Source organism: Patella vulgata, chromosome 4 (assembly GCF_932274485.2).
Source record: "Patella vulgata chromosome 4, xgPatVulg1.2, whole genome shotgun sequence".
Lineage (NCBI taxonomy): Eukaryota > Metazoa > Mollusca > Gastropoda > Patellidae > Patella > Patella vulgata.
The window spans coordinates 5159215-5303393 of record NC_065882.2 but is presented as its reverse complement, the minus strand read 5'-3'; the positions used below and the strand labels follow the sequence as shown (position 1 = coordinate 5303393).

Genomic DNA, 144179 nt, shown 5'->3' with positions numbered 1-144179 from the left:
TTAAATTCCATGACCAAATTACGAAATTCTGCTGTGTATATTTGATTTTCGACATCAGACAAAATTACTTCGTTCATCCTAAAAGGTCTGGACTTTCAACCATTTTTTTTTACCTGCCAATTGTTTTTTATTTTGATTATTAGCCCTTATGCGAATCATTTCTTTTTTAGTCTTCCGAAGTCGATTTTTTAACTGGGCGATTGCGCTTTTATGACACTTTGACTATCTCCGCAAATACCTATTTTTCCTATTTAAATCAGTTATTAAATTAATTTCACTAGTATCTCCCGATGGAGTCTCGTCCACTATCCCGGGAAAATTGGGTGTCAAGATAATCGTCGTATGACTTCATACATTTATTGGACTTAGCCTTACTTTTACCCAGCTTCCTAGTCTTTGTTTACCCAGCTTCCTAGTCTTTGTCTTCAGTCTATTGTGAATGTAATTGTCACCGAACGTCACACAGTCGTCATGTAAAGCAGTTATGATAAACCAATGCTCCGTAGTTGTCGGGAATTTATTAACAATGCCTAGTATAAGCCTATTTGTGATTTTTGCCATGGGTAGTTTGGTTATAGTGCTCAAATCATAGGGGTACTTGTCAATCAAATGCTGGATAGCAAATAATCGGTGGACGTCATCTTGCAGGGCTCAGTCTCCGATCTAGAAAAAAACCTAAGTCCGTCGATCAAGGATTATGGCTACAAAATAATTAAATATGATTATGAAAATAATTTACATCAATTTACCGAAAAGTGTCTGGAAAATAAGGACTACCAATAAAAAATTTGTTTCGGTTATTTTCCGGTCTCAAATAGTTCTGCGTATTTAGAGCTAGCAAATATTTATTTCCTAAAGTAAATAGAGCGCCACGTAAACGAAGGTTGTAATCACTAAATAAAAGTAAATACCAAAATGTTGTAATGAGTTTATCTTGCCACGCTCATGGGTTAAAAAGTTAAAAATGAAACAAGCTATTACAGCTAGCTCTGTACCGAAATCGTCAAAATCAAAAATTAAATCAAAGATTGCTATAGAAATTTTTGCTCACGCTCGCTATTAAATAAACACGAAAGTCGAAGCGCGTAATGAGTGTATTTTTACTTGGCTTTATATACCAATACATGTTGGTATAATACCACGTGGAATGCTCTTTATTACGTATATTTGCTGCGACATCGAAATTCACGTGCGCGAGACTACATTTTGATCACTTCAGAAAATCTCACGGACGGTGCAGTCAGGCAGATAACTGTGCATGTTTATATACTATTCAAAAAAAGTAGGGGATATTTGATTTTGGGGGCATAATACTAAAATATGCAAATGACTACGAAAAAAGTCACTATAGAACCTAACAGAAGAAACATTTCCAGTTACATGTGACGCCCAAACGCACCAATAGCTACCGCATGGAATGCAGGTGATGCTTGGGATCATCATGGGGGTCAAACCCAAGATTTGCATGACTTTGAATGTTACAGTCATTGTGGCATTGAATTCCAGGGTGGAAACATCAGTTTAATTGTTTTAGTGACCAGAAAAAAAATTTTGATATGCGTCGGCTTACCCAAAATGAAAGGTTACGTGCCCTTGGCATGCTACAGATCGGCACAACACAGGCGGTTGTGGCGCGGACGATGAATGTTTCTCAGTCTGTCATAAGCAGGCTATGGTCCAGATACCGTGATACACAATCTGTACAGGACAGACCACGCTCAGGTCGACCAAGGGCGACAACTCAAGCCCAGGATCGATTTATCCGTACCTTGGCCTTGAGAAATCGTGTCATCACAGCAAATCAGATCAGCGCTCGTCTTCAAACAGACACTGGTGTGAGAGTGAGTGGCCAGACGATTCGGAATCGACTGCATAGGGGTCACCTTCGCGCCCGACGTCCTCGCGTGATCCCTTTTTTGAGAGATCATCACATTCAGGCAAGACGTCGTTGGTGTAGGGATCGTCAACACTGGGATAATCGACGCTGGAGCAATGTGATGTTTTCAGATGAGTCAAGGTTCACTGTTGATTTTTTGGACAGACGTAGGAGGGTGTGGCGTCGTCGAAACCAGCGCTTCCAAGACGTTAACGTCATCAGACATGATCGATTTGGGGGTGGTTCTGTTATGGTGTGGGGAGGCATCACTGTTGCTGGATGAACGGCTTTACATGTTGTTGCAGGGCGTGTTACAGGCCAGTACTACCGGGACAACATCTTGGCAGTCCATGTTGTGCCGTTCGCACGACGTGATGGCCGCCGTTTCATCTTCCAGGATGACAACGCAAGATGTCACAGGGCCAGGATCGTTACAGGTTACCTCCAACAACAGAACATCACCACATTACCTTGGCCAGCACTGAGTCCCGACCTCTCCCCCATCGAGCATGTCTGGGACATGCTTGGACAGAGGTTACGTCAACGTCAACAACGTCCTGCCAATGTCCAAGAACTTGCTGCTGCGTTGCAACAGGAATGGGACAATCTGGACCAAAATGACCTTAGACGTCTCATTAGGAGTATGCCACGTCGGATCAATGCTTGTTTGGCAAACAGAGGAGGATTTACCCGTTACTGACTTGGTTGTGATGCTGTGGTAACTTTGCTGTTTGACCCCGGGTATCATTTTACCCTTATAATGGTCAGTCTGTGCCTTACTTAGTCTAACGATCATTTGGAATAAATCGATGAATGTGAACTTCATTTCATTTTGTCATTTGTTTCTTCGTCAGTTTCATTAGGTGACTTTAATAACACTTAAAAATCAAATATCCCCTACTTGTTTTGAATAGTATATATGCTTGCTCGATTCTCCGATAGTGTATGGTAACTTATTGTATGCCAGGTTGATTTCCGCTCATGTCGTCATAATTTTCGGGTTCGATGAATTGCGAGAAATTTTTTTGGAGAAATGTTTTTGGGGAAAAGTTTTGCGAGATTTGTATTTGGAGATTCGTATTTGGAAATTTGCTGTTCGAGATTTGTTTTTCGTTGTATGTCTATGATGAAATGTAAATGTAGATTATTTTTTTGATTTACTAGAATAAATTTTATCTTTATATTAAAATACAATTAAACAAAAGTACATTCTACAAATCTGATAATATGACAAATGTCTGATTTGAAAAACAAATATTGATTTTCAGATACAAATGTTAATTTTAGTGTACAAATGCCGAAATACGACAACAGACAAGAAATAATAATTAAGGACTATGAAGAAAGAACTAAGTATTATTAACACTTAATAAAGAGCTGTTTGGTCTTCCATAGGTGACGCTGTTTGTCTATGGGGGTACAATAATATACAAATTCTAACTGTAGTAATTCCCACTTTGCTCTGTGTGGCCGAATGGGTAGCGCGTGCACGTTGTATCATAAGGCCTGTCACCGAGTCTACTGGCATGGTTTCGATTCCCTAGTTGTACGTGACAAGGAGCAGGGTCGCCTGACCAACCTGTGCGTTTTCTTCGGGTTCTACGGTTTCCTCCTACTGCTAAAAACCCCTACGCCCAAGCGAATTATTGGAATAAAATTATACCATATGTTAGTCCTGAAATGACCTAGTGTGTGTCGATTGAATGTTAAACTTTCTCTCTCTCTTTCTCTCTCTCTCTCTCCCTCCCACTTTGCCCCCCCCCCCCCCGATACGGAACTGTGCATTTAATTTAGCAGTTTACTGTTGGTAACTAAAACGTTACATGATTATCCTTCGTTTCCACTTGGTATTTCATATTTTTTGTTTTAGTTTTAAGATTTAAAAACATCCACTTACATGCCTTGAGCGAGATACTGTCGTCATCGTTTGCAAACTGTTTTTCAATGGCGATGTACATAATACCATACGTATTGGTGACAGTAATGACCGACCCATTAATCCATAATGAGGCCATGCAGACTATCCAGCCCCACCCACCATCAGGGGGAGTGAACGTCTCGCTTTTAAAACTAATGAATTTTAGTACACGGGGAGTATACTTCTCGTCGTTCTCTTCGGAACCAATTCCAACTTTCCCATCTGTTATGGTCTTTATAGATGTATTCATTTTTCTGAATAAAGCAAATGAAAATGAAATGAAATGGAGTTTAACGTCCTACTGTTCTGCTCCAATCTGGACTAATGAAGACGGGCATTCGCCATACAGTGTGCTCTGAGGGAAATTTTGCCGGACAGCGGCACTACGGCCTACTCTTAATATATCGAATTCCAACTGTCAAGGGATCTTTTATGTGCACGCCAATGTGTACACGGGACCTCGGTTTTTCGTTCTGCATCACTGACAAAAGGAGCCACGCCGGAAAATCTGGATGAACTTTCTCGGCCAGTGCAGTGATCGAACACCCGACCTCCAGGCTAGCGTCTTATATTTATTAAATAGATAAACGGGAAGAAAAGAACTATACATTTCATTACGGTTAATTTCACTTCGTTACGGGTAACTTGCCTTTAAGGCAGATTTGGAGTAACATCCCGGGCACATGACCGCAAACGTTACTGTCCCTGGTTCAAATCACCACGTGGGCCAAGAAGCCCGGTTATAGCGTGACATGGGTAACGCCTGCCGGGTTGAGGCGCAATGTGTGTCTAGTTGTTCGCACAGAACACGACAGATTGATCGAGAGAGAGAGAGAGAGAGAGGGGGGGGGAGGGGTTAACGTCCAATCGACACAAAATAAGTAATTTCGGGACTAACACATGGTTCAATTTTATTTCAATAATTCGCTTAACAGCGGGAGGGAACCGGAGGACTCGCAGAAAACCCACGAGGTTGGACAAGGAGTAGGATCGCCTGTCCAACCTCGTGAGTTTTCTCCGGTTTCCTCCCACTGCTAAAGACCCCTACGCGCAAGCGAATCATTTAAATGACCTAGTTTGTGTCGAGTGGACGTTAAACCCCATTTCTCTCTCTCTCTCTCTCTCTCTCTCTCTCTCTCTCTCACACACACACACACACACATTAGCGTTCATAGAAAACCCAATGTACCAATGTCAAGGGATCTTTTAAATTCACTGACAGTTTGTGCTTGGAGTCATCGATATTTCATCCATTCGACCAGCTAGAAAAACAAATAATCAGGAAGGCGGACACCGATGACGTTCCCGTTCTGTTCTATTCAGCAATTACGAAAGAGGGAAGTGTAGTGGGGGCTTGGTAACCATTGTCATTGTCGCTTTATCTCCATAAATAGATGGTAGAGGAGGACCATGTTATAACAACAAATTAATTAATGCTATGAATTAAACAAACTTACCATTTGCTGCATTAAACGGTATCTTTGATACTCGTTGCAGTAAGGTACTTTATTCCCAGCGTCTGTTAAATTCCTTGGAAAACAAAACCCGTTTTAAGTTTCGTAGCAATGGGGTGTGTAGATTTATCTCAATTACTGGTTACTACCAATGAGATCATTGCACGATGTAACTGTCAAATCGCGTCAGATAGATATCGTCCCTTTAAGAATTGTGTTCCTTTGTCTAGTATTTTGTCATGTCATGGATCGAATTTCAACGCGGCCATTAACCCGAAGTTGAGTTTTATCATTACCCAACCCCCCGTGACATGGCCTTACTTTAAAAAGATAGTAGTACAATTTCAAGTATAATGAAATATTTGCCCCAGTTATTTTTCCGAATCGTTGACAGGTCAAATCCGAAGATATGTGTTATATAAAATTTTAAAATTATTCAAGGTCGTTATAAAGAGTCGTGAGAAACAATCAGTAAAAAGCAAATTGTGTCATGTTATATCATCATCATTCAACATGCATTATTCAAGAGTTAAATCTGCCTATTACAGGTCTTTCTTTAGGCCTGAAATGTTATATGAACTAGACGTTAACATGGCAGGACCATAATCAACTCTCGAAGCCATCGGATGGCCCCGATTTTAAGAAGATTAGAACGGTACATTCATTTAATGATTTAATCTAAAAATTTGGAGAAGAGAATCTAAGACTCGAATGACCAGTACGGTAGTTACGACCAATTCACACATCTTGTCAAATCTACAATTATAGATAACTGCCCTTAAATTCAAGTAATTTGAATGAAATTTTCAATGTATTTATGATACATTATTTACTTTCGAACTATTATGGCGAGAATGGCTAGCTCGTTATCTAAATCTTTATCTTTAAATCGTGAATTTCATAAAACAAGAAAAATATATCAGATCATATGGCTAACAGAAACATCATGATTAAACCGCGTGACTTCCAGACACATCATGATTAAACCGTGTGACTACCATAAATATCATGATTAATACACGTGACTACCATAAACATCATGATTAAACCGTGTGACTACCAGAAATATCATGATTAAACCACTTGACTACCATAAATATCATGATTAAACCACTTGACTACCAGAAACATCATGATTAAACCGCGTGACTACCAGAAAACAAAATGATATGTCATGCAATCATGATTAATCCACGTGACTGCTAAAACATCATAATTAAACTGCGTGACTACCAAAAAGCTAAAAGAATGTCATGTTATGATTAATCCACCTGACTGCCCGTCTTCATTAGCCCAGTCGAAACAGAACAGTAGGACGTTAAACCCCATTTTATTTCATTTCTGTATATTTTTAAACTACATATATACACTTATATTGAAACACCTACAAATAAATACAGGTATTTAAACATATATATAGAGAGAGAAATGGGGTTTAACGTCCACTCGACACAAACTAGGTAATTTCGGGACTAACACATTGTTCAATTTTATTTCAATAATTCGCTTGCGTGTAGGGGTCTTTAGCATTGGGAGGAAACCGGAGGACCCGAAAAAAACCCACGAGGTTGGACAGGCGACCCTACTCCTTGTCACGTACAACCGGGGAATCTTTAAACAGTTAAAATTAGTAATATCTATATAAGACCATTAAATGTTAACACAGGACACGGACTGTTGAGATTTGTTTACGTTTCATAATACATCTTTTATCCTTCAACATTTCTGTGGGAAAATAAATTTCGGTTGTTGTTGTGCAACCACTCTTTTAATCTATAGATATATAGAGAACATGTTTTATGGATGTTTTTTAAAGTTCTTTTTGCTTTTTGATAACATCTTCCAAAAGTTGTGAAATACTTTCAGCGCTGGTTATTAAAATGGTTATGGGAGCGTACCCCTCACCCTTTCTTTCAATAGACCATTATATAATAAAACGATTGCAATAAACAGTGCCGGACTCGGCCCACCTGTCCACCTGTCCGTGACAGGTGGGCTAAGCTCATTAAAAAAAAGTGGGCCTGAGCCCATAAAGACAAAAGAAAAAAGAAAAAAAGAAAAGAGAGAGAGAGAGAGAGAGAGAGATGGGGTTTAACGTCCACTCGACACAAACTAGGTCATTTCGGGACTAACATATGGTTTAATTTTATTTCAATAATTCGCTTGCGCGTAGGGGTCTTTAGCAGTGGGAGGAAACCGGAGGACCCGGAGAAAACCCACGAGGTAAAGAAAAAATAAAAGAGAAGAAAGGAGAGAGGGAGGACAAAAAAGAAAGAAGGAAGGAGAGGACAGGATACTTGTGTGGGCCTTGGTCAATGACCTGACAGGTGGGCCTTTGGCACACCGGTCCGGCACTGGCAATAATATACATGTATAAAATTTATGAGGTGAGTAACTTTCTATAAGTGAAATGAAATGAAATGGGGTTTAACGGCCTACTGTTCTGCTCCTAAACTGGGAATGAAGACAGGCATATGTCATACAGTGTGCTATGAGGGAAATATTGCCTGGGCAGCGGCGTTCGCTTACTTTTATATATGCATGCCAATGTATACACGGGACCTCAGTTTTTCTTCCAACCCGAATGACTAGACAGCTGTCCTTGTCAGGCTCTCCGTACTGTATCACTGACAAGGGTGAACCACCCCGGAAAATCTGGATGAACTTTCTCGTTCAATGCAGGGATCGAACACCTGACCCCTAGGGTAGTGAGCCAGCGCCTTACCCACTTAACCACCGTGATCCCCCACTTTCTATAAGCAAGCAAATAAATTTCCAGAGGATGGAATGAAACATATTTCGGGGATATATGGTCGTAATTGTGTAATTTTACTTCAGACCAAGACATTAGACATTAGTGAATACCCTTTCGCACGCGATTTGGTAAAACCATGCCGGCGCCCCCCCCCTCCCCTCCGCAACCCCCTGGTCATCCCGTTAGCCAGCCCCTGATATTGTTTCTATAGTAGGAGCAGTCAGGTATTATCAAATACAAAAGGATTAAAACTATAATTCCGCTTCACAGAAATATGGTTTAATTTACCATAATCTACATAAAATGAAAACAAATCATTAATCCACAAAATGTAAAATAGCTTCGGCATATTCAATAGCACTTTTTTACTTCCGTCAACAATTCGATTCTTAGATCACTTATACGGTGTGCAGTTCTTCTATTTTTTCGTTTTAGAAATAAATTGCAATTTTTAAAGATAAGTTGTAATTGGAGGGTTAACTATATTTATACAGTGATAATGAGTTTCTAAAATTTTAGATACTCGTTAACCGATGGCTCATGAACTTATGACAGTCAGGAGAGAAACAGGGTTGGTTTGTAGACAAACTATGTCATTTTTCGGGACTAACATGTGGTTCAATTTTATTTCAATAATTCCGTTGCGCTTAGGGGTATATTGCCGTGGGGGGAAAGCGGGGGATTCTGAGTAAATCCATGAGGTTCGACAGGCAACTCTACTCCGTGTCAGGTACAAGGTGTAATAAATGTCACATTTAACAGTTAAAGGGAAATAACTCTTATTTATACATCTATAGACGAATTCTAAACAAACGCGTTCTATATATTTTCCATGTCTATTTATTAGATTGTATTAATCTTACGACAAGCTTACAAATAAAAACAGTTCATAGGTTGTATGGAGAGTGAATCTATTCTTAACACACGTGAATTATGAATAAACGAACGCATTGTTCGCGTATTAAACTCTTCTTTTTATCGACCACATAGTTGAAGCCATGTAAGCGATCACTTAGCAATATCTAACACGATTTAACACCAGTTATACGACTTGTGTATCGTAGCCTAGTTACTTTAAAACATTCATTCGATTACTTTTATAAAATATGATTTAAAAAAGATTAAGAAATGTGTTTTTAATTTCAGTGAAGATATTGGATTACTGTTAACCATAGGGAGGTAATAATATAATGTTTTGTGTTATGTTTTAATATTATGTTAAGTGGGTGGATGTGACACAGATTTGTGTTAAGTTTGGATGTTATATTACGAGGGTGAATTTGACACAGCTGGTCGTGTGGTGCTAGTTTACAGAAAGAGAGAAGGGGAGAAATGGGGCTTAACGTCCACTCGACCAAAACTAGGTCATTTCGGGAATAAAACACACGGTTCAATTGTATTTCAATAATTCGCTTGCGCGTAGGGGTCTTTAGTAGTGGCAGGAAACCTGAGGACCCGGAGAAAACTCACGAGGTTGGACAAGTGATCCTACTCCTTGTCACGTACAACCGGGGAATGGAAACCACGCCAGTTGACTCAATGACCTTATGATAAGTTTACAGATATCTGTAAGACTAAACAAATGGATTGTTGATATTTTTTTTATAAAGTTTTGTATTAAACAATATAATACAAGTAGGTTGTCGATCGTTTAACGGAGAGTTTTTTCCGGTGTGTGTGTGTGGCCAGTGTCATGCTCGAAGCAGTGCATGCCTACTCATACACGAAACAACTGGTACTAATTTGTCATGGTAGCCATGTGAGTATCCAAAGTACTATACCTGGATAAAATATTTATAAAAAAATAATAAAATATTTTAAATAAGTTCGTACCAGTGTAATGTCGACAAATATAAGCATAATTCACCAGAGTATATGACAGGTGTCATGAGCGAGGCAGAGTATGCTAACACTTTATTGCTGCTATTCTGTAATAAACTCCCGTAAAATTTCATTACCCTGTAGGTACTATGTTCTAAATGTCAATGGATCTTTTACGTGCACATCAACGAGTACATCCGAACGACTGACGTATTTTCCTTACTCAATGAACCACCGTGGTTCATATCTTTTTTTTATGAAATACTTTAACATTTCTTTTTTTTTTTCTTAGTTTCTATTTACATTTTAAGTTTTCTTTTATCTATACAAATTTCATTTTTATGCAATTTTTTTTTATATTTCCACTTGGATCTTTTTATTATTGATCAAAGAACATTCAAACGGCTGTGTTTAATATATTTTATATTACTATAATACAATTTTATTAACACCTTACTTGTAAAAAAAACAACAATTTCTAAAGATCTAACTTGCACAATTATAGCTAACACTATTCATCAAAATGTCGCTATAATTAAATGGCTATAACAAAATTTTAATTGATTAACGATAACCATGCCCTTTGAAAGTAAAGTACAAGGTTTAAGAGATGTAACAGGTATACACTATTCACCAATATAATATCGCCATATTGTGAGTGATTAACAAAGGGTTGTTTTGATATTATCCAACTCAATTCATTTACTTCACCTATAAAGTAAGATCTGTGCTTGAATGATATGAAATGAAATGAAATGGGGTTTAACGTCGTACTGTTCTGCTCATATACTGGGCTAATAAAGATGGACATACGCCATACAGTGTGCTATGAGGTACATTTTGCCTGGGCAGCGGTACGCAGGCCCTGCGTCCAGCAACACTGACAACGGAAACTACTTCGGAAAATTCCGATGAACATTCTCGGCCAATACAGGGATCGAACACTCGACCTCCAGGCTAGCGAGCCAGCGTCTTACCCACTTAGCCACCGTGGCCCCTATGTTCACATTAACAAAAAGTCAAGATCTCAAATGAATGTATACAAATAACAATTTCACTTTACATATATTTTGAACTTTAAGATTCATTAAATACTGTAAAAGTATCTAAAAACTAAAACTAAACACACACGTCACGGGAGATATTTTCTAAAATAATAGGTTTTCAGAAAAGGGTTTAAATGATAAAAAATTGTCAACTAATCTTACATGAGGTGGTCCATATTTTAGGTTCATACATGAGGTGCTCCATATTTTAGGTTCATATATACTACACAATGACAAATCCGAAAGACAAACATGCGGACACAGACAGTGCAAGCAACAAACAACAAATATCAAATCACCTGAATTGATCCGGAAGTCAGCCGTGAAAGCCCACCGCGCGGTACAGCCCCGGGTCTGTAATGATGATAAATTTTCGAGCACGATAAATTCGAGATGTATGAGAAAGGACAGTTTGGTAGGAAAACCTTGCGCCATCAGCTCTCATAACTATTCTGAAGGTCCCGAGTTCGCTCCCTGTGTTGGCCGAGAAATTTTCTCGGGCTTTTAAAGCGTGGTTTCCCAAGTTAGTGGTGCAGAACAGAGGGTCTGGCACGGGCAGCTGTCTAGTCGTTCCGATGGGACGAAAAACCGAGGTCCCGTCTTTACATTGGCGTGGACGTAAAAGTGTAGGCCGTGTTTCCTCATAACACACTGTATGGCGTATGCCCGTCTTCATTAGTTTCCTGCCAACCGCTATTGAATTATTGAATAAAACTGAACCATGTTAGTCCCGACATTAGCTAGTTTGTGTCGAGTGGAGGTTACCCCCTCCCCCCTCCCATCTCTCTCCCCATCTCTCTCTCTCTCTCTCTCTCTCACACACACTCTCTTCATTAGCCCAGTCGGACCTTAAACCCCATTTCATTTCTAAGTATTCGATATGATTGATGAATATTGATCTGATTAGGGGACAGACTAACATAATATCTAACAATAGGTTTCCTCATTTTAGATGTACACTGTGTATATGTATCACGTGACAACTGCTAGTTTATATTAAGATGGGATGTGGTTCCTCAACCGACACCAAGAAATCACAAGTTTCGCCAAAAGGTGCACAGAAGAAAAACGGGGTAGCCAAGAAGACCAAATCTACGAAATCTACGAAAAGGGTATGTTTTGTTTGATATCTATTTACCTGTATAAGCTTTTGTTTTTTGGGGGGTTGTTTTTGTCTTTTGTTGGTTTGTTTTTGTCTTTTGTTTTGCATTGTTCTTTGTTTTGTATTGGTCTTTGTTGTATTTTTGTGTTATTGTTGTTCTTTGTTTTTGTTTTTGGTAGAGGGTTGCGGGCGAGGGGGTGGGGGGTAATGTACATGTAGGTCCCTGGATGCTTTGACTTTTTTTATTATGTTCTTTTTTATTTTACACCAGAATCCTAACATTACACGATCCTTTCCAAAATACACCCCCACCAGAATCCTAACATTACACGATCCTTTCCAAAATACACCCCAGCATCTGAAGATATGGACACACAATAGACAGTTTTAATGTACAAGATTTAAGATTGTCCTAAACTAAAATGAATCGCAATTGGGACAAACTCCCAATGAAGACCTCGTGATTTGCATGCCTTGATGCTGAAAAATGCATTAGGGGTTTGAACAATTTACCTGTCTTTATGCGTTCGTACAGGCCAACCTTTTCTACATATAAAAATTCAACGCTAGCTTAATTCTCCTCCTGTCTGATCGATTACTGATCCAAGAAGTGCCCCGCCCCTACTGAAAATTCCCAGTTATCATATACTCTTTAATATCTCTTAGAATCTGTTTATAGTCGGGTTTGCTTTCGTAGTCTGTGTAATGCTGACATCTGATTTATCTAAATTTATAATATACTTTGGATAAATTTTTACAATTAGATATTATGTCATATTAATGTTAATAGATATTAAGTTAACTGTCTTTAAAATACAATCTGGTTAAAACACCGATCATAATTCGTTTCGTTTTTTATAGTTCAAAATGTCGTTTTACTTGTATTTACTACACTAGGATCTGTAAGAGTTGTTATATTACCCGCGTTATGGGTGATGTAAGGGATTAGCCAATGAAACGGTCTGTTACTGCGAGTTTTTGGCGTGAGGTACACGGAACTATGGGTAATCGAATATCTGACGTCATAGGGTCAAAACTCGATCGTATGACCTCTGACGCGACCTTTCACTGCAACCGCTCAGATCTTCATGTAGTGGAAGCCATCGAAAGTATAAGTAAACGAAACGAACTATAGATCTGTATTTTAACGTTTGTTTTGATTCTGTTATCAACAAATGATTAGATTTATCATTTCACATCAGCTTAATTTTGCATCAATTACATTTGCTTTATTTATTTGTTAATAGGCTGTAATTTTTATACGCCCACATTTTCATGTGGAAGCATATTGTCGTCACCCCTGTCCGTCCGTTTGTCCGTCCGGACCACAATTGGTTTGTGGACACTCTACAGGTCACAGTTCTTATCCGATTTTAACGACACTGGAAATATACGTTTATCTCCAAACGTTTACTTTCGATATTGGCATGTATCAGATCGAAACTTCATGTGTTATGGCACCTGATTTTACGCAAAATCACGTTTTTAGCATGTTGACACCCTAGAGGTTACAACTTTTATCCGATTTAGATGAAATTTAAAATATGTTTATATCCCGAAGATCTCAGACTGTAACTTCCTGGATTATGGCCGCTGATTGTACGAAAAGTCGCTTTTTTTAAGATTGTTCTCTGTCCATCTCTTGCAAAATGTGGGCGTATCTTGCATGGCAACCGCTTGTACTTCTTGTGCTGGGTAAAAATAACATTTGAATGATACTAATATGATATTTCCAGACTGGTTTATTAATAGGCTATATTTTTTCTTCTTGTGCAGGGGGGGGGGGGGGAATGGCCGAAAGGTTAGAACGTGCGTGCTGGATCCTTAAGACCTGTCATTGAGTCAACTGGCGTGGTTTCGAATCCCCGGTTGTACGTGACAAGGAGTAGGGTCGCCTGTCCAACCTCGTGGGTTTTCTCCGGGTCCTCCGGTTTCCTCCCACTGCTAAAGACCCCTACGCGCAAGCGAATTATTGAAATAAAATTAAAACCATATGTTAGTCCCGAAATGACCTAGTTTGTGTTGAGTGGAAGTTAAACCCCATCTCTCTCTCTCTCTCTCCCTCTCTCTCCCTCTCTCTCTCTCTCTCTCTCTCTCTTGTGCAGGGTTATAATAACATGTAAATGATACTAATATAATATTTTCAGACTGGTTTTGTTGGTGTCTCTAGTTTAGATTGTTCAGATACAGATGGCGATGGTTTGCAGGTAAATTTGAAACTAGAGTTATTTCCCTTGTTTATTATCTCATAGTTTTGCTTGTAGTCGAGCTTCGTCTGCTTTACATTAGAAAATAAATGATCCCACGGCTGTTACCCGAGGAATTCAGTTGAACTATGTTCAATAGCAATGTAACGTATAGCCGCTATTGATTCTAATATATTTCTGTCTCCATCAAACAAAAATAAATAAAAACAATGGAACTGTAGGTTTTCCATTTCAAGAGCAGGGATTTCTTGAAGAGAGCGCGAATCAAATATACCATTTTTAGAGGGCTATACAGATCTCTGTGTAAACCCTAGCATGATTTTAATGGAATGGGGTTTAACGTCCTATTGATCTGTTCCGACTGGGCCAACGACAATTTGAGTAAAATATAGACCTATATTTCGTTTCGTTTTCTTATACTGTCGATGGCTTCTAGTACATGAAGATCTGACTATTGACGCAATGACGTCAGATATTTGATTAACCAATCAGCGTTGACGTTTCTGGTTATTTACCCAAAGTTCCGTGCTTCCCACGCCAAAAACTCGCTGTAACAGACCGTGTCATTGGCTAATCCCCCACATCACCCAGAACGCAGGTTATATAACACAGTAGAGTAAAGACAAGTAAAATTAAATTTTGAACTATAAAAAAAAACAAAACGAAATAGGATCTGTGTTTTAATCAGACTGGACTAAAGAAGATGGACATATGCATTAAATTGTGCTATGCGGGACATTTTGACCCGACAGCGCCAGTACAGCCTACTGTTATATCAAATTCCAACTATCTTGGGTTCTTTTACGTGCAAGGGGGGGGGGGGGGTGGATGGCCGAATGGTTAGTATGTGCGCGCTGTATCATAAGGCCTGTCATTGAGTCAACTGGCGTGGTTTCGAATCCCCGGTTGTACGTGACAAGGTCCTCCGGTTTCCTCCAACTGATAAAGATCCCTACGCGCAAGCGAATTATTGAAATAAAATTAAACTATATGTTAGTCCCCAAATGACCTAGTTTGTATCAAGTGGACGTTAAACCCCATTTGTCTCTCGCTCTCTCTCTTTTACGTGGCATACCAATGTGTATACGGGACCTCGCGGGACCTCGTTTCTTAACACCATCTAAAGGACTATACATTGCCCCTTGCCAGGCCCTCCACCCTCTGACAAGGAGAGAGACGGGGGGGGGGGGGTGTTATTATTTTGATATATCAGCCGTAGAAATGTTGACGATGTGACTTTGGAAATGTTTACGCTTTCAGTCGAAGTATAATGAACGGTATGTTTGAAAATGTAAAACCCCCTGGCAACTCTGGCACAAATGGCACTCATTAGCCACCAACAACAATAGCGTTGGAGACACTGCTTCACAAAACGATAGTAAACAGAGACAAATTTCTTTTTGTAAAATAAAATTACGTTTGTTTTAATTTCAGTCATATCGTAATAATGCTGATACAAGCCAATTTTCTAATGGAATAGCCTATTTATATGGGTTTAAGGTAAGTGAAAGATTTATTATAATTGACAATTATAGACATGTTAGTAAGTAATTCGCTTGTAGGGATGGTGTTCAAATGAGAGAGAGAGAGAGAAAGAGAGAGATATTTTATGTTTTTTTAACGTCCACTCGCCACAAACTATGCCATTTCAGGACTAACACATGGTTCAATTTTATTTCGTTAATTCGCTTGCGCGTAGGGGTCTTTATGCCCGGAGAAAACCCACGATGTTGGAAAGGCGACCCTACTCCTTGTCACGTACAACCGAGGAATCGAAACCCTGCCAGTTTACTCAATGATAGACCATCTGATACAGCGCGGCATCCACCCCCCCCCCCCCCCATTCAAATCATAGGGCCACGGAATCTATTGTGTTTTGACCATCGAAATGACAATCTAAAAACTTTAAATAGTTTGACTTGTCCAAGTGTCGCCATCTGAAAAGTTATATTTTATATAAAGTCGTATATAAAGTATTGATCACGTGACCATAATTAATCATCACTCAGATCAAATGAAAGGGTCAAATTTGAATGTCAGGTATAGTTTATGCGTTAGACCTGCCGATTGCAGGTCTTTCTTTGGGTCTAAAATGTTATTTAAATTATTAATTAACTTTAAAGACCATAATCAACTCTCGATGCCATCGTTAGCCTGCCTATATTTACTGGATTGGGATACATTTTGTGATGGATAATTTAACGTAAAAGTGGGTAATCGAGACTTTGTTATTATACCAACATCAGTAATGCCTACAGAGACTAGCCTAAAATTCAATGGTTAATATCTCGGTTCAGAGTGAAAACATTTGACTGAAATTGTCAGCATATTCTGTTGTCATTATCTTTTTTCTAACTATTATAGCGAGAGGTATCCGCTCTTTATCTAATCTCACCGCATGCCCCTTTAATTAAATGTATAATTATATTTCCATTTATTTGTAGGCACGGTTAAAACGGCAATTGATAGAAAGTACGGAAAATGGAAGTCTGGAAAAACTAGAAGACTCCATTGCTAAATATGTAAAATATGATGGCCCTGAAGATGATGACTACTTCCGGGCCTTACGGAGACGCCATTTCCTTGAGCTACAACGAGGTTAGATTATATTTAAAGGAGTTGGGGCCCTTTGTTTTGTGCAGAATGCGGTTGTTGATAGGTTTATAAATTATAATCATAGGGATGGTATCACTAGGCAATAGTAAGTGGAACTAGGTGTTTCGAAAAGGGGGCATGACACCCAGCGCCAATATGTAGTCTTAGTCATATGAAGGGTCCAGGGGAAGAACGATCTAACTCACAATTTTGTCTTTTCGCATAAAAGGCAAAACAGACTTTTGGACGAGAATGCTTGACGCGAACAGAACAAAGGGTGGGTTTAATTATAATTTCAAAATGGTGTTTAATACGAATCATAATTACCAGTACAACAACTGACTTCCACCTTTTAGCCAAATAAAGGTCAAATAAATACGATGGACTTGTATTTATCCGGGAGGCCATTTCAGAAGGGCCTTGGTTCGATGTGACTCCATTCGTTTTTACCTGAAATTGATTGTTCTACAGAAAGCTTATACAATTTGCTACCAGATGGCGCCATTAACTGGGGTTCGTTGAAAAAGTGACCTCGAAGGTTCTTCCCCGGGGCTCTTCATATAGAAACCGAAAAAGCATTAGGTTTTACTAGTACTAGGTTCCAACTGTTGTGCGTTTCGGTAGGTTTATCCCTACCGAGTCCACATTCTCGTACAATTGCTACGACTGACCTCAATATATGATAAGACCTGATAGGATCACCACGATTACTCCACGATTGAAACCACGATTTCAATCGTAGCACGAATCGTGATAACGGGAACCTAGCATTAATAAATATGATAGCAGAGTACACAAAAGTGACATCGGTTATATCTCAACGTTTACATCCCAACATTAACTCTGATTTTAAATTTTTAATACAGTGGGATTTCATCTGCCCCCCCCCCCAAAAAAAAACAAACAACAAAACAAAACAAAACAAAACAAAACAAAAAAAACAATTTATTTTCCGTCAGTGGTGAAGGACGGAGGCCCTGACAAGGACAGTTGTCTAGTGGCAGTTGGGATTCGATAAAAGAGTAGGCCATAGTGCCGCTGTCTGTGCCAAATTCCCCCCATAGCACACCGCATGGGGTAAACCCGTCTTCGTTAGTCCAGTCGGAGCAGAACAGTAGGACATTCCCCCCATAGCACACTGCATGGGGTAAACCCGTCTTCATTAGTCCAGTCGGAGCAGAACAGTAGGACATTAAACCCCATTTCATTTTATTTCTTGTTAATCAGGTGTGATGATCAATAAATAATTCACCATCTTATTAAAATACAGATCTATATTTCGATTCGTTTTTTATACTTTCGATGGCCTCTACTACATGAAGATCTGACCAGTTGTAGCGATTGATCGCGTCAGATGTCATACGAGCGGCTTTTGACCCCATGACGTCAGACATTTGATTACCCAATCAGCATTGATATTTCTAGTGGATTACCCACAGTTCCGTTCAAAACACGCCTACACTTCGCTGTAACAGACCGTTTCATTGGCTAATCCCTCACACCATCCAGAACATGTCAGTGATAACAACTCTTTCATTTTTTTTATCTCTTTAGGCTTACGAGATGGCATCAGACGTCGACATGCAGGTGTCTTAGACGAAGCCATAACAAACGCCCGTAATTCACAGTTCAGTAATAAACTTAAATCTCATATAGCAGTTGCCGAGAAACTACGTGATCACATTTGGGAATTAGAGATACATAAACATGACGTGTTAGACATGGACCAGAAAACAGTCAGTGAAATAAAAAGTTATCAACGACCGCCATCTTGTCTCTTCTATACGATGAAAGCAACTTATGTATTATTGGGAACAGAACCCGAAAAAATATACGTAAGTATGATTGTAGGCTGGTTTCAGATTGGTAATTACCCCCCCCCCCCCTGACTTCAATGTTAAATCCATGACACCCCGATGCTTTAATCTAGATTAACAAAGGGAAAAAGTTAATATGTGTGGCTCATTAAGTCGCATGGATGTCATCCTTATCAGTGATTGTCGCGGCCCAGCGAATATTCACTGCTGATCAGTGTGCGAAAAGGGAAAAACAAAGAATTGGTATAAACGCAATCTGTTTCACGGAGGATTACGACAGAGACACTCGACTGACCATTCAGGATTTGAAAACGGATTATACCAAAGAATTTTTTTATAACCCAACCACGGCATCTGAAACATATGGGCTGTGTGGAATTACGTGACGATTCTACTCAATTCACCTTAGTTATCAGAACTGGCCGAACTGTGTCAGGTCTGAATTCTGTGTCAGTCGGATTCAAGGGTCGAGTTAAAGGATTTCGCAATCATAAATTGTACATGTGATAGGATAGGTTAAACACATTCAAATTTTAATTGTCGCTTCAGCTGATTGGTTGGTGAAGTTAAGACTACCCCATCTATATTACACAACAAAGCTCCATTAATATCTGCCACTCCGGTCAATAACATCAGCAGATTGGCTGGTGGAAGTAAAGACCCCTCCCCACCTATCTATGTCACACAACAAGGCTCTAATAATATCTGCTACTTTTGTTTTTATTTTATTACTTTCAGGAATGGGGTGATATTCAGATGTTGTTAAACCAGACGGTTAGAAACGGTTTATTATATAAAATAGACCATTTTGATTTAGACGAAGCTAACGTAGAACATGCTGTACAAGCCGAGAAAATACTGGATAATACAGACTATGATGACGTTCTAAAAGCTAGTAATGGCGTGGCAATTTTCTATTTATGGGTAGGTATATTTATACAGACCTAGCTATGTGATATATCGTCCATTTTGATACAACCCAAAGCTAATGAAAGAGAGAGAGAGAGAGAGAGAGAGAGAGAGAGAGAGAGAGAGAGGGGGGGTTTAACGTCCACTCGACACAAACTAGGTCATTTCGGGAATAACATATGATTTAATTTTATTTCAATAATTCGCTTGCGCGTAGGGGTCTTTAGCAGTGGTTGGACAGGCGACCCTACTCCTTGTCACGTACAACCGGGGCCAAAGCTAATGAAAGATAATTTAGCCAGACCAGTCTATGGATAGGTTACATTACTGTTAAAGATGTTATTTTGTTTAGCTCAATCTGATTAAAATACAGATCTGACCAGTTGTAGTGGAAGGTCGCGTATGAGGTCATATGCGTGGACTTTGACCTTAAGACGTCCGGCATTGATTAATCAATCAAAGTTGACGTTTCTAGTGGTTTACCCACGCCAAACACTCGTCGTAATAGACCGTTTCATTGACTATATAACCCCTCACATCATCCAGAACGCGGGTTATATAACAACTCTTCCAATTCCAAGTGTAGTAAAGACAAGTAAATTTTGAACTTTAAAAAACGAAACGAAATAGGATCTGTGTTTTAATCAGATTGTGTTCAGCAAGATGGCCGACAGAAGTTAGACGTGTACCTGGTCATAGCAAGTTATTATAAATCATGAGTGGTATACTTTAAATTATGGTTCTAAAAACTGCATAGCTTAGATAAGTATGAAGACGAAGTGTTCTGTGAAATTAGATTAACATTATGTAGAGCCGATTTTAAAATATTTGATGTTTACAAGTGTAGATATTTTCCTCGGTTGACATATACTCAGTTTTGTGAGATTGTTGTGAGTAGATTTTGTAACAGCCAGATTCGTTCAACCTTACACTAAAACACCAAACATGCCTAAAGTGAAAGAACCGGTTGTATCCAAACTTAGAGGTCGGTCTGTATCCATAAAACGTAAACGCGGAAATCATGATTCGAGTGCCAGTTCCCATAGCATTTCTGAGTTTTTAGATGATGTTCTTTCGAATGAATCATCCTTAAAGTCATTCGTTGGAGAATTATTCAAACGAGATTTGATCATGGACCACATTATAAAAATAATTCATCCAACATTAACAGACCCTCTACGCAATCGTATAGATGATTTAGAGAACCGAGTTGATGACTTAGAACAGTATTCTAGGCGAACATGCCTAAAATTTAGTGGCATCCCCGAAACACCTGAAGAAAACACTGATAATATAGTTTTAAATATTATTAACAATGACATACTTCCTGAAAAACAGGCTAAACTCACACTAAGTCAAATTGGCCGAACTCACCGGGTTGGAGCCAAACGCAGAGAAAAGGGCCGTGATATAATAGTACGTTTCAATAGTTATAGAGACAGGGCAAAGATATATGGTTCTAAACGCAACTTAAAACAGAGAAACCTCACCCAGATTCACAAGATCTTTATCAATGAAGCCCTCACTCGTAAACGCGCTGCACTCTACAAAAGATGTCGTGATATGTTTAAATCAAAGCTAATTAAAAACTGTTGGACGTATGATGGTCGAGTTTACATACGACCTCTAGCAGACGACGGAAATATTGTCATAACCTGTGAGCAGGACTTCGATAACTTTCATACATCAACAAACAGAGTAAATTCACAAGCTAATAAGTCTTTGTTTAACTACAACGAAGCTACTTTATCACATTCTGCAATCAACACATCTTCCGACTGTATAGACGATGATAACAGAGTTGGGCCATTAAAACAACAATCCTTACGAGATTTTGGCGGGTTTGCCTCGACCCCACAGCCTGATAAAAAGAAATAATGATGCCTGACAGTATCTTTATATTTTTGAACCAATTTCATTCATCAATATCATTCCCAAACTACTGTACCTTATTGTGTACTGATTTTTCCTGTTTTTCTTAATGTCTACAAATGCATAAATATATATACGTATTTAATTATATTTAAACATCCATTGCAAGAGCTGAATCTGCGTATTGCAGGTCTTTTTTAGGCCTGAAATTATTAATTAAGACATTAATTAAAACTTATTCAGACCATAATCGGCTCTCGATGTCATCGCTAGCCTGCGATATTTACTGGAGTAGGATCCGATTTGCTGCTCAGCTTTCATTCATGATTTAATCATGAAATGGATAATCGAATTCCATTTACATTATCTAGTTTTTAACTATTGTGGTGAGATGTGCCAGCTCTTTATCTAATCGCCCATAATGTATCTTTAAGTTGATGACCAACTGGATAGTACCTCAAATCGTTTCATGCATTCACCATTGCCCCAATTATCCTTCATGTAATAATAAGTTTGCTTAGATTTTTAAAACAATGACAAAATCTTTCTGTAAAGTAAAGTCATGTACATGTATTTTACTTGTTGGTTCCCTATTGTCTAACTATTACAGAGTAATATTAGCTTAGACCACTGTTTAGTTTATAATACATAGTTACATGTAGTTATACATTTATATTATTATATAACTAATTATGATAATAAAAAAAAATCGAATGTATAAAACTATGCCCACATTATTTATGGGCGTATCTTTTAAAAGTTCTCAATTATCTACTTAAAAGTTCCATTCAAATATTAACTAATTGGGTTATCATCTCAGTTTAAACTTTTGATTTCGTTTTTTATTCCATTTAAATTACTGAAATATAAACAGCCAATTATCTAAATAATTGTCAATTATGGGAACTCAGTCTTGCATCAAAATTGCATATCGGATTGTTAAACTGACCACCCTCTAAGTATTATCACTTTAACCTTCATCTTCATTTTTTGTCAAAATTGCCTGCTTTAGATATCATCGTACGATATTGTTATATTAACTTAACTATGACCGAAACATTCAATGTTTATGTATTATACTATTGCTTTAACTGTAAATAATTCACTGTTTTTGTCTGTATGTATGTTTTATTTGTTTACTAGTTATTTACATCATGTTCTCATGTCTCTATATCCACCAAAACTAACCACTAAATATTTAAGATCTAACTGTTTGATGATTTCTCAGTCCCCTCGTGCAATACTGGCGCAAGTGCAACACTCATTATATTTTCATTGCTACTGTAATAGTTGACATTTACTACACAGTAAAGCACGAGGCATCTGAGAAATGGCAATGTCGAATAATATCTCCAATAGTTTTATGTGAACTTGATAATTTTTGTCTGCTAAGTACTGTTTTAGCCTTATTAGTTCTAAGATCAGGAGACGTTCATAAAAATCCTGGACCTTCAAATCACGATTCAAATGAAAACCTATCAGTCTATCACTTAAATGCACGTAGTATAAGACACAAACTTGAAACAATATACAACGATGTCAATGATTACCATATTTGTAGTTTCACTGAGACTCATCTGGATAACTATGTGTTAGATTCATCTCTAAAATGGGACGGTTACCATTCTCCATACCGGAAGGATCGGACGTCGCATGGTGGCGGATTATTATTATATGTTAATAAAACCATTTATTGCAAACGGCGAGATGATCTTGAGGTTACAGGTATAGAGAGTATTTGGGTGGAATGCAAATTTCCAAACACCGTATTACTTGTTGCCTTATTTTACCGCCCGCCAAACAGCACAATTGAATTCTGGTCATTGTTCGAAAGATCCATTGAACTAGCCTATCAAACCACGCTTAAGGTTGTAATTTTAGGTGATCTAAATGATGACTTGCTAGCACAACGCTGCAAGCTACGGGATATTTTATCTTTAAATAATCTCAGAAATGTTATTGATGAACCTACACGCGTTACTGGGACGTCATCAACCTTATTAGACGTAATTTTAGTAAATGATGAAATTCAGATTAGTTCCAGTGAAACGATTAATGTCACTCCTGACATATCCGATCATAAGGGTGTTTATGCATTATTAGATTTTCCAGTTTCAAGTCCCAGGAATTTTAAACGGGAGATATTTGTATATAAGGATGGTAATTATAATAGGTTAAATACTCTTATCAAAGAACACGATTGGGAGAGTACCTTTGCAAATTCTGATATTAACTTAGTATGTTCAAAATTTTATGAAATTTTAAATAGCTATATTACATTGTGCATACCAAAGAAATCAATAACTATAAGACTAACTGACAAACCGTGGTTCAATACAGAAATACGTAGAGCGATAAGAATCAGAAACAGGTTACACAAAAAAGCTTTGAAAACACAACATGAATGCGATTTAAGAAAATACAAAGTTCAAAGAAATAAAGTAAATAATTTTAAAAAAGCGTTAAAAACAAAATACAAAGAAGAAATCACAAATTTCTTGAATTCTAACGATACAAATAGCCAGAATTACTGGAATAATTTAAGGAAAGTATTAGGCCAAAATGTATCAAATGATATTCCTCCACTTTTAGACCCCAATGGAAGAATTGCTCATTCAAATTTTGATAAAGCTGAATTACTTAACAACTATTTCGGATCAATTTCAAATAACACTCAGCAAGGAGAATTACCAAAATTCAATAAGCGAACAAATTGTCAACTTGATATTCCTTTAGTCGAAGAAAAGGAAATCGCAGATCTTATAAGTACACTGAAATTGAAAAAAGCCAATGGATTTGATAATATTAGTAACAAGTTACTAAAATATACCAAAACCTCAATATGTGTACCATTAAAATATATATTTAACAAATCACTAGAATCAGGCGTTTTTCCAACAATTTGGAAAAAAGCAAATGTCCTACCTTTCTATAAAAAAGGAGACAGCTCTCTAGTTTCAAACTACCGACCTATAAGCCTATTAAGTTCTTTGAGCAAATTATTAGAAAAGGTAGTTTTCAAACACCTGTTTAACTATTTTCATGAAAACAATCTCTTGTACAAATACCAATCAGGGTTTCGACAGAACTACTCTACTGTTCATCAACTTTTAGAAGTGTATCATGATATCTCATCTGCAATAGATAAGCAACTATATTCCTGCTATGTTTTTTGCGATATATCTAAAGCGTTTGACCGCGTATATTTACCTGGTTTGATACACAAATTAAGTCAATATGGGGTTTCAGGCATGCTAATTACGTGGTTGTCTAGTTATGTCCAAGACCGGACTCAACGGGTATTCGTAAATGGCTCTGTGTCATCAGAAATTACTCTTCAATCAGGAGTTCCCCAGGGATCAGTTTTGGGCCCCTTTTTGTTTTTGACTTACATCAATGATGTACAAGATGTACTCCATAATGTGGCTAGATTATTTGCAGACGACACGGCACTTGGGTGTAGCAAACAGTCAGTTTCAGAGATAGAACAGTCCCTAAACTACGATCTGACAAATCTCAACATTTGGGCGAATAATTGGCTTATAAACTTTAATCCAAACAAAACAAAAGCTATTTTATTTAGCTCCAAAAAAACAGAAAATTATCCGAGTCTGATATTCGATAATCAAGCACTTGAAGTGGTTAAATGTCACAAACACTTGGGCATTACCCTTTCAAATGACGCCAAATGGACCATCCATATAGAAACTATTATCTCGTCCACCTCAAAATTATTAAATATTTTGCGTAAACTAAAATTCACCTTTAATAGACAAACTCTAAATAACGTATATTTGATATTCATAAGGCCAAAATTGGAATACGCATGTGAAGTGTGGGATGGGTGTAACGTTTCCAATACCGAAAAACTTGAAAAGGTACAGCTAGAAGCTGCCAGGATTGTGACTGGACTAACTAAAACTTGTTCTCGTGAAGCGCTTTATTTTGAAACCGGATGGAATAAATTGTCAGATAGACGTACACAAAAGCGACTAACCACATTTTTTCAAATTAAAAATCAGAGAAACCCAGCATACTTATATGACATTCTAGAATATTATCAACAAACACCACAAAAATACAATTTAAGAAACATTAGCGAATATAGATATCCTTATTGTAGAACAGCATTACACCAAACTTCGTACTTCCCCACAACAATTCGAGATTGGGAATTATTAGAGGACCCCATAAAGCAATCAACCACTCTTAAATCCTTCAAATATCTATACAAACAAAAATTACGTTCCTTAATACATAAAGCGCCAATCTACTACTGTAAAGGTAATAGACATGAAAATATTATTCACACTAGAATACGGCATGGGTGTAGTTCGTTGCAAAATGATTTGTATGAAATAAACGTTGTGAATGATCCCACATGTTCTTGTGGCAAATTTATAGAAAATGCCGAACACTATTTCCTGCAATGTCACTTATATGATGTAATTCGTGCTGAACTATTAAATACATTGTCAAGTTATTCTGTGATAAATATAGATATCCTATTGTGCGGCAATTCAGAATTGTCAATTGAGATGAATACAAACCTTTTCCTTGAAGTTCACAAATATATCAAACTTTCAAAACGATTTAAATTTAAATAAAAGTTATTGTTAGTAGTTACATCTTAGAATAAATTATTAGCTTTAGCTTTTTTGGTGGATAACTTTTTTTTTTTTTTTTTTTTTTTTTTTTTCCCCCGCACCCCCCACCCCCCATTTTTTTTTATTTTTTTTTTTTTTATTATTTCTTTTTATCATTTTATACATGCATCAGTTCATTTATATCCCATTTATTAAACTTTATTTTTCATTGTTTTAAATATAATTTTACATTCTCTTTATCACCTCTTCACTTATTTTATATAGAGCTTTGAGATATAATTCATCTGACTTTACTTATATTACTTATAAATTATTTATTATTGTATATACTATTTCGAAATCTTGTTAGTATTAAATAATGTCTATCATTTCTATGTATGGAAAGGGCTTTTCTAAGTTTTTGAAACTTGTGCTCAATCCTTTTGATATTTGTCAATAAAATATGTTTAAACTAAAAAAAAGCTAATCCGTTAAAAATATGATATTTTCCAAACAAGGGGGAAATAAGGATCCCCGACTTGGGGTAATATTATAACAATTTGCCTGTGATTCATATCACGGTGGCTAAGTGGGTAAGACACTGGCTCGCTAGCCTGGAGGTCGGGTGTTCGATCCCTGCTTTCCCGGCGTGGTTCCGCCTTGTCAGTGATGCAGGAAGGAGGGCCTGTCAAGGACAGCTGTCTAGTCGTTCGGATGACACGTAAAACCGAGGTCCCGTGGACCCATTGGCGTACACGTAAAAGAACCCTTGACAGTTGGAATTCGATATAAGAGTAGGCCGTAGTGCCGCTGTCCGGGCAAAATTTCCCTCATAGCACACTGTATGGCGTATGCTTGTCTTCATTATCCCAGTAAGACGTTAAACCCCATTTCATTTCATTTCATTTCTGTTTTATTTCCAGACAAATCAGAACATTCAGCAAATCAAATCAGAAAGCAAGAAAGATAGCAAACAACGAAAAAAGAAATAACTTGGACAATAGTGTTAAAGATACATTATGGGAGATTAGACAAAGAGCTGACAGTTCTCACTATAATAGTTAAAAACTAGATAATGTAAAGGGAATTTGCTGAAAATTTCAGTCAAATTGCTTCACTCTGAACCAAGATATTAGCGATTGATTTTTAGGCCTAGCTTCGATCACCATTACTAAAGTTGGTACGATAAAAAAAAAAACATCAATGAGCGTTGAACAGCAGATCGGATTCTAATCCAGTAAATATCGTAGGCTAGCGATGACATCGAGAGTTTATTATGGTCTTTTCATGTTAATAAATGTCTAATCAATAATTTAGATAACATGTAAGGCCTAAAGAAAGACCTGCAATAGGCAGATTTATCTCTTGCATAATGTATGTTTAATATGATTATTACAATGGCATCATTATTAATGTGACGTCATAAAATATGTTTAATATTAGGGCCTAGTCCTGCCACATTTGATACATATCAACTGTATGTATATAGCCAAAACAGAACTGATTGTAGTTCTTGTTATTTTTGTACTATGTAATAATGATGCAGGTGCTTCCTAATTATAACCAATAACTATTGATATATTATAATTAAATTGCTTAAATCAAATAAGACGTCAACAAAATACAAACCTCGGCAGATTCCGTTACTCTACATCTAGCCCATGTGGTATGACGGTAAGTGATATGTACCTACGCCTATACAACTGCGATGCGGCACCGGTTTACTTATTAGGAAAACTTGCCACTTTGAAAAAGAAGTTATCAAAATTGCGTCGTTCGAAGCGTGTGTAGAATTTTCGGTGCAAAGTTGTATTTGTTTGAAAAAAATCGGATAAACTTGAAAGAAAAACAGCTTCAGCCTTTGAAATATTTGTATGATAAAACATTCTTCAAAGGCGTCACGGATAACGCCATCGGTAATCCGGGAACTTGAAAGTAGTTCCAATGGAGGACTTCGTCATAGAGCCGAGGCTAGATGTAGGGTACTGGAATCTGCTGAGGTTTGCCGAGTGACCTCACATTATGAGAAAGTAAAAAACCGTTATTTAATTTTTGTCGCGGACACCATTTTTAGGGCTAGAATACGAATCTTAGATCTTATTCAACGTTCTTAATTTTTTCCCAATGTTAATCAATATGTTTGTAAATATTAAATCTAATTTAAGTGTGTACATATTTCCTTAATAAGATTTAATCATAGATATTAAGAGTGGATATGTGTTGATATTTGATCGGCACTCCGTTAGAACAAGGGCAGATCATGTTGAATGCTATGGGGGCTTCTTGAGCCACTATTTCGACAGTTAAGATATGGACGATGTTCCAAAACATCGATCATGCCCCGGTCGACTGCTTTCGTTTAGGTAAAAGAAAGCTCTGTAATTAAGCGCGACAGACACTCTCGCCCCACTGGCTCATATTTTTATTATCCGCCTCTGAATCAAATAATTCTTAATAAAACTACACAAAAGACTGGTATGTTTATCATCCAGACGTTTATTTCTTAAATATAGACCTTTTTTCGATGTTCCATCCACAGCTATTTTGCTATGAATACATGTAGACATTTTTTCGATGTTCCATCCTCCACAATTATTTGAATACATGTATTTTTTATCTGTGATATTTTTTATAGAGTTTTATAATATTTCAATCGTTGATATAAACAATTATTATTATTTTATTCCTTTTTTTTTACAAACTACTACATGTATCATATTTCTGTTTGCTAGGCCTACTGTCTGAACTACCGTGGGGGTGGATGACTTAGTGGTTAGCACGTGCGCGCTGTATCATTAAGTCTGTTATTGAGTCAACTGGCGTGGTTTCGAATCTCCGGTTGTACCTCGTGGGTTTTCTCCGGATACTCCGGTTTCCTCCCACTGCTAAAGACCCCTACGCGCAAGCGAATTATGGAAATAAAATTGAACCATATGTTAGTCTCGAAATGACCTAGTTTGTGTCAAGTGGACGTTAAACCCCATCTCTCTCTCCCTCTCTCTCTCTCTCTCTCTGAACTACCGTAAATTTTAAACGGATTTCTTCGAATAAAAACTCGAAACGGTTTTCGGTATTTTTACGACAATTCAAGTTTGGTTTAAGAATAAGCTATAAGTCTCGGCATTGAGTTTGAGCGGTCACACACATAACTATCCATAACAATACACTCGGAGACCACATGATCCTTGTTAAATTATTTACAACATAAAGAAGATAGGATATTATTAGTTTATATATGACTTTATTTCTACGAGTATCTGTGCAATCAGTGATATTTTCATTGTGAATAAAATTTGATAGACTGGCGATCAATGGTTTCAATATAAATCTCCTATGTAATTGCCTTCAGTTGATATTTTTCGTCACCCAAACTCAAACGATCGTAATGATCTTGCTTTGTTTTCATTGCAACACGTGGTTCCCAAACTATCTGTCAAAATTAAACCACCCCCGCAACAGCTGCATTGGTTTCCCCCAAGACGTGACGAAAGCATTGTTGTCTTCCACTCAGTCGGAATTACAAGTAAATAGTCAAATTTGTCAAGAGAGAACTTTTTTTATTTGTTGGGATATCTAGTTGTGTAATGGATTTTATTTAACAAGAGTTGATTTCAAACACACGAGTAAGTTTATAATAATCAAAGTTAAGTAGTTTGTTCATAATGGAAGAAATCCGTTTAAAATTTACAATGGTTCAGACAGTAGGCAAGAATGTTCAGGTTAGTATCTCATCCGGGATTATATTTTATATTGTAGCGTATTTACGATTTAATGATCTGGAAAGGAATTTGAATTTAACATATCCTAAACACAATCCGTCTTCATTAGTCCAGTTGGAGCAGAATAGTAGGACATTAAACACCTTTTTCATTTCCAGTTGATGCAGAAATATAGGACGTTAAACCCCATTTCATATCCTACACACAATGCTTCGGTCATTTGGGAATAGCATGTGATAAACTTAACTATATATATCGAGAGTTGGACATGTTCCTAATTTAAGGGGAACCACGGTGACTCAGTGAGTAATATGTTGGCGCCGCTGTCCGGGCAAAATTTCCCTCATAGCACACGGCATGGTGTATGCCCGTCTTCATTATCCCAGTAGGAGCAGAACAGTAGGACGTTAAACCCGATTTCATTTCATGCCATTTCCTAATTGAAGGAATTGCAATCGGATAACACACGATTAGACCCTGTTACAACCCTGTTTGCCCCAATAACAGAGGAAGTCTGATTAGGATCGTCACTTAATCATACGGGGGGGGGGGGGGGTCCTAATTCCCCTCTGCTGATTGATTAAAACAGTGCCGGATTCGACTGGTGCATGTCGCGACGGAGGGAAATACTTACTGATGCTTACAAGTTTAGCGTGTCTTTTCACGATAACTGTGAAATTCTAACGTATGTGATTATTTGCGCACGGCAACCAATTTGTACTCTGCCCTACTTGTTACTTCCAAATGACAATAGGAGCTTCCCTAGCCTTTCTGTGGTTTTCGTATTTACAGTATACGAGTCCTTAACAAGAAGTAAACGAGTTGGAATTATTTCGAGCAATAGAGGGAGATAAATCATATCACACAAACATACATAAATGATAATTGGCGTCTCGTCAACACATTGCTCGTCAATATTGGGGTGGGATGTCATTTTGTCATGGACAATGACATTCTAGCCTTCTCGAATTTCAACTGGTAAGCTTATGTAGGTATTGGAAGACCTAATGTGTATCAAAGTTGTTATAACATTAACCCATGTCTATTATCAACCCATATCTTGTTTTATAGAATCGGATTTTTCCAAAATTGGGAAAGTGGAATCAAATCCGTTTATATTTACAAAGATATCACGAATTGAAAACGATATAAAGCCACCGCCATCTTTACGTGGTGGGTAAAATCTTTGGATGAACTTCTTTTAATCCGATTAAATCCAAGACGAGAGATTGATTACATTTCAGATATTGTCCGACAAACGCATTTGACGATCAACGGCTGCAATATTTTATATTTTTCATATTAAGCGTGGGGGGGTTGGATGGTCGAATGGTTAGCACGTGCGTGCTGTATCATACGGCCTGTCATTGTGTCAACTGGCGGGGTTTCGATTCCCCGGTTGTACGTGACAAGGAGTAGAGTCGCCTGTCCAACCTCGTGGGTTTTCTCCGGGTCCTCCGGTTTCCTCCCACTGCTATAGACCCCTACGCGCAAGCGAATTATGGAAATAAAATTGAACCATATGTTAGTCCCGAAATGACCTAGTTTGTGTCGAGTGAACGTTAAACCCCATCTCTCTCTCTCTCTCTTCTCTCTCTCTCTCTCTCTCTCTCTCATTAAACGTCTTATGATGTGGATTTTCATTCAAACAGTTCCTCCTAGTCGTGTTTTGAATTCCAACTGCCAAGGGTTCTTTTGTTTGCACGCCAATGTGTACACGCGTAGGCCCACGCCAGGATTCGAACCCGAGACATTCTAGTCGAGATACCAGTGTTCCACTATTCTAGTCGAGATACCAGTGCCCCACTATTCTAGTCGAGATACCAGTGCCCCACCATTCTAGCCGTGATACCAGTGTCCCACTATTCTACTACTGTTGAGATACCAGTGTCCCACTATTCTAGTCGAGATACCAGTGTCCCACCATTCTAGTCAAGATGTCAGTGCCCCGCCATTCTAGTCGAGATATCAATGTCCCACCATTCTAGTAGAGATACCAGTGTCCCACCATTCTATTCAAGATACCAGTGTCCCACCATCCTATTCGAGATGCCAGTGTCCCACCATTCTAGTCAAGATGTCAGTGCCCCGCTATTCTAGTCGAGATATCAATGTCCCACCATTCTAGTAGAGATACCAGTGTCCCACCATTCTATTCAAGATACCAGTGTCCCACCATCCTATTCGAGATGCCAGTGTCCCACCCGCCTATTCAAGATGTCAGTGCTTCGCCATTCTAGTCGAGATATCAATGTTCCACCATTCTAGTCGAAATACCAGTGTCCCACCATCCTATTCGAGATGCCAGTATCCCACCATTCTAGTCAAAATGCCAGAGCCTCGCCATTCTAGTCGAGATATCAATGTCCCACCATTCTAGTAGAGATATCAGTTTTGTACCACCATTCTAGTCGAGATAACAGTGTCCCACCATCCTATTCGAGATGCCAGTATCCCACCATTCTAGTCAAAATGCCAGTGCCTCGCCATTCTAGTCGAGATATCAATGTCCCACCATTCTAGTAGAGATATCAGTTTTGTACCACCATTCTAGTCGAGATAACAGTGTCCCACCATCCTATTCGAGATGCCAGTATCCCACCATTCTAGTCAAAATGCCAGTGCCTCGCCATTCTAGTCGAGATATCAATGTCCCACCATTCTAGTAGAGATATCAGTTTTGTCCCACCATTCTAGTCGAGATACCAGTGTCCCACCATTCGACCAGCTAGACCCCATTTAAACAGGTTTTATGTAAGATCTAAATATGTCTATTACAAGTCTTTCTGTGGGTCTTAAATGTTTTATAAATTATTATTAATTAGACATTTATTAACATGACAAGACCATAATCATCTCTCGATAAAATCGGTTGTCTCCGATTTTAAGTAGATTATAACTATACGGCCATTTGATGATTTAATTTAAGAATGGTCAAACGAAACTAAGATTCGAATGACCAGTACGGTCGTTACGACCAATTTACACATCTTGTGAACACTACAACTATTGATAACTTCGCTTAAATTCAAAGTAATTTGAATGAAATTTTCAATATATTCATTTTGAATTATCAATTTTAAAATACTGTAGCGAGAATGGCCAGCTCTTTATCTAAATCTTACACAATGCCCATTTAAAGTTACAATTTCCCCCCATCTCTCTCTCTTCCTCTCTCTCTCTCTCTCTCCCTCTCTCTCTCTCTCTCTCTCTTTCTCTCTTTAAACCTGAATTTAAAGTCCTACTTTTCTACTCCAACTTATTTAAAGCGATAATTTCATATTTTCTAAGAAAGTCAAAACATAATTATTTCTATGTCTTTTGCTTAATAGGTTGTCAACTCACTATTAAACGATCATGGAATAGCTATCTAAAAAAGTTTGAATTTGAAGTTGAAAATGATATATTTGCCAATTTCTCCCCTGGCAATAGTGAATTATAGGATTAATAGGATTATTCTTTAACAAGGTAGGACTGTTTATAGATACCATCTATTTTAGGGCTTTATTTTAATACATTTTAAAAATATAACTTAAAAATATGAAATTGCAACTTTAACGAAATACAATAATCTGTATAAAATAGTATAACAAAAGTTATTGTTTTACGCACGTAGAGATGTAATAATGAGTTTCTAAATATCCAAATCGATACACAAATTGTAAATAAAATGATTCCCTTGTGAGGGTGTGATGAGCCTGACGTTAATACAGTTACAATATCAATGAGGAGTTATTGATATTTTAGATAAACAATAAAAACTGACTAACTATTCTACTTGGTTACTATCGTAATCAATACATACTTTAGTCTAGAAATTCGATTTACCGCCATATTGTTATGGATATGAATAGAGAGAGAGAGAGAGAGAGAGAGCGAGAGAGGTGAGAGAGAGAGTAGCGCCCACTCGACCCAACTAGGTCATTTCGGGACTAACACATGGTTTAACTTTATTTTAATAATACACTTGCGCGTAAGGGTCTTTAGCAGTGGGAGGAAACCGGATGACACAGAGAAAACCCACGAGGTTGAACAGGTGATCCTACTCCATGTCACGTACAAGCGGGAATCGAAACCACGCCAGTTGACTCAAAGGTTTTTATTACATAATTCTTATGTTTTTAACAAGTACTTGTACTGTGAATCATGCATCAACCGACCATGATTATTCGAATTGAGGCGTTTTTTTTAAAAAAAAAAAAAAAGTATAGTCCATGAAGTCATCGCAGCCATATTGGAATTTTGAAGTCCGTCAATCGATGCGTCATTGTTCAATGAACAGCACTGCATGCCAAGTTTCATGTTAATCGTCACCCCAAGTTCCTGGTTCAATATATAAGTCGCATGATATCATGAGAATCATAGAAATTAAAAAATCGTTAATGTCCAAAATGAAATGAAAATTAACGTCCTACTGTTCTGCTCCGACTGGGCTTATTAAGCCGGGCATACGCCATACAGTATGCTATGAGGGTAATTTTGCCAGGACAGCGGCACTATGGCTTACTCTTATATCGAATTCCAACTGCCAGGGGATCTTTTACGGGCACACCAATATGTACAGGGAACCTCGTTGTTTCGTCCCATCCGAACGACTAGATAGATGTCCTTGTCAGACCCTCCGTCACTGATAGCTGTCCTTGTCAGACCCTCCGTCCTGCACCACTGACAAGGAGGGAACTTTCTCGGCCAACAACGACAGCGAACGCGCGACCTCCAGACTAGCGAGCCAGCGTCCATTTTGGGACTGACATACGGTTGATTTTGTTCTATAGTGAATTTTGTCCGGTCATTGGTGTTTCTTTAACGTGCAAGCCAACCAATGTGTACACGGGTGTCTCTCGTATTAGACATTAATTAACCTATCCAGGACTTAATCAACGCTAGATGGCAGCGCTAGATGGCAGCGCTAGCCTGCGATCTTAAGTGGATTGTGAGCCGATTTACTGCATAACTTTCCTTCTCGATTTAACGATTAAATTGATAATCGAGACAATGCTTGTTATCGTACTGAGTTTAGTAATGATGATCGAGGCTAGGCGGAAATTTCAATCGCTTAGTTCTCGGTTCATAGTGAATCAATTTGAATGAAATTTTCAGCAAATTTCCTTTACATTATCTAGTGTTTAACTATTATAGTGAGAACTGCCAACTCGTTATTGAATCTCCCATAAAGTATCTTTAATTTGAATGTATCCTAATCGGGGTGAAACGTGACTTGGGGAAATAGGCTAAAACCTAGCTCACATCCTAGGGCGTTATAGGGTTCGGTAGAACAGCAGTAAGAAACCGGATAAACATTTTGTATATGCAGGACCAAAAGTCTCTACGACCAGTCTGTAATCTTCTACGGTGCCGAACACACGCAAGTGACGCATAAGTCTCACGCTCGGGTTTATTAAAAATTTGTCCCGTAGTCTGCCCGTTTTGTAGCACGTACGGTGGATTGTAGGCTAAGCTTTAATTATTCGCAAAGATTCTTATCGGCTGATTCTGGGGTTCGAAACTGGGTCTATTTCCTTAATAACCCCCACTTCTATGACGGCCTTCTTGAATTTGATCAATTCACGGATAGCCTACATTAATTAGATTAGTAGATCAATAATTAGGCACAGTCGGTTGAACAATTAGACAATTCACTTAATATCAACCGTACTACTTTAATGGGGATGGGCACAATGGATACAATCGATTTTGACCTAGTTACACTTGACTAAATATATGTTATGTCATGTTAAGATCTGAAAACGACAACTTTTATCAGCTAATTGCTAAAACTAGTGGAAATACATAAAACATATTATTACAGTAACATCAAATACAATATTCTTATATAATATGTCAATCGCTGTAGGAAAAAATCATAAACGCACACAAAACACATTTTATTTTCTCCAGATATTACACGAACAGTTTAATATAATAGGCCTACTCCTAGTTGGAACGATAAAAAATCAGCATCTGTTGTTTCCACTAAAACAAGTTTTCTCTTTGAATTCCACATTGGGGATTATTTTCACATGCCACTGCTAGAAAGGTAACCTGGGAATAAAATTGTTTACACGTAAAAAAATGAACTTTATTAAAATTATTTTTAAACAAAATTCAGAATTCCCCAGACCATTGTTACAAATAAGAGAGTTACTTTCCGTACGTAACTATGGCGAAATACAAAATATTGGGATTGACGTTATATTTTGCCCGGAGAGCTGGGTTACCACAACTTTCGAATTACACCTCTCACGGGTTTTTTTTACGTGCATGCCCCATCCGAACGTCTAAACTCGGACCCGCAACGTTCTAGTTAGTGAGACAGCTATTATACCACATTAAACATACATTATACAAGAGCTAAATATGCCTATTGCAGGTCTTTCTTTAGACCTAAAATGTTATCTAAATTATTAATTAGACATTAATTAACTTATCCAGACCACAATCAACTCTTGGTGTCATCGGAGGCCTGTGATATTTACTGGATTTAAATCCGATCTGATGCTCAACGCTCATTGATAAAATTCAAAAGCTAATATTTCTGTTCATAGTGGAACAATTTGACTGAAATTTTCAATATATTCCCTTTACATTATCTAGTTTTTAACTATTATAGTGAGAACTACCAGCTCTTTATCTAATCTCCCATATCTTAAATATGCCACCATTAAAAACAACAGGAATTGTTTATCTCGTATTTTCTCGTATCATTATAAGGTTTACAACAATCCACCATGACTGAAGACTTCGTAACAAAAGGTCATTAAAGCGGCGTTTACAAGATACAATCAATCCATACAACCATCGGATGCAACCGTCGCATCCGACCAACTGATTAGACAAATGGTCGGATGGACGGCCTATTGCATGGATAGGATCAGTTCTATTCTCATCCGACCAACTCATGCAATAGCCAACCAAAGTGCGTTATATCAGACAACGTCATACGCCGTATGACGTCATATCTGACTTGGCAACCAGAATTCCTGATTAAAGATGTCTTCTTCTGTCGCTTCGGGGTCTTTGATCTCCTCTAAAATGTATGTAAACCTATCCCGGACTGAATTCGAATATATAATAACTCTGTATTGGAAACAAAGTCTTTGTGGAACCCGCGGCATCAAAACGGGGATAAGAAGTGTCGCCTTACTGCCATTTTATTCAGTTACTAAGAAGGAATAAATGTTGCCATACAACGAATAGAACCATGGCATTGTATCGTGTAAACAGTCGTCCAATATGTTGCATCCGACGGTTGTATGGATTGGTTGTACGTGTAAACGCCGCTTTATACTTCTTGCTTCTCAATCTCATTGACGTCATAGGCATTATGACGTCGTAATCACGTGATATTTTTCTCCTGGCGACAATGAGAGGTAGGCCTTTTAGATTATGTTTTAATATTAATAGTGACTTTTATATGTTTTTATTTTGGTTGATGACTGCCATTGTTAAATTGTTTTCCTCTTATCACGAAAGAAAATGTATGGACATTAATTTTCCAAGCGATGTTATTTATTTTTATCCAATTGGTATATCATTGATCATTCCATAGAGAAAGAATAAGTCGGACGAATGTGTTGAAGTAGACACAGCCATTCCATGAAATAAAGAACAAATATCAAATTAAGTGAATAGATTCGGGGGCTAGCTGTAAGCACCCTTGCGTTGTACTGTCTCGGGACTGTAAAAAATAAAATGAAATGGGGTTCAACGTCCTATTGTTTTGCTCCGACTGGGCTAATGAAGACAGTCTGCTATGAGGGAAATTTTGCCCGGGCAGCGGCACTATGGCGTAATCTTATATCGAATTCCGACTGCTAATGGATCTTTTGCGTGAACGCCAATGTATACACGCCGGAAACACGGGACCTCGGTTTTTCGTGCCCTCCAAACGACTAGGCGGCTGCCCTTACCAGGCCCTCCGTCCTGCATCTCTGACAAGGGGGAACCACGCCGGAAAATCTGGATGAACTTTTTCGGACAATGCCGGGATCGAACACTCAACCTCCAGACTAGTGAGCCAGCGTCTTACCCACTTAGCTCGGGACTGTAATGATACAGGCATCACTCAAAATAAAAAACAAAACAATGAATGATATTTTATACGTAATAGAAATAATGCGACCGGTCGTGATCGCCTCCTCTTTTGCAAGACTCGGTCGTTATCTATAAGCCGAAGCAGGAAATGGTTAACGTGTGTGCGTTATATCATCAGGTCTGTCATTGAGTCACCTGGCGTGGTTACCAGTCCCCGGTTGTACGTTACAAGGAGTAGCGTGGCCTGTCCGACCTCGTGGGTTTTCTCTGGGTCTTCCGGTGTCCTCCTACTGCTAAAGACCCTTACGCGAAAGGGAATTATTGAAATAAAATTGAACCATAGGCCTATGTTAGTCCCAAGATATAACCTAGTTTGTGTCTAGTGGTAGTTAGACCCCATCTCTCTCTCTCTCTCCCGCTCTCTCTCTCTCCCGCTCTCTCTCTCTCTCTCCCATTTCTGCTCCGACTGAGCTAATGGCGAAGGAGGAAATGTTGAACGTCCATGGCCCGGTTGCTCAAAACTAAGTTATTTTAACGATCCGTTAATCTCTAACGGATCGTTATATTGGTAACTTGTCGTTTGTTAACGGTCCGTTAAATTTCTGTTGCTGGAAAGTCAATTTCATTATCCGTTAGCTAACGGATTCATTAAAGTTAATCCAAGAGAATACTGTTTGTTCATTGGCTGAATTTTAAATTCAATGTACATGTATAACAACTTCATAGAAGTTAGTATTAACAAGAAACTGAAGACAGTGAGACAACTGTGCAGTCTGTTCACAAAACTTGATTAAAGACAAAAACATAACTGTAGAATTTACTACAAAAAAAAGACTATAAAAAAAAACTATAGAATACTTTATTTTTTCCTTTAGAAATTTTAGCATACATCTGTAGGAAAAATTATGGGATTTGCACTACAGAATTATGGGGCCATTATTTCCTACAGGCCACCAAAATTCTGTAAAATAGTATAGAATTTCACCCTGTAGAAAATGGAATTGGCCCGCATCGCCCAACCCTCTAGAATATTCTATAGAAAATTACGTAGGTAATCTATGACTTTTTGCTACAGCCAACTAATGCCATCATTAAACAGATAACGGAGCTCAACACCTCCGTTAAATATAACGCCAAGTTAACATCACGTTAAAGTTAATGGGGCTTCCAGCAACAACCTTTCTCTCCGTTAAAGTTAACGATCCGTTAACTCCATGTTAACTGATCGTTAAAAGATAACGGAGCTTTGAGCAACCGGCCCCAGATCGATAGTTTGACCAACACATTATTGAATCTTATAATTTGAACAGTTGATATTGTTTTAATTATTTAAACGGCGACAATCTATAGAGTGTGATGATAATAAAATTAAAGTTTTATCATAATGATAATACGTCATATCTATTATGACGTCATAGTCACGTGATACTTCCTGGCAACGAGAAAAGGTAGGAATTTTTCTTTTCCAGATTATTCTCTAAATTTGTTGATATTCTATTATTTAGGGTAGCTCATTGATTGATTTGGGGAACCCGATCTCCTGTTCAACTTATAGATTTAAACTGGGCACTAGCATATAGTACCGGGTGGGGGGGGGCACGATGGCTAGCCTGGAGGTCGCATGTTCGAGAAAGTTCATCGGTATTTCCCGACGTGGCTTCCCCTTGTCAGTGGTGCAGTAGGAGGGCCTGACAAGGACAGCTGTCTAGTCATGGAACGAAAAACCGAGATCCCGTGTACAGATTGGCGTACACGTAAACGATCCCTTGACAGTTGGAATTCGATATATAAGAGTAGGCCATGGTGCCGATGCCGGAGAAAAATTTTCCTCATAGCACACTGTATGGCGTATGCCCGTCTTCATTAGGCCTAGTCGGGTAGGAGCAGAACAGTAGGACGTTAAACCCCATTTCATTTCATTTCATTATAGTTTATAGTACCCCGGCGCAAATTGTGAGTGATTCGTGGCTTAGAACATCCCACTGACTAGACGCTGTTCCTAGCCAGACCCTCCGTCCTACACCACTGACAAGGGGAAACCACTCTGGGTACAGTCGCGACCAACACCTGGACCAAACACTGGATCTCCTGATTAGTGAACCAGTGTCATACGCGCTGATCCACCGCGGGTTCCAAAACGGTGTAAAGCCTTACCATCTTCATCTTTATAGCAGATTGCTTGATTGTCTTATAAATATTAAAAAACACACTACCTCTAGCTGCAGTAATATCTCAGACAAATGAAGAATCACGTCAAAAAGTTTTAATTAAGATAAATAATAAATGATATTAGGCCTACTTTGATTAGAGTTATCGTTCGTCACGCTAGAAAACCCATTCATATTTAATTATAATTAATATACAATAGGATTGTTTATGCTGCAAGGTACAGTCTATACCTATATAGATGTAGGAGACAAATCTTAGAAATCATGGGGGGGGGGGGGGGGATGGTATCTTAAAGTCTGTCAATGAGTCAACTAGCGTGGTTTCGATTCCCCGGCTGTACGTGACAAGGAGTAGGGTCGCCTGTCCAACCTCGTGAATTTTCTCAGGGTCCTCCGGTTTCCTCCCACTGCTAAAGACCCCGCGAGCAAGCGAATTATTGAAATAAAATTGAACCTTATGTTAGTCCTGAAATGACCTAGTTTGTATCGAGTGGACGTTAAACCACATTTCTCTCTCTCTCGCCTGTTTTATTTGAACAGACTTGTAGCATACAAAATATAAATAATAATTTAAAAGTGTGGAGTTTTTTCCACACAAGACCTCTAAATTAAAATCAATATGTTCTTTCCTTTTAATCAAAAATCAATATATTACACGCCTGTATACTAGTCTATGTAAACTGTTCTTGTCTGTATTAACATGTAATACAAACTTTCTTTAATGTTCTATTTCTTGATCAAAAGGCCAAATAAATCTACTCAATTTCGAGAGAAAGAGACGTGCATACATAATGTATATATATGTATATATTTAGCTTCGCTTTTTATTTATTCCTGGGCAGGTGGATTGCCGAATGGTTAGCGCGTGCGCGTTGTATCATAAAAATCTGTGATTAAGTCAACTGGCGGGGTTTCGATTCCCCGGTTGTACGTGATAAGGAGTAGGGTCGCCTGTCCAAACTCGTGGGTTTTCTCCGGGTTCTCCAGTTTTCTTCAACTACTAAAGACCTCTACGCGCATGGAATTATTGAAAAGAATTGAACCATATGTTAGTGCCAAAATGACCTAGTTTGTGTCGAGTGGACGTAAAATATCCCATCTCTCTCTCTCTCTTTCTCTTTCTCTCTCTCTCTCTCTCTCTCTCTCTCTCACTCTCTTTATTTATTCCCGTCTGGTCCATGAGACCTAAATAAATCTAGTTTACTCATAACATCGACCAGTCATGACGGTGTATCCCGGGTTGATATGGTACAGGTGGGGTTCTTTTTCATGAGATTCACGCGAAAAAACATCAGTTACCGGTTGTTCTTTTTTATAATAACCGAGAATTTATTTATCTTGCTTCTGAAACAATCTGCTCTAGAGCCTTTCAATAAAGTTAATGAAATAAAATGGGGTTTAACGTCCATGACTGTGTGGTATAATAAGGGCAATTGTGACCCGGTCTACTTTTATTTCGAATTCAAACTGTTAACGGTTCTTTTACGTGCACACCCATGTGTGTAACTTGGCTTTCCGTTCGATCCGAATGACTAAACAAGGGGAAAGCCCTAGAAACTTTCTCGTGTCAACACCGGGATCAAACGGCGGATCTCCTGTTTAATGAGCCAGCACCTTACTCCCTGAGCCATCACGGCTTCGGCTTTTCAAAAACTCAAATATTCCCCAGTTGTATACATTTTTGATATCAATTTGTATGTCATAATTAACTTGAACTTACAAAAACTAGGTCATTGCGGGACTAACATATGGTTTAATTTTTATTTCAATAATTCGCTTGAGCGTAGGGGTGTCTTTAGCAGTAGGAGGACACCGGACGACCCAGAGAAAACCCACGAGGCTGGACAGGCGACCCTACTCCTTGTCAAACCGGAGGACCCGGAGAAAACCCACGAGGTTGTCACGTACAACCGGGGATTCGAAACCACGCCAGTTGACTCAATGACAGGCTTTATGAAACAACGCACACGTGCTACCCATTCGGCCATCCAACCCCCCAAAAATTTAAAGAATAAAATAAAAACAATAAAAAAATTAGCGAAAAATGAATTAGGTATTCATCCAAACATGTATTACATGTAGTAAAAAGACATATTTTTTGTATGTCTCATTCTTGGTAAAAGGCACAATGTCAGGTCAGTAGTTTAAATCAATTTTAAGTATTAAAACATGTACACCAACGTATGCTCGTGTCTATAATCATTATTAAAGACTTTCCTCTATCAATAGACCTGTCTGCTATGTAATAAAGACAATTTCCTATGTTATATCGGTTACTATGAACAGAGAACTATAGGACGGGGTGTGTTAATATTGAATCAATCGACTCTCTATAGAAAGAACTTTAATAACTCAACATGTTCGAACTGTACACTATAATAAGGGGCTTTATTTATCCAACTTTCTATACCAAACAAGTTATATATATAGTGTAACTGATTTATTACATCTTATAGAACACTTCGGTTGGAAGTTTAAACCAAACATCGTATATACATACACATGTAAGTTATTTATATGTCAATAATAACCGTTACTAAGGACGCTCGAGCAAATTCGCGGGAATATAGAATTGGTTGTTTAGATTAGATAGATCGAATTGGAGGTAACTATCAAATAACAGTCGTGGGAATTTGGGCTTAACGACGTTGATAATTCATGTTTTGGTGTGATTTTAAAGAATTTTGGACTTTATTATATGTTTTTAGAGAAGGTAAGGTTGATTAATGCTTTGTATTTTATTATTTCGTTCCATTATTTTATGTTCTGTATTGGTAAATGTGATTATTCGTCGTTTGTTAAATTCATTAAAGGGTCCCATATTGGCGTAGAGTCAAGCTTGTTTGTTTCGTACACAGAAAATATAACGGTTAGTGCTAAATGATAAGGCTAGCTCAATTTTTCGTCATAGGTCACGAGATGTAAACAGGACTAGTGCTAATCCCATCCCTAACCCTGGACCTAACCTCAATGCTTACAACCTACAATCACGCCAACAATCATGTTCTAACCTTTTTACATCTCAGCGACCTGGACAAAAATTGAGCTGGCCTTAACAAATAGATTTAGCCAAATATAAATAACTTACAACGTGTGTAGTAAAACTAAAAAGCATTAAAAACATTTACTTTATTCGGTTTGTCCTTTACTTATTCCCCTATATTATCGTGTATGCTATCGTCCATTGAAACTAACAATGAAGGTATTATACCTTTGTGTTTTCTATAACACGATGAAGTACCTGTCGATAATTGAATAAATATCTTTATGTTTTCTATAATGGATAGATTTGGTCTATGACACTATGAAGTACCTATATATATAGAGAGAGAGAAAGAGAGAGAGGGAGAGAGAGAGAGAGATGGGGGGGGGGGGGTAACGTCCACTCGACACAAACTAGGTCATTTCATGACAAACATACGGTTTCAATTTTATTTCAATAATTCGCTTGCGCTTAGGCTCTTTAGCATTGGGGGGGGGGGAACCGGAGGACCCGGAGAAAACCCACGAGGTTGGACAGGCGACCCTACGTCTTGGCACGTACTACCTGGGAATCGAAAGCACGCCAGATGACTCAATGATAGGCCGTATGATACAACGCGCACGTGCTAATCATTCGGCCATCCACCCCCGACCCCCCCCCCCCCCCCGGTTTCAATAGTAATTATTTAAAGTGACTAGTAAATTTTTATAAGGGTCGACAGTAAATTTGTGGTCCATGTTGATGTGATCAAGAATAGAATTATCGATTTCATTGGATTTTTACACGTGATATTCTGTTAGGACATGATGCCGATCGCGTGTTCCAGAGCACACAGCATGGCGTGTGCTCTTCTTCAAATGTATTGGTCCGTTTGGAGCAGTAAACCCCATTTTAATAGATCTAGTTATAGTTCACAATCTTGTTCCATTTGAACACCCGTTGTGAGCCGTCTTCATTAGCCCAGTCGGTGCAGAATAGTAGGACGTTAAATCACATCTCATTCCATTTACATCATATCTCATTCATTGTGTATTATTAGTCATGGTGATCTCTTGGAATCGCCTCCTCACACCTAATCTACTTAAACTATTATACAGAGGGCCTGATATAAGAGTAGGCCATTGTGCCGCTGCCCGGGCCAAATTTTCCCCATAGCACACTGTATGGCGTATGCCCGTCTTCATTAGCCCAATATAGAAGCAGAACAGTAGGACGTTAACCAGCATTACATTTCATTACATTTCATTTCATTGCAAACTATAGAATATTACCATATCACCTCCTGTATCACCACCATGGAAACAGACGTTTAACCCCAAACAGCGAACACGCATATTCAATAGATCAAACAGCCCACTGTTATGCTCCGAATGGGCTAATGAATAAACAGGTGACAATTCTATGGAATACAATTACTGCTTATTACTGAGCGACGTTTCGACTAGGCTTCTCTAGATGTTTGCTAATGACTAGAGAAGCCTAGTCGACGTTAGCTTGATAATGACTAGAGAAGCCTAATCGAAACGTCGCTCAGTAATAAGCAGTAATTGTATTCCATAGAATTGTCACCTGTATATTCCAGTTCAATTACTAAATGCCATTGAAACAATTTGGGCTAATGACGACGGGCTCAACTTATGAATTTTTATCAGACGTTGATTGATTATAACATTACAGCCACTAGAACCAAATCAACATTCTTTGTTGTTACTTCACGACCAGTTGTTATCAGTTTTCATACTTCATAGGTCAAAGGTCAGCGTATATAAAACAAATAGTTCGTGTCAAAGGTCGGGGTATAAAACCAATAGTTCGTGTCAAGTGGTAGCAAACGGACTGATAACATTTTATTAGGGATCAATAATAAAACTTGACGTTGATAATCTACAAGAAATCCCCTGATTTTTTTAATATCTTAAAGGAGCTAAGTCTCTAACATAATAACTTCTATAATATTCGAAATTAAAAACACGAATTAGAATTCAATATTGACCAATTTCAATCAATATTGATGTTGTTATCCTAATATCCAATATTTAAGACACAATTAACATAATAATCAGTACACGAGTCGTGTACCCTATAGTTTCGGTGGCATTTTGTAATGAATAAATAAAAACATATCCGACAACACAGTTTGGAAGTAATTAATAAAGGCTAATTCACAAACGACAAATTAACAGTTTAAACAACGTGTAGAATACATAATTGATTAGAAAATTGAATATAAATCACTTTACATACATTCATATTACATTAATATGTGCTTTTAGAACCTTTTTTAAGGTTTAAAAAATAGAGCCATGCGCCCTTTAAAGAACTGTAAAAATGCGTTAGCTGTAAGAATGATAAATTAGATCAAGTCGTCTGAAAATATTAAGCATAATCTACCTTGTGTACAACACCCTTTCACCACTTATCGCGAAATGGATGGAGCGATAGTTCGAATTAATCTATCGGAAATGTCAAATGCATCGATGACATACCTTTTGCGGGGTGTTGGATGGCCGAATGGTTAGCGCGAGCGCGCTGTATCATAAGAACTGTCATTGAGTCAACTGGCGTGGTTTCGTTTCTCAGGTTGTACGTGACCAGGAGTATGATGGCCTGTCCAACCTCGTGGGTTTTCTCCGGGTCCTCCGGTTTCCTCCTACTGCTAAAGACCCCTCCGTTCAAGCACATAATTTATTAAAAGAAAATTGAACTATATGTTAGTCCCCATTTCTCTTTCTATCTCTCTCACATACCTTTTAAATTAAATTTTAAAGTACACGTAGCGCGTGTAACACCACCGTTAATATAAACCAATATCTTACGTTGAAAAAGTTAATAACCAGTCCTTAATCTTTGTAATAATAATCATTCGAACTAAAGTCTTTCTTTAGATCTTGGTGAATAAATCGATATATTATAGCCACAGGATAATAGTCGAGGTCTTAATATAATATATTCAATAATCTCAAGTCCAATATAATAATAAAAAAAATATTTATCTAACTTGTGCATTGAAAATCATTTTTTTTTTTTATAGAAATGATAATTTTACAACTAATCTTGTATGTTTTATTTTTTTATCATATTTTTAAATCATTTTTTTTTTGTCCTGTTTTCTAATTGCTATGTTGCTATGGGTATATAGTTTTATTGACTAAAATAAGGCCCCATAAATATTATTTCTAGGTTTTGATTATTTCGTCTCTATGCATTTAAAATTATTTTCAAAAAGTTGCAACGCTTCTAACTCCTGTGAATATAATTTAATTGACAAACGTAAGTTCATGTCTAGGTTAATCTATTAATTAAGTTTGTTTTAATAGTTTTGCTGCGAATTTTAAACGTAACTTGTGCAAGAGCTAAATCTGCCTATTGCATGTCTTTCTTTAGGCCTTAAATATTTTCTAAATTATTAATAAGACATTATTTTACATATCCAGCCCATAATCAACTCTCGATGGCATTGGATTTCTCCGATATTAAATAGATTAGAACAGTTCAGCCATATTTTGAGTTAAGATAAAAATGGAGGAGGTGCGAGACTTAGCGTCGAACAACCAGTCTTGTCAAACCTTCAAAGCAAAGGCTAATATCTTCGCTTGCAATAGAGTAATTTGAATGAAATTTTCATATTATTCATTTTACATTATCTATTTTCGAACTATTATAGCAAGAATGGCTAGCTCTTTATCTAAATCTTACATAATGTATGTTTAATAAGTTTATAATGCCAACTATTAATACCTAAAAATAAACGACATTGCCGAGAAACAAAATTACAAGCATCCATTGCACATCATATCATCTCTTTGGTAGTTTGAGAGCGTCACTTGGTTTGAATGAATAACATAGGGTTTAAACATCTTAAAGTTTGCCCTGTCAAGGTTTTTTTTAATGTACACGTCAAGGTATACACGGAACCTCGGTTGATCGTTCCATTCAATGCACCACTAACAAGGTGAAGCCACACTGGAAAATTCCGATAAACTTTCTCGGCCAATAATGTGATCGAACCCGGACCTTCTACTTAGTAACGGGGGATCACAGTGGCTAAGTGGGTAAGACGCTGGCTCGCTAGCCTGGAGGTCCGGTTTTCGATCCCTGTATTGGCCGAGAAAGTTCGTCCAGATTTTCCGGCGTGGTTCTCCCTTGTCAGTGATGCAGGACGGAGGGCCTGACAGGGACAGCTGTCTGGTCGTTCGGATGGGACGAAAAACCGAGGTCCAGTGTACACATCGTGCACGTAAAAGGTAAAAGATCCCTTGACGGTTGGAATTCGATATAAGAGTAGGCCGTAGTGCCGCTGTCCGGGCAAAATTTCCCTCATAGCACACTGTATGGCGTATGCCCGTCTTTATTAGCCCAGTCGGAGCAGAACAGTAGGACGTTAACCCCAATTTCATTTCATTTCTACTTAGTAACGTATCTCGGTTAATTGAAGTTTCTGCCATTCTTTCATAATTTTTAAAGCCTCCAGCTGTGTAAGATTAATGTTTTTAAAGACATTTATCAGATAACTAATTCCGTATTATATCAACCCCCTTTGATTTGAATTGTTTACATGCCAACACCGCCTAACAACCTAGATCAGAAGATCACAAGGGATGCAATAAAACGGATAATAAAATATTTATCCATGCCAAGATCGACAACCCCGCCGCGAAGCTTTGAAGTCTGAACAAAGAAATTTTAACGATGTTTAACTTTATTTACATGTATTCCGATCACCATGGTAACAACTCAGATTATCGTTTTTCTAGCACCGGAACCTGCTATAGGTCTAGTATCTAGTATTTCAATTTTCATTTGTTTAAAGAAGCAGGACGGAGGGCTGACAAGGACAGCTGTCTAGTCGTTCGGATGGGACGAAAAACCGAGCTCCCGTGTACACATTGGCGTGCACGTAAAAGATTCATTGACAGTTAGAATTCGATATAAGAGTAGGCCATAGTGCCGCTGTCCGGGCAAAATTTCCCTCATAGCACACTGTATGGCGTATGCCCGTCTTCATTAGCCCAGTTCGGAGCAGAACAGTAGGACGTTAAACTGCATTTCATTTCATTTCATTTCATTTCTTGTTTAAAGAAATTCACATAACTAAAAGTGTTGTTACTTAGCACGTGCGCGCTGTATCATAAGGATTGTCAATGAGTCAACTGGCGTGGTTTCGATTCCCCAGTTGTACGTGACAAGGAGTAGGGTCGCCTGTCCAATCTCGTAGGTTTTCTCCGGGTGCTCCGGTTTCCTCTCACTGGTGAAGACCCCTACGCGTAAGCGAATTATTGAAATAAAATTAAACCATATTTTAGTACCGAAATGACCCAGTTTGTGTTGAGTGGACGTTAACCCCCCCCCCCCTCTCTCTCTCTCTCTCTCTCTTTGTATCTAGGCCAGTATGTAATTTCCCCGGGGGTTAACAGCCTACAAGTCATTTTTACACGTCTCTTCGAGTTTGGGAGAACAAATACCTAATAATGTCTGTTAACAATAGGGGCCACGGTGGCTAAGTGGGTAAGACGCTGGCTAGCTAACCTGGAGGTCCCGTGTTCGATGCCTGCGTTGTCGGAGAAAGTTCATCGGAAATTTCGGCGTGGTTTCCCCTTGTCAGTGGTGCTTGATGGACTGCCTGACAAGGACAGCTGTCTAGTCCTTCGGATAGCCTAAAAAAATGAGGTCCCGTGTATACATTGGCATGCACGTAAAACATTGGAATTCGATATGATTTACTTCACAGCATACTGTATGGCGTATACTTGCCTTCATTATCCCGGTCGGAGCAGAAAAGTAGGACGTTATACCCCATGTTATTTTATTTGATTTATTTTTTACCGGGTTTCTATCCTCGATGTTTAAAATCCTAACTATCGTGCACTTTGCTAAACGTTATTTATACATTTTCTGGAGCAGGAGCGCCTGTCCCACCTCGTGGGTTTTCTACGGGTCCCCCGGTTTCCTCCCACTGCTAAAGACGCCTACGCGCAAGCGAATTATTGAAATAAAATTTAACCATATGTTAGTCCCGAAATGACGTAGTTTGTGCCGAGTGGACGTTAAACACAATTTCTCTCTCTGTCTCTCTCTGGAGCAGGAGATGTTTATCTCTTTGAGATGGGTAGAGCAAATCTTTATAAATAAAATCAAATTATGTGTGTGTATGTATGTTCGCCCATCACGCTTCGTCGCTGCCATCTACACCCACATTTTGTATCAAATTAACCAGCATAACGCCGTGAATATTTCAAGCCATGATTAAGTTAAGATTAAAAATCACCAATTTCATTAAAGTAGCCGAGTTCCAAAGATATGTCCATCGAAGTACTCAAATCAACCTAATTTTTACACTTGGTATTTAGCCAATCGGGCATATAACATTGGGTGCGATTTAATAATATTATAACACCCTTTCGCTCCGTTTTATTTTCCTGTTCCTTGATCGACTTTAGCATAGTCTTAATGCGTTTCTTATTATATGCCGTATTTAATTAGGCGGTGGTTGTAATTGGTCGACTGCACATTAATCTAACAATTTCCGCGAAATCTCTTGAAAAGATTTTAATTATAAAGTTCCATGAGTCTTTTATGCTGCCCCCGCAGTTGTAGATAATACCCTTTGTATAAAGCCGGTAAACAAAACGGAAATAACATCTGGTTTTAATTACATTGATGTTCTTCAAAAACGTATCATACAACTTATAATAGGTTTCTACGCAGACCCGTAAGTGCACGGTTCCACTATTATATAAATATTGTGTTTAAATGAATATTAATTAGTTATAATTATAACGAAATATTAATTCGTTAAAACGGGATATTAATTCGTTATAACAAATTTTAATTCGTTACAAAGAAATATTAATTTGTTAAAACGAAAAATTAATTCTGTATACGAAATATTACGAGGCACAACTATATCACAGATCCTATGTAATGCAGCCAGATTGGTTCAAGATTGCGCGAGAAGTTGCTGTGAAAAACGGTCGACAAACACATTGAACAGAATGGCATTTCGACAATAATGGCGCCGTGTTACCACCACTTCAATCGATGCCAAGCCTAATGATTTAATACGCATGTTTAGTCAATCAGACATCCTGAGTTCTATTTAAAAGTGTAAAAAGGTTGCGAGTTTTATTTACCTTAGTAACTCATAAACATTCCGCATCTTTGTCTGGTACGTTTATAAAATAAAGTATCCAATTCATCACGAGGTTAACAATTGAATGAATGGGTGGTTTTGTGATTTGCACAAACTGGGACAATAAAGAGGGACACATACGCCATACAATGTACTGTGAAGGAAAGTTTACCTTGACAGCAATTTAATTCCAATTGTCGAGGTTGTATTGTAGTTTTACGTGCACGCCAATGAGTATGCCCTACATGGGACCGCGGGTTTTCGTCTCATCCGAACGACTAGATGCCAGTCCTTCCGTCCAGCACCACTGACAATAGGAACGTTCTCGGTCATCACCTGACCTCCTGGCTAGTTAAACAGTGCCTGAACCCCTAAACCACTTTGACTCCCGGCTAGCCATTGTTTTTCCTTTTTATTAAGATACTAATAGTTTAATTATTTAAACCTCTTAGTCCACAATTGTTTAGCAGGATTCATACTTTATTTATAGTTTCTATAAAAGTTATATTCAATGAACCGTAATGACCTTATTTAAAATTAAAATTGCTTTAAGGCAAAACCAACCTCCCCACGGTTTCTAATAGTAACATGCATAAGTTATTACATTATAGTTCACATGGCTGTTCACTGGGAGAAGAGTAAATGTATTGTTTCGGTTACTAGGCGTTATTCCGAATGGAAGCATTATTTGCACCAGAACAACAGTTTCGTATCATTACGTTGTTTGCCATCCTTTTAAAATGTTAGATAAATATTATTCATACCCTAGTATGCAATTAAACTAGTTTGATTGTGTGAAAAATATCTCTTTAAAAGGTCTTTTGTTTGTAATATTATTAGATTTTTTCAATATGAATCCAATAATTTGTGTATGAACTCTGTGACATAAGTGAAATGAAATGGAGTTAAACGTCCTACTGTTCTGCTGCGATTGGGCTAACGAAGATGGGCATACGCCATGCCGTGTGCTATCGAGGGACATTTTGCCCGGGCAGGGACACTATGGCCTACTCTTATATATAATTCCAACTGCAAAGGGATCTTTTACGTGCATGTTAATGTAGACACGGGACCTCGATTTTTCGTCCCATCCGAACGACTAGACAACTATCTTTGTCAGGTCCTCCATCCTGCACCACTGACAAGGGGAAACTACGTCAGAAAATCCAGATGATCTTTCTTGGCCAATGCAGGGATCAAACACCCGACCTCCAGGCCAGCGAGCCAGCGTCTTACCCACTTAGCTTCTGTGACATAAGTGCTAAAGACCCCTACGCGCAAGCAAATTAATAAAATAAAATTGACCCATATGTTAGTCCAGAACGTAAAACCCCATTTCTCTTTTTCTCTCTCTCTGAGTAACTTGTATTCCATATAATTATAAATCGTGTCACGTGTTAAAGATCTATAATTAGTTTCGTTTCTGTACAATTTCGATGGCCTCCACCTGGTGTAGTGAAGACAAGTAAAATGAAATTTTAAACTGCAAAAAAGAAATCTGTGTTTTAAATCGTTGGGAATAAAAATTGTTTTAGGCGAGAAAAATTTCAATGAAATTTAAAAGAAAATGTTAGTCTAAAATTCAACAAGTAGAAGTTGTCGGGCACGATGCAGTGTATGCATCTTTGTGGGGGGGGACAGCACATGCGACTTTAATATAGAAATGTTCTTCTTACTACTGAACATTTTGTAATAACGTTGGCACACCAAATGATAAATTGTCGGAAATAAAGTTGCGTGGCCACAAGAATGGGAAAGTATAGAGATTGGGTCAGCTGTGGGTTTTCTTAGTAAGAGTTAGAACCCATATAGAAAATTCTTCATGGTTTAGTAGCCCTTTCTAAACCATGAAGAATTTTCTATATGGGTTCTAACTCACTTAGAACATGATCTCTACTTTCAAAACTTATACAAAATATAGTATGATATTTGTATTATTTATATTTCATAAAATATTTGGGGAAAACTAATTGAAATATGAAATTTGTTAAAGTTGAATAATTTGTAGGTGTGGTCATAGAGTGATTGACAATTGGGTGGAGTCATTCAATGTCACCTGTATAAGTCATGAGATTAAGAGATTAAAGGTGATTACAAGTGATTACAAGTAACTTTTGATCGTTAATGAGTACAACTTTAATCTTATTATGTTCCTTCATTCATTCAGTAGTAATTTTATAGTCACTATAGTAAATGTACTTCAATATGGATGTGCCAGATTTTGCTGTCGACTGGGCATCGTTTCCATCAGATGATGATCTAATTAGCCTATCGCAAGTGATGGATATTCCAACGCAACAACTAGTGGATATGCCATGTGTGACTCGTGATAATAAAGGACGTTTTTCTAGTCCTGTGAAGCAGGCAGATTTAGAAAATATACAAAAATGTTCAGTTCCAATCAAGACCAGAAACAACAACAAATGGGCGTTAAATTTATGGAAGGACTGGGTTGATAATAGGAACTCTAAGCCAGAGACATATTTTGAGAAAGGAAAATTAATTCCTACGGACATTAATACATTAAATGATGAAGAATTACAATTTTGGCTGCAAAGATTTATTGTTGAGATAAGGCGTAAAGATGCGACAAATTATCCACCAAACACTCTTGTTCAAATTGTTTCGGGATTACAAAGGTATATCAAAAATGATTGTAACAGAAATAATGTGCATATTTTGAGAGATGATGATGAGAAATTTAGTACATTCCGCAAAATATTGGATTCCGAAATGAAACGACTGACATCTCTTGGATTTGGAACAAAAGTAAAATCATGTGAACCAGTGCTTCCAGAAGAGGAAAAAGTAATGTGGGATAAGGGTGTTTTTTCTATGAACACAGCAGAAGGACTGAGTAACGCGATATTTTTCTATAATGGAAAAGCCTTTGCATTTAGAGGTATGGAGCAACATAAGTGTGTTGAAGCTGAACAATTTGAAATTTTGACTGATCAAAAAAACAAGAGAAAATTTATAAGATTCACTCCTAGGATACAAAAAAACTCGCAAGGTGGATTAAAACGAAAAAATGTGACAATTACACCAATTGAACACTATGAACAGCCAGATAATGAGCGTTGTTTGGTGAAAATGTATGATTATTATCTATCGCTTATTCCCCGTAAAGGATTTCTATATAAAAAACCACTGACCACAACCGTAACTGATGAAAGTCAACATCCCAGGTTTAGTGCTGCCAATATAACTTTTAATAAACTTTCTCAAATGTTTAAAAAATTTTATCAACAAGCTGGACTTAGTATTGAGGGTCGAACAATATCAAACCACTCTGGTCGGGTAACTTGTTGCACAACTTTGTACAATGATGGTTTTTCGGATAAGGCTGTGACGTCAAGGAGTGCCCATAGAAGCAACGCTGTCCAGAAATACCAAAGAGAGTTATTTTCTATTAAAGATAGTGTTAGCAAGTCTTTGGGGCGGCCTGAAATAAATGACATTAAAACTACCGGTACACAAGAAGATAATGACGAAATTCAGGAAATTAAGAAGTTGAAAACTTGCGTAAACCAAGATGTGCCTTCAAGTGCTAATAACACTCTCGAAATAATAATTCCAGATTGTGTAAATAAAGTAGTTTTGCGAAAAAAAGATAAAACTGTAACGGTTGAAATATAATGCATGTAAATTATATTGTAAATATTAAGATATAACCACAATTAAATTATATTAAATGTTGTTGTCTTTATCCTTTATTTAGCTCACCCTAAATCAGCAGACCGTGTAGTTAGCTTACTGTGTTAATCCCAATTAGCGATCACATACCATGACCTGAGCTGTGGGTGGGGTTTTCTACAGCCAATGGCAAGTACTTAAGATAACTTCATTCTTCATGAAATAGAACAGTGTCACATGGTCATTTTAAAGGTATCTGATTGGAAGAAAAATGAGGCTATGTTCTAATGTTAGGGTGAAAGTGCGGTGGTATCTTATCGTAATCATTCAAAGACCACCCTGAACATTTCGACCCAATCCTTGCCCCACTAAGCAATGTCCCGCATCATACTATTAACTTGATCTCGGGCTTAACATCCGCTTCCAATTAAGATGATATCGCAGTAAAGTGTCTCCCAGAAAACGTAGCAGAAATGCGAGACGTTCGTGACCGGCTAGTCTAGCCGTAGATTTGGATGGTGGGGGTTGGATGGCTGAATGCTTAGCGTGCGCGTGCTGTATCATAAAGTCTGTCATTGAGTCGACTGGCGTGGTTTCGAATCCTCGGTTGTACGTGACAAGGAGTAGGGTCGCCTGTCCAACCTCGTGGGTTTTCTCCGGGTCCTCCGGTTTCCTCCCACTGCTAAAGATCCCTATGCGCAAGCGAAATATTGAAATAAAATTAAACCATACGTTAGTCCCGAAATGACCTAGTTTGTGTCGAGTGGACGTTAAACCCCATTTCTCTCTCTCTCAGATTTGGATGGATATAGAGGAGCGATTAAGAAATTCTATGACTCCAGAGAGAGAGAGAGAGAGAGAGAGAGATTAACGTCCACTCGACACAAACGAAACTAGGTCATTTCGGAACTAACATAATTCGCTTGCGCATAGGGATCTTTAGCACTGGGAAGTAACTGAAGGACACGGAGTTAACCCACGAGGTTTGACAGGCAACCCTACCCTTGTCACGTGCAAGCGGAAAATCGAAACCACGCCACTTGACTCAATGACAGACCTTATGATTTAACGTGCACACATTAACCATCCGGCCAATATCGTGTCGATTGGGTTATATGATGCCCAATAATTATGATGTTAATAACCATTCAACGGCCCCGTTCTGTAGTACCTAATCCCAACCGATGGCGTGCACTCTAGTTCTACTTCTGTACCTGGCTGCCCTATAATATCTCCAACGTGCTATAAACATCGATCTACATGCGTTTAGTTTACTTATCGACCAAAACCCACGTCGGACACAATATTCTTTTGTTCGTTGATTTTTCATTACTTAACCAATGTCATAATATATTTTTTTGTCTGTGAAAGATTCAGTGCAAATCTAATAACTCAATAACCAAATCATAAAAAAAATTTCCTACGTTCAAATAAAATCCCTTGTTCTTCGTGCAAAACAAAGCATGCACAATTCAATAACTGAATCATAAAAACAATTCTAAAGTTCAGACAAAATATGTTGTTCGTCGTGCAAAACAATGCATGTACAAGGTTTGTTTGCGCGCAGTCGAACGAAAAGTAATAACTATGATTGTTTATATTGATTTGATGTGTTATTGGGACAAATTAAATACGATTAAATTTAATGTTTTTTGAATTAAAGGGCCATTATGGAAGATTAGATAAAAAGCTACAAACTAGATAATGTAAAGGGAATATGCTGAAAATGTCAGTCAAATTGATCCACTCTGAACCGAGAATTTAGCAATTGAGTTTTGGGCCTAGCCTCGATTATCATTACTAAAGTCGGTACGATAAAAAATACATAGTCTCGATTATCCATTTCTTGATGTAATCATGAATTGGCGTAGAGCAGCAGATCGGAACCTAATCCAGTAAATATCCCAGGCTAGCGATGCCATCGATAGTTGATTGTGGTCTGGATAAGTTAATTAATGTCTAATTAATAATTTATTTAACATTCCAGGTCTAAAGAAAGACCTGCAATAGGCAGATTTATAATAATGTATGTATAATAATGTATGTTTAATTATGATTATTACAATGACGTCATTATTAATGTGACGTCATAATGCATGTTTAAGCTACCTGTTTGTTAATGCTAAAATTCCTCAATCTAATTAAAATACAGATCTATATTTCGTTTCGTTTTTTATACTTTCGATGACGTACACTACATACGAGCAGCTTTTGACCCTATAACGTCAGACTTTTGATTAACCAATAAGCATTGATGTTACTAGTAGATTACCCACAGTGCCGTGCAAAACAAGCTCGCCGTAACAGACCGTTTCATTGGCTATTACCTCACACTATTCAGAACACGTCAATGATAACAACTCTTCTAGATCCTAGTGTAGTAAAAACAGGTAAAATGAAATTTTGAACTATAAAAACGAAACGAAATGGGAAATTGAAAATTCGTAATACAAATTTACTTTTATTGTTAAGGTAAAATTCGATTATATCCCATGCCTATGTAAACGTATGTGCATGTTCGGGATTTTTTATACTCGTCGGTTTTGTTTTGCGTGTAGTGCCCCCCTCCCCCCACCTTCCGATTTACACAATTCATGAACGAATGGGATTGAGCAACAGGTCACGCTACACTTACTATTGAGTAATATAGCACCTTTATTTGATTTGGAAATGAAATGGGGTTTACCGTCCTACATTTATGCATCAACCGGGATAATGAAGATGGGCAGCCATGCAGTGGCATTTGCTTGGATTTTGGCGTTTGCGCATGCTCTCCATCTAATTCCAACTGTAAAGGGTTCTTTTACTTGCTCACTAACGTGTACACGGAGCCTCGTTTATTCGTCCCATGCTCTAAAATACGTTTATGGCTCACAGAGCCACCATGACTCCCATTTGGATGTTACTTGACAACAACGTAAACATTGCACTCGACAAACCTCGGCAGATTCCGTTACCCTACATCTAGCGTCGGCTGTATGACGGTAAGTGATATGTACCTACGCCTATACAATTGCGATGCGGCACCAGTTTACTTATTAGGAAAACTTGCCGCTTTTAAAAAGAAGTTATCAAAATTGGGTCGTTCGAAGCGTGTGTAGAATTATTTTCAGCGCAAAGTTGTCCTTGTTTGAAGAAAATCGGGTAAATTTGAAAGAAAAACAGCTTCAGACTTTGAAAGCTTTGTATGATAAAACATTCTTCAAAGGCGTCGTCATAGGCAACGCCGTTGTTAATCAGGGAACTTGAAAGTAGTTCCAATGGGATACTTCGTCTAGTCATACAGCCGTGGGTAGATGTAGGGTACTGGAATCTGCTGAGGTCTGCCGAGTGGTAGACATTGTATATATCCACGTAATCATACTCCATGTGCGAGGGCATGGGATGTTTAATCATTTTATTATTGTTTGATAACTAGGCGTAGTTGATAAAGTATCTATATTTAAACAAGTTCCACCAATTCCTGTAAATCTATAGACATGGTTAAAGAACAATACCAGCATAGTTATATTGATCTTGAAATCTACTTTAACTCGCTTCAGTACTACTTGTGAATTAAAGTATGGATTTGTTTTAAAACTTGTTAAAGTAACTCAATACCCCATTTCTAGACTTGGTTTAAAACAACAAAACAAAAGAACAAGATTGATAGCTATATTGATCTTAAATGGAAGGAATCCACGGTGGCTAAGTGGGTAAGACGCTCGCTTGCTTGCCTGGAGGTCTTGTGTTCGATCCCTGTATCGGCCGAGAAAGTTCATCGGGATTTTTCGACATGATTTCCCCATGTCAGTGGTGCAGGGTGGCGGACCTGGCAATGTCATTTGTCTAGTCGTTCGGATGGGACGAAAAACCATTGGCTTGCACGTAAAGATCCCTTGAAAGTTTGAATTCGATAAAAGATTAGGCCGTAGTGCCGCTGCCCGGGCAAAATTTCCCTCATAGCACACGGTATCGCATGTGCATGTCTTCAATGGCCCAGTTCGGAGCAGAACAGTAGGACGTTAAACCCCATTTCATTTCATTTCGTATTAACCGTGCTAATGACGACGGGTATGCATAGTGATATTTTGCCCGGACGGGTGTGACGTTAATGCCTGCCAGTCGGTGGTTTCGAATTGCAGCTATCAAGTGTTCTTGTAGGCTATTATTGTAGACCATTGTTTTAGTCTATAGTTGTAGGCTATTATTGTAGATTATTGTTTTAGTCTATAGTTTTAGGCTATTGTTGTAGGCTATTATTGTAGACCATTGTTTTAGTCTAGAGTTGTAGGCTATTATTGTAGACTATTGTTTTAGTCTATAGTTGTAGGCTATTATTGTAGATTATTGTTATAGTCTATAGTTTTAGGCTATTATTGTAGACTATTGTTTTAGGCTTGTTGTAGGCTATTATTGTAGACTATTGTTTTAGGCTATTGTTGTAGGCTTTTATTGTAGACTATTGTTTTAGTCTATAGTTGTAGGCTATTGTTGTAGACTATTGTTTTAGTCTATAGTTGTAGGCTATTATTGTAGACTATTGTTTAAGTCTATAGTTGTAGGCTATTATTGTAGACTATTGTTTTAGTCTATAGTTGTAGGCTATTATTGTAGACTATTGTTTTAGGCTATTATTGTAGACTATTGTTTTAGGCTATTGTTGTAGGTTATTATTTGCATATGTTTTGTGTTTAGCAGATCAATGTCACCACTTTGCTTCTGTAATTGTGGTTTCTAAATGTATACAAACAACACAATAAAGTAGGTTTCTAAATATATAGTATTATTATATCAATATAAATTAATGGACGAACAAAAGTCTATAGATCCCAAAGACATCAAGGTTACAATGCTGGGAAGATGCAAATCGATGAGATTATTTCCTTGACAACTTCGTATTAAAAATCACTTTGTTTGCGACATTAACAGAGTGCAGCTCACCGAGAGGGTTTAATTACAGCACAATTTTCATCGTATCTATTTCACTCTTTCTCAACAGTTCACCATAATGGAATAACCGGATGTAAATCAAACCGGAAGTAATGGGCTGTGGCTCGTCGACACCTACCGAAGGTCAAGCGTCACCTGACCAGGAGAGAAAAGAATCAAAACAGGTAACTATGTAAATATACCTGCAAATAAATTCATGATTCGAGAGTAATCTGATTAAAACACAGATCCCATTTCGTTTCGTTTTTTTTTATAGTTCAAAATTTCGTTTTATCTGTCTGTACTACACTAGGATCTGGAAGAGTTGTTATATAATCCGCGTTCTGGATGACGTGAGGGATTAGTCAATGAAACCATCTGTTACGTCGACTTCTTGGCGTGCGATGCACGGATCTGTGGGTAAACCACTACAAACGTCAGCGCTGATTGATTAATCGTACGACCACTGATGCAACCTTTTACTACAACCGGTCAGATCTTCATGTAGTGTAGGCCATCGAAAGTATAAAAAACGAAACGAAATGTAGATCTGTATTGTAATCAGATTGATTCGAGAAGATGGCGATTATTAAACATATTAAATGTAAGACGGTACAGGTTCGAACATCGTAGTTGTTTTATTATGAATTAGATTTAAGGACTGTTGTATTTATTATGGTGGATTGTTGATGCAATGGAATAATAATAATAAAAACTTTATTTAATGAGGCAACTTATTTAGTTTGCAAAAAACAATAATCTTCCATGAGTCCTAAGCTGTCATTTTGTGAAACTGATATTATCTTTCGACTCACCAATTAGGAGCCAGGGTGGGTACAGTGATAACCCACTACCCAGGAGATCATTGATTTCAACGCGGTGTTGACCGAGAAGTTTCTCGGGATTTCGCAGCCTGCTTCCGCGTTCCAGTTGTGCAGGACTATGGAAATGAAATGAAATGGGGTTTAACGTCCTACTGTACTGCTGCGACTAGTTTAATGAAGACGGGCATACGCCATCCAGTGTGGTACGAGGGACATTTTGCCCAGGCAGCGGCACTATGGACTACTTTTAAATTGAATCCCAACTGCCAAGGAATCGTTTACGTGCACGCCAATGTATACACGAGACCTCGGTTTTTCGTGCCATCCGAACGACTAGACAGCTGTCCGAGTCTGGCCCTCCGTCCTGCACCACTGATAAGGAGAAACCACGCGGGAAATCGGACCCGCGACCTGTAGACTAGCGAGCCAGCGTCTTACCCATTTAGCCAGCAGGACTACAGATCGAGCAAGACACATCATTTAGTCATTCGGATAGGGCCAAAAACACGAGGCGGTACTGTGTACTCGTCCGAACAAAATGTCCCTAACAGCACACTACATGGCCGGTTTGGTGCAGAAAAAGAGAGCACTCGACACAAACTAGATCAATTCGGTACTAACATTTCTATAATTCGCTGGTCCTTATGGGACTTTAGCTGTATAAGGAAACCGAAGAAAACCCACGAGGCTGGACAGGCGACCCTACTCCTTGCCACGTACAAGCGTTGTGCAGAAAAATTAGGCGTTATACCCCATTTCAATTCATGCCAATTAATGATTATATGATATAATGAAATTAACGATTGATGAGAAATTCACGGGTTATTTTTCTTATCTCTGCACATATTGCATGTGGGTGTTAGATATGTAATTAATAAATTATGAACATGTTGAATATCCCTGTTATTTCATGTTTCCCAAGACATTAACATAGATATATCATACATATTGATCTAACCATCTACAGATTCACCGGAAGTTGATAAACATATCGTATATATACTATTCAAAAAAAGTAGGGGATATTTGATTTTTAAGTGTTATTAAAGTCACCTAATGAAACTGACGAAGAAACAAATGACAAAATGAAATGAAGTTCACATTCATCGATTTATTCCAAATGATCGTTAGACTAAGTAAGGCACAGACTGACCATTATAAGGGTAAAATGATACCCGGGGTCAAACAGCAAAGTTACCACAGCATCACAACCAAGTCAGTAACGGGTAAATCCTCCTCTGTTTGCCAAACAAGCATTGATCCGACGTGGCATACTCCTAATGAGACGTCTAAGGTCATTTTGGTCCAGATTGTCCCATTCCTGTTGCAACGCAGCAGCAAGTTCTTGGACATTGGCAGGACGTTGTTGACGTTGACGTAACCTCTGTCCAAGCATGTCCCAGACATGCTCGATGGGGGAGAGGTCGGGACTCAGTGCTGGCCAAGGTAATGTGGTGATGCTCTGTTGTTGGAGGTAACCTGTAACGATCCTGGCCCTGTGACATCTTGCGTTGTCATCCTGGAAGATGAAACGGCGGCCATGACGTCGTGCGAACGGCATAACATGGACTGCCAAGATGTTGTCCCGGTAGTACTGGCCTGTAACACGCCCTGCAACAACATGTAAAGCCGTTCTTTCAGCAACAGTGATGCCTCCCCACACCATAACAGAACCACCCCCAAATCGATCATGTCTGATGACGTTAACGTCTTGGAAGCGCTCGTTTCGACGACTCCACACCCTCCTACGTCTGTCCAAAAAATCAACAGTGAACCTTGACTCATCTGAAAACATCACATTGCTCCAGCGTCGATTATCCCAGTGTTGACGATCCCTACACCAACGACGTCTTGCCTGAATGTGATGATCTCTCAAACAAGGGATCACGCGAGGACGTCGGGCGCGAAGGTGACCCCTATGCAGTCGATTCCGAATCGTCTGGCCACTCACTCTCACACCAGTGTCTGTTTGAAGACGAGCGCTGATCTGATTTGCTGTGATGACACGATTTCTCAAGGCCAAGGTACGGATAAATCGATCCTGGGCTTGAGTTGTCGCCCTTGGTCGACCTGAGCGTGGTCTGTCCTGTACAGATTGTGTATCACGGTATCTGGACCATAGCCTGCTTATGACAGACTGAGAAACATTCATCGTCCGCGCCACAACCGCCTGTGTTGTGCCGATATGTTGCATGCCAAGGGCACGTAGCCTTTCATTTTGGGTAAGCCGACGCATATCAAAATTTGTTTTCTGGTCACTAAAACAATTAAACTGATGTTTCCACCCTGGAATTCAATGCCACAATGACTGTAACATTCAAAGTCAGAGTCGTGCAAATCTTGGGTTGGACCCCCATGATGATCCCAAGCATCACCTGCATTCCATGCGGTAGCTATTGGTGCGTTTGGGCGTCACATGTAACTGGAAATGTTTCTTCTGTTAGGTTCTATAGTGACTTTTTTCGTAGTCATTTGCATATTTTAGTATTATGCCCCCAAAATCAAATATCCCCTACTTTTTTTGAATAGTATATATATATACCCACTATGGAAGGCTAAATCTATTTGATAAGGCCAGCGCAACGTTTGTCAAGGTCCCTGAGATGTAAATAAGGTTAGGACACGTGATTGTTGGCGAGATTGTCAATCTGGTTAAAATACAGATCTATATTTCGTTTCTTTTTTTTTTTACTTTCGATGGCCTACACTACATGAAGATCTGACCGGTTGTTGCGATAGGTCACGTCAGAGGTCATACGAGCGGTTTTTGACGCGAGACATTTGATTAACCAATCAGCATTGATGTTACTAGTGGATTACCCACAATTCCGTGCAAAACAGGCTCGTTGTAACAGACCGTTTCATTAGCTATTACCTCACACTGTTCAGAACACGCCAATCATCCTCGTGTAGTAAAGACAAGTAAAACAAAATTTTGGACTATAAAAACGAAACGAAATAGGATCGTTGTTTTAATCAGATTGCGAGATTGTAGGTTAGGATTAGGGTAAGTGCTAGGGTTAGATCCAAGGTTAGGGTTAAGACTGGGATTAGCTCTAGCCCTAACCCTAACCCTAACCCAACCCTAACCCTGTTTACATCTCGTGACCCTTGACGAAAAATTGAGCTGGCCTTATCATTTATCACATCGTCTGTATAAATATCCACTGTGGAATGGCCAGTGGCTTCTCGTATTTATTTTTTAAAAAATTTTTTTAAATTAATGAGAATACGATTTGTGTATTTTTGTTGGGCCAAAGTTGAAATTCCAGAATGTAGTTTAGCTCTGAACCAAAAGCCACATCTGCTACATATTTTAATCCGTATAGTACCGTTGTCCGGGCATAATTGCCCTCATACTACATAGCACACTGTATGGCGTATGCCCGTCTTCAGTAGCCCAGTCGGAGCAGAACAATGGGACGTTAAACCCCATTTCATTTCAATTTCAAGTTTTCTATATCGTGGTATTTTAAATTCTTTTTAGCCCAAAGTTTACTCAAAAAAATCACCTGGACATGAAGGGAGATTGCGATTTGTCATATTATGAAATAGGGATTAACGTCCTACTGTTCTACTCCGACTGGGCTAATAAAGACGGGCATACGCCATACAGTGTGCTATGGGGGAAAGTTTGCCCGGGCAGCGGTACTATGGCCTACTGTTATATAAAATTCCAACGGCCAAGGGATCTTTTACGTGCACGCCAATGTATACATCCCAACAACTAGACAGCTGTCATTACCAGGCCCTCCGTTCTGCGCCACTGACATGGGAAATCACGCCGAAATATGGTGATGATCTTTCGCGGCCAACGACCTCCCATTTAGCGATTCATTCAATAGACAGGGATATTCAATATTTTTTTTTGTGTATGTAAAATAGGCCAGGATATTCAATATTATTTTTTTTGTGTAGAATAATAACCATAGATTTAACTTTTGTCTTCTTTCTTTATTCTGCTGCTCCAAAGGAATTTGGGTCAATGCCATTACAATCACCCAGTAATGAACCGGAAACACGTGACGAGAACTCACCGCCATATTTCCCTGAACAAGAGGGGGGTGAGGAGATTGAGGAGGGGGATAAAGTGAGTTTGATTATCAGTGAATCAGCGGCTTGGCAAACACCCACTTCCAGTAAAACATCTGTCGCTTTAAATTCGGTAATATAGTCAGCCATTTTCATCTATTACCACCCACTACCGTGTTCTAAATGTTGTCCAGAGAGGTTTGGTAAATTTCACAACGACGATTTCTTTTTTTTTTGCGACAACTTTGAAAGTAGTTTTAGACGACTTGTCTATTCAGAACGGATGTTTAAACACTTGTACTACTTTTTGTGGTAGTTTTAGACGACTTTTCTATTCATAATTCATATCAACACTTCTATATTAAATAATGGTAATAGTTCCCGAGATTGTTCGATAAACTGCAGTAGTTCTAGTCCATTTATTGTATAGACTTTGTGAGTATCAAAATATTGATAAACCCTTCTTGATGTCTCAAGTTCTACTTTGATCAACACTTAATGCTAAGTTTCCACTATCAAGATGGCTTCTGATAATGCTAAGTTACCACTATCACGATTCGTGGTTTTAATCTTGGTGATTCTTTCAGGTCTTATCATATATTGATGTCAGTCGTAGCAATCGTGTTGATCGTATCGATACGTACCCGTACATATCTGAACGTACCAGATCGTGGACTAAATAGGAACAATCCTATCGTGACGCATCGCATGACAGTGGGAATCTATTAGGTAGATTGGAACTCGTTAATTTCTAAACCTCTCTAATTTCACTGTTATATGTTGTTCTGTTTTCCAATTTTTTTTAGCAGCTCTGAAATATGTTCCCCAATTTACCCGATATAACTACCCATATTACGAAACGTATTATCTATTCCATTTAAATTGTTTAATTGATTTACTAGACATATATCATATCTACTTTTACTTCAAATATAACCCAACATTTTGTTTATTGACTATACTTTTATCACTCGGTTTTTCTTTCAGCATTTAAGTTGATATATAATGTGGAGTTATCTGCCCTTTGTCCGCCTTCTTGAATCTATCGATCTAGTGCAGTATATGGTGTTCAAGTTATCTGCCCTTTGTCCGCCGTCTTGGTTCTAGTGATCTAGTGCAATATATGGTGTTCAAGTTATCTGCCCTTTGTCCGCCGTCTTGGTTCTAGCGATCTAGTGCAATATATGGTGTTCAAGTTATCTGCCCTTTGTCCACCGTCTTAGTTCTATCGATCTAGTGCAATATATGGTGTTCAAGTTATCTGCCCCTTGTCCGCCGTCTTAGTTCTATCGATCTAGTGCAATATATGGTGTTCAAGTTATCTGCCCCTTGTCCGCCGTCTTAGTTCTATCGATCTAGTGAAATATATGGTGTTCAAAAGCTTGGTTTAGTTAGGCTGTTCTTTCTGACAACTGCATACATCTTCCAATTAAATAGGATTAGGAAACAGTATGAGGTGTTAGTACAGGTCGGGCTTCCATACCCTGTCTAGTGTAAAATGTATTTATGAAGGCTCCCTTGTATGGAAAGAGTAGTCGCGGATAACTGACCATTATCATATTTTATTTTTCAACATGCATACTATTTTTACCCATATTACTGCACGTGTGTTACATAAAATATGTTCTAATATTATAGATTACCCATTTTACTACACGTTTGTTACATAAAATATATTCTAATATATTATAAGTTAGGCCCGTTTCCATGTACGCGTTTCCGCCGACCACAAAGTCGGTTTACTGCAAATGTTCTGGGACCGTTTCCATATATCAGCGACTTTTTCGTAGCTTTTCTTCGGCGTGTTTTCTTGCGTGAAGTTTACTCATGCGTGACCAAGTTATTACAAAAAGGCGTCGACTGAACGTAAACAATGTCAGGCTACATGTTGTAAAGAGAAATCCTCTCTTATGACACGTCATTTACTTGGGATTCCCTAAATTTTTCAGTGATTGGTCTGTACACATGGAAATAGAAAAATATAAAAAAAAAGAAAATCGCGCGCGGAAACGCGTACATGGAAAGCAGGTATTATATTGCTTACATTTAACCCTTGTTTTTCACTGTGACATTTTTTTTTACTGCACGTGTGTTACATAAAATAAATATTAATGAATTATAAATGACTCCACACTATATTATTGAGTTTCAGTGAGCCATTTTCAAAATGTGTATAGTATTTTGTCATGTGGTTCTAATCCATTTTACATCTTTCATACACACAGAAACGAGAGAGAGAGAGAGAGAGAGAGATAGAGAGAGAGAGATAGAGAAAGAGAGAGGGGGGATGTCACGTCCACTCGACCCAAACCAGGTCATTTCGGGACAAACATATGGTTCAATTTTATTTCAGTAATTCGTATGCGCGTAGTGGTCTTTAGCAGTGGGAGGAAACTGTAGGAACCCGAGAAAATCCACGAGGATGGACATGCAACCCTACTCCTTGTCACGCTAACCATTCGGCCATGCACCCCCCCCCCCCCCCACACACACACACCCCGACAGGCGACCCTACTCCTTGTCACGCTATCCATTCGACCATGCACCCCCCCCCCCCACACTCACACACACACACCCACACCCCGACTATATAAAAACATATGATATTTAATGGAAGCAGAATTAAAGGCTCAATACCTCTCTTGTTGTAACTGAATAATATGTCCCAATCTTTATTATGGTCAACAAATTGCACTATTTTACAATATTTCAATTAATTGATGATACAAATTTCATCTTAACACACCTTATTTAAAAATTTTGAAAAATTCAACATAATGGTTTGAAACGTCTAACGTAAACCTTTTCAAATGAAACTTCGATTAAAAATATTTTCGAACCCTCTGGACAAGTAAAATAGGATGTAATGGATAATTTACACAACTTAAACATCCAGTACTTAGATAGAGATATTATTTATTTTCTGGAGCTTTCAAGCCAGCAAGGGTGTTATTGTCCCTTTAACACTTTTCAAAATACGCGAGGTATAAATATTGTTTTCGACTAAAATCGTCGATTACTGTTGGTCAATAGTGTCGTGTCTGTTTCCAGTTGTAGTCAGTCGGCGTAACTTTGTTATGTTTATCTCCTAGTGTTGCTATTGTTGTGAACGTGATGTATTAAAAATTGTTTACTTTTGTTTCGATGCACCTAGTGATAAACCTGAAGCTAAGATTAAATTTACATAGTCACGTTTATAGATTTATACAGGTAATAGAGTTGACATGGTAACCAGAGTTCCTGGCACTGACTGATGTCATGGCACCGGCTTATCTTTATCATACATAGACAATGGTATATCACTACACCATCGTGGGGGGTTGGATGGCAGAATGGTTGGCAAGTGCGCGCTGTATCATAAGGCCTGTCATTGAGTCAACTGGAGTGGTTTCGAATCCCCGGTTGTACGTGGCAAGGAGTAGGGTCGCCTGTCCAACCTCCTGGGTTTTATCCGGGTCCTCCGGTTTCCTCCCACTGCTAAAGCAAATTATTGAAATAAAATTAGAACCATATTAGTCCCGAAATGACCTAGTTTGTGTCGAGTGGACGTTAAACCCCATCTCTCTCTCTCTCTCTCTCTCTCTCTCTCTCTCTCTCTTTCCACCATTGTGTTATATTTAAAGGAAAACAATTAAAGGACAATATTGGTGTCAGTCATTATTACATATGTGATAGGATTGGTTAAACACATTCCAAATATAATTTTAACACAGAGATCATTACTGCGATAGATGCGTAATGAAGATTTCATTAAACAACAATGACGAAAGCAAAGGGAAATTTCCCCCATGTGTCCCGTCTTCATTAGCCAAGTCAGAGCAGAACAGTAGGACGTTAAACCCCATTTCTTTTCATTTTTGTATCAAACGTGAACCATAAATAAACAACTAGATGTTAATATACCATGCTCAATTGTAAATATTAACTATATGAAATGAAATGAAATGGGGTTTAACGTCCTACTATTCTGCACTAAACTGGGCTAATGAAGGCGGGTATACACCCTAGAGTGAGCTATGAGGGAAATTTTGGCCGGACAGCGGCACTACGGCCTACTCGAATTCCATCTGTCAAGGGATCTTTTACGTGCACGGCAATGTGTACACGGGACCTCCGTCCTGCATCACTGACAAGGGGGAACTACGCCGGAAAATCTGGATAAACTTTCTAGGCTAATGCAGGGATCGAACACCCGACCTCCAGACTAGCCACCCACTTAGCCACCGTGACCCCCCATTAACTATATGCCACTGTAACATATTTACATGCTACGTCGATAATTGGTGATATATTTTATATTTAGGCTGAAAATAAATCACCAAGAAAATCACCACAGAGTTCACCAAGAAAAGCCGGTGGAAACCCAAAAGTAAGTAATCTGTTTTCTTAGGGAGTCGACTTTTAGATCGGTTTCTAGAATACCGCAGGTATAAACCACCAAATATACTTCAGTGAATGTACGATACGTATATTTAATTTGTTTGGTGTTTTTGAAGGGAATCTTCAAAACATAGAATCAGTTCAGGCCTCGAGTTCACAAAGCATTCTCAGACTTCAGTTAGGAATTTACTCAAAATGGTTCGTCTTATTTTAACTAAAATATAGCCCTTTATAAAACCTTTGTTGTGTTAGTCTATCAAATACTTCAACAAGAAACTAAGTGCATATTTTTGTGTTTCTAGATCAAAAAATATTTCTCATAATCAGTGATTGAAATTTGAGTAAATTCTTAACCCAAGTCTTAGAACTCTGGGTCTGAAAGAAAATAATCTTGTGTATTCTAAAAAGAATTTTAGATAGTTAACAATTCCTTCTGGTTATATTAAAGATAAATTATGGGAGATTAAATAAAGAGCTGGCAGATAGTTAAACACTAGATAATGTAAAGGGAATTTGCTGAAAATTTAATTTAAATTGATCCACTCTGAACCTAGATTTTAGAGATTGAATTTAAGGCCTAGCCTCGATCATCATTACTAAAGTCGGTACGATAAAAATCATAGTCTTTATTATCCATTTTTTGATTTTATCATCAATGAGCTTTAGACAGGCGATCGATTCTAACCCAGTAAATATTGCAGGCTAGCAATGACATCGAGAGTTGATTATAGTCTGGATAAGTTAATTAATATCTAATTAATAATTTAAATAACTTTTAAGACCCAAAGAAAGACACGCAATAGGCAGATTTAATTCTTGCATAATGTATGTTTAATAATAATTAAAGTCTATTTTCATTTTAAAATATGACCTTTAAGATAGCAATGCCTTTTTTAACCGTTGAAGACACGTATACGAATTGTCCTGCTGATATTCTAGACATGTTTAAGTTGATAGAAACCTTAAGGTTGATTTTCAATTTACTGACCTTTAAGATGGGTTTTCCGTTCAGTGACCTACCTATAAGACGGATTTTCAGTTCAGTGAACCTTATAAAGGCGAGTTGTCAGTTCAGTGAACCTTATAAAGGCGAGTTGTCAGTTCAGTGAACCTTATAAAGGCGAGTTTTCAGTTCAGTGAACCTTATAAAGACTAGTTTTCAGTTCAATGATGCTTTAAGTTAAGGTTTCAGTTCAGAGAACCCCTAAGATGGCTTGTCAGTTCAGTGAAGGTTTAAGATAGGTTTTCAATTCAGTGACCCCTTAAAATGTGTTTTCAGTTTAGACAACCTTTAATACCGTTTTCCAGCTCAGTGATACTTTAAGATGGGCTTCCAGCTCAGTGATACTTTACGATGGGCTTCCAGCTCAGTGATGCTTTAAGATGGGCTTCCAGCTCATTGACAATTTAAGATGGGTTTCCAGCTCAGTGATGCTTTAAGATGGGTTTTCAGCTCAATGATACTTTAAGATGGGGTTTTAGTTCAAAGAATCTTTAAGATGGGTCTTCAGTTCTTTATCTTATCAACCCTGCACCTTATTCACCAAAACGTAAATCTCTTAAAATTGATTATAACTTAAAATTGGTTTCTTTGAATACTGCTTATCTTAAGATTTTAAGGATTTTAGTTTAAGTTTTTTGTGAGTAAGGGCCGTTGTATTTTGTTTTAACACCATGTACACTTGTTGTTATTCATTTCGTTTTATGTTTTCAGCGATCAAAAGATAAATATCATCAGGAGGACGAGGAGACATCGGAAGAGAGACAAGAAACAGAAAACAACGACCGGGGTTTCAAGGTTTGAATTTATTCATTCAGTTTATTTATGCTATGTTCCCAATATCACGATTCGTGCTGTGATTGAAATCGTGGTTTTACTCGTGGAGTAATCGTGGTGATCCTATCAGGTCTTATCATATATTGAGGTCAGTCGTAGCATTCGTGTAGAAACGTATCCGAACGTATCTGCATGTACCAGATCGTGGACACAATAGGGAAAATCCTCTCGTAATACATCGGACGACAGTGGGAATCTGACAATTATATAATAATTTAGACGAATGAGAGAAGTTGTCAAGAAAAACTACATGTTGCCATTAACGTGAATCGACAGGACACGTCATTATGTGACGCAACCAGGGGCGGATTGGGCCAGCGGGCGATCGGACAAAAAATGAAAAAAATAATTTTGTCCAATTCGTCTAAAAAAAACCTTTTCTGCTGAACATTATATGCGGGGGGGGGGGGGGGTATTGGACCGGCCATGGAGCGATGATGATCGTGTTGTATGTGGCCGGTGGTTTTAACGGGCCGCCACGCCATCACTGGATTCTAGAATGGGCTGGTATAATAGACTTTTCTGGGCCGGGTGTGCTGCAATGGGGATAGCGAATTTCATCCGAAAATTTCATCGGATTCACTCGACACTGTCGCCCGCAAATTTACTAATGATTAAGTCTCCTGCACCCTGTTTGTGGGGATACACCAGAAACGTCTGCCGATGGTTCGTAACTAAAGAAAAAATCAATTTTAAGAGCGTGTCCGCGAGAAAGCCATGCAGAAGGTGCTAAGGCTTCAATCACAGATTTTGACCAAATTTGGTTTATAAGTTGGGATAGTCCCAAAACACATAAATGTGCAATATTAGATAAATCTTTTAATTCCTGTATGAGAAAATTGAAAAAAACATTTTTCATATGGTGAAATTGCCAAAATCTGTCTTTTCTCAAATACCAACTTTGGCAAGTCCTTACACCTTTACTATACGTAGCAGAAAGACCAAACTCACACAGTTTATCGATGACTCAGTGCTGTTACCACAATATTAACGAGATCTGTATACGGACTGGATATCAACGCCTGTCTAAATTCCCCATTTTTCGTCACCCAAAGTTTGACGCCCTATAGCTACTTCTTTCATGGGGTGGGTTTAAAAAATTTATGCTCACGTGAACAAGCAACCTCCCAACATTTGATACAAAAAATAAAAATGACCGGAATCGACTTGACAAAAACTAGGTAAAGGAAACAATAATCCATGAAATTAACCTGTAATTTCCCTATTTTGGAGATAATTAACCGTAGTAGATAAAAAAAAACCTAACAGTTTATTTTCCTTTTCAATCATATGGTGTTTACTACCAGCCCTAAAATACATTAGTATCTGTTTTATAAAAATATCTTGAAAAAAATACTTTCAAAGGCCTGTAATCGTTCATGGCTCATCTGGCGTCAACGGGAATTGACTTCTGCAGTTGTCCACGACGACCTTACATTGGAGTTTCGACGTGCTCAATCTTAACAAACATATCCATTACTCTCAAATAGACATTATTTTAAATAAAATAATCCAACGAAAATGGAAAATTCACCTAATAGTGAGATTCGAACCACCAACCACATGACTTCCCCCGACCCACCCTCTCACCGAGTTGCTTGTCCCAGGGCCCCAAGGTCCATGTCGTGGGCCCTGTTCAGGGGGTTTGCCTAGGGCCTCTCTTATTCTAAATCCGGCCCTGAAGGTGCAGCTGACGGTGCCCGAGAGCTGTAGCTACCATACTACACTGTTTAATGTCACCCACTTCGACGCAATTAGGCTTCGTTGCCATTAATATTTAATCTTCCACATTTCTGTATTGTAGAAATCAGTGGATGTGTCCCATAATGAATAGTGGAAACATGCTCTGAAATTAAACATTTTGTAGCCATTTTCGGTAACTTGTTTGAAAATGAAATCTTAAAGAGAAAATACAACAAATATGTTAAAGGGACAATACGACAATACCAAATATACAATAAATACAAATACACACTTATATAGAGTACAACATGGTACAAATAATGGCTATGGATATGATGAAAACGTATAAAAGTCAAAAATTTTATTTCTCTAATTAAATTTGCAAAAAAATGTATCACAAAAGCTTATTTTTAGCACTTTTCAATAAGCTGTATATTTTAAGTATGTTGCATTCCGGTCCTTTTTTTACACCTATGGATACTATGTGCTTAGCACTTCAAAACCATCCAAAGAAATTCTACTTGCGACCATGAAAGAAAAAGTTACAGTGTATCTTTTTCTGCATTATAAGGACAATGTGAATATGGTACGCTAAAACAAGTCCACACAAAATTAGTATGTACTGATTTTTTTTTTTCAAATTAGTGCTGGGGTAGAAGTTGACCACCCTCTTTATCAGACAGGGTCAAAATTAGAAGGTTTCTATTCCACCATAGAATGCAGTCTGTGCTTAAAAAAGGTGATAAATACACATGTGAAAACCGCAATTTTACCCATAAAATGAATAATTCCAGCACAGTCCTTTAGAGCGACATCAGACTGTAACCACTTCAGCATGTTACCTCTTGCCCCTAGGGGGTGTCATACCATAAGTTTGATCAAAAACTTCCGACCCCCCATCTTAGCACTTTTTGCGATTTTTGCATGGTCTTCTCGCGGATACACTCTTAAGGCCTTAGCAAAATTTGATGACAGCTGGTCTGTCGAGGGTAACGCGATTCTCATAATTACATTTGTGTGGCCTTATACTCCAATATTCATTATCTGAACTAATATGTTCAAGTTCGGAGTCAAGGTAAAATAATTTAGCTGGAACAACAAATCCAAAATTCAAAAAGCAGCTTTGATGAATTTCACTTTCGTCACTCTGTACCAATGTGTCTAATGGCCTTCCATCACAGGAGGAATCAATTTATATTCATATTGGTACGTGTGCAATTTTTCACGGACAGCGGCGTTAACGCATACCCTTCATCGAATGGTACCTGCTATTGAAATAAATATCATTAAATTTGATCTATGTAAATTCTAATTTCAGAAACGAGTTCGTCAGAAGTTGATAGATGCTACAAAAGATGGTGATATTGATGAATTAACGAAGATGATTGCATTATTTGAAAAACAAAAATTAGAAGATTGTGGAGATCTTAAAAAAGCCAAAGATAGATTGTATTTCCTTAAATTAAAACGAGGTAAATGCCTTTGATTTGTAGGCTTCCCATATTTCTGTCGCTAAATGCGATTGGTCCTACAACTTTTTAACAGCCATTCAATGACCACCTAACAAATCATAAAGGAATTAAATACCGCCAAATTGGGTAAATGTCCACATAAAGTAGGGAACATTTCTTCCGCGGAATTACTATCGATATTTCTTTAACTAGAGCTCTTTCTCTTTGGTTAAGTTAAGATACAGAAGTGTCAATTTAAGTAAGGTTGACGGGTTGATGTGCCATGTGAAGTTTGTCTCTGCTCGGATTTAAATTGTATTACCATGCTAAAATGTAATGGTTTCATCCTATAATGGGCCGATGAAGACGGGCACATGCCATACAGTGTGCTATGAGGGGAATATTGTCCGGCAAATCTTATATTGAATTTCCAACTGCCAAGGAATATTTTACGTGCACGCCAATGTATACACGGGGCCTCGGGATTTCGTTCCATCCGAACGATTAGACTGCTGGCATTATCAGGCCCCCCGTCTTGCATCACTGACGAGGGGGAACCACGTCGGAAAATCCTGATTAACTTACTCGGCCAAAGCATGGATCGAACACTAGAACACCTGGCTAGCGAGCCAGCGTCTTACCCACTTAGCCACCGTGGCTTCCGATTTCTAGAGTAAAATGGCGTCCGGTAAAATATAAAATAGGTGTCTGATAAAATTGTAGGTCCACAAATTGAGTGAAAGTTGGGAGGATACAGCTTTTTTTGTGTTCCATTGTAGTCAGTTTAGGCCACAAACGAAATTAATTGGTAAAAACAAACTTCACTTTCGTTTGCTATAACCCTATTCAACCATTTAATTGACCAAAATCGAATAGGTTTACCTACAATCTCATTAAGATACAGATCAATATTTCGTTTTGTTTTTTATACTTTCGATGACCTCTACTAAATGAAGATATGATTAGTTGTAGTGTGTGTGTGTGCGGGGGGTCGCGTCAGGGGTTATACAAGCGACTTTTAATTTAACCCTAAGACATCAGACACTTGATTGGCCAAGAATTCGCTGTAACGGACCGTTTCATTGGCTAATCCCTCACATCAACTAGAACGCAGGTTATATAATTACTCCTCCAGATCCTAGTGTAGAAAAACAAGAAAAACGAAATTTTGAAGTATAAACGAAACAAAATAGGATCTGTGTTTTAATCAGATTGGTTTAGTTACTTTAAAGTACGCTGTTGTCATGCATGGGCCTGTTTTTATTTGTTTCAGATTTACGAGATTCTGTTAGAAGACGTCACGCTGGTGTTTTAGATAAAACTATCGAGGAGGCCAGGAATTCTAAATACGCTGATAAACTTCATTCACAGATAGAGAACGCGGAGAAACTGAGAACCCATCTCCAGGAATTAAACCGATGTTCACACGATATATGTAAAATGGAACAAAGCACTATATCCGAGTTACGTAGTTATCAACGACCACCGCCATGTGTCCATGACGTCATGGCAGCTACGTATATGTTGATGGGTTATCCCGAACATAAGTTAGGGGTAAGTAAGCACCGTGGATGGCCGACTGCTTAGCGCGTGCACGCTGTACCATAAAGTATGTCATTGGGTCAACTGGCGTGCTTCGATTCCCCGTTTGTACGTGACACGGAGTAGGGTCGCCTTTCCAACCACGTGGGTTTTCTCCGGGTCCTCCGGTTTCCTCCCACTGCTAAAGACCCCCACGCACAAGCTAATTATTGAAATAAAATTGGACCATGTGTTAGTCCCGAAATGACCTAGTTTGTTTCGAGTGGGCGTTAATCTCTCTCTCTCTCTCTCTCTCTCTCTCTCTCTCCGAATCCTCTGAAATCAAAGCTGTAAAAATATTGTAAAAGGGTTCATTGGACCGCTTACAAAATGCTATGTGGACATCTAAAGAACCATACTGAAGGTTCTAGACGTTTTTTCAAGATCAAAGGGTCAAGAAGTGGTTGCACCACCCCAATAATCCTAACCCTAATCCACGGACTAATCATCGAATTTATACCAGAATAACTTTGATTTTTTAAATTTGTTTGTACAGTTGTTTAGGCAAGGTTACGGTGAGGACGAGGCCAATATTAACACCTAGTTTATCATTAAGATCTAAAGCTTTATCAATTAGACGAATGGTAGGTGTTACGAATCGAACCCACACACGGGATTATCAGGGTTACATCTTTAATAAGTTTATTAAACAAACGTCAACAAGAATGTGGTTATTAATCAATCTGCTTAAAACACAGATCGTATTTCGTTTCGTTTTTTATAGTTCAAAATTTCGTTTTACTTGTCTTTACTACACTTGGATCTGGAAGAGTAATTATATAATCTGCGTTCTGGATGATGTGAGGGATTAGCCAATGACACGGGCTGTTACGGCGAGCTCTTGGCGTGCGATGCGCAGAACCGTGGGTAACCCACTAGAAACATCAACGGTGATTGGTTAATCAAAATAATGTCTGACGTCGTAGGGTCAAAAGCCACTCGTATAACCCCTGACGCGACCACCCACTACAACTGGTCAGATCTTTATGTAGTGTAGGCCATTGAAAGTTTAAAAAACGAAACGAAATATAGATCTATGTTTTAATCCGATTGGTTATTAATTAGAACCACTGACAACTAGAATAAGTTTATCATTTGGCCACGAACGTTTACCAGTTAGACGAATCGTAATGAACTAAATCACAGGATTACCATGGTAACACCAAGTTCATCATCAATACGTAAATTGAGGAAAATAATCCTATTTCTAAATTACATCTAAGAAAAACACTGGCAATTATACCTAGACATCATAAAGTGTTTTTAATTTGTACAGTTGCTTTGTCGTATTCCTGTTCAAGGCAAACCGTAGGATACATACACTGTATGTGTGCAACGGTGTGCAGTGAACAGGAATGTCATACACATGCGGCCTATTCCACGCAGATCTAAAAATCGTTTTTTTTTCTAGCTATCTTAGAGACATCGATCTACTTGTAACTTTAAGTACAATACTTAGTGAAGCTATGACATTGATCAATTACCTGTAATTATAATCAATACTGAAACTAATGTCGATTACAATCCTATTATAAAAGATGGTTTTTATTACAATTTGGTCCGATCTTGGTGCTAGTCGTGTCCTCGTTGACCAGTCGTTCGGATGGAACGTTGCGGTAAATGAACCCCTTGACATATAAGAATGCGTCGTAGCACTGCTGTCCGGGTAAAATTGCCCTCATAGCACACTTTATGACGTACGCTCATTTTCATTAACCCAGACGGAGCAGAACAGTAGGACGTTTAACCCCATTTCATTTCATTTCCCTTGACATATGGAATTGTAATTTGCTCCATAACCAAAGGTGTATACTCGTCTGCATTAGACCAGTATGTGTAGAGAAGGGTGATAATAAATCCCATTTTATTCTACAAATGAATATAACTAGAAATATAGACACCCTGTCCAACCTGATTAAAATACAGATCTATATTTCGTTTCGCTTTTTTATACTTTTGACATCCTACACTACATGAAGATCTGATCAATTGTAGTGGAAGGTGGCGTCAGGTGTCATAAAAGCGGATTTCAACCTTAAGACGTCAAACATTGATTAGTCAATCAGCGTTGAAGTTTCTAGTGGTATACCTAAAGTTCCGTGCACCTCACACCAAGAACTCGCTACAACAGCCCGTTTCATTAGCTAACCCCTCACATCATCAAGAACGCACCTTACATAACAACTGTTCCAGATCCTAGTGTAGTAAAGACAAGTAAAACAAAATTTTGAAATATAAAAAACGAAACGATATAGGATCTTGCTCCCTGCCCTTTGTAATAGAACATTATATTTTATTTGTAGGATTGGTCAGAGATTCAGTCGCATCTGGGTCAACTAACACGTGACAAGTTAATACGTCAAGTCAGTGAATTTGATACGAAAAATGTCAGCGATAAAACGTCAGGCAGAGTGAAAGATATATTAGATGCTTACAGTATCGAGGAAGTTAAAGATGCAAGTTATGGTGCTGCTACTTTTTATGTTTGGGTAAGTTATATATCATAATGCTATGAATAGAGACGTGTCGATTATTTGAACAGTGGGTAAGACGATGGGTCGCTAGCCTTGAGGTCGCGTGTTCATTCCCTGCATTGACCGAAAAAGTTCATCGGGATTATCCGAAGTGGTTTATCCTTGTCAGTGGTGCAAGCCAGAGGATCCATCCTTGTTAGGGGTGCAGGACTGACAAGGACAGCTGTCTAGTCGTTCGGATGGGACGAAAAGCTGAGATCATATCTATACATTGACGTGTACGTAAAAGTTCCCTTGGCAGTTGTAATTCGATATAAGAGTCCCATTCGAACAACTAGGACAACTGGGAAAGTTTATTTGAGACGGTGTTATTACGAGATAATATCACATGGAGCTGAACGTTCTTTACTAAAAACATCATTCGATTTTGATTAGGAATATCGAATACACTAAAAATAATTTTAAACCAAGCTGCGTTCCACTGAAATCCTATTTTGGGTAACGATCTTGTATTATAATTATAGGTTTCTTTAAAACTATTTTTCGTTTTGATCTGATATTGTAGTTTTGAGCCCCTTATTGGCCATTGTTCGTGTCTAATAAAAAGCGGGGGGTTGGATGGCTGAATGGTTAGCGTGCGCGCGCTGTATCATAAAGTCTGTCATTGAGTCGACTGGCGTGGTTTCGAATCACCGGTTGTACGTGGCAAGGAGTAGGGTCGCCTGTCCAACCTCGTGGGTTTTCTCCGGGTCCTCCGGTTTCCTCTCACTGCTAAAGACCCCTACGCGCAAATGAATTATGTAAATAAAATTAAACCATATGTTAGTCCCGAAATGACCTGGTCTGTGTCGAGTGGACGTTAAACCCCATTTCTCTCTGTCTTTAATAAAAAGCTATGTAGTACGATCCTTTTGACTGTTTTTTTTTTTAAAAATGAGAATTGGTTATATCGACATCAACTTCGGAAGGCATATATCCAATCAGTCATCAGATAATACAGGAATTATACCAGAACAACATGTTTCGAATCCCCGGTTGTACATGACAAGGAGTATGGTCGCCTGTCCAACCTCGTGGGTTTTCCCCGGGTCCTCCGGTCTCCTCCCACTGCTAAAGACCCTTACGCGCAAGCGAATTATTGAATTAAAATTAATTCAACCATATGTTAGTCCCGAAATGACATAGTTTGTGTCGAGTGGACGCGAAACCCCACCAGAACAGCGTGTATTGAAAAGCATTTGGTTTTAGAGCATTGGTTCTTTCGTACCAAATGAATAAATAACACGCGGTTTTGTTGCTGACCAGCTGAACAATAAATTGACGTCACAGCTTTCAATATTGGATTAAACGATTTCTATTAACGATCAATGATCTGTTTTATTTACGTAGTAATAAAATTAATAACGGGCAAACAGCAATTAAAGTTCTCTATTCCGATAACTTTATTTCAGATGTTTAGAAATACTTACCCGAGTTTAGAAACATTTCCATTACAGTATTTCTTAAATATTTAGATAAGAAATGATTAAATATTTGATTAAGTTACTCCCGTTCAATAATATATCTTAAAATGGGTTTATAGTGTTGATTGTTCCTCGGACGTCCTTTTCAATGGTTAAGTATTAAACTCAGGTCTATTAATCACTAGGTTACCTCCCCTTGAGCCATTATCTCATCATACAACAATTCACCTATTAATAGGAATTGGCTTTTGTTACGACGAGTCGTAAAAATAGTCCTCAAGCTATAATTGTTACGACGATGCTTTCCCAGGCCCCCATCGGCGAAGTTAAAAACTGAATAGTCGTAAAAATAGTCCTAACCCTAACCCTATCCATCTTCTAATTGCCGCCTTCAGTTCTGAAAACGTTGAAAATACTGCTCCTGTTTCAAAGCTCGTGTTGGGGAGATTGGCAGCCATTTTGGAATTCGTTCTAAATTTGGCTCAGACTCGTCGTAACAATAGCCACTTTATTTACGTTCTGCTATAATTAAATAAAATGAAATGAAATGAAATAGGGTTTAATGTCCTACTGTTCTGCTCCGACTGGGATAATGAAGAAGGACATACGCCACACAGTGTGCTATGAGGGAAATTTTGCCCGGGCAGCGGCACTTTGGCCTACTCTTATATGTCAAGGGATCTTTTACGTGCACGCCAATGTATACATGAGTCCATGTGATATTATCTCGTAATAACACCGTCTGGAGTTTTATTCGTTTTATCAATAATGTCTCAAATAAACTTTGCCAGCTGTCTAGTTGTTCGAATGGGACTCTTATATCGAATTAGAACTGCCAAGAGATCTTCTACGTCCACGCCAATGTATAGATGGGATCTCGGTTTTTCGTCCTATCCGAACGACTAGACAGCTGTCCTTGTCAGGTCCTCCGTCCTGCACCACTGACAAGGGGAAACCACTCCGGAAAATCCCAATGAACTTACTCAGACAATACAAGGATCGAACACGCGACCTCCAGGCAAGCGAGCCAGCGTCTTAACCACCGTGGGTCTCTATGTTGTAATTAAATAAGTAGAGAGGCAAGTCTACAATGTGATCATTAAATACATTCAATTAAAATATATTGAATCAAAAAAAACAACCCAGTTTTAAAACAAACCGGTAAACGTTTATCAGCAACCAAATAAAGCGGTTGCATATGGATACTGTTATCAGCAGAACAAGAAATGGGAAAAGAAATTTGGAGCTTAAAAAATAACTTCCCGCGTACAAACTGTGTGATTTGATGATATATTTAGACTAAAAACATATTCAAATTAATTAATCTATCCAAAATTTCAAAACATTGTATTCGTGAGGAGATACCCCAAACTATTAAAAAAATCTAATATTAGAAGCCATGTTTTCTCGACATCTCCAAGAGGTTTTAAAGTCATGAATTTTGAATTTAAATATTGTTGTGGCTATGTAATTTGTATATAATGTAAATAGCCATCAAATTTCAATTATCTTGTATATTTATTACTATTATTTTGTATTTAAATGTTTGTATTTGTATACTATGGAGAGGGGGTCCATAGGCTAAGCCTGTTCCCCAATCCAAAAGAAATTTGGGAAAAGAAATTTGAAGCTTAAAAAATAACTTCCCACGTACAAACTGTGTGATTTGATGATATATTTAGACTAAAAAAATTTTCAAATTAATTAATCTATCACAAATTTCAAAACATTGTATTCGTGAGGAGATACCCCAAACTATTAAAAAAATCTAATTTTAGAAGCCATGTTTGTCACCTAACTTGATTGAGGGAGGGACAATTTTCCAGAATGTATGTATTATTACGTATTGTCTATTTACCATTCATATTTGGGCCTAAGTAAATTCTGTAATTATTCTGTCCAACCTCGTGGGTTTTCTCCGGATCCTCCGGTTTCCTCCCACTGCTAAAGACCTCTACGCGCAAGCGAATTATTGAAATAAACCATATGTTAGTCCCGAAATGACCTAGTTTGTGTCGAGTGGACGTTAAACCCCGTCTCTCTCTCTCTCTCTCTCTCTCTCTCTCTCTCCCAAAACCGTCTAACCATTCTATCAAGAAATAACAACCGCTCCCTAAGTCAAGCTGGCAGACAACATTCGGGCTGCCAGTTAGTGATACTGATACCCTGATATTGTCCCAATGCTTGCCCCATGATTTCTCTGATTGATTATTTGTTTTGTATCCATGGCAACAAAGATGAGCTTGTTTTGGTATACAACCCGCTCGATGTTGATGACCATTCCAAGTTTTCTTCTCTGTACTTAAAACAATCTAATTAAAACACCGATCCTAATTCGTTTCGTTTTTATTGTTCAAAATTTCGTTTTACTTGTCTTAACTACTCTAGGATCTGGAAAAGTTGTTATCAATGACGTGTTCTGAATAGTGTGAGGTATTAGCCAATGAAACGATCTGTTACAGCGAGCTTTAGGCGTGTTTTGCACGGAACTGTGGGTAATCCACTAGTAACACTAATGCTCACTATGTCTGACGTCATAGGCTCACTTGCCGCTCGTATGACCTCTGGCGTGACCTACCGCAACAACCGGTCAGATCTTCATGTAGTGTAGGCCATCGAAAGTATAAAAAACGAAACGAAATATAGATCTGTATTGTAATCAGATTGTATTTAAAATGGGTGTGTACATCATTTCAGACCGATAACATGATTGATAAAATAGATAAAGATAAAGAAGAAGCAGAAAGAATTGAAGAACAACAGCAACAACAGCAACAGCAACAACAACAACAAACACCAACTAAGCGGAAAGGTTAAAGGGGAATAACTCCCACATCCTATTTGTATTGTTGTATTAAATGTATATAATATTTTTCTATGATGTGAATCTAAGATAGGATCTTAGGTCAATAACAAAACGTTAACGGTCGAAAAATTCGCTAAAACGAGAATAACTCTACTTTCAATTGGCGTTATAGTTTCCAATTCAATATGTAGCCACGCCTTTCCTATCTTTCGCCGTTCAATATGTCACCATGCGCTTCTAATTCTACTCGGTACCAACGTCTACGCAAGTACAGAATCCATCTTAGTCTTGTAGGCTATCAGAGTTTCAATGGGCGCGAATCAATTATTCAATGAACATAGGCTAGTGGCAATAGGTTAATTGCAATGTACGTTCTAAAACCAATTGCTTGCTGTCTAATCAACACGGCTTCTTAAGTGCTGCTAAAATATAGTGCTTCTCTTTCAGGGATTGTTTTTTTTTTTCGTGATCTTTGTCTGATATTTGTTGGCATAAACAGCCCATCTGGACCCGAATCTCCCGTGAACAGTCCACATGGACCCGAATCTTATGTGCACAGTTCACATGGACCCGAATCTTATGTGCACAGTCCATACGGACCGGAATCTTATGTGCACAGTTCACACGGACCCGAATCTTATGTACACAGTCCACATGGTACGTTTTATAAAATAACACATTTTCAGATTTTCGAATTTAGCAGCACCTATAATATTTTATTTATCAAATTAAATGTATTTTTTTAAACAATATTTTTATTCGGGATGTCTGAATGGGATTGGGGAACAAATTTATCAAATGTATAACTCGATCAGTACCGTTAAAATTAATAATGAACATTGTACATACTAATTTCTTTTCTTTATGAGCTGTATATATATATTAGTATATGTTATAAAATGATTATGTTTTTGAAACATTTTATTTTTTAAAATCTTTGTCAACACAGTATTGCCTAAAATATATACCTGAAAATTCCGTCCACATTAGATCACCATTTCCTTATTTTCTTTCGTCGCCTTTTCTTAAAGGGGAAGTTTTCCTTTTATTGTGTATGTTAGTATGCCAAGAGGCTTATTTTAGATTTTTAATGTTTGAAGACGCATTGTAAGCTAATGTTAAGGCGAACTCCTCCCTTAAACAAAGTAGTCGTTATGTGTAATTTGTATATTTTGTGTAAATCAACAAACTGTTATATTTTATGTGTTTGAAGTCAAATATGAAATGGTACTGATATTTGGAGACCAATTGGAAAGAAATCTTAAAGGTCGACCTTCTCCTTTAAACAGCGTTTGTGTATATTATGTATATTATATTATGTGTACTCAACAAATTGTTCTATTTTATGTGTTGAAAGTCGGATTATGAAATGTTATTGTGCAGTAAATATAGAGCTACATACCCCACGCAGTGTTTCCTGTCATAAATCTATAATCCACACTGCTATAAATTGTGTGCCATTACAATAAATAAAACTGACACTCTTTGTTTTAAAACATAAAATTTTGTACAATATGTCTCCGATTAATTTTGTTTTGATTTATCACGCTGCAATTAATTGTTAAAGCGGTTTGGGGTGTTTGTTTTTTGTTTGTTTGGGTTTTTGGGGTTTTTTTTTGTTGACGTATCAAAGAAAACAAAACCGTGGGCTTGTGAATGGCGATGATATATCAATGACAAGAAGAGGGTAATATTGATAGGTTTCTAGGCTACAATATTAAATACGGAGATGAAGGATATATTGCGATACATTTATTAACGTATATATGAACCGGAAATACGTCATTTATCGATAAGAACATGCGTCGTGGAGCGCATTGTACTTAATGTTTAATGTTATTATTAACGGATGTAGTGTACCTTTCCGGAAGTTGTATCGTTAAGCCATTTAATAATTCACCGCCTACAATATTTACGCCTTCTTAATCCGGCTTTTCTTGGGGTTTTTTTGTAAAATTGTTTTATCTCAAATTATTTTCACCTCATCTGAACTGTGATAATTAAATATTTAATACTCCTCTTTGTTTGTTTTTTATTTTATTTTCTCCTTTTCTAAAACAAAACCCAATTAAACAAAACAATATTAAACACCATGTATTGTTAACAATGGCTAAATCTATTTGTTAAGGCAGCTTGATGTTCGTCAAGATCGCTGGGATGTAAATAAGGTTAGGCATGTGATTGTTGGCGTGATTGGAGGTTAAGGTTAGCATAAGAGCTAGATCCAGGGTTAGGGCTAGGGTTGGGATTAGCGCTAGGCATGTTTATATCTCGTGACCTTTGACCAAACTTGACGTTGACCTTATCAAATAGATCTAACCTGTTAACAATGGACTATTTTGTTGAAGTCAGATAACTTTTGCACTAAATGAATGATTCTATCGGGGTTGGGTAAATAATAATAATATGTCCATTTATATAGCGCCAAATCCACACATCGTGCTCATAGTCTTGGGTTAATACTAAAATGAAATGAAATGAGGTTTAACGTCTCTGTGTTGTGCTCTTATGGGGTGGTGACGACTGGTCTTGGATTAATAATAAAGAGATCAAGGTTATGTTCGCCTCATTGGATCATCAAGAAGTAAATGATCTAGAGATCAATAAATCGTTTGAAGATTTGAAATTGATCATTGTACAATATTAATATCCCCGTCAGAGATAGATAGAGAGAGAGAGAGCGAGAGAGAAAGAGAGAGAGAGAGAGAGGGGGGTTAACGTCCACTCGATACAAACCAGGTCATTTTGGGAATGACACATGGCTCAATTTTATTTCATTAATTTGCTTGCCTGTAGGCGTCTTTAGCAGTGGGAGAACCAGGAGAAACCCCACGTGGATGGACAGGCAACCCTACTTTTTGTCACGTACAACCGGGGAAACGACATCACGCCACTTGACTCAATGACAGACCTTATGATGCAATGCACACGTTTTAACTTTTCGGCCACCCAACCCCCATTAACAATGAAAGTTGAGTACATTTAGGCAGTTAAATCCCCTCGACAGTTACAATAGTGGAGAAAGAAGTATCGGTGGTAAAATATGAAATTTGTCTCACATTTACAGCCACGTAGCAACAGAGAAGCACAAAGGAGAAATAGCATGTAGTAAGGAACAAATAGATTGAGAATGAGCATGTTTTCATACACTGAGAGAGAGAGAGAGAGAGAGAGAGAGATGGGGTATCCGCTCGACAAAACTAGGTCATTTTTGGACTAACACATGGTTCAACAATTCGCTTGCGCGTAGGGGTCTTTAGTAGTGGGAAGAAACCGGAGAAAACCCACGAGGTTGGGCCTTTGATTATACTCCTTGTCGCGTACAACCGGGGAATCGAAACCACGCCAGTTGACTCAATGACAGACCTTATGATACAGCGCGCACGTGCTAACCATTCGGCCATCCAACCCCCTTCACAGAGTAAACAAATTTCAATAATGTATCGGCATCATTTTTCAACTCATTTCTGCTTTTATAGCATTCCGAATAGACGTTTTTAGCTCATCCACTCAAGAACATTCGTACTTAAATTTACCACCAGGAAGTTTAACTAGTCGCCTCTGAAGGATGACGAGGCGATGGTGGTGCCCAAATATCTTGTTTCTCGCTGAATTCGTCAAGTAAGTTTATATCCATCCCAGTTACTGGACCACCATGTTCTTTACAGTTCTGCATTGGCCAATAAACTTCCGGCGTGGTTCCCCCTTGTCAATGATTCAGGACGGAGGGCCTGACAAGGACAACTGTATAGTCGTTCGGATGGGACGAAGAAACGAGGTTCCGTGTACACATTGGCATGCATGTAAAAGATCCCTTGACAGTTAGAATTCGATATAAGAATAGACCGTTGTGCCGCTGTTCGGGCAAAATTTCCCTCATAGCACACTGTACGGCGTATGCCCGTCTTCATTAGCCCAGTTCGGAACAGAACAGTAGGACGTTAAACCCTATTTCATTTCATTTTTTACATTTCCCTAATATTTCTAGAGTATTTAGAAGGGGATATAATCGACATGATAAACCGTAAACAACATAATGTCTACCTTTAATATATAGGATGATAAATTCTTGAAAGAGAAATAAATCTGATCGTTGTTCGGCAGGCAACCAAGGCTAATTGAAGACCGAGACTACATTATTAGTATCTTTGACATTTTCATTGTTACAGTAATGAAGTTAAATTCTCGTTGATAATTTCAAGACCTAGTAATAAACTAAAAGATAGAAAACACGTGTTTTAGTAATAACAGATAATTGTTTTCATAAAGTTATAATCCAGATGGCCCTTCTCGACCTCCTTCAGAACATCCTACACTAATTGTCGAAGATGTTGAATAAATAACCATACAAAACGGAATAGAGCTTCGTGTCCTAGAACTGGTGATATTGCGTGGGACCCATTCACCAGCCAAGTATTGCATTATTTACCCCGCCCCATCCCAAACTCAAGTACATGTAATTAAAACAAAAATACTGATGGAATTAAAGTTAACCACTTCTATGCATTGATCCATTATTAAACCCGAAAAAAAAATAAGTAACAAATAATCAGGGCGATAGCAAAAAAAAAAAAAAAAAAAAAAATAGGTGCAAAAATATATCATTATAACTACTTTACTTATCTTGCAATGTTCGTCCATCATACGGTCTGTCAATGAGTCAACTGGCATGGTTTTGATTAATTCCCGTGTCAATTTTGTACGTGACAAGGAGTAGGGTCACATGTCCAGCCTCGTGGGTTTTCAGCAGGACCTCCGGTTTCCTCCCACTGTTAAAGGCCCCTAGGCGCAAGCGAATTATTGAAATAAAATTGAACCATGTGTTATTCCCGAAATGACCTAGTTTGTGCAGAGTGGACGTTACCCATCTCCGAATTTGACTCACCCCCACCCCCTGACGATAAGTCATGTGTTATGGGTTGTTGTGAAACACCTGTCGGTCCTCCATCAAAGTTTACCTTTTGAAATTCCACGGTTAGTCCTTTGGATCAAAGGTATGCAGAGGTTGATGATTCTTGGGCTCAATTTCTTGATTGTATGTCCCAAATATTCAAATATAAGGCCCAATACTCATTCTGATTAAAACACACATCCTATTTCGTTTCGTTTTTATAGTTCAAAATTTCGTTTTACTTGTCTTTACTACACTAGGATCTGGAAGAGTTGTTATGTAACCCGCGTTCTGGATTATGTGAGAGACTGGCCAATGAAACGATCTGTTACGGCGAGGTTTTGCGTGAGTTGCATGGAACTAAGGGTAATCCACTAGCAACATCAACGCTGATTGGTTAATCAAAAGTCTGACGGCATAGTTCAAAAGCCGTTGATATGAGCCTGACGCGACCTCCCACTACAACTGGTCAACGGGTCAGATCTTCATGTAGTAGAGACCATCGAAAGTATAAAAAAAGAACGAAACGAAATATAGATCGGTATTTGAATCAGATTGATCCAATTCTGATCAGTATGGGAAGGGAAGATGGTAAGTCAGACAGCTGGTCAAACGAAGTTAAACAGATAATATCAAATTAGAATACTCCCACCTCCTCCCCCTGAAATGGATGACAGGGGCGGTTAATTATAATTCCAGATGATAGTCATTTAATTAAAACACACATACAAAAATGCCTGCATTCATAACAAAACACAACACAAGGTATATATGGATGTAACTGCGTTTCGTAACACCTACTAGTCTCTATCATCCAGAAAAATATTCTACGAATATTAGTCTGGACAGGTTGTCAACGTTTGAGAAAAATTGGCTAGATAGTCCGGTCTTTCACATTATCATAAACAATGTCTAAGGGAGGTAACTCCTCTTAAAACAAGATGTTTACGCCCATGAAATTAATTTAAGAATGTCATTTCAAAAAATCCATTTGATTGCATGCGAGTTCAATATCTAACACTCTTAATTTTTTATTGTAAAATTGCTCTCTTCATGGGCCATATCTATGCTTTTAAAATTAATCCTAATTCGTCGTCACGATTCATGTTTCTTTATATTAATGCAAGAATTGTGGGATTTATTGTGGGAAGGGGCGCAACTCTTAATTGAAATGGCTAAAGAGACTGGATAATCAACAATATTAAAAACCAAACTCCCGGTTACGCATGGGCAATGGACTTTACGTCAAATATTGACAACCTTCCCAGACCCTCCGTATGTTGAAGACTAGGAGGTTCTGGGTGACCGAGACTAAACACCTACATGTCACGTTTTCAAGTTATTAAATAATAGAGAAGTAGTTATATCCATATATACCTTGTGTTGTGGGTTTTTTTATGAACAGTTAACCATGCTTCTAGATGTCTTTTAAAGAATTGAAAAATGCCTGCATTTATTTTATGGTTTATTGAAAGATGTTAATCAGAAAGAGAGAAACAAACAAAGTTATCTCATTTATCCCAGAGAAAAAAGAAATTGGTAATTTCAAATATATTTGAGTATTCGCTATAAATCCGTTTGCATAGACAGTTTTACACCATGCTATAGTTCTCTTTGCATCAATATTAGAACAATAATTTAAAACTCATCCAATTTGTCCTCTATGCACAGAGTTACGGGACTTGAAAACCAAGGATGCGGTAGTTAGGTATGATATTGTGGGTATCTGACGTATGATTTGATTGAAAATGATTCAAATTCTAAATTTTCAATTCTCTGGGATTTTTGAGATAAGAGCCCAAGTTCAAAACCGTTATAACGACCATCCAAAGAATCGTGGAATAATGAAAACACAGAATTGCTAATATATTTACAGTGTCGATGTCTATTTCATAATCACAATTTATATACATTTAACCAATTTCATCAATAAAAATACGGAGGCCTCATAATTAAATACCTTCAATTTCATAAATAAAAATACGGAGGCCTCATTATAAAATACCTTCAATTTCATAAATAAAAATACGGAGGCCTCATGATAAAATACCTTCAATTTCATAAATAAAAATACGGAGGCCTCATGATAAATTACCTTCAATTTCATAAATAAAAATACGGAGGCCTCATGATAAAATACCTTCAATTTCATCAATAAAAATACGGAGGCCTCATGAAAAAATACCTTCAATTACATCAAGAAAAATACGGAGGCCTCATGATAAATTACCTTCAATTTCATAAATAAAAATACGGAGGCCTCATGATAAAAGACCTTCAATCTCATCAATAAAAATACGGAGGCCTCATGATAAAATACCTTCAATTACATCAATAAAAATATGGAGGCCTCATGATAAATTACCTTCAATTTCATAAATAAAAATACGGAGGCCTCATAATTAAATACCTTCAATTTCATCAATAAAAATTCGGAGGCCTCAGATTAAAACACCTTCAGGTGAACGAAAGAGTAAAATACACAATGAGTAGATTGCCCCATTACTTAATTACAAAAAAATAATCTGAGCTTTATAACTATTCACAACTAAACTTTACTTTGTTCCAGTAGTGGAGGGGGTGGGGTGGGGCGGAATGGTTAACGCATGTGCGTTGGATCACAGGGTCTGTCATTTTGTTGATTCGATTCCCCGCTTGTCTCGTACAAGTATGCTCGCCGAACGTTTTAACGCGTATTACTTAAATCATAAGGTCTGTCATTGAATCAACTGCCGTGGTTTCGATTCTCCGCTTGTACGTGACAAGTAGGGTCGTCTGTTCAAGCTCGTCGGTTCTCACCGGGTTTTCCGCCCCCACCCACACTGTTGAAGACCCCTGCACGCAAGCGAATTATTAAAATAATATTTAACCATGTGTCATTTATACGCTAAAGTTAGATACATCGTCGTAAAATGAGGCAATGTATATATATATGTACAAAACTAAACTTTACTACCCATTTCGTGAGTGCCCAGATTTCAAGAGCAAATATGGCAAATATCTATTCCACGCACCTATTAGATGGGTAAGTGGAAATATCTATTCCACGTACTGAGCTGTTAGACGGGTGAGTGTAAATACCACGATATGTGTCGGTTTACGATTAATATTATGAGTATGCACTTTACGTAATGACGTCGTTATATGTTATCCGGGAAACCAACTGAATAAACGCAATGAAAATAGTCGAAATGGAAGTTATGGCAACTGGACCAAAATAGACCCGCAGCGGGTTATATAAGGGCTCGGTATGCGTACGCAAACATTTACATATCATTTTTCTTTTTACCCCCCCCCCCCAACATTTCTATGGATACTATAAAAGTCGTATTGCGGAATTCGCATCTCTTCTTGGTGAAACTTGCACATGCGCACATAGCTTCTAGATAACGAACTGTTAAAAAAAGGTTGAAAATTTTGGAAGAGTTAAACGTTATCTAACTCAATAAGCTATTACATTTAAAAATAACAGAAAAAATTACTACAATTAAAAGCACTAAGAAAAGTAACCTTACTTTATCCCTATATATCAATAGACTTTCAAATTCCTTAATACTAACAGAATAATCATTTTAAAAACATTATATTTACAATGCAAGTTTATATCTACAAATCTACAAAATCAAGGCTAAAATGGACTAAAGTCAATTCTAAATGGTTAAAAATTAAAATCAATGTACGCTATACAATACGTCCAAAGTTCGCTTGATAAAGACGGGAGTGTGCTCGTCGAAACATCGCTTAGTATTAAACTCAGTAATTGTGTATCGAACCCCATATTTCCTTGTTAGTGAGCCATACTGACTGATCCACCGGTATGGACGGGCAGACAACTGACTTGATCGCGTTTCATAATAGAATTGAAACGCTGTTTAAACAGGTCACATAAATACAATCAATGCGTGTGCGTGTATGTTCGCCCACCACACTTCGTCGCCGCGATCCACGCCTACATATCTGAAGATCAAGATTAGATTAACACAGCCAAATGTCTGTGTCTGCAGCCAAACTGTTTTCCTGCAATTAACGGATAACGGGAGTTTTAACTAACTATATCTGTTATGGTAATTAAGTTTAATAATAGTACCGGATGATGCAAGCTAGCGGAGAAGCGTGCAAAACAGGGAGATGCCGATTAAGCCGGGTACCGAGCTAGTGTATATTATATTATTATCGAAATAGATTTATTATTATTAGTCATTCAAGGTCTTGGTATAGTTTATCTTGGTATAGTTCGTTCCTGGCGTTTTACGTCGACTTCCGCCAAGGGTGATATCGTAGACGAGAAATGATACTCTAAGATGTGATGTTATTTATCAACGGTGAAGTGTCAAAAAGGTGTATCTCGGGAAATTAGTCAAATACGTTTTTAAAATCTCCCAATTAATATGCACATTTCTGTCTAAGCTGTGTATCTCTACGCCAATTAGAACTGTTCTGGGTATCATGTGTCCAAGTGTTGTATCTTGATTTGTGGAAAGTTTGAAATGCAAAAGGTTCTATTTCTTAATCTTTAGAAATTCTTAGAGGCACCCTTTTGACACTTCACCGACGTTATGCAACTCCCACAATTATTTCAGTCTTGATTGATCGAAACTAAGAACTACTTGAGACATCATTGATGTAATGCCATCGGCTCACTTCCCGTTCCAAATCTCTGGTTATTCGCGTCCAATGTTCTAAGCCACTTTCTTCCGGGGATCCATATCCTATTCGAACTTCACCGATGACGTCATCATTTCTGATTCTGTCGTAATCAAAGACAGTTAGTTTTATTGTTGTATATAGTAAATCTTCTTGTCGAGTTGATATCGTGAACGTGAAAGTCTCCTTGAATACCGGGTGTGTTGTATTCTTTCGCGTCCTCGTTTGTTTCCGGGCCACGCCCCTTCCGGTTTGGATAACCTCCACTCTAATGTATGGATCTGAAATAAAGAACAGGGTTATTAGATGTGTTGAAAAAATATTTTCGGAAAAACATGCTCACATGTGCTTTGATAAAGAATGTCTAACATGGGGCCGCAGTGGTTCAGCGAGTAAGTCGTTGGCTCGCTAACCTGGAGGTCCATTGTTCGATCAAAGAACACTGCATGATGTATGTCCATATTCATTATCCCAGTCGGAGCAGAACAGTAGGACGTTAAACCCCATGTCTAACAACTATTTAGAACTAGAGATGGGCTGGTAGCAAGAATAGTTGATCAAAAGTAAACAAACCAGCTAACCAATCAAATACATCAAGAGATAAGACATGGGCTTAAAAAATAGTTAGTGCTAAATGATAAGGCCAGCTCAATCTTTCGTCATAGGTCACATGATGTAAACAGGGTTAGTGTTCACCCCAACCCTTACCCCAGGGGCGCCGGAACCCGGGTACCAGGATATACAAATGGTACCCTGCCCTTTTCTGGGGTATACATGTATACCCATGCCGTAATGATGAAATTTTTCAACCTTTTTACTAGTCTATTTATTTTTAAATGATAGATATGTAATTACACTCTGGTCGGTCGCGAACCGGCTCTTGCTCTCTCATTATCAGCTATCAGTGCATGCCTTGGCTAGATGTCCATGTTGGAATTTGGAATGCTAGAGGCGCTCTAAACAGCGTTCACGGAATTGACAAATTTCTAGAGGCTGGGGGGGGGGGGGGTCTCTCAGCTATCAGTGCATACCTTGGCCAGATGTCTATGTTGGAATTTGGAATGCTAGAGGCGCTCTAAACAGCGTTCTCGGAATTGACTAATTTCTAAATTTTCTAGAGGCCGGGGGGGAGGGACCCCCCCCCCCATCTCTTGGTACACTGGCCCTCGCGCCGCACCGGCGCCCCTGCCTAACCCTAAAATCCAATGTATTGTATGTATTTTATTTTTTATAAAACCAGGAAATATCACGAACTGACGTTTCCTCATCCTAGGTCAGTGCGTATGTGGAGACTCAACCCCTCCCCCAAATTCTGAAACCTAACCTACAATCTCGCCAACTATCACGTGCCCTAACCACATTTACATCTCAGCGAGTTTGACAAAAATTGACCTGGCCTTAACAAATAGATTTAGCCCTTAAAAATGTGTTTATCGTAGTCACGATCAATTAATCTGTATCCATATAACCAGTCCAGTCCATATCGGAGATAAGAATAGATAATCGAGTTAGAACATCCGGTAGGTGGATATCACTTTTGATCTATCTTATATTTCAACCTTTGTTGTTTTGGGGTTTTTTGTTATTGCGCCACGCATACTGGTGTCACACTACCATTGACAAACGAGTAATATACGTGTTTAGAGTTAATATGCACAGGAGACAAACTCTATTATAAACTACCGACTGGATATGGAGGACTATCAACTATAGCCATTATTGACACCAAAGTAGTTAATACGGGGTATTTAATCCCCGTTCTCTAATGGCCGCTCTTGTAAATAACTCACGTTGTACATATAATATGTAATTGTCTGCAATATCACTTCGGTGAAGGCGGACATAAAATAAAGCTATTTCACACACATGGCCGCTCACGGTCTGTAATTGCTATTCAATTGTCCAGCTTATAAATCCCGCCTATCAACGTTAATAACATCGAGTTATTGTAGAGTCTTTTAGATTGGCCTTTAGATTGACAGAAATCCCCAGAAAACTGGATTACAAGTTCGCTGACCGCGCTTTGCGGGAATTTGAATAGCTAGCAAAACAAAATATTATTGTGAATGTTGCTTATCTAAATAAATGAAATGAAATGGGGTTGAACGTCCTACTGTTATGCTCCAACTGGGCTAATGAGAGAGAAAGAGAGAGAAATGGGGTTTAACGTCCACTCGACACAAACTAGGTCATTTTGGGACTAACATATGGTTTAATTTTATTTACATAATTCGCTTGCGCGTAGGGGTCTTTAGCAGTGGGAAGAAACCGGAGGACCCGGAGAAAACCCACGAGGTTGGACAGGCGACCCTACTCCTTGTCACGTACAACCGGGGATTCGATTTAATTTTATTTTAATAATTCGCTTGCGAGTAGGGGTCATTAGCAGTGGGAAGAAACCGGAGGACCCGGAGAAAACCCACGAGATTGGACAGACGACCCTACGCCTTGTCACGTACAACCGGGGATTCGAAACCACGCCAGTTGCTGGGCTAATGAAGACGGGTGATTATCTAAAGCGAATATGTTTGATATTCATGAAGATATAATAAATTCGGCCTCCTCTACATCCACTATAAGCCAGCGCCACCTACAACTAATTTGATGAGCCTCTTTTTTTCATCCGATTTGAATCCAGGCAGGGAGATACATTTGCTATTTTGTTATGTATTCTTAATTTGATGTTAAATAATCAATTTGAGTGCAAATTAGGGTCGTGGCGGTAATAATTGTGTCGTGATGGTAACAAAAGTGTCATTTCATTTTGGTAACAAAAAAGTCGTGGCCGTAACAGCAGTGTCGTGGTGGTAAAAAAGGTGTCATGGTCGTAAAAAAGGTGTTGCGATGCTAGCAAAAGTGTCCTGTTTGGCAACAAAAACGCCGTGGCGGTAACAAAAACGGCGTGGCGTTACAAAAGTGATGTGTCAGTAACAAAAGGGTCGTACGTGACGGTAACAAAAGTGTCGTTGTGGTAACAAAAGGGCCATGGTGGTAACAAAAGTTTCGTTAGGCTATCAAAAGTGTCGTGATCGTAATAAAGTTGTCGCAATGGTAACAAAAGTTTCGTTACGCTAACAAAAGTGTCGAGACGGTAACAAAAGTGTTGGGACGGTTACAAAAGTGTCGAGCCGGTAACAAAGTGCCGTTATGGTAACAAAATTGCCGTGGCGATAACAAAATAATCTCATTTTTTCTAAAAGGTTTGGTCAGTCCATATGTTTTCAAATTCGTCTGAATATCCTTTACCACATATAACAGAAATTTAGTCAATACTAACGAAATAGGTATTTAAAAACTCGATAATATTCCAGATTTATTTTGGATTTGATAACATACCCTTGGGACACTAAAGGCGATCAAAGGGTTTTAACCTCATAAACCTAGACTGTCCATACCGTAATATTCGTGATAAATCGTCAGTCTTAGAATGACAGGATGTTACCAAATCACGTGGGACAGGACCTATCAAACTAGGTTAGTAGATTAATACCTACAGAAGCCTATAATGAAAAACTTTCCTTATTTTAAAGATAGATACGGGTTGGGGATTTTCTTTTAAGTAGATGCCATTTTGATCTCGATATTTGTGAATCGCAATGAGTTATCGGGACTTAATTGGGGCGTGAAATCAATGGAAATACAAACTCTATTTACCATAATGGAGGGAGAGAGAGAGCGAGCGGGTAACGTCCACTCCGACACAAACTATGTCATTTCAGGAGTAACACATGGCGTGGTTTACATTCCCCCGGTAGTACGTGGCAAGGAGTAGGGTCGCCTATCCAACCTCCCACAGCTAAAGGTCCCTACGCGCAAGCGAATTATTGAAATAAAATTGAACCATATTTTAGTCGCGGTTTATGTGGAGTGGACGTGGACGTTAAATCCATCTCTCCCTCCCTCCCTCTCTCTCCCTCCTTCCCTCTCTCTCTCTCTCCATTATAATGTTTACCCTCCACGTATGAACAGTTCTTAACATATTAATGTATTTAAGCATCACTGCAAACTGAGTTGTTATCCTGATTACAGGCGAAAGTATGCTTTCAGTTTTAAAATACAATTCTCCCCAGACGACCAGTTTAAAAATATTCGATACTTCCGGATAACTGAGATGTGGTTTACGCATTTAATTTGCCATGTAGACAGTATCTGACATAAACAACTGTCAATGACATACCAGGAATCTATTGTACATCCTTTCGCCTGCCAGATTTATTTTTTTTACGGCCGATTTGTTGATGAACATGTGCCTGGAGTCTGTATAGCTATCCAGGGATACGAGGTCATTTTGACTTGTTCAACAGTGGATATTCATAGCTTCGATTATCTAGACAGGACAATACGTCTGGCATGGAACAGTCGTCCGGTGGTGGGACGAAACCCCGAGGTCCTGTCTACACGGTGGGGTGCAATTAGTAAACCCACTCCCGGAAGTTGGAATTCGAGGAAGAGTAGGTGGGAACACCGCTGCTCAGACATAATTCCTCTCGTGCTGTTCTATGAGGTATGTCTGTCTACACGGTGGGGTGCAATTAGTAAACCCACTCCCGGAAGTTGGAATTCGAGGAAGAGTAGGTTGGAAAGTTTACTGACAGTTAGACAGACAGAGCGGGGAGGAGAAGAGAGGCTTGGCAGAGGGGCAGAATGTTGGATTTAATATAATTATATGTGTTCCGGTCGTAGTCTAGTTCCTGTATAGTTTAAGTTCCCGTATCGTTGTTGTATATGTAACTGTAGCTGTTTTGTATACCCGATGTAAATAAATCCTATATTTACGAAACTGATCTCTGTTATCACTAAGATAGTGTTACATGTATGTCTGTCTTTATTAAACCGATTGTTGCATTTCATTTCATTTTATTTCTACCATAGTTGACAGAGACTATTTATAATTACGACCATCAAAGCCTTAGTAATCCGACACGACATATTAGCGTAGATTTATGGTTCGTCGTGAGGTGATTGGGGTTCAAATCACACAGAAAGAACTGGAACCCTTCAGAAACAACATACACGAAAATCAGGCGATTCTGTCATAATCAAAACAAAATGAAATGGGGTTTAACGTCCTACCGCTCTGCTCCTACTGGGCTAATGAAGACGGGCATACGCCATACAGTGTGCTATGAGAAAAAATTGACCAAGTCCGCGGCGCTACGATCTAATCTTATATTGTATTCCAACTGCCAATGTGTACACGGGACTTCGGTTGTTAGTTCCATCCGAACGACTAGACAATTATCCTTGTCAGGTCCTCCGCCATATGCACCACACCAGAAAATTCATCCGGTTGAACTTTCCCGGACAACACCGGGAGCGGACCTGCGACCTGCGACCTTATTCTCTGTCACAAACAGGAATTTAAATCCTCATTAATTTTCACGATAGCGTGTCGCGGCATAATATACGAAGAGTTCCTCTCCATCCCCAGGGGTCTGATTATTGGGATTAGAGTCAGTAAGTAAGCTTTAGAAGTGATCGCCAGACGACAGTTGGTGATCCCAGAGGCTACGTGATCACATAATCATTAAAAACTTGACCGTTAACACCATAATAATTGGTTATTTGTAGAGTTATTCAAGCAATCCCACAGAGAGGTCCCGTTTTGGACTCGGTGATGTTTACATACATGTGCCTTTGGAACACCCAATACCACCCGTCCTTTAAATCAGAGACTTGGGTTGATTGCGTACGTGTATTGGCTGGCCTAATACACGGGACACCAAGTATATAGACACGGTTATCCAGGCACTACCACAACTTTCAGTTTGGGATCTTATTGTCAATCAGTATAAAGCTTAATGTTATAGCATGGCATTAGATCAACCAATGTGCGCCGCGAGATTTTGAACGGCTGTAACAAAGTACTCTATAACTTTTATCAAATTGAACTTGTTGACCTCCAGCTGTTTTGATAATATATATAATATTGACCTTTAAATTCTGTATGCACTGTTCTTAAGTCACGACTGTCTGTGTTGTAGTTAAACATGTAATTAATTCAATGTCATTTACGGGGTGCACATGATCTGTGTGCAACACTCAGCAGGACCTTAAAGGAAATGTACTAGTGGTCAGTGCATCATACAATGACCTGTTAATGACTTCAAAGGGAATACACAGTGCAGTTACAGACACCATAATCTGATAAATAAACAATACCATATATGATGATCACTCTTAACCATTTTTCCTAATTATCGTACGCTGTATAAGCAGGAGTTTGCTGAAGGTTAGACATACGGACAGAGAAGAGCAGAGAGCAGACGACCAAAGACGACTAGAGACGAGCAGAGACGGCGAGATCGGCGTATGGACTCACCCGAGTCCAGTCGCTGCCTTGGCAGAGGGACAGAATGGTGGATTTAATATAGTTATATGTGTTCCTGTCGTAGTCTAGTTCCGATGTAGTTTAGTTCATGTTGTATGTTTGTAACTGTAGCTGTTTATATACCTGATGTAAATAAATCATATATTTACTAAACTGATCTACTGTTATCCCTAAGATAGTGTTACACGGAACCCTAAGAAAATGCGAAAAACCAAGTGATCCCAATTTAGTATTCACTGGTGTCTACTCATAAGGTCTTAGCTGTGTTTTCTTTATTTAGTTTGGGTCATTCTGTGTCTATGACCATTCCTATGAATCGGAGCCTATAATTGTTTTTAAAATTAAACGTGACCCTTTTTATCAGCTTCTCTTGGATTCACGTCTATAATTCTATAAATCAGTAAAACATGGGAATCGAAACCACACCAGTTGACTCAATGCCAGACCTTATTATACAGCGTGCACGTGCTAAGCATTCGGCCCCGCCCCCACCTCGTCAATCACTATGAAGCTTTATGTTATCATATGGCTTCAGATAGTTGCACGGAACCATGAAGTATGTTTTTAAGAGGCTTTATTTTTTATACAATGCAATGTCACAAAATCTTATGAATCGGGGCCAATAATTGTTTTTAAAATTAAACTTGACACTTATTTTTCTCGGCTTCTCCTGGCTGGATGCCCATAATTCTATAAATAAGTAAATTTGATGCCTGGTTTTTCTCAACTTCTTCTGAATGGCCGATTCAGAAGGTTTGTCATTGAGTCAACTGACGTAGGTTTTCTCCAGGTCCTCAAGTTTGCTCCCACTGCTAAAGACCCATACGCACAAGCGAATTATTGAAATAAAATTGAACCATATTAGTCCCGAAATGGCCTAGTTTGTGTCGAGTAGACGTTAAACTCTCTCTCTCTCTCTCTCTCACTCTCTCTCTCAACATGTGGTGAATACCCAATGATTACGTTTAGTAACTTTGTTTATCTCGGTCGATTCTAAACATCGTGCCTAATAAAGAAAATCAATGCACAAAATAAATTCAATTCGTTGCAAAGCAAACGTTTATTACAGTATTCATTGCCATGTTCTTCAAGGTGTAATCTATTTACTACAGTGTAAGTTTTATAGACAAGATATTCTGGAAACACAGACTGTTTAATCAATCTTAAAATTCTGAGATTCTGAGAGAAAAAAACCAAATTGATTGATCGAGTAGATGTCCTTCCAGCATTGAGAACTCACAGTTTGGGTGATCAATGGTGACAAATTTAAAAGAGTTTGTCCTCACTTATGGATTCCAGAAAGCACCATACCACCAAGTGTGTATTGTTATCTAACGTCTTCGCGATTTAAATGCATTCCTGGAATGAAATGGAACCATGGCCATGTCTGTGATTACTCTTTGGATGGCCATGTTTATTAAATCCTCTTTATGTCAATCGGTCGTGATGAGCTAGACAAGATGTCTAACGAGAACTATTTTCTAGATGGCTGGAATCTAATACATTTAAAGGAACAACGTCCTTATATAATGCAGATGTGAGGGAGATACAAAGAACTGGGGTTTAACGTCCACTCGACACAAACTATGTCATTTTGGGACTCACATATGGTTCAATTTTATTTCAATAATTCGCGTCCGCGTATAGGTCTTTAGCAGTGGGAGGAAACCTGAGGACCCGGGGAAAACCCACGAGGTTGGACAGGCGACCCTACCTAACATAATGCAGATGTGAGGGAGATACAAAGAACTGGGGTTTAACGTCCACTCGACACAAACTATGTCATTTTGGGACTCACATATGGTTCAATTTTATTTCAATAATTCGCGTCCGCGTATAGGTCTTTAGCAGTGGGAGGAAACCGGAGGACCCGGAGAAAACCCATAATAAAACACTTACGTTAAACATATATCTGTTAATGGAATATTTTTGGAATACGTGCATGACTTTAAATCTTTCAATTGTGATGCTTCGTTAGCGGGTTATTTGGCATTTACAATTTAATGAATCGTTAGTCATTAGAAGGAAGAGAAAGCGAGTGATTTAGGTTTAAAAGTTTCATTAAAAGATGAAATGAAATGATTTAAAGGGCAGCGGTCGATATTTGGGACATGTTTCCAAAATAAAGTATGAATTGAAAATAGTGACACAAGGAAAGTTGATCAGTCATAAGAATGAGCCTGGGAGTTCTTGATCAATTCAAGGCAAATTCAGCTCTGCGGAGTTACTCCCCTTTACCAAAATGCCAGCTTCCCCAAGCCAAAGAATGAATTACGATTAATATTGTGTGCATTGTTTAAATAATACAACTTTTGCATTGGCCAATTAAATGTATTGTTTACTTTATCAAATAAGCTATAACTTCACGAAGGTGCGTCCTATAAATGGTACGCTGCTAACGAAACATCACATTAATTATCGCATTGATGTTTTGGTTTATTGAATAAACGTTTCAATGTATGTCACTTAGATTATTGAATGTATACTGGGATCTTGACTTAAGGTATTTCGAATCCCCGGTTGTACGTGATAAGGAGTAGGGTCGCCTGTCCAACCTCGTGGGTTTTCCCATTCCCTCCCACTGCTAAAGACGCCTACGCGCAAGCGAATTATACAAATAAAATTGAACCATGTGTTAGTCCCGAAATGACCTAGTTTGTGTCGAGTGGACGTTAAACCCATCTCTCTCTAGTGCTTTTCGTGCGGATTTATTTCAAATTTGGTGTGAATCATTGGGGTCATGAGAGGACAACCATTATCGATATTCAGTGTTCAGTGGCCTTCCGTTCCAGAGTTATCTCCTTTGTCCACAGACCTTCGATGTAAAGCACTGGGAACATGAGAGGATGAGTCCTATCTTATGCGAAATATGGATGTTTGTTGCATGGCAACCACTTGCTCATAGACGATACGTCTACTGACTAACTTTACTGCGACGGAAAACCTTATGAATGTTAATCGCCAATAAGATTAAATTAAACTATTATTATTATTATTATAATTTCATTTTTAAAGAGCTGCATTATAACATTAGTTATTTCTAAGCGCTGTACAGACATATTTACACAATGGTACACGCATGATTCTATTTATATGAGTTACTAAACAGATGAGTCTCTAGTTAAGATTTAAACTGAGATAGTTGGGTACTCTATCTTATGTTTCTGTCTAGTTCATTCCAAAGTTTGGCACCCCTAATGGAAAATGAAAACTCGCCCACCTGGCACTGAAAGCGTGGAACAGCTATTAGGGTTTATCAGATATTAATGTATTTATTTCTATAAATTCATCGTTTAATGCATTCTAAATTCATTCTTGTATCAGTAGTGGGCAGCGATTAAGAATGAGAAAAATTAATGAAAAATCTGTCGTAATGTTGTTGAAAATGGTATTTCATTTCTAAATTAGTTATATTCTGCAATATATAGCAAACTTAGAACCATTTGAAATTGCAACCAGTAGAGGGTTAATTATAAAAGCAGGTGGTTCCAGTTTATTTCCATCAGTATCCATCATTTAAATTACTGATAAAGAACGGAATCGCCATTATGTAAAACTGTTGTCTATTATTAGAATCTTACGAGCGTTTATTCTCATTTGAGAATTCTACGTCATGAAACCTACATCTGTGTTTCTGTCTGACATATTCATGTCTTGTGAGTGGGTATATTTTTATGAAGGAGGGAATGGTGTTTATAGACCCATGAATTAAAATAAATTTGTTGTCTTGGCGAATTATTTAACGCCTAACATCTGCCCACCGGACATCTGCTCGGTTAGTAGTATGTGAGATATATTGATTTAAGCTAGTAATTATTCCATGTTGCGAAAAGCCTCCGACTTATTGAATGAACACCAGGCGTCTGTTCAGCTTATACTACGTGATTGTTGCTGAGGATTGTGGGTTAGGTTTAGGGTACGGCTTAGGGCTCTGTCTTGATTTAGGGTTATCGCAAGCCCTGTTTACATCTAGTGATCTATGACGAAATCTGCATGTGGCCTTGTGAAATAGACTTAACACTTATCTAGCAAGTTTCCTGGGAAACACGTGTCTGCGATATCACCGGAAGTTAATAATTGGTAATATGTAGAATAATTAGGCTATAAAATGATTAATAATGTCCTCGGGGACGACGTTCTAATAGTTTGTACCACCAAACTGATAAACTGAAATGTTTTCTAAATTATTAATTAGATATAACTTATCCAGACCATAATCAACTGTCGATGGCATCGGATTTCTCCGATATTAAATAGATTAGATCAGTTCAGCCATATTTTGATTTAAGCTAAAAATTGAAGAGCGAGACTTAGCTTTAAACAACCAGTACGGTGGTTGAAAGTATTGCACGTGTCTTGACAAACCTTCAAAGGTTAATATCTTCGCTCGCAATAGAGTAATTTGAATGAGATTTTCAAATTATTCATTTTACATTGGGGGGTGGGGGGTGGATGGCCGAATGGTTAGAAAGTGCGTGCTGTATCATAAAGCCTGTCATTGAGTCAACTGGCGTGGTTTCGAATCCCCGGTTGTACGTGACAAGGGTAGGGTCGCCCGTCCAACCCCGTTGGTTTTCTCCGGGTCCTCCGGTTTCCCCCCACTGCTAAAGACCCCTGCGCGCATGCGAATTATTGAAATAAAATTAAACCATAGGTTTGTCCCCAAATGACCTAGTTTGGGTCGAGTGGACGTTAAACTCCATCTCTCTCTCTCTCTCTCTCTCAATTCGCATTATCTATTTTCGAACTATTATAGCAAGAACGTCCAGCTCTTTATCTAAATCTTACATAATGCATCTTTAAATTAACAGATTTATCTATGGCATGTTGGAATAACATTAATAAAGTCTAATCAGAACAGGGTGAGAACGAATTAAGCCGATAACAATAAACAGGGGACATTTGTAAAAAGTATGATTGTTCATCCATCACAGTCAATTATCGTGATGAATCTTTATGGGCCTGGACAGATGTTACTTTAAAATATCATTTCGCTTTTCTTTTGCTTCTTTTATTTTTACATCCAACCTCGTGGGTTTTCTCTGGGTCCTCCGGTTTCCTGCCACTGCTAACGACCCCTACGCGAATTATTGAAATAAAATTAAACCATATGTTAGTCCCGAAATGACCTAGTTTGTGTCGAATGGACGTTAAATCCCATTTATCTCTCTCTCTCACTCTCTGGGGGGGGGGGGGGGGGCACGCAAGAGAGAGAGGGGTGGGGGGGTAACGTCCACATGGCTCTAATTTATTTCAATAATTCGCGTGGCAGTGGACCCGGAGAAAAACAGGCAACCCTACTCCTTGTCATGTACAACCAGGGAACAGAAACCACAATTTGTCAGGTGACACTATAGCTGGGTACAACCAGTGTACTCACTGCTTACTATCCTTTGCCGAATTTGGAGGGAGGGGGGGGGGTGGATGGCTGAATGGTTAGCACGTGCGCGTTCTATAATAAAGTCTGTCATTGAGTCAACTGGCGTGGTTTCGATTTCCCGGTTGGTTTTCTCCGGGTCCCCCGGTTTCCCCCCACTGCGAATTATGGAAATAAAATTGAACCATATGTTAGTTCCGAAATGACCTAGTTTGTGTCGAGTGGACATTAGACCCCATCTCTCTCTCTTAAATTCATTCATTTAACTTTAGCATCGATCGATCGTTCTTCACTTTTATTTCCGTTTGCAAATAATCATGTCATAATGGTCACTGTTTCTCTCGTATTTATGAAGTCAATCGGAAACATAAGACGATTAAGTTCACGCCAGTCCTTGACTGTAATGAAGGATCAATAATATTACTTAAAATAAATTCCTTTTATACTATGTTCTTGTCATTAGCGGGTAGTTTGCAACATTGTTCCATACACTGGTTTCTACGCACGCGCCTAATCACTTCCAGTACGAATCATGGATCATTTACATGTATTATTCAGTAACAACTAATTACAATGTGGGTGGCTTCACCGGCAAATATTGTAAACGTTATAGCGTAGTATACGAAAGGGCAAATTAAATTATTATCTTTTAAAATCACTAAGCATACCCCGCGCTGTGCACAGCATCCATCTGATATACAAAAAGGACAAATTAAATTATCTTTTAAAATCATCAAGCATACCCCGGGCTGTGCGCAGCACCCGATTAATATACGAAAGGATGAATTAAATTATTATCTTTCAAAATCAGTAAACATACCCGCGCTATGCACAGCACCCGATTTATTTACGAAAGGACAAATTAAATTATTAGCTTTCAAAATCACAAAGCATACCCCGCACTGTGCACAGCATCCGTCTGATATACTAAAGAACAAATTAAATTATTATCATTCCAAATCAGTAATTATACCCCAAACTGTGCACAGCATCCGTCTGAAATGAATTGATACCTTACCAAATCAGATGAGAATTGATATCAAGCAAATCACACGTTTGTGACTGTATATTGTCAGCAATGCGGACTTTCCAAACACACAAGGGGCTCTTGTGGGTTTTCTACCAAAAATCACAACTGTAGCATTTTTTAGAGCAAATCTAATCTAAAATCAGGGGTGTTGGATGGCCGAATGGTCAGCACGCGCGCGCTGTATCATACGGTCTGTCATTGAGTCAACTGGCGGGGTTTCGTTTACCCGGTTGTACGTGACAAGGAGTAGGGTCGCCTGTCCAACGTCGTGGGTTTTCTCCGGGTCCGCCGGTTTCCTCCCACTGCTAAAGACCCGTACGCGCAAGCGAATTATTGAAATATAAAAAAATAAACCATATGTTAGTCCAGAAATGACCTAGTTTGTGTCGAGTGGACGTTAAACGCCCATTTCTCTCTCTCTAATCTAAAATCATAAAAAATGGACGCCGTTCGATAACTCGTACACATAATTGCGAACTCACCTGGTGGACCGGTTATATTATGTTGAGGTAATCCAGTAGCCTCTACAACCATCACAGTTAACCTTTCGCCTCTAGGTTCATAGTTCAAGGTCACGTACAGATGACCGAGATCCTAAAAAATAAAATAGACATATGTGTACTGTAGCTCTATAAATACGTGTGACGCTACGGTGTTGTTACGCCGTGACTATCCTTCGTCACGCCACTAATATGAGATGACTGTGACACTACAGTCAATTAGGGACGGACCGTGACTTCACGTTGTGTATAAAACTTCAATGATCAACTGACTCTGAAACACTTTGTTGGTTTTATATCTTTATGACATTCATAATACAACGGTTATATACATTTATATTTATAAATATAACCTTAGTTCTTCTTTCCAAGTCTACAAGATGATGTCCCACGGCCTGTAAGCCAAGGAGGCTGTGGGTATGATGTCCCGCTAGGAACTCCGAATGATGCCCGAAGAGAAATTTAACCTCGCTCTTTCTTATATAGAAAGTATAGATGGGTCAGCTGTTAGGGCGGGACAATTACCATTTTGGGGTAACTGTTTCGTATGGGCACCGTTTTACGTCAACATTAGTCTATTTTAATTAGACTAATCTGTGCACGTGATCACTGGACGATAGTACCCTACTTTCATCAATTGATGATGACAGGAACTGTCTGTGAGTTAGTCTTGCAAAATTCCTACTTAGCCCATTTCTCGTTGTCACCCATTTGTTTAACTACTTCAATATATTAAACAGAGCGCCTTTTAAGAACTAAAATAACCCCTATAGTATTACACACAGTGATACATCTCCTTCCTTCCCTTCACCGACATTACCCGGTGTAAAATAGTAATCGGAAAATTTTTAGCTCTCCCTATAGCTATAGCTAGATTTAGACTTGGGTAGGATTTATTGGACTAAATCTACTTCTTAAGGCCAGCTCAATTTTTGTCCTGGTCGCTGAGATGTAAATAAGGTTTCGGCTAATCTAATTCACCGCCTACAATATTTACGCCTTCTTAATCCGGCTTTTCTTGTTTTGAATTTTTGTAAAATTGTTTTATCTCAAATTAGTTTCGCCTCATCTGAACTGTGATAATTAAATATTCAATACTCCTCTTTGTTTGGTTTTTATTTTATTTTCTCCTTTTCTCAAACAAAATCCAATTAAACAAAACAAGATTAAACACCATGAATTGTTAACAATGGCTAAACCTATTTGTTAAGGCCAGCTCAATTTTTGTCAAAGTCGCTGAGATGTAAATAAGTTTAGGGCACGTGATTGTTGGGTTAAGGCTTGGATTAGTACTAGCCCTGTTTACATCTCGTGACCTATGACCACAAATTGAGCTGGCCTTATCATTTATTGGCTTCAGTCCGGAAGTTCTATAGGAGTTTAACCCTCATTATGAAGTAATTCGATAGATAGGCTACGTGCTGTTAAACGCAAAGAGGCACGTGACGCTCGAAGATGGATAGGCATGACCAAAAAATCGAGGTAATGAAGAATGATGTTAAATTATATCACATGTCACCATAAAGAACAAACTCACACTTACGGATCTGTGATATATGTGTTGTAAACATGGCGGGCATTGGTTTTTTGATTAACTTTGATTTATTTTTAAACGAAGGAAGAGGACAGCTGGGAACAAGAATAACAAATATAAAGGGAGAGAGAGAGAGAGTGAGAGAGAGAGAGAGATGGGATTTAACGTCCACTCGACACAAACTAGGTCATTCCGGGACTAACATATGATGGTTTACTTTTATTTCAATAATTCGCTTGCTCGAAGGGGTCTTTCGCAATAGTAGGAAACCGGAGGACCCGGAGAAAACCCACGAGGTTGGACAGGCAACCTTACTCCTTGTCACGTACAACCTGGGATTCGAAAACCACGGCAGTTGACTCAATGACAGGCCTTATGATACAGCGCGCACATGCTAACCATACGCGGCCATCCAACCCCCCGACAAATTCAAAGGAGATATCCGTCAACGCAGTAAATTATGGTGGTGACAAATAACACGAATTATTTGTCAATTCAAATCAACATTGATGTTGTTATCTTACCGGGAAAGGGTAGGCTTCTGATATCCAATATTTAAGACAAAATAAACATTTTACCATTGGTACACGAATCGTGTACCATGGTGCGTTTCATCGTCATTTGTAACAAGTGACCAGAAAGAGCAAGGCTAGAAATTTCTATTCGGTTGAGACTCCTGCCGTATTTCGCTGGACATAACTGATTTGAAATTAGAGACAAAACGGAAACAATTGAATATAAATCAGTTTATATACAATCAGATTACATTATTATATGCGTTGCGACCCATTTGGGTCAATTTCTAGGTCCCAAATATTAGCGATTTAGCTCCTTTAAAGCTACATTATGTAAGATTTAGATAAAGAGCTGACAGTTCGTTCGCGCTTTAATAGATAGTTTGAAAATAGATAATGACAAAGGAATATATTGAAAATTTCAGTCACATTACTTTAATCTGATCAAAGTTATGACTCCTTGAAGTTTTAATAAGAACAGCTTAGTCTCGATTTTCACTGCTACCATTGTTACGATCAGTTATCCAATTTAAATTAAATCATTAAACGAAGATCGGGTTTCAGTCCATACCAAATCTCTGCCATCAAATGTTCTAGAGAGTTCATTACGTGCTTGTCATGTTCATAAGTGTCTTATCAACACTTTATATAATATTTGAGGTCAACAAAATACCCGCAATAGACATATTAATTTGCCTATACGTTTTTGTGTTGTTTTTTTTTTTTTAGGACTTCGAATTTTGTCTAATGGTTTGGATTGTTCGTACTTGGTTTTATTTTATTTCTTACATAATGCATATTTTATTGTGTTCTGTCATCCGTAAACTGATATAACCAACAAGTGAAGAAGAGTTAATAAGTACATGGTTTTATTATGCCTTGTTATTTATAAAATAATATGATTATCTTACTAACAGATCTGAGTAGAATTCTTTATTTCTTTGGCTGTTATTATATCCATTAGCACTTTATTGGATACAATAAAAACACTACCAAACATTGTAAAGAGATGTGGCTTGCGGAAAAGAGAGAGATAGGGGGGGGGGGGGGGTAGTAACTTTTATTGCTACCTTTATAAACTTAATCAATAGCCTAAACTGAACTTTCACATGTTTTACACTAACAAACACTGTAAAGAGGGAGGGAGGAGAGACGGGGGGGGGGGGGTAGTAGTTTCCCCTTGTTAGTGCTGCAGGACCGAGGGCCTGACAGGGACAGCTGTTTAGTCGTTTTAGTGGAACGAAAAGCCGAGGACGCATGTACACATTGGCGTGCACGTAAAAGATCCCTTTGCAGTTGGGAAAAATTTCCCGCCTCATAGCACACTGCATGATGTATTCATTATCCCAGTCGGAGAAGAACCGTAAGACGTTAAAACCCATTTCATTTCTATTCCGTTTACGCCCTGGCAGCTGACATGGATAACATTCATTAGGTTTATTAACTGCAACGTTCCAATGAGGACATTCTCGCCGTTATCAAGCAATGTTATCCATAAAGATGTCTGTTATTTATTTATGGTGTATGTTCGTCTTCATTAGGCCGTTCGGTGCAAAAACAAAAGTAGAGCGTGAAACCTATATCAGGAACAACTGCATATTGAAATTAGTGCAATTGGGATTAGGTTACACTATTGCTATGGGCTCTCACTTAATCAAAATTCCTGAATGCGTCATGAAATTAATGCGGCCTCCATTTAAAACAAAAAAATATTCATTTACTGGTTAACAATATATTGTACTCTGTAAAGAACCTATATAAAGTTTGAAATGAATGCGATTGACGTTAAACGCATGAATTTCTTATTAATATTTACGTTTTGGTTCTCGGACTAAGATCCTTTAAGGAAAACAAAAACCGTCCAATTCTGTAGCCGTAATATTTCCTCTTAAAGGACAATATTGGTGCCAGTCATTATCACATATGTGTTAGAGATGGTTAAACACATTCCAAATATATTTTTAACACAGAGATCATTGCTATGATAGCTGAGTAATACAGGTTTCCCGTATCGGAAGTGACGAACGCCAAAGGAAAACACGAGTCGCTGCTCTATATAACTGACTGAAGCGACGAGTGATAACAGATACATGGGCAAATTTCTACTCACTAATAATTCCTTCCAAGACCAAAAGTTGTTATATGGGACTGTAAGAGGATATCTGACAATTCAATAAAGTATTTGAATGTCATTAGATAAGAGAACACGAGAAAAATAGAAATAGTCCGTACATTTCCTTGTTTATATTCATTCTATACCTTATAAAAACATGGTAATGCACGGACTTTTTCTGTTTTTATTACGTGTTCTCTTATCTAGTGGCAGTCAATTCTTTTTATGAATTGTCAGATATCCTCTCGCAGTCTCACACAACAACTTTTGGTCTTCGAAGGAATTATTAGTGAGCAGAAATTCGGCCGTGTATATGTTATCACTCGTCGCTTCAGTCAGTTATATAGAGCGGTGACTCGTGTTTACCTTTGGCGTTCGTCACTTCCGATACGGGAAACCTGTATTACTCAGCTATCGTAGCAATGATCTCTGTGTTAAAAGTATATTTGGAATGTGTTTAACCAGCTCTAACACATATGTGATAATGACTGGCACCAATATTGTCCTTTAAATTAGCTAACTCCTTATTCTTTGGCACATAGAAACTGACAGAAGTGGATCGCAACGCATATAATAATGTAATATGAATGTATATAAACTGATTTACATTCAATCGTTTCCATTGTTACTCTGATTTCTAATCAGTTATGTTGGGAAAAATTATTTTAGTCAACATCGGTAGTATACTCCTGTCGGATATGTTTACCCTCGTTCGTTGGGTCGTTGCATTACAAATGGTTCTCGGAAGCATTTTAAAATGTTCATTTTCACTTATATATAGGATATCAGAAGCCCATCATTTAACGGTAAGATAGCAACTTCAATGTTGATTTAAATTGACCAATAAGTCGTGTTTACAATGTCAAACCGTGGATGATAGAGCTAGTGACTTGCCTCCTTTAAGATAGGACGCAATAAAGGCATTCGTTTCGTGCTAACATTAATTTAATGTTTAACAAATGAAAGGTCATCATGCCAAAAACATTTGATCCTTTTGCTGTAGAATTTCCTGTTTCTTTAGGAAATGAAAATTAGATGAGACATGCATTTTGACTTTTATTACTTCTGGTGTTTTGTAAATATGGCTCTCTTGAGACTTGACATAGAATAATTGATTCCGATCCAATATGATGTTGGTATTCACAACACATATTCCGAGTAGAAATGGTTCCACTACTGATGTCTTCCGCCTTCCTCCAGCCACAGTAGTGGCTCGTCCTACGGAGTTCCTTTGCGCAATTTTTTTTAGTCAAATGACTAATGACTTACTGGCCTATAGCTCCCTTAATTTACACATAAACTGACCCAAAACTGTACTGCACATAGCTTAACATGTAATAAACCAATTCCTATTGAAATAAAGGTGAAGCCTTACCGCATAATTATATGATATGAAACCCAACTGCTACGCGAAATTTCTCGCCTACCGAACTTATTTCAACTGGTCGGTGTCATGGCGGCTTTCACATTATAAGAAACATCGCTTTGAAAATGGGGGGGGGGGGGTGGATGGCTGAATGGTTAGCGTGCGCGCGCTGTATCATAAAGTCTGTCATTGAGTCGACTGGCGTGGTTTCGAATCCCCGGTTGAACGTGGCAAGGAGTAGGGTCGCCTGTCCAACCTCGTGGGTTCTCCAGTTTCCTCCCACTGCTAAAGATCCCTACGCGCAAGCGAATTATGTAAATAAAATTAAACCATATGTTAGTCCCAAAATTACCTAATTTGTGTCGAGTGGACGTTAAACTCCATTTCTCTCTCTCTCTCGCTTTGAAAATGTAGAACTATTTTAGTGGTCCAGTCTTCACTATTTTTGATAGAATTACTTATTTCAATACAAACTGTAATGATATGTATTGACAATTATGCGTTTGAACCTATTTAAACTTACATAAGGAGTTTTAGACTGTATCAATTGTAGCGTTAAACACAGTTTAACGATACCTTTAATAGTAGCTAGTATGTGACTTGACAAGTGTGACGTCTGAGAGCGATAGCATGAAGTATTCGTGAATATTCCCATAAAGAAGATTGCTCGATACTTGATGCGTATAATGCAATCTAAAACTCAAGAAAATAATCTGTCTGGTTTTAAAAAATAATATAAAAAAATGGGCTTATCGTTTTACCTTTCTGTACTGAGCGAGAGAGAGAGGGACAGAGAGAGTGAGATAGAGAGAGAGATGGGGTTTAACGTCCACTCGACACAAAGTAGGTCATTTCGGGACTAACACATGGTTCAATTTTATTTCAATGATTCGCTTGCGCGTAGGCGTCTTTAGCAGTCGGAGGAAACCGGAGGACCCGGAGAAAACCCACGAGGTTGGACAGGCGACCCTACTCCTTGTCTCGTACAACCGGGGAATCGAAACCCCGCCAGTTGACTCAATGACAGACCGTATGATACAGCGCATCATCCACCCCCCTAATGACTGGTAAAAACAAGGATATGGACAAATCCTCGGCCAGTCAATTCCTTCAGCTTTCCATCATCAGTCAATCTGATTACAATACAGATCTATATTTCGTTTCGTTTTTTTATACTTTCGATGGCCTACACTACATGAAGAACTGACAAGTTGTAGCGATAGGTCGCGTCAGAGGTCATACGAGCGGCTTTTGACCCTATGACGTCAGATATTTGATTAACTAATCAGCTCTTCCAGATCCTAGTGTAGTAAAGACAAGTAAAATGAAATTTTGAACTATTAAAAACGAAAGGAAATAGGATCTGTGTTTTAACCAGGTTGATCTTCAATAGAAGGCTTGATCTAGCTTTAACGACAAACATCTTATCAAGGCCTTCACGTAATAGGCTTGTGGGCCTATCAGATTCCTCGATCCTTCCAAAAGAGGGGAGTTGGATGGCCGAATGGTTTGCACGTGCGCGCTGAATCATAAGCTCTGTCACTGAGTCGAATGGTCTGGTATCGATTCCCCGGTTGTACATGACAAGGAGTAGGGTCGCCTGTCTAACCTCGTGGGTTTTCTCCGGTTCCTCCGGTTTCTCCAACTGCTAAAGACCCCTACTTGTACGCGCTAGCGAATTATTAAAATAAAATTGAAACATTTGTTAGTCCCGAAATGACCTAGTTTGCGCCGAGTGGACGTTAAACCTCATTTCTCAAAGCAATCTCAGACGTAAAGATGCACTATGTAAGATTTAGATAAAGAGCTAGCCATTCTTACTATAATAGTTCAAAAATAGATAATGTAAAATAACAATATTGAAAATTTCATTCAAATTACTCTATTGCGAGCGAAGATATTAGCCTCTGAAGGTTTGACAAGACGTGTGCAATAATTTCAACCATCGTACTGGTTGTTCATTCAAATTACTCTATTGCGAGCGAAGATATTAGCCTCTGAAGGTTTGACAAGACGTGTGCAATAATTTCAACCATCGTACTGGTTGTTCGAAGCTAAGTCTCGCTGCTCCATTTTTAAATTAAATCAAAATATGGCTGAACCTTTCTAATCTATTTAAAATCGGAGAAATCTGATGCCATCGAGGGTTGATTATGGCCTGGATCATGTATTTAATGTATAATTAATAATTGAGAAAACATTTCAGGCCTAAAGAAAGACCTGCAATTGGTAGATTTAGCTCTTGCATAATGTATGTTTAGTTTTAAGTTAAAAATTTACTCAAAATTGTTCACCTTATTTTAACTAAAATACAGCCCTTTATAAAACTTTTGTTGTTTTAATGTATCAAATACATCAATAAAAAACTATGTGGAACGTTTTTGTGTTTCTGGATCAAAGATATTTCTCATAAACAGTGATTGAATGTTGAGTAGATTTTTAACTGAAGTCTGAGAATGCTTTTTGAACTCTGGACCAGAACTTTAAGTATAAAATCTATTATTTATTTGTTAATATCGTAATTCCGTATACCGTTAGAAAAGTTACCACTGCTGTTTATAACTGTGATTAACTTTTTATTACACGCGATTTCTCCATTAATATCCGCTCCACTATTCTTATGTAAATAACGGAATCTCAATACGACATTACTTTCTAAAAACCACGCTTTAAATTGGATATTGGAAATACTAGACTCGTGCAATCGTTGAAGAACAATGTAGATTATCTTTGTATTTTGATGATCTTTCAATCAAAGGGTAGACTCGAGGTTTAAAGATCGGGGCCAGACACCTGATTGAAACTCAAGTATGATTTATGTTGATTGTAGTGATGTGTTTGTGTTAGTTGTTTATCGTTCTAAATTTAAAACTGTATTCTGAATATAGTAAATAAATGACTTTTAACGGAATATGTCGGCCATTGTGTGACTAACAGACTTCAATTTTGCTAGGAAAGAATTTTTTATCATTCTAAATTTAAAATTGTAATTCTGAAGATAGTAAATAAATGAATTTTAACGGAATATGTCGGCCATTGTAGGAAAGAGTTTTTCATCGTTCTGTGTCTACGATATCACTCTTGGCGGAAATGGACGTAAAACTCCAGGAAGAAACGTTCTAAATCTACAATTGTAATTCTCTAGATAGTAAATAAATAAATTTTGAGACTAACATGCTAAAAAAAATTTCTAGAAAAGACATGAAATGGGGTTTAACATCCTACTGTTCTGCTCCTACTGGGCTAATGAAGACAGGCATACGTTATAGGCCCTATAGTGTGCTATAAAGTAATTTTATCGAATTCCAACTGCCAAGGCATCTTTTACGTGCACGCCAATGTATATACGGGTCCTCAGTTTTTATGTACCGTCCGAACGACTAGACAGGTGTCCTTGTCAGACCCTCCGTCCTGCATCACGGACAAGGGGCAACCCAGCCGGAAAATCTGGATGAACTTTCTCAGTCAATGCAAGAATCAAACACCCGACCTCCAGGCTAGCGAGCCAGCGTCTTACCCACTTAGCCACCGTGGCCCCCATATACCATATTAGTCCCGAAATGACCTAGTTTGTGTCGAGTGGACTTAAATCCCATTTCTCTCTCTCTCTCTCCAAGCAAAATAACTAGAGTATTGACAAGACGATACAACCTATAAACCAAATCAACTGAATAAAACGAATGACATCCGCTTTAACTGCTGAACCATACCACTAATCGGATAAAGACTTTCCCAGGAGATTGACCTAAATAAATCGGTCGAGATTCTTTAATTGTTCTATAATATTATTTTTAGGAAAGCAATTAGAGTATTTGATATTATTTATCTTCAAGGGCATTGTGTTTGTTTTACAACGTATGTCTTGGTAAGCTGGGATTAGGATTTATGAAGTAGATTGGAATGGGTTTTAAAATCGTGTCAATGCAATATTTCCATCAATATGAGACTAAGATATCTTCAATTACATTTCCAGTGTTAGGTGTCCAATGCAAGAAGGATAATAAATTTGCCAGGATAGCAAGCACTTCCGCCTACTTTTACATGCGAAGTGTACATGGATGGGTCTCGTTGTTTTGTAAGGTCCGAAAGACTTCTGTATCATAAGGTCTGTCATTGAGTCAACTAGTGTCGTTTCGGTTTCCCGGTTGTACGTGACAAGGAGTAGGGTCGCCTGTCCAACCTTGTGGGTTTTCTCCGGGATAGCAGGTACTTCCGCCTACTAAGGTGTTATTTTACACGCAAAGTGTACATTGGATGGGTCTCGTTCTTTTGTAAGACCATAAGCAGGATAGCAGGTACTTCCGCTCACGCAAAGTGTACATGGATGGGCCTCGTTGTTTTGTAAGGTCCGAAAGGCTAGGCACACTTGCAAAAGCAACTCCGAATGCATACTCCTCGCAGTGTTTCGTTTAATTATACCTAAACCCACTAAACACTGCTTTAACGAAAGCACATTTCTGTTCCAAATTATGACTGGTCAATGATCTGATTAACAACCAATAGCTAACTGCGTTACAAAAGCATTACGCTTAAAACGGAGCTCCAAATTGGACCAAATATGTTTACAAAACGTTACGTCATGACTCATGATTTTATTATGCCCAATCAAACAGTGCATAGCAGAATATTGCAGAAAAACTAATTGCGTGACAAACGAGGCTATCAAATCGAAAACAATGTAAACAATACTGTTTGGAGACGAACATACTTTCACCGTTTTTAATACCTTAAATCACTGTCCAAAGTTGTAGGGAAAACCCAGATTAAACGACGGGCTGTCATGTTGCTGCACTAAGGAGAGATTTGATTGAACGGGAAGAATAGACACACTCCCTCAAAAGCTCAAGTATCAGAAGCCAATCCAGCAATTGTACTGTACTCTATGATTCCCATCTAAGGCTTTACAGATTTAACTAACTCAAAACTACATGTTATGAAAACTCCCACTGATCAGCAGTGAATATTCGTTAGGCCGCGACAATCACAAATATTAACTTATATCCTCCGACAAATTAAATTCTAAAACATTTTTTTATGTATTAGAAAAATAAATAAAGACGTTTTACGTATTTGTAGGTAAAAATTATTTCCTATTTAGTATAAATGGGTATTAAAATGAGTAAAAGGCTCCATTCCGCCCGAACCAGTAACGTCTTATGTAAACAATGCACGCGCCATTGAGCCAATGATTGACGCCGCGTGATGAGATGTCACGTGTTGAATATAGTTATCTTTTACAGAGATATTAGAAGACTTTCGTAATCCTCTGTGACACAGATTGATGAAAACTATGCACTAATACTGTAATTTTAAATCTAACTCTATATCTGGAGAGTTTACAAAAATATCAATTAAAGTAGCATAACCCTGTATGGAATCAGACCATATTTAATATCAATACAGTCAAGTAGTAAATCCATCAGATTTGACAGGTGTCATCGCCACCAGAGAGAGAGAGAGAGAGAGAGAGATAGAGAGAGAGAGGGTTTAACTTCCACTCGACACAAACTATGTCATTTCGGGACTAACATATGGTTCAATTTTATTTCAATAATTCGCTTGCGCGTAGGGGTCTTTAGTAGTGGGAGGAAACCGGAGGACCCTGAGAAAACCCACGAAGTTGGACAGGCACTCTACTCCTTTTCACGTAGTTTGTGTTGAGTGGATGTTATACCCCATTTCTTTCTCTATTACTAGGTCTTAAAATTATCAACTAGAATTTAACTGTGAATTAACGAGGATCTCAATTCATCTACAGTTCAGGTTACTTTATCTTGAGGAGGTAATATAGCTAACTCATTTTTTATTAATATTTTGTATTAATATTGAAAACGTGAAATGAAATGAAATGGGGTTTAACGTCCTACTGTTCTGCCCCAAACTGGGCTAATGAAGACGGGCATACGCCATACAGTGTGCCTGGACAACGGTCCTGCGGCCTACTTTTATATCTAATTCCAACTGTCAATGTGTACACGGGACCTCGGTTTTTTGTCCCATCCGAAGTATTTATATTGAGGAGTTCATATGGCTAACACCTTTTTGTTATAATTTTGTATTTATATTGAGGAGTTCATACAGTAAATAGATTTTGTATTTTCACAATCTGATTAAAATACAGATCTATATTTCGTTTTTTTTTTCGATGACCTACACTTCATGAAGATCTGACCAGTTGTTTTGGGAGGTCGCATCAGAGGTCACACGAGCGGCTTGTGACCCTATTGCGTCAAACGTTTGATAAATCAATCAGCATTGATGTTTCTAGTGGATTACCATAGTTCCGTGCACCTCATGCCAAAACCTCGCCGTAACAGACCGTTTCATTGGCTAATCACTTACATCATTCTGAATGCGGATTATATAGAAACTCTTTCAGATCCTAGTGTAGCATAGACAAGTAAAACGAAATTTTGAACTATAAAAAACGAAACGAAATAGGATCTGTGTTTTAATCAGATTGTTAGTCATTACTTCATGAAATATTTTTATGTGTCATTACCAATTCCTAGTAAAATCTTAATCCACAGACCAGTCGTCGTTAGCCCAGTCTTTGCAGATTAAAAGAGGCCTAAATGTGTTTTCTGTGGTAATAGTCATCGTATCTGAATGATTAACCTACTATTGTCATTTTGTATTGCCTATTAGTTCAAAGTTTTATCACCTTTCTCTTGTAATTCTAAACCAAATGGTACCTAAATGTGTTTCTCTAAATCTCATTCATAACAGGATTATCGCAAGATCCCCACCCAGATAAAACCCACGAGGTTGGACAGGCGACCCTACTCCTTGTCACGTACAACCGGGAATTCGAAACCATGCCAGCTGACTCAATAGGAAGTGCAGGAGGACCGCACTACACGTAAAACAAAAATCTACGGACAAGACGGAAAATAGACATTGCACCAAATAAGCAAATATCAAATCAAATGAATGGACCCGGGGGCCAGCCGTAAGCGTCCACTAAGGCCTTATGATACAGCGCGCACGTGCTAACCATTCGGCCATCGACCCCCCTTGAAATTATCAACTACAATTTAATTTCATTACTGTAACAATGAAAGGGGACAACGGTGAGTAGCATGTGGATCGCTAAACTGGGGGTTCCGTATTTTATCCTTGCCTCGGCCGAAAAAGTTCATAGGGATTTTCCGACGTGGTTCCCTCTTGTCAGTGTTATATGACTGAGAGTCTGGTGAGGGACGTGTACCGATACTCATTGGCGTGCGCGTAAATGAACCCTTGACAACTGAACTCGAAATAAGAGTAGGCCATAGCGCCGCTGTCCGGGCAAAATTCCCCCTATAGCACACTGCAGGAACAGAGCAATAGGACGTTAAACCCCATTTCAATTCATTTCGTAATAATGGAAATGTCAAAGACGGTATTATTGGTTTTAATCAGCCATGGATGTCCATGATTGATGTTTCTATAATATCAGATATCTGTCCATCTAACATGTTCAAAATGTCAAATCGCTCTAATATATTTGATTTCATGAACATGTCCACGGAAATGGACAAAACTTGTCAGGCTCGCTCACGGTCCTTTAAAAGATGCACGATAAGGTTCCATTTTTGTAAATTTTATCGGAACATGCAAATTTGTGAGATTTTTCACACGTATTCCGTGACTAGAATATCTGATTTCAAGATTATGCTCAATTTTTATTGAATTATTGAATTGGTGAGTTAAGTTTCTCATCAATGCCGTTGATGTTAATATGTCACAACGTACACATCCGGAATCATTAGCCGAGTTGGTGCAGAAAAGTAGGACGTTAAACCCCTGAAGACAGCAAGTGGATAAATTTTTTTATCCAAACAGGAGAAAGAGAGAGAGAGAGAGAGAGAGAGAGAGAGACGACATAGGTTTGTAAAACAAACACACTGGCCTTGAATAGAAAGATAAATAATATCAAATACTTTATTTGCTTTCCTAAAAATAATTATTATAGAACAATCACGTTAATCTCGAGCGATTTATTTAGGTCAATCTCCTGGGAACGACTTTATCCGATTAGTGGTATGGTTCAGCAATTAAAGCGAATGTCATTCGTTTTATTCAGTTGATTTGGTTTATAGGTCGTATCGTCTCAATACAAACCAGGTCATTTCGGGACTAACATATGGTTCAATTTTATTTCAATAATTCGCTTGCGCGTAGGGGTCTTTAGCAGTGGGCGGAAACCGGAGGACCTGGAAAAAACCCACGAGGTTGTACAGGCAACCCTACTCCTTGTCACGTACAACCTGGGAATCGAAACCCCACCAGCTGACTCAATGACAGACCGTATGATACAGCGCGCGCGTCCTAACCATTCGGCCATTCACCCCCCCCCCCCTACACACACCCCGATATTAATAACTTCACACATAACTTTATATCTTAAAATCATTAAATTGAAGAATCAATCAAAAATCAATAAATTGAAGATTCGATGAAGCAAATTTCAATAAATTGAAGATTCGGTCAAGCAAAAATCATTAAATTGAAGATTCGATCAAGCAAAAACCAATAAATTGAAGATTCGGTCAAGCAAAAAACATTAAATTGAAGATTCGATCAAGCAAAAATCATTAACTTGGACGAATCGGTCAAAACTCGAAAACGTATTTCATTAGACTCTTACAGATATAAGTATATACTTTTATTTCACGAAAAATACAGTCTCTTCATAATTTGTCTGTGTAGGATAAAGCACGTCTTTTGATAACATTATTGCAACTTATAAACATATAACGGTAAATCTCTTTGATCTATGGGGCATAGTCTATTTCCGGAATAACTTCCGGTCTGAAAGTAGGGAGCGGCTTTGAATATATACAGGGGAATTTGACGTATTCTTCTTGATAACGACTGTTATTAAAAGACATGATTTTTAATCTACTGATCTTGAAATCATCAACTAGAATTTTATGTCCTTAACCTAACAATCAACATGTCCAACACCCTGGCGATCACGTGGCTAAGTGGGTAAGACGCTGGCTTGCTAGCCTGGAGGTCGGGTGTTCGATCCCTACATTGGCCGAGAAAGTTCATCCAGATCATCCGGCGTGGTTTCCCCTATCAGTGATGCAGGACGGAGGGCCTGACAAAGACAGCCGTCTAATGGTTCGGATGGGACGAAAAACCGAGGTCCTGTGTACATATTGGCGTACACGTGAAAGATCCCTTGACAGTTGGAATTCGATATAAGAGTAGGCCGTAGTGCCGCTGTCCGGGCAAAATTTCCCTCATAGCACACTGTATGGCGTATGCCCGTCTTTATTAGCCCAGTTCGGAGCAGAACAGTAGGACGTTAAACCCCATTTTATTTCATTTCATTTCATGTCAAACACCCTATCAGTGTCTATTTCTTTAGACTACAATTATTATACGCTCGATTACTTGGATGTATGTGGTTTTATTGTCAGGAATTTGTCCACGGAAATATTATCAAATAAACCCTTCATTATTAATAATGTTGAAACAATATGTTTTCTGGTCGCCATTGCCCCAATGTTACATTCTTTTAAAAGAAATTATTATGCTTGGCCTCCAATGCCACGCGGCAACTTTCTGCTTTAGTTTCTGATTTTTGAAACTAAGCTTCAATTATTATTATATATCGCCCATGATTATTGTAGAACACCCCATACCACGTCCCATTTAAGAATTTTTATGTGACATGGATCACCCACGCTACTAGATATAATGCGGCATGCCAGTCTTCATTAGCCCAGTCAGAACAGAACAGTAGGACGTTTAAACCCCATTTTATTTCATTTCGCAATTCTAGTCCACAAATCAACTAACTTTGTCTGATGTATTACTTTTGTCACCCTGGCTATTAAGTTAATCTTTGGACCCAAAAATACCTAAACCTGTCTAATCAATTACATTTGTCATCCTGCCATCTTTTTCTTTTAGGTTCTTGGACCAAAAAAGTGGCTTTATTTGTTTTCTGTGAGAAGAAGCGTCGTGTCTGATATATCACTGTTGTCATTCTGCGTTTTCTATTAGTTTAACGTTTTATCACCCTTTTTCTTATAAGTTCCTTGTCAAAAGATCCGTCTTCATTAGCTTAGAAGGTAGCGACAAGTACAATCTGATTAAAACACAGATCATATTTCGTTTCGTTTTTATAGTTCAAAATTTCGTTTTACTTGTCTTTACTACACTTGGATCTGGAAGAGTTGTTATTTAACTCGTGTTCTAAATGGTGTCAGGGATAAGCCAATGAAACGGTCTGTTACGGCGAGCTTTAGGCGTGTTTTGCACGGAACTGTGGGTAATCCACTAGTGACATCAATGCTGATTGGTTAATCAAATGTCTGACGTCATAGGGTCATAAGTCGGTCTTTTGACCCCTGACGTGACCTATGGCTATAGAGAGAGAGAGAGAAATGGGGTTTAACGTCCACTCGACACAAACTAGGTCATTTCGGGACTAACATATGGTTTTTAATTTTATTTCAATAATTCGCTTGCACGTAGGGGTCTTTAGCAGTGGGAGGAAACCGGAGGACCCGGAGAAAACCCACGAGGTTGGACAGGCGACCCTACTCCTTTCCACGTACAACCGGGGATTCGAAACCACGCCAGTCGACTCAATGACAGACTTTATGATACAGCGTGCGCACGCTAACCATTCAGTCATCCCCCCCACCCCCCCGGGTATAACTTGTCAGATCTTCATGTAGTGTAGGCCATCGAATGTATAAAAAAAACGAAACGAAATATAGATCTGTATTTGAATCAGATTGAGACAAGTAGGACGCTAAAACCCGCGCCATTTCATTTGACCAACAGATATCTAAATTTCCTTATACGACATTTAGTGATTGGATATATAATAATAAAACTCAATTTATATGGAAAACAATCACTGAGTTTATTACACACTACGTTTCAACAAGTTCTTGCCATTACACTGTCATTACTAGAGAACGACAAGAGGAACTTGTTGAAACGTAGTGTGTAATAAACTCTGTGATTGTTTTCCATATAAATTGAGTTTTATTATTATAATACCTAAACTTGGGAATAAGGATGGTATCCCTGTAAAGTTGATATTGTTGACTAAGCAGCCAATAACTGTTATAAATGAAAATATACGACATTAATAGACCAAAGTCATCAGTTTATATACATAATTACATGTACATAATTATCTAAAATTGATATCGTTGAATAAGCCATAAATAACGTTTATAAATGAATCTATACGACACTAGCAGATCAAAGGCGTCAGTTTATATACATAATGTTTATTAGTTCATTAAAATTGTTATTTATCAGGCAGTAGTCATTAGGTAGATGTTATGTCACGAAGGTGTTAAAACCGTGACTATTGCATGATATACACCACTGTTGATCAGGTTTGTGTATTCAATAGTGATGGGTGTTATAAATAGTCACGCTTTTACACTAGTAGTGACATCTTTTACATCTAGTTACACACCTGCTATTTAATGACAACTGTATAATTACACACCTGCTAATTAATGACTACTGTATAATTTCTAACCACTTTCTATACATACTAAACATTAGTGTAGAATACTGACCACTTATATTATTTAATGAAAAAAATTGTCATTAGTAAAAGGCCTAGCTTCATTAGTCAACGGTATCAGATTACCAGTGTATGTATAATCTATGTTAATGTCTTGGGAAACAAGAAATAACAGGGATATTCAACATGTTCATAATTTATTAATTACATATCTAACATCTACATGCAATATGTGCAGAGATTAGAACAATAACCCGTGAATTTCTCATCAATGGTTAATTTCATGTATCTGATCCATTACGGGGGGTTGGGTGGCTGAATGGTTAGCACGTGTGCGCTGTACCATGAAGTCTGTCATTGAGTCAACTGGCGTGGTTTCGAATCCCCAGTTGTACGTGGCAAGGAGTAGGGTCACCTGTCCATCCTCGTGGGTTTTATCTGGGTCCTCCGGTTTCCTCACACTACTAAAGACCCCTTATTATTGAAATAAAATTAAACCATGTGTTAGTCCCGAAATGACCTAGTTTGTGTCGAGTGAACGTTAAACCCCATCTCTCTCTCTCTCTCTCTCTCTCTCTCCCTCTCTCTGATCCATTACTGTTGTCACCATTCGCTTGTGTGTGTTGTCACCATTCGCTTGTGTGTGTGTGTGAAATAGCTTTATTTAAAGTCCGCTTCCAGTGAGGTGATAATCGCAGACAAGCATTCGCTTGTAATTCTAGACGGAATAAATACCCAAATGTATTTTTTGTTGGAATAAGCATCGTGCCTGATGTCATTCTGCACTGTCTATTGGTTTAATGTTTTAAATCATTTCTCTTGTAATTCTAAACCAAATAAATACCTTAATGTCTTTTCTATATTCCATCATATCAAGAATCTCGTATGTCTTGAGACACCTGTCTATACAGGTGATAAAATATCGACTGATGATGCCAACAATTCGACAGAGACTTCAATAATCTAAATAATTAATGGTCCTAAACCAGACACGCCACACGCCAATTCCATTTTTCAAAACAATTGGTTTGTGAAGATACTAATAATGTGGTGGTTCGAGGCTCTGTACGTATATCAAGATGCAATTATCACCTTCATCCAGACAGTGATTTGTAATAATTTGAACTCTAGACATTATGAAAATTAATGGACGTAATTTTCATCCAATCTCTCTGTAATTTTCCCTTTTACGACTGATATTATATACATGTTTCAGGATTAAATCAAAGGTTCCACTACCAGACGACGGATTGAAGTGACAGGTGGTTCAGATTCTACGATATAATTATTGTAATGTAATTAATATTCTTGGTTATAAAATCTATTCCGTAATTTAACACTTTTTTTCTGTTAATCGATGGATTTTTTGGCGAAATTGTGTTAATAGTGTGAATTATTTCTTCAAATTACGTGTTTTATGTATTTCTGTTGAATATTCAGTATTAAACAGGAAATTTCCGTAAAATTTAGGGATAAAATGTTTTATTCCCTTCTATAATGGATTTAATTCTGTTATTTTACGGAATAAACGGTAGAATGACAAGGAAGTTCCTTGAAATTTAGGGATAAAATGTTTTATTCCGTTCTGTAATGGACTTAAGTCTGTTATTTTACGGGATAAACGGTGCAACGATAAGTAATCGTATACATATATAATCATTCCTAATAATCATCATGTTATAGTATTCATTTCAATTTATTAACCATAATATGAAGAATCATATTGTGTAAAGTTCGGTATATTAATTGTCATGTATATCTAGTTTCCATTATTTATAAGATGTATAAAGTGTATTGTTATTCATCATACGGAAATCAGATTGTAAGTATTTTCAGAAATATATAAAAATATGTTTTAATGCTGCGTGCGTTATGTTTGTAATATCTGGTGATCAAGCATGCTTAGATCCGGATAGTACAACCCGTTGGCCTGTGTAAGTCGGTTTGTCTCTATGGCAGAGTCGAAATACCTGCGAATTGATGATACCGCAAACTTACATCTGAAAGCCTCCAACCACTGACGAGTAGCGGTTTGAGATACCTTGCTCTCGATTCTTATAATTGCGAAAAGAGGTTACGTTTAAAGATTATCTGCGGTATCACTTCGGTGGAAGCGGACGTTAAATAAAGCTATTTCACGCACGCGTCTAAAGTCAATGGTTAATTAAATGAAATTTTTATCACCTTCATCGTCAGGAAACAAAATTTATTGGGATTTTTTTTCTGTATTTGAAAATGGAATTTATGTTAATTGAGGGAATTTCTGTAAATTACAGGAAAACCAAATACGGATAAAATTTTCCTGGTAATTTTTGTTTCCGGAATTTTTTACGTTTTTTCACGGAAATTTTTGTTACAGTGTAGGATCATGTACTCTAAATGATCGGGGTGGGGGGGGGGAGAAAGAGAGAAATGGGGTTTAACATCCACTCGAAACAAATTAGGCTATTTCGGGACTAACACATGGTTCAATTTTATTTCAATAATTCGCTTGTGTGAAGGGGTCTTTAGCAGTAGGGGGAAACCGGAGGAACCGGAGAAAAAACACGACGTTGGACAGGCGACCCTACTCCTTGTCACGTACAGTCGAGGAATCGAAACCACGCCAGTTGACGTAATGACAGACCTTATGATACAACGCGCAGAAGCTAACCATTCGCCATCCACCCACCCCCACCCCCAGAGATAGAGAGAGAGAAAGAGAGAGGATAACTTGATCTTATAGTGTCTTTCAATCATTATCTATACAAGATGAAATATTGGACTCGTGTGACGTATTTCATTGCAAAGCACGTGCGGGATAGTGTCTGTATTTTAATTTGTTTAATGGTCTCGCGCTAAAGACATTCCATAATAAATTGAAATGACATTGGGCCAACGTCTTAATGCAGTATCCATATATTACGTAATGTCTCGCTCTCGACCATTAATCCATACATATTATGTGGTGTCGGGCTGAGTCCGTGTTGAAGCATGGAGAGTGAGTTCCCTTGGGATGTATGAAGAGGAGAGTGAGTCCCCTTGGGATGGATGAGGAAGAATGCTAGGGAGATAAATAATGAGACACCTAGTACTTGTAATTCACATTCCTATGTCCAGTTATTTAATTATTGAATAAATATTTTATAATTATTATAATTATTATTATTGTAAATAACACATCGGATCTCTCTCTCTCTCTCTCTCTCTCTCAAAGTTTATCTACCGCGACCTCCCCGATTTGAAATCGACTGTGGACGGAAATGATCATTATAGGATTGATGATTAAAACGTGGGAGGTGATGTATATAGACTATACATTGCCAGTAGCAGCAGGTTTCTCATGATGATATATAGACTGGATTAACTGTAGCTATTTCTAGACAAAATAATAACCGGATATTGATATACCGCCATCATCTACTTCAATGGCGTTTTCTCTTTAGTCTTTGTTGTTGTTATGCTTGTGTTTTTTTGTAATAATCAAATTACCAACAGCCTTGCTCGATAATAAAAATAACCATATTATATAAACTAATTAACTGTATCAATATGTTGGTTGATGGCTTTCCATTATTACATTGTCTACCAAGCTTCACAAGATCACTTATTCAGGATTTCTGAAGGGGGGGGGGGGTCACCATTTAAAATACAAAATGAAGGTTCAATAGAGGGGGTCGCGATCAATATGTTTGGACACAGATCACCAACCATTTCTACGCCTTCACCCACGAATGTAGGGCGAAAGTTATTTTTAGTCTTTCTCTCCCTTTCCCTTTTTCCCCCTTTTGCATGGCGATTTTTGTTAACTTTTTGGTGTAGAATCGAAGAAAAGGGTTTGAAAATACATTTTCTGCCAGGTTTTGGTGAATATTCATGATTTTGAGGCGGAAGGATACAAGAGTTGAGAGGTTGATTAGGTTGAAATGTAGGGCCGAAAATTGCATGTTTACTTGTCTCTACTTCCAGTTTGTGTATCTCAAGTTTTTCACGGTGAACCTCTTACATGCTTTCTACACAACGAAAATTTGGAAACACGTTAGAGCCGGTCTAAGAGACGAGAATTAACATTAAAGTCAATGGAGAAATCATTAGTGATCCGTGGCCGTTTAAACAATTAGTTCAATCAGCCTAAGTGGCGATGGATGTTGCATACGGGCCTGGATTGAGAAGGATTTTGCTGTATCAATGGGAGGGATAATAACTTAAAATCTCTATGTACTTTCGTTTCTAAAAGGAATGTTCATTCCTGCAATACAAGTATTTAAGCCGCAAAAAGAAATGTCTATAAAACGAAGGGAATTGCGGAATATATTAAATGAACGTTCATACAAGTTAACCTCTCTCTTTCTCCATCTCTTGTGGGGTGGGGCGGAGAGATGGCCGAATCATTAGTGCATGCGCATTGTATTATAAGGTCTGTGGTTGAGTCATCTGGCATGGTTTCAATTCCGAGTTTGGACGTGACAAGGAGTAGGGTCGCCTGTCCAACCTCGTGGGCTTTCTCCGGGTCCTCCGGTCTCCTCCCACTGCTTAAGATCCCTACGCGCAAGCAAATTATTGAAATAAAATTGAACCATATGCTAGTCCCGAAATCCCCTAGTTTGTGTCGAGTTGACGTTATCCCCCCCCCTCTCTCCCGTTTGAAAAACAAGACAACACAGTTTTAGCAGAAAGTTAAGGCTATTGTAACCCACCCACCACTCACTCTCTCCCCCTCTCTCTCGCTCACTCGCTCTTTCTCTCTGTCTTCCTGTCTAACCTCGTGGGTTTTCTCCGGGTCCTCCAGTTTGCCTCCACTGCTAAAGACCCTCTCTCTCTCTCAGCAAAATAACTAGAGTCCTAAAATGTCCTGTTTTATGTGGAATGGACTTAAACACGCACATGTACAAGGAAGATGCAAACTCTCTCTCTCCCCATCTCTCTCTCTCTCTCTCTCTCCCATCTCCCTCTCTCTCTCTCTAGAACACCTAATTGCACTGGTCATTTTTCAGCCAGGTTTAGCAGTATATATGTATGTCACCGTGTCCACATGACCTTTATAACAAGGATGTTATATGTTGTTAATGAACTAGTTCTTCACTAAGATCAATATAACATTATTATATAGCTCATCATAACACCATCTAACGTTATTATAATATCATAAAAAACATTGACCGTGAACGATAATGATACTAGCGATGATGAGATAATTAAGTCCGGTTTAACGGCATGCTTACAGCACCAACTGGCCTAATGAACATACTTTAGATATGTAAATTCTCTCTTCGAATGATTCTTCAATTCTTTAAAAAAATATCTCAAAACCGAACTTTTTAATCAAATATACAACTGGTTGAATACGATTCTAGCTGTGCCTGTCAGACTTTTACCATGTGTACTAAATAATGTCTTTTTTAATGGATTAATGTGTTGTGATTGTTGTAATTTTATATTAGTTGTACTTATGTAAAGCGCCCGAGAGCAGCTCGCTGAGTTGAATTGTTGGCGCTATATAAATCAATTATTATTATTTTATTAATATAATGGAACATGAATATACATATATCGTCATACGGTACTGACAGGCCAGTTACTGCAATTAGTAAGGGATCCTAACTAGTGACTGCCTTCAATGTACAAATTTTGTTATATTTAAGGAAAATCAGATAATAGGATAAAAGTAAATGTTGTAATTAAAACTGACATGTTAATTAAACAATATAATAAATCAACACAAACAATAGATGGGATTCACGTCGTTACCCAATAACGGCTTGAAAAGTGAAGACAGGTTAACGACTTACTAGCCAGTTGATCTTAAAGTGGTTAATTTAAGAAACGATTGGCAGATTATCACACCATTATAATACCATGTTTCTGGGTAGCGGTGTTTTCCCTACTTTTTTTAAAACTCCGGGGATCACGGTAGCTAAGTGGGTAAGATGCTGGCTCGCTAGTCTGGAGGTCACGTGTTCGATCCCTGCATTGGCCGAGAAGGTTCATCGGGATTTTCGGGCGTGGTTTCCCCCTTGTCAGTGATGCAGGACGGATTGTCTGTCTAGTCATTCGTATGGGTCGAAAAACCGAGGTCCCGTGTACACATCGGCGTGCACGTAAAAGATCCATTGACAGTTGGAATTCGATATAAGAGTATCTCGCGCTCTCTCTCTCTCTCTCTCTCTCTCTCTCGTTTGAAAAACAAGACAACACAGTTTTAGCAGAAAGTTAAGGCTATTGTAACACATCCCGACCTCTCTCCCACCCCCTCTCTCTCTCCGTCGGTTTTCTCCGGGCCCTCCAGTTTCGTTCCGGTGCTAAAGACCCCTATGCGCAAGCACACACACACAAATAACGCTGTCCCGAAATTTAAAAAAACAACTGTAAGTGTAAAAGTCCTCTATATTTCCATAGATTTTTAGTGCATATTTCTGATAATCCGACATGCCGATATGGTCATATCTAAGAAGACAGCGGTCACTATTTTCTGCAATGCCCCAATATTGCCACTCAGCCACTTAAATCCAAGCACTCAAAAGCTTTTCTTTATGGAGATCTCAATCTTGTACAACGAAGTCATTTTAGTCAAGTTCACAAGTATTTTTAACTAACTAAACGCTTTGAGTAAATAAGAAGTGGTAGGCGATGGTGATTAATGTGAAATGATGCCGATGATTTATTTTATTTTATTTTATTTTATTATTTGTCAATGTAAATATGTAATATATACTTTTGTATATATTTCAGTAATTGTATTAAAATGTATAATTTACATGGAGATGAATTTATATTAGCTTCGGCTTGTTTTCTAATCCATTACATCAGTTTTGTAAATAACCTTTTTGAACTTGAAATAAAAATATTGTTTAAACCAAAACACAATCTTGGTATGACGACGCTATAAAAATAAAAAACGTGCTTCGGATAAATTATTCCTTATGATCTGTTTAGATCGATGGTTACAAAAAAAACTTTTGCTTCATTCCTCTTTTAAAAAAAAATACAATGAAGACATAAATTCTAACAGACTAGGGAGCTGTTAGTTGGTTTCGTATTTAGTTTTAGTTTGCCCAAAGCGTTGAACTAGAAATCTCACAGATTTTGTGCCAAGATCAGAACATATCGCCCACTGTCTAAAACTGACATTCTAGATTTGTCAATAAATACGTGGTTTCTTATTTCTTTTTTTTTTTAATTTGTGCCCAAAGCTAAATTGAAATTGAGGAGAAGATTTGCTGCCATCGTGACTCTTTTGTTACTTGTAAATTCATTTTTTTCAGGCACGGATGAGAATAAAATACACCGCGATACATGTGTAGATGAATCAATGGTCGAATTGATCCGTCCATATATCGCTTTCTTAAATCATCTCGTCGTACAAATCCGCGGCATGCTACTCGAAAAAAATGTGCGTAGTTTCTGTGTGGTTTAATGGTCCAGAGCGAGACATTAAAGGCTCAATATCACTCTTGTTGTAACTGAATAATATGTCCCAATCTTTATTCTGGTCAACAAATTGTACTATTTTACAATATTCCAATTAATTGGTGATACAAATTTCATTTTAACACACCTAATTTAAAAAATTGGAAAAATTCAACTAAATGATTTGAAAAGCCTCACGTAAACCTTTTTAAATGTGACTTGGATTTAAAAATATTTTCGAACCCTCTGGACAAGTAACATAGAATTTAATAGATAATTTTCACAACAGGTAGGACACTTAAACATCTAGTACTTAGAATGAGGCTATTATTTATTTTCTGGAGCTGTCAAGCCAGCAAGAGTGTTATTCTCCCTTTAAGTAATATATTAAAACAACACGACGGACGCCATTTTGGGACTAACACATGGTTCAATTGGAGTTAAACCGGTCCATGTTTCGAGTATTAACAGTGTCTAGCTGCGGTTCTGGAGTTTGCCCCGGTCCCTTCAGTACCATGGAATTTAAAAAAAAAAGCCAGATAACACGTTTTGGGTTGTTTTTGACATATCGGTATTACGATCCCAAGGGTGACCTCAACATTGCAACAATCAAATACAATTTAACGCCCCAATACTACAATAAATCATTTATCATGAATTACTTGTCATACTTAGTCATTAAATGTCGGTGCATGAATGTCTATGAAGCAGGTTATATTTCCCAAATAATCGCACAGATAAGTGTTCGTTTTCGGTGTCATATCACTATATCACTATATACATGAATTTCCAATTATTGATGGCTTGTGAAATTCAAAATTAAACGTTCTCGAGTGACAATAATTTAAACCCCGTTACGTCATACATCACGATACGACAGTTAGCACTTGATTTCATATTATAGCGGGGGTTGGGTGACTGAATGGTTAGCACGTGTGTGTTGTATCATAAGGTTTGTCATTGAGTCAACTGGCGTAGTTTCGATTCCCCAGTTGTACGTGACAAGAAGTAGGGTTGCCTGTCCAACCTCGTGGGTTTTTTACGGGTCCTCCGGTTTCCTCTCACTGCTAAAGACCCCTGCGCGCAAGCGAATTATTGAAATAAAATTGAACGATCCGTTAGTCCCGAAATGACCCAGTTTGTGCCTGGTGGACGTTAAACTATCTCTCTCTCTCTCTCTCTCTCTCTCTCTCTCTCTCTCTTCACCCCCCATCACTAGTATAATAAAACACTTACGCTCAAAACCAATCTTTTAATGACTTTAAATCTCTCTTTCTTATTAAAGATATTTTAGTATTCTACTTATGATTTGCATTTTCAGAAGTCCTCGAAATTGCTTTATTTAATCCACGATGTACAGACGACAGTAAAAGCTCCATCAGGTCGAGCTATATAATCCGCAGCTAAGGACGGCAGTTCACAGAGTACATATATTAATCAATCCATAAGATCAATGTTGAAATGGAGAGATTAGCGTTAATATAATTCTCTGACACTTTGTTCCATTCTCAACAAGACCAATGTATGAATGGAGAGATTAGCAGTGATATCCTTATATGTCGTTTTTCTCAATAAGCTAAGAGAGCCGCGAATCGATCCCGGTGTTGATCAAGAGGGTTCATTTTACCGCCACTCCCGTTGGTTCGTCCGTCTATTGTTCAAACTCAAGCTAAGGACATATCGTGTACATTGTCATCCTGTAACAAGTGAACAATATTACATTGTGATCCTAAACCAACTAAAACAAGTGAAATTGTTACATTATATTGTGAGCCTAAAATAATTGAAATTTTCACATTTTATTGTGAGCCTAAAATAATTGAAGTTGTCTCACTACATTGTGAGCCTAAACAAGTGAAATTGTCACATTATATTGTGAGCCTAAAATAATTGAAATTGTCTCACTACATTGTGAGCCTAAACAAGTGAAATTGTCCCATTACATTGTGATACTAAAACAAGTGAAATTGTCACATTACATTGTGTTACTAAAACAAGTGAAATTGTCCCATTACATTGTGATCCTGTAATAAGTGAAATTGTCACATTACATTGTGATCCTAAACCAACTAAAACTGTCACTTTACATTGTGATCCTAAAATAAGCGAAATTGTCACATAACATTGTGGTCCCAAATTAATTGAAATTGTCACATTACATTGTGATCCTAAAATACGCGAAATTGTCTCATCACATTGTGATACTTAAACAAGTGAAATTGTCACATTACATTCTGATCCTAAAATAAGTGAAATTGTCCCATTCTAAAACAATCACAGTTGTCACATTACATCGTGATCCTTAAATTGTGTGAAATTGTCACATTACATTGGGTTCATAAAATAATTGAAATTGTCCCATTACATTGCGATCCTAAAATACGTGAAATTGGCATATTACATTGTGATGGTAAAATAATTGAAATTACACTGTGATCCGACAATTTATTAGATTGTCCAATTACATTGTGATCGCCAACAAATTAAATTGTCCCATGTAATCATCGATTACATTATACATTCAGTATTACAATTACATATAGCGGGGTGGGGGGGTGTAATCATCGATTACATTATAAATTCATTAACACTCTATACACTCAGTTTTACATATATCGGGGGGGGGGGGGGGTAATCATCGATTACATTATAAAGTCTTTAACACTCTATACACCCAGAATTACATATACGGGGGGGGGGGGGGGTAATCATTACATTATAAATTCATTAACACTCTATACACCCAGTATTACATATGTCGGGGGGGGGGGGGTAATCCAGTATTTTTCTAGTACGATTGGGTATTTCGCCGAACATAACTGATTAGAAATTGCAGTAAAAAACAGAAACAATTGAATGTAAATCAGTTTATATACATTCACATTACATTATTATATACGTTGCGACCCATTTGTGTCAATTTCTAGATCAAAAATATTAGCGATTTAGCCCCTTTAAGTACATGTATGTTTTAAAACCAAATAACATAATGTGGGTTTAATCAACCGTGTTTATAAATCAAATAACATCTGGGTTTATTCAACTAGATTTTAAAATCAAATCAAATATATCCCCATCTTAAAAGACATTATGGTTAATTCTATTTTGCTACATCAATATCGTTTCAAGCAATATCGATATGGACATAAGATCACTCTATCAATGTGGACTAAGTGGAGCTTATCCGTTTTCTGTCAGTTCATCTTGACAGTATTAAAATATTTTTATTTTAATACCCAGTACAGTATATTTTCACAACTGATCGATACAGAAGAGGAGATGCAGCTGGCTCGGAAAAATAAATTTAATCGCAGGGGAACGCACTCAGAAATACAATGAACTGTGGTGTTCAATGGCATGGCAGTACCAACTAAGCATTGCTATGACATGGTGACATTGGAGAAACAAACTAATTAATATCAGTTCGTTTTTATTCGGGAATTTTACAGTTGTGTGTGTGTGGGGGGGGGGGAGAAAGGGAGAGAGAAGAAGCGTTTGTATCTTCCTTGTAAATGTATGTTTCTGGGCCAAAGAGAGAGAGAGAGAGAGAGAGAGAGAGAGTTTAACGTCCATTCGACAAAAAACAGGTCATTTCAGGACTAACATATGGTTCAACAAGGTCATTACGAGATTAACATATGGTTCAATTGTATTTCAATAATTCGCTTGCACGTAGGGGTCTTTAGCATTAGGAGGAAACCAGAGGACCCGGAGAAAACCAACGAGGTTGGACTCTACTTCTTGTCGCGTTAACGTAATATGTCTAAATACTGATGTTATTAACCCCAAAAATATGGTATCAGCCTTAAGACAAACTAAATATGACAATTTCTAGAACATTTGATACCATTTCTGTTATTTGGGAATTTTACACAGCTTCCCTTGGTAAATAAGTGTATGTTACTGGGCCAGTAATGTGTCAAAAGATTGATGTCATTAACCTTAAAGCTGGCCACTCATCCATTAACCCTAAAGCTGACCACTCATCCCTTAGAATAAGAATCAATATGGCTAATGTAACCTATTGGTCAGATTAGTCTACTAGCTTCCTACTGACATAATCTCATTTTCAATATTAGAAAGCAACATTTATAGAAGAAGTGTTATTAATACAATCCCTTTGGCAGATTGGTGTCCGACTGATCTAAAATGTAAGTTGAAAGGAAATGAAATGGGGGTTAATGTCCTACGTTTTTGCATTTCAACAAAGCCCTTTTGACGCTGTTCAATGAAATGAAATGGGGTTTAACGTCCCACTGTTCCGCTCCTATACTCGGCTAATGAAGACGGGCATACGCCATACAGTGTGCTATTAGAGTTTTGCTCGGGCAGCGGCACTATGACCTACTCTCATATCGAATGCCAACTGATAAGGGATCTTTTACGTGCATGTCAATGTATACACAAGGCCTCGGCTTTCCATCCTACCCGAACGACTAGACATTTTAGTCTTTCTGCTCATAGAAATATAGACTAGAATATGAGCAGAAGGACTAAAAACGACGTCACGATTCAGTATTGACGGAAAGTTACGACTCCTCACGGAGATGGGCGGGAATCTACCTGTTGAAATGTATCTGTGGCAGGTAATATTGCCATTCGGGTTCGTGTTATACTTATGGAAAGTATATGTTGACATAAATACTTGAAGTATTTACAAAAATTATGAAGCTTTTCCGGTGAACTTTAATACTTCTGGAAGCTGGAGGAAATGACATGCTGAAGATTGTTGCACAGCCTTTGATTATGCCGACAATAACCCACTGACCTATATAAATATGATATTATTTGATAATGACACAGGTGTGGATTATATGCTTGATTATGTATGACTAATTAAGATCTGGAACAGGTGTGTCTCCTAACTGAGAAATATCGACAACAATATTCCTAGTCGAATACACCTGGGAGGATTATTACCGTCTTGACATTTACGACTAAAGATAGGATTAATATGACGTATGTTGATTAAATACCCCCGGTCAGTTAATCGATGCCAATCATGTCCTGTCCATGATTTTATAACGAACTGTCTGTCTTGGATCAGATCACATTATTGGGTTCGATTTTGTCTCTATCCCAGTATTTCAGTTGTATTACCCCCACCTGAATCATAAACACGCAAAAAATTTTTTAGATGCACGCGTCAACATCGGCAACCACCTTTTTCACATGAAATACTAATATATGTATATCTTCAAACAATACCAAATAAATGAATACAAATTTAACTAAATGTATTTGCACAGTTTTAATTTAACAAATTTAACTAAATGTATTACGTAAAATTAACTTCAATTTACAAAATTTCACCATGCCTTTCTCCGTAAAATACAGATTTAACTAAATGTATAACGTAAAATTAATATACAAAATTTCATGGGGGAGGTTTAACGTCCACTCGACGTAAACTAGGTCGAGTTTAGTCTCTCTCTCTCTCTCTCTCTCCCGTGATGTAACTTGCACGACCCTGTAGCGAAGAACAGTGTCTAACGGTGTTGATAGGGCCAAACAGATTGGTGTAGAAAAGTAGGACTTTTAACCCCATTTCATTTCTACAAAACATCAGCATCTCAATCTAGAAGCCGGACGACAATTCCCACCGAACCGCACTATGCTTGAAGTAGCATTATTATTATTAATTTATGGAAAAAATTCAACCACGTCTTTGGATTGTGTTAACCCTTTCATGCATAGGACCTCTCCTCTCGGTTGATATTGATGATTTTTGTCATTTGTATTTGATTATAGCCCATATTTTCTAACTATTATAGTGCGAACAGTCAACTCTTTATCTAATGTTACCTTATGCCCCTTTAAGCAATACAAATTAGAAAATTATCAATTTGAGGAAAGATAATTATTTACCAGTAAAACGATCAGGAATAATTTGTAACTAAGTTTAGACTGGTATTAATGTATCTCAGCTACCGTAGATAATTCACACAGTTTCTAAATGACTCCTAGTTAATTAAAATATGATTTTATTTCCATACAGTTTATTATTTAAAGCCGTCGAGAGTTCTAGCAATATTAGTTAAACAATAGATAATGTAAAGGGAATATGTTGAAATTTTCAGTCAAATTAATTTATTCTGAGCCGCGAAATTCTCATTCCAAGAGCAATGTAGCCGCGATGGCCATTGTTAGCGTTGTTACGATAATAAACAAAGTATCGATTATCCATTTTTACGGTTAATCATCAATCGTAGTTGAACAGCAGATCGGATTCAAATCGGTTTAAGATCGGACCCATCAGATAACACCGACAGTTGATTGTGATCGTGTCATGTCTCATTAATAATTTAGATAACATTTCAGGCCTACAGAAAGACCGACAATGGGCAGATTTACCTCTTGCATAATGTATGTTTAACACAAAGAGTCGTCCCAAGACACCGTCTCTGTTTTATTAGTTGCAGTGAAGTAGAGTTAATCGTATTAAAGGATCCGTATAATCTGATAGTCGATATTTTCCATAATTATTATTAGTCTAGACAAAAAACTAATGTGTCCTTATTACCTTATGAGTCGAGTCGTTCGATCCCGGTGTTGGCTAAGAAATTTTCCAAGATATTCCAGAATGGTTTCCGGTTGTCAAAGGGCCTGGCATGTTACAGAAATCAGTGGTTTGGTTGGGACGGAAAACCGGACGGTTGGGGTTCATTTTATGTCCGGACAAAAAATTTAAGCAAAATAAAATAAGATGGCGCAGTGAAATAAACAGTAAGAATTGCGAAATGATATTAAGATTGGTTGCTTTTAATTAATTTTGCTACAAATAATTTCATTATAATCCGAAGTCTTACATTAAGTCTGGATTAACAGACAAATAGAAAAAAAACCACTTTCGCTCACCTTTCATATATTCATTTATTAAAAAAATAAATATAATCCACTTACCTCACAGTTTCTTTTAGTTTCTAAGTCCTTCCACATCCTGTTTTCTTGCAGTAGATCATAATTAGAGAGATTAAGGTTTACTTCCCCTATGTATTCCGTGAGTTTTAATTTCTGGCCTTTGTCGAATAATTTAATCCTTACTCTCATAGCTTCCAATTCGTCGATACTAAATCCGTCGAAATGAAATTCCTGATTAAAATGAGGATTACGCGTTTGCTTCACAAATTGCGACACTTGTCTCTGTATTTTCCCGGGCATAAGATACAATTTGGCGTAGATATTCAAATGATGAGTGGCCTTGTTGTGGACATAGAGATTCTCGGCTTTGATCATGGTTACACGGAGTTTTTTAGAATGAGGAAAATATTGAAACGAGAATTTGAGTTCACCAAGTTCGGCAATCCTTGAAGTGTAGGGTTTCGAAATGCTTGAGCATGAGCAGGACTTGTTGGAGAAGTCTCTCACGATATCTGGACCTTGAGTAATAGGTGTGCAACACGGCGACGAGTGGCGTTTCACGGGAGTTTCAAAAGTTGGGAGATAATGTCCACGTCTTTGAGGTCCTGGACTAGTTGTATCTGAACTACTGTCATCGCCATTGTACTCCGGTTCCGGGGTGAACGCCGATGATCGTCGTCTGTAGTAACGTTTGCTGTTGCGATAACAATCCTTCTCCGACAACGTATTCCGACGATCGTACATTCGTTTGTTGTCCATAGAATGCTCCCGTCTTGGGTTTTTTTTATAAACATTATTTTGAGCATTATTCAGAGAGCATTTCTCTATACCTATGTCGATACATGAAGGGTATTTTATTTTAACGTTCGTTTTGGGCTGTCCTGTGGATTCCATAAACAAGGACTCTCGGCGCCTACTGTGTGGACTTTCTTTCAAGGTCGTGAAGCCGTAGTTCGTTCGTGTTCTGAAATGCAGTAGACTTACGGCAGCGGTTGAGCATGGATCGGCATTTGTTCCATATGTTTCCCGTTCTCCAAGTTCGACCATCGAAAGAGCACTAAACGCTTGAATTCCATTATTGGTGTCGTGTTTTGGTGACACCGGAGCGGATCGCGTGTGGACGGGGCTCTTATTGTTATAAGGCACCTCAAGACAGGAGAAAGAACCCCGGGGTGAAACACCAGGGCTTGGAGTAAAACATACCACACTCGCGCCGCTTGATTGACTTACGATATCATCTTCATTTGAACACACTGACGGTTGCCGAGACGACTCGTTAGAACCCGGGATTACAAATTCTGGAATGTTTCTCGGAGTAACTACAGTACAGAAAGACGAACCTTGATCCGAACCATAACCATCCGGAGCGTTTATATTAGGAATCTTACATTTATTAATTAGCCATTCCTTGATATCTTTCATGGATTCCATTTTGCTCAGATCACAATTTTTGGTAATACAGCAATCAAAAATCACAAATTGCACAAAAGGCGAAACCTTTACGCCAATTAGAACAAAACTTCTAGCATCTGTATTCACTTAACATTACATGGAAGCTAGGATTTACACTGCACGGATTCCAGCAGTCTTAATCTTCAAATCAAAATACACACGATTGACAAGGCACTTCAGAACACCATAAACACGGTAGAATTACGCTAGATGGAGAGACTAATAAGCAATGTCCTGGCTAGTAGATACTTGTAATGTCATTTTAAAATTGGGTTTCTAGTCAAGATGCGTGTAATACTTGCCGTTGGTAATCGCCCTCTCAATATCCGCTCGCTCTGACGACACGCGAACCAAGAGGTCTTATAGAATAGTCTGTTATCGTTTACTCCATCAATATACTCATATAACCCGGTCTTCCTTCATAAACTCATCTTAATTCGATCTGAAAACAGATACAAGGGAGAAAAAAATCATTTAGATTTGTTTTAAGCCAACTGAATAGAAACGTGTCTTTCATCTATTTGTGATGAATCTTTGCGAAGACGGCTTAATCCTGAATTTAAAAAAATCAAAAACAAATTCAGTTATAACAAATCCTTTGAATATTTTAAAGAAGAAAGGGTGACAAAAGAAACATTTAAGACGGCTAATTAGTCAAGTGTACAAATATAGAAACATAAGGTTATTGAAGACTTTCCCCGTAGGCTTCTCCTTGTCAGTGGTGCAGGACGGGCGGGTCGGGCAGTTGTCTAGTCGTTCGGATGGGACGAAAATCTGAGGCACCCTGTACACATTGGCGTTTACGTAAAAGATCCGTATTTTTGTCAGTTGGAATTCGATGTAAGAGTAGGCAAACGTTCCCTCGTAGCACACTGTACAGCGTATGTCCGTCTTTATTAGCCCAGTCGGGGCAGAACATTAGGACATTATTTTTTTTAATTAAATAAATAATGAAGAATTTGTTACTTCTAAAACCATACCGAGCAAACAATAAATACAAACTCGCAAATCATGTCATCTCAAGTTAAATTGGATAAAAAAAAATAACGGTATTTTCAACAAAATAATACATATTCTTGATTTTTAAAATATAATGTGAGGTCCTTTCGATCTTTTTCAATCTGATTAAAACACAGATCCTATTTCTTTTCGTTGCCTATAGTTCAAAGTTTTGTTTTACTTGTATTCACTTCACTAGGATCTTGAAGAGTTGTAGGGGGGTGGATGGTTAGCAGGTGCGCGCTGTAACATAAGGTCTGCCATTGAGTCAACTGGCGTGGTTTCGATCCCCGGTTGTACGTGATAAGGAGTAGGGTAGCCTACTGTGTTATTACGATAACACACTTTATATCGCGATACTTTGCTAAGTTGATCCTTCTTTTGGAACGGCTTCAATTCGCAACTTTACAACGCCAAACAAGAGAGAGAGAGAGAGAGAGAAATGGGGTTTAACGTCCACTCGACACAAACCAGGTCATTTCGGGACTAACATATGGTTTAATTTTATTTCAATAATTCGCTTGCGCATAGGGGTCTTTAACAGTGGGAAGAAACCGGAGGACCCGGAGAAAACGCACAAGGTTGGACAGGCGACCCTACTCATCATTACTGAAGTCGGTACGATAAAAGAACCTAGTCTCGATTATCCATTTCTTGATTGAATCATGAATTAGCGTTGGGAAGCAGATCGCACCCTGGCCCAGTAAATATCGCGGGCTAACGATGACATTGAGAGTTGATTATGATCTGAATAAGCAGAGGCGTAGCCGTGAAATATACATTGGGGAGTCCGCAAATGAAATTATATAAAATGTTGACAATGTGTTACGCCGGAGACACGAGGCTGCACAGCAGCCGATGTAGCGCGATAGGGAGAGTGTGGGAGGGTCTTTAGTCTTCTGTAAACACTGTTTTGGCATATTTTACGGGGTTAAACTAAAACATCACACCAATACAATGTTTATCATGTTTAAGGCATGTGTGACGCCTATGTAAAAAGTCAATTATCGTCTAATTAATAATTTAGATAACATTTCAGACCTAAAGAAAAACCTGAAATAGGCAGATTTAGCTCTTGCATAATGTATCTTTAATTATCTGCTGTGTTTCATAATTTTTATAGCAACACGGTTAATCGAGAACGGCTGATCCTTGCTATAATGTTGAAACAATTTTTTTTGGAAAATCACTTTCGTATAAAGCGTAGTGTCGTTATTCATGACTAAACGTGGAGTGGGTGTCATTTTTAATCAGTGACGTTCGGCTACTCAGTGGGATAGAAATTATTCCGCAGTAATGGATAGTTCTAATGACTTCCTTTGAACACGTTTGGCAATAATTTGATTATAAAAAAAACTTACTGTCATAGTTACTGATCAAATCCAGCGGATACGCGATATTCCTTTCCCTTCCCAACTTAAAATGGTCGCCCAATCCGAATTAGGATGCACACTACGTCCCACGTGATCAAACGCCATTTCCATATGGAATCCATGACCATATTTAGATGCTAATAGTATTTAGTTATCGTCAACAAATCCCTTTAAAGAAAGCGATGGGCAGGGCTATGTGACATGGTGTCGCGTCGGACCTGTGGAACGCATTACCACAAAGAAAAACTGGTCGGTAACTACTTTAGTGGTTCACTCTTCACTATTTGTGAGGCAATTACATATTTCAATACAAACTGTGGTGATATGTGTTGAGAATTGTGCGTTTAAACCTTTTCTTACTTGCGCAAAGCCTCGATTAGTGTATCAATTGTAGCGGCGAACCAAACATGGCGGCGCTACAATATTGCAACTATCCGTGGGAGTGCGTGTCGGCGGTATACAATTCGTCCGTGGGTACCTTTCAATGTCAGTGAAGAATGTCACACTATATATAAAAATATTGTCGTGAAACAAACATGACATAACTACGCACATGAAGCCCTACTTTAAATTCTTACGTCATTTCAATGAAATTATCTTTTTGAAGAAGCCATTTTTTGAATGGGTTATTACATTCAGTGTGGTAAATCTGGCGAGAAATTGTGAAGGTCGGTTAATTAACTGACACATGAACTCATGTCGAAAGACAGACAGTAAGGATTTGGGATGAATGAGAAATAATTATCTAAGTCTTGTATTCATATCACGTTTTCTAGTGTACTGTATATTCTAATTAGCATCGCACAAAGCCACGGTTTTGAGAGAATGAAAGGGGGTAATGGATTGTGATTTTAATACAATTTTCAAGCTTTTAGTCGGCGAATTATTACAGCTTGCATACTTTTTCATAATAATACAACCGTTATATATATACATACGTTTATTAGCTAGGAGATTGGATGGCCGAATGGTTAGCTTGTGCGCGTTGTATCATAAGGTCTGTCATTGAATCAACTGGTGTGGTTTTCATTTCCCGGTTGTACCTTCCAAGGATTAGGGTCGCCTGTCCAACCTCTTGGGTTTTCTCCGGGTCCTCCGGTTTCTTCCCACTTCTAAAGACACCTACGCGCAAGCGAATTGTTGAAATAAAATTAAGTCACCCCTGACCTAGTTTGTGTCGAGTGGACGTTAACCCTTGTGGGTGCACATTGTGAGAATCACATAGTGGGTATCAGGGGTCCATATTATGGACCCCACTTATAATTCATAGTTTTAACGTACAGATATATTTGAATTAAAAGGCAGCGGTTTGGCTTTTATTTGCATTCATATTTGGCATCTGAGAAACAACTAAATTATTATCCAAAAACATTTGAGTGACATTTGGAAAAGATTTAATAATTCTTACCAAATTGTTACTTTGTGTACTAATGAAGGCGTTAAATGGCAATTTAAGCTTGATACAAAAACTATTGAATCTTTGGATTTCATCATTTAAGTTTTGGTATTTGTAACATGTAGATTCTAAAAGAGAGAATACTCTAGGATACGCAATATGGTGTCAAGCAGCAAACACATTAGCAAAATCCCAAATGTGAGTTATCAGTTAGGGGTCCGATTGGACCCCATGTTCTCTTCAAGCGTTGGGCCTGATTTGCATGTAACATAACTCTGCATGTGGCAAGAAGATGAATACCGATCAATTCGCTAGGTGTAAAAATGTATAGGAGACAAACAGGGGCGGATTGGGCCCGGGTTACTGTCTGCGGAGCCCGAACGGGGGGTCCGGGGGCTCTCCCTCTGGAAAATTTTGAAAAATGAACCCCAAATATGCGATTTGGTGGCATATCTGATTATAATCTCTGTCAAATAATATGTCTCATAAATCGATTAATATAGGCCAAAACCCCGACCTGCAAGTAATTTAAAACCATCAACCTGTGAAATTATCATATCGTCATATTATTAATTAACGTATTATCATTGTATCGTCAAGAGTCAAAATAATTTAACTGGTTAAAAAATGGGACTCGTTGATAAAATTTTGACCATATATTAACCAGTTAGAAATACTGAATAAGTAGGAATATTTTCATTGAAAAAGGTCCCATTTTTGTTGCTGGGAGCGCTAGTTGATTCCTTCCGTGATGGAAGGCCACGAGACACATTGGAACAGAGTGACGAAAGTGAAATTCATGAAGTCTATTATACCAGCCCATTCCAGACTCCAGTGATGGCGTGGCGGCCCGTTAGCCACCAGCCACATACAACATGATCATCATCGCTCCATGGCCGGTCCAATACCCCCCCTCATATAAAGTTCAGCAGAAAAAGGTTTTTTAGACGAATTGAACAAAATTTTTTTTTTTTCATTTTTTGTCCGACCGGCCCTTCGGGCGATCGCCCGACCGCCAGATGGCCCAATCCGCCCCTGGAGACAAAGTCACTAAATTTCAGAGAAAAGTGCCCAGTAGTTATTACAAAACACTATAAAACATGTGCATGGGGTCCACGGAGACCCCACGTGCGCCGACAAGGGTATCAGGGGTTGTAAGAAGAACAGGTGTAGGACGGAGGGTCTTACACGGACAGCTGTCTAGTCGTTCGGATGGTGCGAGAGCAAGTAAAAGATCCCTTAGCAGTTGGAATTCGATATAAGAGTAGGCGGTAGCGCTGCTATCAGGGCAAAATGTCCCTCACAGCACACTGCATTAGCCTAGTAGGAGCAGTGTATTAGGACGTTAAACCCCATTTCATTTCATTTCTAAAAAGAATAAGTAAACCCTACTTGACGTACGAATAAATTGTTTAGATGGCATGTGGTAACTGAATGCGAATATCATATATAGAACACGATTACATGGAATACAAGTCACTTAAAAGTTTGCAAGGCAAAACATTTGAAGAGCCCGGGGAAGAACGATCTAAGTCCCTTTTTCAACGAACGCCAGTTAATGGCGCCATCTGGTAGCAAATTGTATATGCTTTCTGTGGAACAAATAATTTCAGGTAAAGTCGATCGGAGTCACATAGAACCAAGGCCCTTCTGAAATGGCATCCCGGACAAAGACGTCCATCGTACCCTTTATTTGACCTTAATTTAGCTGAAAAGTTGAAGTCAGTTGTTGTAGCCTACTGGTAATTATGATTCGTTGATTCGTATTAAACATCATTTGCAGTTGTAATTAAACCCACTCGTCGTTCTGTTCGCGTCAAGCATTCTCGTTCAAACGTCACATAGCCCTGTCCATCGCTTTCTTTACAGGGATTTGTTGACTATAACCAAATACTATTAATATGAAAATATGGGCATGGACTCCATATCTTGTACACGAATCCAATTTGAACGTCACTACTGTCATTAAAGATACATTAAGGGAGATTCGATAACGAGTTGGCAGTTCTCACTATAATAATTAAAAACTTGATAACGTAAAGGCAATTTGCTGAAAATTTCATTTAAATTGGTCCACTATGAACCGAGAACTAAGCGAATGAAATTTCTGCCTAGCCTCGGTCATCAGTACGATAAACAGCATAGTCTCGATTATCCACTTAATCGTTTAATCGAGAAGGAAAGTTATGCAGTAAATCGGCTCACAATCCACTTAAGATCGCAGGCTAGCGATGCCATCTAGAGTTGATTATGGTCTGGATAGGTTATGAATAATTTAGATAACATTTCAGGCCTAAAGAAAGACCTGCAATAAGCAGATTTAGCTCTTGCATAATGTGATTATTACAATGACATCATTATTAATGTGACGTCATAATGTATGTTTAAGGATTCTAGACAGATGAAGCATATCATACCTTGTGTCCGGATTCAGGGTTACTCTTAAGAGTGGATTAAACCATAGAAGCTGATAACATTTCTCATAAGACAAAGGTATAGCAGTTTGGTTAACACTGTGAATACCTCCCATGAGAAGCAGTGTCAAGGAAGATATGTGAGAACTGTTCAAATGACAAATGGCGGAGTTGTTTGGCAACAAATAATCGATATCACTGATTAATATGAATCAATTAATCACCATTTATAATTATGTATCGGGATTCTTTGTATGTATGTAGTATCTACCCCGGGGTTTACTCTGGTCAATTAGTCCCATTTGCTGAGAGATGAGAGATTCATTTAGTTATACGAACGTTAATTGTTATTGTTTACACTTTGCTTTGTATTTTCTACTTTCCTTTGTATTGCCTAATTGCCTTTGTATTGTCTACTTCCATTTGTTTTGTCTATTTGCCTTTGTATTGTCTACTTTCCTTTGTATGGGTTATTTGCCTTTGTGTGGTCTATTTTCCTTTGTATTGTCTACTTTCCTTTGTGTGGTCTACTTCCCTGTGTGTGGTCTATACTTTTCCTGTGTATTGTCTATTTTCAAAACAAATACTGTTCGCAAAAATATCAGTTGAGAGAGAGATAGAGAGAGAGATGGGGTTTAACGTCCACTCGACACAAACTAGGTCATTTCGGGACTAACATATGGTTTAATTTTTATTTCAATAATTCGCTTTCGCGTAGGGGTCTTTAGCAGTGGGAGGAAACCGGAGGACCCGGGGAAACCCCACGAGGTTGGACAAGCGATCCTACTCCTTGTCACGTACAACCGGGGATTCGAAACCAAGCTAGTTGACTCAATGACAGACCTTATGATACAGCACGCACGTGCTAACCATTCGGCCACCCCCCTCCAATATCAGTTGAATACACAAGGCACAGTTATATGTAATATAATTATTGTTTTTATTCTGATGGACATTTCAACTAGGAATTTCCAGGACAAACACGGGATAAAATTCTGTGGAACACATTTATGTTTCGACTAGATTTCTCTAGTTTTTATCAAGCTATGATCATTTCAGCAATATACAGGTCACAATTCTATGTAACACAATTGACATTATTACTGAGGTACGGTTCGATTGGACTTCTCGAGTCATTATCAAACAGTGTACAGAATACAACAGGTGTCAGTCATAGTGATATTATTCTGATTAGGCATCATTAAAACACCAATAAGCAGTAATTTTATTCTATAGAAATGTTTCCTGTATAATTCCAGTTCAATTACCAATATACGATATCTACATGCATATGGAAGACCAAAACAGATTTTTATTCAGTGTTCTTAATTTCGGTCTTCCATACATTAATAGGTTTATCGATGGGTAAATAGGTTATTTTTACAGAGCTGTTATTCTAGTTTGATCATAATCAAAATGTCAGCTATT

General features: G+C 38.1%; 3 protein-coding genes across 11 annotated transcripts; 2 read left to right on the top strand and 1 right to left on the bottom strand.

Annotated features, from left to right (window-relative positions):
* Positions 1-9040: 9040 nt before the first annotated feature.
* Positions 9041-28641, top strand: LOC126817400 (uncharacterized). Its single transcript, XM_050544373.2, has 8 exons — positions 9041-9182; positions 11823-11982; positions 14120-14179; positions 15614-15679; positions 16624-16777; positions 18329-18609; positions 19330-19515; positions 26882-28641. Exons 2-8 carry the CDS (start codon positions 11872-11874, stop codon positions 26948-26950), a joined length of 927 nt encoding a protein of 308 aa, XP_050400330.1. The 5' UTR covers positions 9041-9182; positions 11823-11871; the 3' UTR covers positions 26951-28641.
* Positions 28642-42230: 13589 nt separating this feature from the next.
* On the top strand, positions 42231-83088 carry LOC126817389 (probable serine/threonine-protein kinase ifkC). 9 transcript variants are annotated; one of them, XM_050544350.2, is made up of 10 exons: positions 42240-42383; positions 55615-55653; positions 58609-58723; positions 63336-63527; positions 67698-67763; positions 69489-69572; positions 72613-72766; positions 74019-74299; positions 76630-76815; positions 80961-83088. In XM_050544350.2, the coding sequence occupies exons 3-10, from the start codon at positions 58652-58654 to the stop codon at positions 81078-81080; spliced, it is 1155 nt and encodes a 384-aa protein (XP_050400307.1). In that variant the 5' UTR covers positions 42240-42383; positions 55615-55653; positions 58609-58651; the 3' UTR covers positions 81081-83088. The 9 variants fall into 9 exon arrangements, with proteins under 9 accessions (XP_050400309.1, XP_050400304.1, XP_050400311.1 ...); XM_050544349.2 differs by lacking the exon at positions 55615-55653 and adding an exon at positions 42693-42748; XM_050544351.2 differs by lacking the exon at positions 42240-42383 and adding an exon at positions 57239-57322 and having other exon boundaries at positions 55638-55653.
* A 7411-nt stretch (positions 83089-90499) lies between these two features.
* LOC126817371 (C2 calcium-dependent domain-containing protein 4C) lies at positions 90500-136554 on the bottom strand. The gene is made up of 3 exons (XM_050544315.2): positions 135160-136554; positions 103825-103936; positions 90500-90885 (listed from the first exon to the last, which is right to left on the bottom strand). Exons 1-3 carry the CDS (start codon positions 136546-136548, stop codon positions 90557-90559), a joined length of 1830 nt encoding a protein of 609 aa, XP_050400272.1. The 5' UTR covers positions 136549-136554; the 3' UTR covers positions 90500-90556.
* Positions 136555-144179: the final 7625 nt, after the last annotated feature.

What these genes read in the sequence shown, in the direction of transcription:
- LOC126817400 (XM_050544373.2), top strand. Translation starts at nt 11,872, where the DNA reads ATGGGATGTGGTTCCTCAACCGACACCAAGAAATCACAAGTTTCGCCA. An exon ending in CTACGAAATCTACGAAAAGG is followed by an intron (nt 11,983 to 14,119) that starts GTATGTTTTGTT and finishes TAATATTTTCAG; the next exon opens with ACTGGTTTTGTTGGTGTCTC. An exon ending in CAGATGGCGATGGTTTGCAG is followed by an intron (nt 14,180 to 15,613) that starts GTAAATTTGAAA and finishes TTTTAATTTCAG; the next exon opens with TCATATCGTAATAATGCTGA.
- LOC126817389 (XM_050544347.2), top strand. Translation starts at nt 58,652, where the DNA reads ATGGGCTGTGGCTCGTCGACACCTACCGAAGGTCAAGCGTCACCTGAC. An exon ending in AAGCCGGTGGAAACCCAAAA is followed by an intron (nt 67,764 to 69,488) that starts GTAAGTAATCTG and finishes TTATGTTTTCAG; the next exon opens with CGATCAAAAGATAAATATCA. An exon ending in CTGCTACTTTTTATGTTTGG is followed by an intron (nt 76,816 to 80,960) that starts GTAAGTTATATA and finishes ACATCATTTCAG; the next exon opens with ACCGATAACATGATTGATAA.
- LOC126817371 (XM_050544315.2), bottom strand. Translation starts at nt 136,548, where the DNA reads ATGGAATCCATGAAAGATATCAAGGAATGGCTAATTAATAAATGTAAG. An exon ending in AAACTAAAAGAAACTGTGAG is followed by an intron (nt 103,937 to 135,159) that starts GTAAGTGGATTA and finishes TTTATTTTTTAG; the next exon opens with GATCTCGGTCATCTGTACGT. An exon ending in TAATATAACCGGTCCACCAG is followed by an intron (nt 90,886 to 103,824) that starts GTGAGTTCGCAA and finishes TCTTTATTTCAG; the next exon opens with ATCCATACATTAGAGTGGAG.